Source organism: Dipodomys spectabilis, unplaced genomic scaffold (genome assembly GCF_019054845.1).
Source record: "Dipodomys spectabilis isolate Male_0828 unplaced genomic scaffold, ASM1905484v1 ptg000121l, whole genome shotgun sequence".
In the NCBI taxonomy this organism is placed as follows: Eukaryota; Metazoa; Chordata; class Mammalia; order Rodentia; family Heteromyidae; genus Dipodomys; species Dipodomys spectabilis.
The window spans coordinates 8,469,809-8,613,987 of record NW_024870798.1 but is presented as its reverse complement, the minus strand read 5'-3'; the positions used below and the strand labels follow the sequence as shown (position 1 = coordinate 8,613,987).

Below are 144,179 nucleotides of genomic sequence, written 5' to 3'. Positions count from 1 at the left end.
AAGGCCAGACCAGGCAAGAAAGCTTGGGATGCACTTATGTCCAATTAATGACCAGATGGCTGGAAGTAGAGCTATGGTGGTGGTAAAGCTTCAGCCTTGTACGAAACAGCTGAGGTACGCATTGGGCCCTGCGTTTAAGCACTGGGATGGCTTCTCTTTCAAAAAGAGAAGGACAAGATTATGTATCAGTGCACTAACTACTTATGTGTGTATAGTACCTCCCTGAGTGCAAACAGATCGTATGCAATGGTTCTCCTATTATTTACTGGTTCACTTTTCAGATATGCTCATGGCATATACTGCACCATACTCTTCATTTCAGGCCCATGGCTTTTCTCTTCCAGGGTTCCAGGCCTGTGTCCTTATATGATGCACACTTAAGCTCTCAGCAGTTTTATTTACATTTTATTATGAGGTCCATGCAGGAACAGACACAAATCAGACAGGGGAACAGAAGATAATTTTTTTTGAAATAACTAGTATTCACAACTCCAAATGGATCAAAGACCTCGAAGTCAAAGCAGACACTCTGAAAACATTACAGGATGGAATAGGAGAAACCCTAGGTCTCCTTGGCACAGGCCGAAATTTTCTGAATATAGACCCGGAAACACAACAAATCAAAGGAATGTTGGATAAATGGGATTGCATGAAGTTGCAGAGCTTCTGCATGGCAAAGGACATAGCTAGCAATATCAATAGAAAGCCCACGGATTGGGAGAAGATCTTCACTAGCCATACAACGGACAAGGGTCTCATATCTAAAATATACTTGGAACTCAAAAAGTTAAATCCCCCAACAACAAATCCTCAAAGAAACAACTGCCCAATAAATAAGTGGGCTAAAGACTTAAAGAGAAACTTTTCTGAAGAAGAAAGAAGGATGGCCAATAGAAATGCTCAACATCCCTAGCCATAAAGAAATGCAAATCAAAACAACATTGAAATTCCACCTCATTCCAGTTAGAATGGCAAAAATCAAGAACTCTAATAACAACAGATGCTGGAGGGGATGTGGACAGAAGGGAACCTTACTTAATTGTTGGTAGGAATGTAAACTTGTTCAACCACTTTGGAAAGCAGTATGGAGGTTCTTCAAAAGCCTTCACATAGAGCTCCCCTATGACCCAGCAATCCCACTTTTGGGCATTTACCCAAATGTTTACAAACAAGACCACACTAAAGCTACCAGTACAACTATGTTTATTGCAGCATTATTTACCATAGCTAAGATATGGAACCAACCCAGATGCCCCTCAGTAGATGAATGGATCAAGAAAATGTGGTATATATACACAATGGAATTCTATGTCTCCATCAGAAAGAATGACATTGCTCCATTTGTCAGGAAATGGAAAAACTTGGAAAAAATTATATTAAGAGAAGTAAGCCAAGCCCAAAGAAACATAGGTCCCATGGTTTCCCTTATTTGCAATATCTAGTGTATGTATGAGTCAACCAGAAAAGGTCAGATAATGTGATGTTAGGAAAATGAACCCTAAGATATGTATTTTAATGTTTTTTTCTTTCATGCATTTTTTTCTAAGGCATTTATAAGATTATCTCTTTGTTGCTTTGTATGTCCCTCCCCCACAGTATAACCCCTGTCTTCACCATATTTGATGTCAATATAACTTGTGGAGGAGATGGGGAAAAACAAGTCGTTTAAGGAAACAGGTGGACCTGCTGCAACAATGAGAAGTACAAGTTGTCATGTCGAAAATGAGCTTTACAACGTTGGTGTGGGGGGGGGTAGGGTTGGGTGGAGGGTTGTGAGGGGGAGGCTGGGAAGGAATGTGAAGGGTAAACAAACAAGGAGGCTGCAATGCTTGATAGGAAATGTGCGCATTATCCTGCCCATGTAATTGTAACCCGTCTGTACACTATGTTCACAAAAAAATATAAAAATCATGGTAATATATATATATATATATATATATATATATATACATATATATATATATATATATATATAAAGAAATAACTAATATTCAGAAAATTAAATTTGGGGATGTAAAATGATGGTATACTTATGTAAAAAATACCATGAAGTAAGAGATGGGGTTGCAGACTTGGATTACTGAAAGAATGTTGGCCAAGCATGCAAGAAAACCTGGGTATGATTACTCAGTATCACATACACAGAAAAAGCCAGAATTGATGCTGTGGCTAGACCTGGCAAACAGAAACCTACGTAGGTAGGTAGGTAGCTAACTAGGTAGGTAGGTAGATAGATAGATAGATAGATAGATAGATAGATAGATAGATAGATAGATAGATAGATAGATAGATAGATAGATAGATAGATAGATAGATAGATAGATAGATAGATAGATAGACAGACAGACAGACAGACAGATACATACATACGTACATACATACATACATACATACATACATACTACATAGATACATAAACAATAGATAGATAGAAAAAAGATAGATAAATAGAAAGAAAAATAGATAGATAGAAAGAAACATGATAGATTAACCTGGTCTTGGATGTCAGGGAATGAAGGGAACAATTCCCAGTCATGATGCCTTCTTCAGTGTTCCGGCCACCAACTTCACCTTCACACAACCACAGAGCAGGAAGACTGTCTCATTAACACTTCTCAGGCAGCCAAATGCCCCAGAGCCACGAGTGCAGAGCCAGTTTTTAACTCAGGTGCTTGGAGACAGAAGAGAAAGGACCCTGCTTCTCCTTGGACTGGGAATTTGCATTAATGATGTGCAGAATGAAGGAAGGAGAATGGACTGGCAGAGTTAGAAGAATGGTCTTTAAATCTGACATATGGAGAGTCAAAACCCCACTGCTTAAGACCAGAGAGCAGGGTTTTTCTTCTCTGTTCCTCTCCTCTCCCCCACTAAACTGGCTCTCTATTGTTAACCTAAAGATAGCCTGAGGCTCCCTTCACCAGAGAGAGGAAGGTTAATTAGTCATTGTTTGAAGAGGCTGAGAAAAGCCTGACCCAGTTTTAACTCTAACAAATGTTTCAGGGTTCCCCCTATTGCTGGCTTTTGCAGCTGACTTCCCTGTTGAGTGTGTACATTCTACCTCCTAATCCTGCATGCCTAGGTCTCTGCACTTAGCCTGGCTTTTGCAACCATTTTCTGTCCTTCAATTACAGTGTTACACTGGAGTTTTTCTGCAAACAGTGCTAGGGCTTGGATCCTGAGAACTTTATTTGAACCCAGGATGGTTCAATAATGTTTCTTTCCTGCTTCTATAGCTCGAGAACTCTAAGAACATTTAGAGTGCAAGTAACTTCTCATCACCAAGGGAAACACAGGAAGCTCTTGAACATCTGACCTTTCAGAAGTGGAAGTCAGAGTGTCATAGACCTTTCTAGCCCTGGTTGGCTTCACCCTGTGATCCTGAGACCTCAGCCTCATGAGCTAGGGTGTTGGGCATGAGCTACTGGTGCTCTGCTAGGTTCAGAAATGTAAGGACATTAACAATACAAGTCAACTGCTTATCACATAGGGCTTGGGAAGCATATTAAGCCTTTCAACAATGGACCTTTAAGAACCATGTAGGACACAAGGTTGCAATGCTAGAGTCTAAGAGGCTGGGAATATAAATCTGCTACATTTGAATCTGGAGCTCTGACTCCAATTCTGGTGTATATCAGTGTTCATTTTCAAGAGAATGTTCTCCTAATTAGCAAATAGGAAAGTACTTAGATTAACCCTCATTTTTTTCCAGTTGTGTGTCTTGAACTCAAGCCTGGGCACTGTCCCTGAGCCCTTCAACTAAAGGCAAACAATCTACCACTAGAGCGACAGCGCCAGGTGGGGTCTTTTGGTTGTTCACTGGAGATAACAGTCTAAAAGGCTTTCCTTGCCTAGGCTGTCTTTGAACTGTAGTCTTCAACTCTCAGCCTCCTGAGAAGTTAGCATTCCAGGTTTGAGCACTGGCATCTGGGCTATTGTTTTTGTCAGTCCTGGGGCTTGATCTTAGGGCCTTGGTACTATCTCTGTGCTTCTTTTCCTCAAGGTTAGCCACTTGAACCACTCCATAGCTTCTGGCTTTTCCTGAGTATCTGTCACTGAGGATTCAAACCCTGGCATTCATGCATGCTGAGGAGGGAGCTCTTTACTACTAAGACACATTTCTAGCCCCTCCCGTAAAAAAATTTTTTTTTCAATTTTTTTTAAAATTTTATTTTATTTTATTTGAGAACATACTGTACAGAGGGGTTACAATTACATGGGCAGGATAATGCATACATTTCTTACCAAGCATTGCAGCCTCCTCCTTTGTTTACCCTTCACCTCCCTTCCCAGCCTCCCCCCTCCCCCCCCACCCAATCATAACCCCCCTCCCCCCCACCGTCATTGTAAAGCTGGTTTTGACATGACATTTTGTACTTCTCATTGTTGCAACAGGTCCACCTGAATCCTTAAACGACTTGTTTGTCCCCGTCACCTCCACATGTTATACTGACATAAAATATAGTGAAAGCGGGGGTTACACTGTGGGGGAGGGACATACAAAGCAACAAAGAAATAATATTATAAATGCGTTAGAAACACATGCATGAATGAAACAAAAACATTAAAATACATATTTGAGGGTTCGTTTTCCTAACATCACATTCTCTGACTTTTTCCGCTTGACTCATACCTATACTAGATATTGCCAATAAGGGAAACCATGGGACCTATGTTTCTTTGGGCCTGGCTTACTTCACTTAATATAATTTTTTCCAAGCCTTTCCATTTCCTAACAAATGGGGCAATGTCATTCTTTCTGATGGAGACATAGAATTCCATTGTGTATATATACCACATCTTCTTGATCCATTCATCTATTGAGGGGCATCTGGGTTGGTTCCATATCTTAGCTATGGTAAATAATGCTGCAATAAACATAGTTGTGCTGGTAGCTTTAGTGTGGTCTTTTTTGTAAACATTAGGGTAAATGCCCAAAAGTGGGATTGCTGGGTCATAGGGGAGTTCTATGTGAAGTCTTTTGAGGAACCTCCATACTGCTTTCCAAAGTGGTTGAACAAGTTTACATTCCCACCAACAATGAAGTAAGGTTCCTTTCTGTCCACATCCCCTCCAGCATCTGTTGTTGTTAGAGTTCTTGATTTTTGCTGTTCTAACTGGAGTGAGGTGATATCTCAATGTTGTTTTGATTTGCATTTCTTTTATGGCTAGGGATGTTGAACATTTCTTCATGTGTCTATTGGCCATCCTTCTTTCTTCTTCAGAGAAGCTTCTCTTTAAGTCTTTCGCCCACTTACTTATTGGGCAGTTGTTTCTTTGAGGATTTGTTGTTGGGTGGTTTAATTCTTTGAGTTCCAAGTATATTTTAGATATGAGACCCTTGTCCGTTGTATGGCTAGTAAAGATCTTCTCCCAATCCCTGGGCTTTCTATTGATCTTGCTAGCTATGTCATTTGCCCTGCAGAAGATCTGCAACCTTATGCAATCCCATTTGTCCAACCTTTCTTTGATTTGTTGTGTTTCCGGGTCTCTATTCAGAAAATTTCGGCCTGAGCCAAGGAGACCCAGGGTTTCTCCTATTCCATCCTGTAATGTTTTCAGAGTGTCTGCTTTGAGTTCAAGGTCTTTGATCCATTTGGAGTTGATTCTGGTGCAGGGTGATATATAAGGATCTAGCTTTAGTTTTCTACATGTAGTTAACCAGTTTTGCCAGCACCATTTACTGAAGAGGCTGTCTGTCTTCCATTCTATTATTTTAGCTCCCTTATCGAAGATTAGATGGCTATAGGTCTGTAGGTTCATTTCTGGGTTTTCAATTCTATTCCATTGGTCCTGAGGTTTGTTCTTATGCCAATACCAAGCTGTTTTGATTACTATGGCTTTATAGTAGAGTTTAAAATTTGGTATTGATATTCCTCCAGCAGTGTTCTTTCCGTTGAGGAGCGTTTTTGCTATTCGCCCTCCCGTAAAATTTTATCCCTCAATTTGCCTATCCTCAGGAAAAGGCTTCTGAGTATAAATCATCTAAAAAATCTCTATAGGAAGATATCCAAAGAAAAGAAAAAACTCAGGGAAGATGGGAAGGGATAGGAAGGGGAAACAAAGGAGGAGGCTATAATGCTTGATAAGAAATGTACTCATTATCTTGCCCATGTAATTGTAACCCTTCTCTACAGTATTTTCACAATAAAAAGAAAAAGAAAAAAAGGAAAAAGAAAAGAAAAAGCTCATACTTGGGAGAGACTCTAAACATGTGAATACTGTGACAAATGGCTCCATTTAATGATGTATTATGTTTCAAAACTTAATAAAATATTAATGAAAAATGAGTCAATGTCCTAAATTATTGTGCATAATTTTATAATAGATGTGCAAAATGGAATAAATATTATGTGTATAATAATACTAAACACAATAATCAATAAATAAATGAATCAAATAAAACCAATAATAAAAATCATAATATGAAATTAACATACATTTGTAAGTATATATCATACATTCATTACACATGTATAGAAATATTTTTTTCCATTGCAGGGCCTTCATTCGGGCCCTGGGAACTCTATCCTGAATTTCTTTTCCTCAAGGCTGTGAGCTTCGCCTTCACCCATGTTGCAAAAGATTTACCTGGATGGTGAGCTCAAATGCTAGCAATGGCAGAAATACTGACCCCAGTTCCAAGGCAGTGACTTAATTTTTTTTAATGGAAGCAGTTATGTTTATTCAATTCCATACTGAACATTAAAAATAGGCAGCGTAGAATTTTGTACAGCTATTCAGATTTCCTTCCTTTACCTCCAAAGTGCTTCTCTGAAAACTAATATGTTTCTTTTTTGTATGTTTTTCATTGTAAAATGTTGTACAGAGGGGTCACAGTTACATGAACATGGTAATGAGTACATTTCCTATTGAGCACTGTTGCCATCCCTTCCCTCCCATCTTGACAACTAGCTCCCCCTACCGAGGTCAGTGACTTAATTTTTCATTTTTGGTGGGCATGGGGTTTGAACTCAAGTAGTAGCAACTCTTCCCTCACATTGCTACAGATTTACCAAGAACCTGAGTTCAAATCCCTTTCTAGGAAATAAAACTCGCAGAAATTCCAAACCAGGGAGCTTCATTTTTTAAATTTTGTTTATTTATTTATTTATTTATTCATTCATTTATTGGCCAACCATGGGGCGTGAAATCAGGTCGTGGAAACTGCCTCTGCTTGGATCTCCCTAGGCTGGGATGCAGTCTCTGGACCCATAGCCGATCCTGAGATCCTAGGCCCAGTGGGCTGTCAGGAAGAAAAGAAAACGCTGGAAAACACAAAAACTGGTGAGCTGCAGAGGGCTCGGTTTTTACGATTTTTTTTTCTTTACACAGTGACCATCCTGGGTCTGAATGACACGGCTGTAAAGTGGACCTGAACTGCCATTGCTATTGGCTGATGGGCTCTCAGGGAAGCCATGGGACAACCTGTCAACATAGACCCTAGCTTCAAATCTCAGTCCTGATACCAATGGCAGAAATCACAAGAGACTCGTTCCTATGCATAGGAATACTGGTTGAAAGAGTACTTCGTGCCTTGGTCTAGTCTAAAATTGGATGCAATAATCCTAGAATGCTGATTGATCTTAATAGTTTATTAAGCATTAAACGAATAATTTTCCTTCACTGGCAGTATAATAAATACCTAAGAGTTGGTAGGAACGTAGTAGGTGTCATTCAATCATAGATAGACAGCTCTGGCACTCTTTACTAATATGTATTTATTTGTATACCACAGTTTGCCTATCCATGTATCGCTGTTTTGTCTAAACCTGGGGGTCAATCTCATCATGTGGGAACCCCCTCACAGCTTCATTGGCAAGAGGCTGCCATGCTCAAACTAACCCATTCATGAATTGGGCCTGCTAGGCCTTGAGTTCAGATCCTAGCATTGCCAGGCATGATGGAGAACACATCCAAAATCTAGATGCTATACGATAGGATATACACAATTTAATAAATGGTATAGGTGTCATCAGAGTCAATAAAATAAATGGTAAATAAATGAATAAAACAAGAAATAAAATGAATAACCACACCAAACACAATATGGACTGAAAATCTGTATGGAAGTATAAATCCTACTTTTAAAATGTATATAAGGTTTATCTTTTGCAGGCCTGAATCTTGAATTAAGCCCCCGCTATGAGGAGGGAATGGCGGGAAATCATGTGCTACTCAGTTCTGGACCTACGAAGAGTTATGGTGTGCTATCGATCTCATCCTTGAATGAGTAGTTCGTGCATGATGAGAGTAGGAAATGATAGGCAAGACTTATGGGGTATAGATTAATGGGGTAAAGAAGAGTTGATGAAGCTGACAATAATCATCACAGTCATGAAATGGAGGCATCAGGAAAGATCAAGAATCAGTATTCCCATGGTAGATTGGATTCCATCACAGGACACCATCTCTCCTACCCTATACAAATATGTACTTATTTGCATACTACTTCAGCTTATGAATGGATGACTATTGTGCTTCTCACTCTTCCCCCCATGGTGGGGGGCTCAATCTCAGGTCCTGGGAATGGCCTAGCTCCTTCGTGGCTCACAGGCTGGTGTGCTCATGTGGACCAAATTTCCAATTGGGACTGCTAGGGCCCGAGTTCAGATCCCAGCCCTGCCAAAAGATTCATCTTTCTGTCAGAAGCTAATCATTGCACTTGTTTTCCTTTCCAGTGCAAGTTGTGGGTCTCAGCTAGGATGGAGAATGCATGGGCCACCCTGTGGCCATGGGAATAGGTTGTTATCAATGTCAACCCAGTTATATCTCTCATCATATACTCAAGAAAATACACCATACATCCATGAATAACATACAAAAGAAAGAATAACTACACTCAATGCACGATGCAGTCCACACACGCATGTGAATATATATTTCATGTTTCAATGATGCATTGAGGACTAGTTTGGCCTCCTTGGGGCTCAATCTTAGTTCCTGGGAATGACCCAGCTCCTTAGTGGCTCACAGTTTGGTGTGCTCACGTGGACCCATTGTGCAGTTGGGCCTCCTAGGCCCTGAGTTCAAATCCCAGCTTTACCAAAAATTCACCTTGATGAGAGAAGCCAGTTGTTGCACCTGTTTTCCTGTGTTGTGCAAGTTCTGGGTCTCAGCTAGGATGGAGAATGCATAGGCAAATCTATACTCATTGGAATAGGTTGTAATCCAGTTCACCACAGTTATATCTGTCTCCCTATACTCAAGAAAATGCAAAATACGTCAATGAATGAGACACAAAATAAAGAGAGTGACTATACCGAATGCAAGATGATGCCCAGCCATGTTTGGAAATATAGATCCTCTGTTTAATTATGAATTTATGACTATATTGCCCCCGACCAGGGCATGATCTCAGGTCCCTGGGATGACCTAGCTCCTTAGTGGCTCATAGGCTTCTGTGTTCATCATGACCCATTCATCAATTGAGTCTGCTAGGCATTGAGTTCAAATTCCAGCACTGCCAAAAGATTCATTCTAATGTGAGAAGCCAGTGGTTGCCCATGTTTTCCTGTCCTGTGAATGTCCTGGGTCTCATCGAGGATGGAGAATGCTATATAGGCAACTCTATAGCCATGACAATAGGTTGTCATCCATATCAGCAATTATATCTGTCACCATACTCAACAAAATATAAAATACATCCTTGAATAAGACACAAAATAAAAAGAATAACTACACTGAATGCAAGATGCATACCACACCTGTAGGTAAAAAGAGATATTATGTTTAAAAAAGGAGGGCTTGTTGTGCTGGGGCTTCAAATCAGGCCTTGGACCAGGCCTGAAATTCTATCCCTCAAGGATGGTGAGCTTCCCCTTCTCCCCTAGTACAACAGAGCTGCCAAGACCTGAGTTCAAGTCCCAGAACTGACAAAACATTCATGCTGATGTCAGAAGCCAGCTGTTGCACAGGCTTTCCTCTCACGTGAATGTCCAGTGTCTAACTAGAATGGAGAATGCATAGGCAACCTTATAACCATGGGAACAGGTTGTCATCCATGTTAGAACAGTTATACCTGTCACCATACTTAGTAAAATAAGCAATACCTCCTAGAATTTGAGACAAAATAAGAAGAAGTACACTGAACAGAAATCGTGTCCACACATGTATGTCAATATAGATCCTAGGTTTAAGTAATGCATTTATGACTATAGTGGAACACCCTGGGGGTCATTGTCAGATCCTGGGATAGTTGCTCACACCTTGACTTATTCTCCAATTGGTCCTGCTAGTCTCTGAGTTCAGATTCCAGCACTACCAACAAGTGGATCATGGAATAAGAACCCGAGTGTGAAATAGGTTTACCTTTTCTCTGAGAATCCTTGGTGTCAGGCATGATGGAGAACATTTCTACAGATCCAGATGCTCTGTGATAAGATGTCATCAATGTAATAAAGGGAATGGGTTTCATCATAGTACAATTGATGTTAAATAAATGAATAAAACAAAAAATACAAGGAACAATCACCTCAGACATGAATGTACTGAACATCTATAGGTAAGTATAAATCTTATCTTTACAATGATTATAAATAGTATGTTTTCCAGGATTGGGGCTTGAATTCAGTGAACAGGCCTGACTTCCTTATCTTCAAGTATGGTAATCTTCCCCTTCATCCACATTGCTGCAGATTTACCCAGATCCTGAGTTCAAATTCAAAGCCTGGAAGAATGAATTGCGGGAATTGCAAGCCAAGTAGTTAATTTTTTTACTTTTTAATTTTGTTTTTATTTTTATTTTTTTTCTCAGCACAGGGCTTGAACTCAGTTCGTGGTAACTCTGCCTCAGCTCTGATCACCCTAAGCTGCGGTGCACCCACTGGTCCCATAGCTGCTCCAGGCCTTGCCTGGAAAAAAATGCACAGAAAAAATGTGGCCTTTTTATGTTTTCTTCCTTTGCATGGTGACCCTCCTGGGTCTGAATGACACTGTTGCAAAGGGTACTTCACCTTGCATTGCTGAAGGCTGCCAGACTATCGGGGAAGCCATAGAGCTACGTGGCAACATAGGCCCTGATTTTGAATCCCCATTCTGACACCAACTAATGGCAGGAGATATTAAGATACTGGTTCTCATCCATAGGAATAACAATGGAATGGTGTCAATGTCATGGTTGAATGAATTGATCGTGAATGATGCTCCTATAAAATTAGACAGCATCATTTCAGGAGGCTGATTAATGTTATTTAATATTTATGAAGCATTGAAAGAATATAATTACTTACAGGAATGCAATAATTTCAGGACAGTAATTGATTTCATTAATATTTTAAGGATGAAAACAACAACATTAATTATGTGGATCCATATAAATACCTAGGAATTGGTAGGAATGTAATCTGTATAACTGAGAAATGTATAGACGACTCTGGCACTCTATAAAGATATATATTTATTAGCATAATGCCATCTGCATGTTAATGTGTTCTTATTTTGTTAACACCTGGGGCTCTATCTCAGATCCTGAAAACAACCTGTCAGCACAATTTGCCCCAGGATGTCATGATGACACTCACCCATTCATGAATTTGGCCTTGTAGGCCGTAAGTTCAGATGCCATCACTCCCAAACAATGAATCGTGGAGTAAGAAGCTGACGGCGACACATGTTTTCCTTTTCTGTGAATGTCCTCGTTGTCAGGTATGAAGTACAATACATATGTAGACCTATATCCTATTTAATCAATGTAATCAATGTTCTATGTGCCATAATAGTCAATGACATAAACGGTCAATACATGAATAAAACAAAAAATAAAATAACTATACTTAACACCTATGGAGTCAACATATGGATATAAATATAAATTATATATTTAAGTTGTACATGGATAGGATGTTTTCTAGTGGTGGGGATCTATTTCAGGCCTAAGGATCAGACTGGAATTTCTTGAATTCAAGGAAGCCAGCTTCCCTTTCCCACACAGTGCAACAGAGTTACCCAGATCATGAGTTCAAATCCCAGTCCTGGCAGAAAAATGGAACCTTTATAGTATGTACGACCCAATTCTTAGGTATTTCATTATGCCTCCATTATATGTATGTGATTGTTTAAATGCTTAATAAAGTATTAACTAAAATTGACCAGTGTCCTATAATTGTGAATAATTTTATGCTAGAATCATTCAAGATCTGCTCATGAAATCTAGACATATATCACCTTCCATTAGTAATCATATGGATAGGAACAAGTTTCTTAGTATCTTCTGCCATTTGGAGATGGCAGGGCCAGGATTTGAATTGTGGGCTCCAGCTCCCATGACTTCAACCCGTGGATAGGGAACTCACTTGTCTGTACAAGAACATCAGCAAGACCAATGATGAGGCAGGCACCAGTGGTTCTCAGCAGTCCTCCTAGATACTTACCAGGCTGTGACAGGAGAATCAGGGTCACCGTAGGCAGGAAAGTCCTTGAGACCCCTGTCCAACTTCATTGCCAACAAAGCCAGAAGCCTTGTGGCTCCAGTGTACAGGGCCAGCCTTGAGAAAAAGGAGCTCACAGACTGCCCAGATCCTGAGTTAAAGTCTGGGACTGGAAACAAAGAGACATACACAACAATCTGTGCAGCTATCTGGCTAAAGCAGGTCACCTTCTTGTACCCAACTGAATTGGACAGAGTTCTCTGGGAAAAGGGCTAGGGGAGACGCTGTCATCTTTACTCCAGCCATGCTGCTTGCATCTCAGAATTCCGGCTACACTCCCATTCTTTCATGTTTCTTTCTGAACAATGGGATACAAGAATGGTGGCCACGCCCACATTTTATGCTTCCAGGTAGCACAGGGATTCATTCTGTTAGTTGACACCACTACCAGCAGTTAAGGAAGGCAGAGGTGGCTGAGTGGTGCACAAGAGAATTTGAGTATAGTAGGATATTCATACTCCTGGTGGCGCCCTGGCCCCCTCCTCTGCTTCCCCACAGTGCTGGGTACCATACCTCAGGCAATGGCTTGCTGCCAGCTAGCCTAAGGCCCCCACCTGGTCCTCTGCCCCAGGTGCTCTGCTCTGGGCCCATGTACCCGCAATGCTGCTGCCATTGCTGCTCACCCCACCCAGAGCAGCCACCAACAGCTTCTCCCAGCAGCACAGGTGTATGGCCCCCCCAACACCATCCCTACCCTAGTACAGACATGCATCTAGAGGCACCATGATCCCCTGCTTGTTTCATCTCCCCAGCTCTGAGGAGCCACCTTTCTGTCTTGGGAATTTCTGAGATAGAGAATCAATATATGCTCAGGCTGGGCTGAATTATGGTCCTCCTATCTGTGAAAGGTATGCTCCACCAGGCTTGGTCCTCTATAGTTGGGATGGTAGGCATGTAGCGCCATGCTCAGTCATCAGTTTAGATGGATTAACTCAAACTCTTACTCCACAGCAGCCAATTTTTGACCACAGGTGAATCTCTGTGTAGGGCTTCAAACATAGGACCTTAGTCTCCTCACAGAACAGTTGTGAAGAAACAAGGGATTTATACAGAGGGATCTCGAATATGGCTAAGCTCAGAGGGAGTGGCCTTCATACAAGCTTCTTGACAATTCTGGGAGCATATGACAAGAAGATACCAGGAAAGGGCACAGGTGGGACCTGTTATTATTCATGCAACACCTCTGGGATTATGAAACAAAACATGGCTTTCTTTCATCCTTATCCTATCTTCATGAGGAAGGAGATCCTTCACTGTGTTAAGATTTGCAGCTGGGAAAATCAAGGCATAGAGAAGCCAGGTGACCTACTTATGACCTCAAGTTCAGAGGAAGCTCAGCCTGACTTCTCTGCCATGCTCTCTAGGACAATGTGTGCTATTCAGTCCACTTCTTGTGGTCAAAAGTCCACTTCTTGTCAGTCGTGGCGCTTGAACTCTAGGCCTAGGAGCTGTTCCCAAGCTCCCCAGCTCAAGGCTAGCACTCTACCACTTGAGCCCACAGCATCACTTCCGGTTTTCTCATGGTTCTTTGGAGATAAGAGTCTCACAGTCGTTCCTGCTCGGGATGGCTATGAACCATGATTCTCAAATCTCAGGCTCCTGTGTAGTTAGGATGAGAGTTCTGAGCCATCAGCACTGACTTAAGTGTAATTCTGACTTTCTTTCTCTCCCTCACACACAGGAACTGGTTGAATGGGTGCTGGAGGAGGTGGCCCAGCGTCCCCATGTGGCTGGAACCCAAGGTGGCCCTCTCATTCCGGGGGTGGGCTTTGGGTCAGGAGCTGTCTAGCTCAGCCTGTTGAAACAGTTCCATGAGGTAAGCCTCTCTGTGCCCTGACTAGACCATGATGGTTATTCATTGTCTATCCACCCTTACTGGATTAGTATTGTTTTCAACATCATTTTGTAGCACCTGGCCAAAATTATGATACATAGTTATGGAATGAAAATATAATGCCATATTAAAAAAAAGTTATTTAGGGCACTAGGAATGTGGTTTCATGGTACGGTGATTGCCTAGCATTCATCAAACCCTGGGTTCAATTTCTCAGTACCGCATAAACAGAAAAACACTGGAAGTGGTGCTATGCCACAAGTGGTAGAGTACTTACCTTGAGTAAAAAAAGAAGCTGGGGAATAATTCCCTATCCCCGAGTTTAATCCCCTGGACTGGCAAAAACAAAACAAAACAAAACAAAAAACATTTAGTTAGTTAATGCAAAATAAAGAACCCATACTTGGAATATATATAATTGCTCCTTCCATACTGACACCTGAAAATAGTCTCTAATTCATGTACTTTAATCATATTAGGATACTGTGTTGAAATAAAAAGTTTTGTTTATTAGGTCACAGGAATTAATGCCAGGAATGTGCTTAGATGTCAGGTGAAGATTAATTCTGGAAATTAAATGATTCCAGGCTTTTGTGTGGTCATTGCTAATCACAAAGAGAAGGGTAGTCAAAGTGTGATTTGGAAATCTTTTGGTCAGTCATGGCACCAAAAAGGCAGTGGCTAATTAACAGTTGTGACAGAAGAGAAGGAAAAACTCCAGGTGGAAAGAATAAAATGGTAGGTAAGGTATATCAGAAGCTGTTCTAGGGAACCATTTCTGATTATTGAAGCACTAGTTATCAACTAGGATTGTTCCTCATTGCCTATGCCATTCTAAATCTCTTAGGATAGTTTTTAAGCTCTGTGTGATAAAAAAAAAAATGTACTCCTATGCTGTTCTTTCATACCAGATCTCCTTTGCTTTCTAAAAATCTGTCTTTCTGTATTTCTCTATGAACATTTCCTGATGGCATGAGATACTAATGTAAGGGTCCCATAGCTCATTAGTCCTTAATGTAACAACTTGGAAAAGGAGGACATAATTATTGCTAACTCAAATTTTCTGAAAAGCTTCAATGTCATCATTTGGTTCAAGTTTCCATACTTTGTCTGCATATTTGCACATAAATGCAAATGTGAGATGAGTGCTGGTTGCTCACACCTGTAATCCTAGCTATTCAAGAGGTTGAGACCAGAGGATTGTGGTTCAAAGGCAGATCAGGAAAATCTATGAGACTCTTATATTCAATTAACCACCAAAAACCCGTAAGTGGTGCTGTAGCTGAAGTGCTAGAGCGTTCAACTTGAACTGAACTTCTTAGGGACAGTGCCTAGAATCAGAGTTTAAGCCCCAAGACCAATAAAAAAGTGAAATATGACTTTTAGTTTTCCCCAAAAGAAGGGCAAGGTCAATAATCTTCCCAAGCAGAAAAAATAATTCTAAAATGATTCAGTGCACCAACTTTTGCTGAGTTAAAATTTAAGTTATGGCTTCTTTGCTGGACATATTCTCTTCTTTTAAAAATTGCCAAATATTAGTTTGACAATCATTTACAAATAATAATTCTTTCTTTTCTTTTTTTTGGGGGGGGGATCTGGATGTGGGGCCTGTACTCTGGGCTTGGGCGCTGTCCCTCAGCTCTTCAGCTCAAGGCTAGCACTCTACCACTTAAGCCACAGCGCCACTTCCTACTTTTTTTTCTTTTTGATTATGTGGTGCTGAGGAATCAAACCCAGTGCCTCATGCATGCAAGGCAAGCACTCTGCCACTGAGCCACTTTCCCAGCCCTCAACTAATATTTCTTGTTTCAAAAGATAAGTCCATACAGTTGATGTCACTTATCTTTCTTACTATCTTAGTTCAGCGCCCACCCAGACAGGGGAGTCTGTCCAACTCTTATCTGTAATTAAAAAAAAATAAAAAAAATGCAGTAGGTGCAGTTTGGCTCAAGCAGTAGAGTACTAGCTTTGTAGGCAGGTGGGTAGGAAAGACAACTGTTCAGAGACAGGGTATAGCCTCTGGATTCAAGCCCTAGAACCAACACAAACTAAACAAACAAACAAGGAAACAAAAATAACCCCACATATTTATTTGGGACCATCCTTAAAGGAGTACTGGTCTGAGAAGAGGCTCCTTTTGCTGATCATACTCACTGGATCCTGCTTTTTTGGAATCCTTATTGTTCTGGAGAACTCAGAGCCAGACTAAAGGAATTGATAACTGTCTCCTGCAACAAGAGAATCATCTCAGGAGTGAAATATCCATCCATAAGACACTTTAAAACTTTCATGTCTTTGTTTCTTTGCTGTAGAATACTTTTCAAACAACGTTATTTCCTTTTGTTCTATGCTGGCCTTCAAATAGCACATTATTTCTTTTTGTAATACTCTCAACTAGAAGTTTACAGAAAAGTTTTATATGAGTATAGAACACACTCGAAAATGTCAGGGACAGAGTTTCCTTCAAGCCTTGGGATTCTTTTTTGTACAGTAAAAAGGAAAGCAGAAGTTAACATGAACTTTGTCATTCCTCTATGTTCATTTCCTCTCCTGGGAGTTTCCACATTCAGCAGCAGTTATTTCCAGTAACAATCTATGGTGCTGCCTGAGGTATGATGAAAGTTTTCTGGGTTCACTGAAATAACACAAGGACATCTTTGGGCCTGAGGTAACACGTGTTTCAGAGACAACATAGTAAAGAGAAAATATGAAATTTATGTTGCTTATAAATATATTATCAATGAGTACCTTGAGTTCAAACTTTGTAAGTTCTCTGTAAATTAAGGCGAATTTTTAATGGTAAGAAGGTTCTCAGGTCCTTCTTTTTGTGAGTATATGTGCTGCGCATTATTTCCCAAGTGTACGTGAGTTAACAGTAAGAGAACAATAGCAATAATAGGAGAAAGTGAAGTTCTGTTTTTAAGTCTAAGGGTTCAATATACTATAGAAGACTCTACAAATAAGACAACAATGAAACAATAAAGCCATTTCCAGTATGTAGATTTATGGGAGTGATATACAGAAAGCATTATTCCTAAGTGGAACACGAAGTATGAGGCCACTCCCTTTCTAAATCACACGTGCTAATCATGCAAATTTGTTAAAAGTAGAATGGAAGAATAATTCTTTTTCCAATGCAAGTCAGATATAAGAGCATGGACTTAACTGGGGAAAAAATGCATCTTGAGAGAACAAGGATTATACTTGCAATGAATGGTTGGCTAAGATTACATTCCTTTTTTTTACTTATATATATATTTTTTGTTGGTGGTTGTGGTCTTGAACTCTGGGCCTGGGCACTTTTCCTCTGCTATTCAGCTCAAGGCTAACACTCTACCACTTGAGCCACAGTGCCACTTCCCTTTTTCTTGTAGTTAACTGGAGAAAAGAGTCTCCGGGACTTTCCTACCTGGGCTGGCTTTGAAACCCAATCCTCAGATCCCACTGCCTCCTGGTTTAAGATCACATTTCTAACAGTGTACACTCAGTCCACGCAATGTGTATGTTCATCTATCTTTATATGAATTCCTGTGTGAAAAATCTGGTACACAGCTTAGACTTTACACTCACAAAAATGTTTGTAGTTTAAAAGTTGATACTCCTGGAGAAATAAAACCTTAGAATGTAAAGGAGTCTGGGAAGTTCAGTTTGTATCCAGTTTGGGCAGAACACTCTTTGTGACACTACCTATAATTAACCAGCCAAAAGCTGGATTGGAAGAATGGCTCAGGTGATGGAATACCAGTCATGAGCAAGACTGATGGATAAGAGCTTGGGGCTTTTGCATACATACATACAAAGATACACACACACAGAGGCACTTACATATGCACACACGAATACACAAATGAAACAACTCTCAGAATATGTAGAAAAATTAGAAAACAATAGAAAATATGTCCTGAGTAACACTAGAAACAAGTAATAATTTTTAAAATTAGAAAGTACTCAAGTGAATTACCTTCAAAAAAGTTTGAGACTATTACATAGGTAGGTACCAGAGATAATAAGAGAATCAAGTAATCATTATTAAAGGGATCGGATCCATGGAGAAATGAATCAGAGACCCCTGCAGGTGCATCTGAAAATTTTCATATCTTGTGTGAAATGTTAAAATATCTTTGAAAATAGTAGATAAACAGTCTGAACAGTCATTCTAGTGGATAATATCACTGGAGTAGTTCAGAATTGCAAGTCTGTATCTAGATTAAATAAACCAAGAAACTATGACAGGGCAATGTGATACAAGGCTAGAATTCTAGCACTCAGACTAAGACAGGAGATTAAAGAGTGCAATTACATAGAGATAGCTTCCCTAGATCAGGTAGTATAATTTTGTATTAATAAAACAAACCATTCAAGAAAGGAATACACAGTTGGAAGATTGGGCTAATTTTGTTATTATGTTTTGAAAAGTCAAGTTTCCTATTGCAATGCAACTCACGTATAATCCCCAGTTGAGTTTTAAATGCTCTCTTCATTACCGAACATTCCTAGATGCAAAATCCTCATGATTCCCATCAAAAATTTGAAAAAGTAAGTAATCATCATTCTGTTGGATTCCAAAGAAATGATGAAGTAATACAAAAAGTTAAGCCTGGAGAAATAGCAAATTTCATCTGTAAGACTTTGAAGATATTGCTAAATTAGAATTTAGATTTAAAATAAATATTTTGGTTTTGTTTGTAATTGCATATTCTATAGGATAGTACAAAATTCTTTTTATGGAGATGGTTTAATTGATAAATTCACAAATGTTTCTGGCATTCTATTTGCCAAGAATATTCTTTCAAGAGAGTTATAATTAGAAATTAGTTAATAGATAATTCCAATAGTTTGTGTATAAAATGATAATGTGAATAATGTAGACAGAGTTACCAACAAATGGATGGTATTAATTTAAAAATTTAGAAAAAGAGCAATTTTTTGAGGCTTTGGTATAGCATGGAATGAAGAGAATGATTCTGTGAGATCGTCTTTCTTCTACCTATATGTAACACAGGAAGCAATTTCCTTAATTACATGCCTCTGTACGCAATGAGAAAAATGCTAGGTTTGGGGTTTGTTTTTATTTTTGTTTTGTTTTATTGGTTTGTCTTAGGGCTTGAACTCTGAGCCTGGAAACTGTCTCTGAGCCTGTTTTTGCTCAAGGATCATGCCCTACCACCTCAACCTCAGTGCCACTTGTGTCTGTCTGGCTTTTTCTGAGAAATTTATTCGAGATAAGACTCTAAGGAACCTTCCTGCCTGGGTAGGTTTTGAACTGTAATCTTTCAATCTTAGCATCCTGCATATCTATGATAGTTAAAAAAGTATAAATATAAATAATATTTACAAGTGTTCTGATTTCAAGAATACCAGTGGGGGAACAATTCATGCAATCCAGTTTATTGTGGGGTTCGTTCCAGAACAAGGAGGGCATCACATTAGCAGAGGCTTAGTACTTTTTTCAGAATAGAGATAAGCTATATTTTATGCAACTTATTTTTTTAATTTAATTTTATTGTCAAAGTAATGTACAGTGGGCTCACAGTAATTGTAATTTAGTGAATAAATAACTATTCAAACTTGTTACCCCTCCCTCGTTTTTCTCAGTTTTTCTTCACTCTAATAACCTCACAAGTTGTAATGTACATTTCCAACATATTGTCTTGTGAGAATTGCTGTTTCATTGGTTTGCTCTTTGTCTTTTGTCTCGCCATTTTGTTGTTCCCCTTCCCTTCCCTAATTTAGGTAAATGTATACACAATAAACATGCTACCAAAATCAAATACAGCAGGGAATGAACCATAGGGGAAAAGCCCAAAGAAAATAGAAATCACATAGTACATTAAAAAACAACAATCACAAATAAAAATCTGTTTCCATATCTTGGAGTTCATTTTGTTCAGCCTCAGCTTATATGGTCATATATACGCATAACAAAGTCACTGGAAAATAATAGTTTCATGGACACAATATCATCAAAAAAACATGTTAACTGTTTTTGATGGTAAAGGTGGAATTAGGATTGGTGAATTCGAGATTCTGATAAAGGAATTTCAAAAGAGTTTAAAAATTACGACAGGTTGTAAACTTGTTCAACCACTTTGGAAAGTAGTATGGAATTTTCTCAAAAGACTCCACATAGAGCTCCCTTATGACCCAGCAATCCCACTTTTGGGCATTTACCCAAATGTTTACAAACAAGACCACACTAAAGCTACCAGCACGACTATGTTTATTGCAGCACTATTTACTATAGCTAAGATATGGAACCAACCCAGATGCTCCTCAGTAGATGAATGGATCAAGAAAATGTGGTATATATACACAATGGAATTCTATGCCTCCATCAGAAAGAATGACATTGCCCCATTTGTTAGGAAATGGAAAGACTTGAAAAATTATATTAAGTGAAGTAAGCCAGGCCCAAAGAAACATAGGTTCTATGTTTCCCTTATTTGCAATATCTAGTATATGTCTGAGTCAAGCATAAATGTCAAATAAGGAAATGTTAAGGAAATGAACCCTAAGATATATATTCAAATGTTTTTTTTTTCTTTCATGTGATGGTTTCTACCACATTTATAAGATTATTTCTTCATTGCTTTGTATGTCCCTCCCCCACAGTATAACCCCTGCTTTCACTGTTTTGATGTCAGTATAATTTGTGGAGGGGAAGGGGAAAAACAAATCATTTAAATAGGGATACAGGTGGACCCATTGCAACAATGAGATGTACAAGTCGTTATGTCCAAAACGAACTTTACAACTTTGGTGCGGGGGGGAGGGAGGGGGAGCGGGGAGGATTTTGTGGGGGGGCAAGGGGAGGATGGGAAGGGATGGGAAGGGGAAACAGAGGAGGAGGCTACAATGCTTGATAAGAAATGTACTCATTATCTTGCCCATGTAATTGTAACCCCTTTGTACAGTATTTTCAAAAGAAAAGAAAATGACAGGTAAAGTTTAATTGTTCAAAACTTTTAACAACTTAGCCTATTAATAAAATTTAAAATTGCCTGGGAAAATAGGCTTTCATGCAAAGAAATCCATGGAGAATTAGCTGAGAGGGAGCAATGTGGGTGAAGTTGGCTCCTTTTCACTCTAAACAAACAAATCTCAAAAACCTTTCTATAAATAGTATAGGTTCTCTTGAGAATTGTCCTTATCCAGGAAATATACTCTCACTGTGTGAAACAAGGTTCTAATGGAATTTAAATTCAAAGTTCTTAAAAAAAGTAAGACATCAAAATTTGTGAATTAACCTTTGATTACCAAACAGTAATTCTCTGAAAAAGATAATTTGGGTCAAAATATTTAGGGAGAAAGTGCCCTTCACAATGAAAGAATGTATTGGCTTTACACTTTTCTGTTTGCAATACTTTCCACAATGTCTTTGCACGTGAAGCAGTGAAACACAGAAAAACATCACATTGGACACTTCAAACCAATGATTTCAGATTTCTAAGTAGCTCACAAAATATAATATCCTTATTAACATGAGATAGTGAAGACTTCCCTTATTACATAAGCAAAAAGTTTTGGGATCAGAAAAGAATTGAGCAAGGCTGGGAAGATGGCTCAATGGAAGAGTGCTTGCCTTGCATGCATGAGGCCCTGGGTTCGATTCCTCAGCACCACATAAGTAAAAGAAAAAAAAAAAACATAAGTGGTGCTGTGGCTAGAACGCTAACTTTGAGCTGAAGAGCTGAGGGACAGTGCCCAGGCCCAGAGTACAAGCCCCATGAACAGAACACCCCCCCCACAAAAAAAAGAAAAGAATTGAGCAAATTGAAAAGGTAAGAAAAGGTGTTCTTAGAAGGCCTAGCTAAGCATATTGGCTTCAGCAGTGGAGGGAGGCCAAATTTTTTTATATAGTGTTAATATTTTTGGTACCTAAAGTGATTTTATAGAGCCTATTTGGCTCACTATAATTCAGAACAGACTGAATGAAGACATGAAAATAAATTCCACATCCAAATAAAAGAGTTTAAAAACAGAAACCATGAAGATGTAGTAGTGGGGTCGGCATTATAGTTCTTCAGCTTCACTAGACTTGAAGTCAACAAGCTGTGATTAATTGCAAATCAGGCAAGAGCTAAGAGGAGGACATCGAAGTAGGACAAAAGTATTGTCCATTGTAAGAGACACTGTCATACAAGGTATGGGTGATTTAAGTCTGGTCTTCTTCATGCAACTTGTTGAGCAAATGCAAGACCAAGAGAAAAATAATCTATTGAAATAATTTTACAAAGAATAACTTCACTGTTTCTGATATGTTATCTAAGGAGAGTATTAAGAGAGAAGATAAAAGTGGAGTATACTTCGGTTTCCTTTAAGCATCTTGCTAGCAAAATATATCTTTCAGCTTAGAAGTGTTTGAACCAAAAATTGGTGGAGTACATTTTTGTGGGCACTTTAGACACAGGAAGACTTTAAAGGTAAAAGAAAAAATAAAAATGAATAGGTAAATATTTGTGATGTCAGCTTCTTGGACTGGTTTTTTGGAGACAAAGTTTTACATTAAAGTTTGTCCTCATTAACACAGATGTTGGGTTTCCGTGGCAACCAAATACAAGGGTGAAGTTTAATGGACTTGCTTGGACAAGTAAATAGCATGATAGAAAAAAATGGCAAATAATATTTAGTTAATTATTTTGACCAATTACTTGCCAGAGCAAAGAAGGAAAGATATAATTCAAAATGACTTGACTTAAAAATATGAAAAAAGAGTAGTGAAGAGAGATGAGAGAAAACATAGAGGACTGTTTTGTCTCCAGTGGAGTAATGGGTTCTTGATCTTGTTTAGTCCATTCTATCTTCACAAGCTATCATGTGTGTCTCAGGACTGGAGTACCCAGTTCAGACAAAGAAAACTCACAGAAGAAAATATTTGCAGCAAATATAGGTGGTTTATAACCTTAGAAAATCTATTTTAATCTGTTCAAAATACTCCCATACCCCAAAGTGCCCTTTTGAACAGCTTTGTTTGCTTTTCCCAAGACTGCCCTTCATTAACTATTTAAAATTTTGAGAGGTCATATTCATACTCTCTAGGGAGTGCTGTTTGGTTGTGATTTTTGTGTGTTTTTGTTTGTTGTTGTGTTTTTTAACTGAATTTCAGAAGTTTGTGCAAGTGTGTTACAATTAAATATGTCCATCTAATTGTCCAATGCTCCTGGATCAGAATCACTCCTTCTATCATTCTCAACCAACTCCTTCTCCAAGATTTATTTCAGATTTACTACTTCCTTTATCACATGTGTACATTGAATATTCTAGCTTGACTTGCCCCTTGTTCCATTTTTCATTCATTCTATGTCTTTACAATTATTCCTCTCTGGTTTCAACTTCCTGATAGTCATTCTGTTAAACTGTCTGTTAATACTTTGAAAGGTTTATATACATTCCATGGAGTTTCAATCCTGCATATAATTGAACTGATGTCAGCTTATATTGCCATAATTCATTCATCTGCAGTAACAATTTGCAAGACTGGAGACGTGAAGCACCTAGACATGATTTTATTCTCATCCATTTGGAAGATTAATCTTTAGTTAACAAGAAAATTTAAAAATGGCTTAGAATGTATTCCTACCAGTTTTTATAAATGGCTTTGTTCAATGGTGTTCGATTATTTTATTTTACGTGGGATAATATTTTCTACTACTTACAAGATTTTCAAAAAGAAGAAAACTAGAATTTACTACTATAGAGGAATATGATGGAAATAGAAGACAGATTTTATGTTCGTCACATCTCTGATGAGTACCCATATTCAAGACAAAATCATTTTTCTTACTATGTTAGACAGATAGGGAAAAACATAAAACAACATATGATTAGACAACTATTCATGACTTTTTAAAATGTACCTTATGTGATGAAATTTACTTTATTAACTACTGTTTGGGTTTGAAATATGGGTGGCTGATCTATTTAACACATTTCTGGAAGGCACCTACTGAACAAGACATATGGTGAGGGGTATTATTTCTACACTTTAATGAATGGTTGAGCCTGTTTGGCATTAGTGCTGGGTAAATAAATCCACTCTATTGTAATTTGCTCCCTACACATGAAAAACTTGTAATGTCACTAAGTATCATCTACTTGTCAAATGTTATTTTGGTGAATGAGTTTAAAAATTTTATTTGAAAAGTAATATACTTTCAGGAGATTAAATGTAGGTTATCATTGGTTTGAGAATGACAACATTTTTATACTACAGAACCAAGTTTTACTGTACCAATGTTTTGAAGCACTAATGATCTTCTCAATTATTGTTTTACTGAATTATATTTGACTTCTAAGTCGTTTACCTAGCCTTGGCAGACCAATTATGGATCTATCATTCCAGAAAATATTTTTTGGCCTACTTATTCTGGACTGAAATTTTTCAGTAATCATTAGGGGAGGGGTATTAAAAATAATCTTGTGATATTTGTGATCTTATTCACTCATATGGGCTGATCATTTGTAAATTGAAATTTTGAATTACTGTACTTTTTCTCAGATTTTGTGATATCTTTCATTTTAAGTTGTCTTGCACTTCACAATTGCTTACCGCTACTTTCTGTGTCTTAAGGAATTGGGGCCCTGAAATATTATAGGAAAGGAGAAATTGAGATGGGTTTTCAAATAATTTTTGTTGGCATGTTGCATGGGCTTAGGTGAGAAGTCTTGCCCTTGTTATCTGATGATGCAGATAACTGGGACCTGGGATCCTAGGACCTGTGGGTCCTGCAGAAGAACAATACCTTTTAGACATCATATCAGCAAAATTTGGGTATAATCAGTAGGAAAGCTTCAGAAATATGGAGAAAAACAGTTTGGGACCAGCGAGTTACAACAATAAAGAGAGCAGCAGAGTAAAATCCCTTATAGCTTAGAGGAAAACAACAAATTTTTACCATGTGAATTCAAAAGACCAAGAACACTTAGAATATACCACACGTTTATACCAAAGACACTGCATTCATACTTTTTATATCCTAATATATATTCTAAACCTATTTATTTATATTCCAATCTATTTATTTGCCGGGAACCGAGTGCTGTTTGCTAGAAAATACAGCTACTATCTTCAACTAAGTGCTGTTTGCTAAGAAAACACAGCTACTACCTTCGATAAGGGCTGTTAAGCCTTGGAGCCTATTGATACCCTGTTTGACAACATTGCTTGGCGCCACCACTTTCCAAAAGAACCATTAAGCCTTACAATTTACTGATGTCCTCTTTGACAACATTGCTTGGCACCTTCTGAAGATTCCTCACCTATGACCTTTTGCAAGATATAATTTGCAGTTTTGGTGCTTAGAAACCCTATTGACCTGCTGATGCTAATTACCCTGCTCAGCGTGCTATATATACTGCTGTGTAAAAAATAAAGTTTGAGACCTTGATCAGAACCCTGTCTTGGTCTCCTTCCTCATGTCTGGTTTGTCTCTCATTCAGGTCAGTTCCTCTTCGAGCCCTTGTTGATCAACCCCGCGGGCCGGGGCATTTATTGGCTTAAATACCAATTTATTTGTCAAATTACCAATTAATTTTAGTAATATTCACTGTGTGAAATATAAAATCAGCACGTATAAATATAAAATATATAACTATATATAATATGAGAAAATGTTTTGCATTGTTCTGTTATGGTTAGGGTATCAAAAGCAACTCTGTTTTAAAGTATTTTTCATTATCTCTACCTCAGTGTTTGGTAGAGTTAGACCTAATGCTTTACCATTTATTGATGTACAACCTAGAGGCAAGAGGAAATACTGTGATTAAATATTACCAATTTAAGGCCTAATATCAAGGAGAAACATATGGACTTCTCCTGGAACTATGGAAATACTTGGTGATAGAAAGTCAGTAGTGTGAGTTCCTGCCTGGTTGGATGGTAGACAGGCCAGGACACTAGGTAATTATGCATTTGAACAATTATTTCATCTTCTTGACTTTAGCTACTTTTGAAATGGTAGGTATAATAAATAATTACATTTTGATAAAATACCTTCTAGTCTGAACAGTTCTGTCTGAACTGTTCATCTCTCTATGATCCCTTGTAACATTTTAGTTTTGTTCCATTAAGACAATCTATGTTGTCAAGGTAAAATATTCTGGTTGGTGTGTTCCTACATGGAAGAAGGGTCAAGGGTCAGGTAGACATTTGTGCCAGTAAGACCTCATTTGGGAAATTTTAAGCTGTAGAAATTTAGAAGTAGCTCTTAAGCGAGGCTTATATTGAATCCATTAGCTCCACAAAGGTAACTCAGTTGATATATAAGTACTTGAAAAGTCATCACCTTTTTTGGGGGGAGGGTGGTCCGGTCGTGGGGCTTGAACTCTGCGTCTGGGCTCTGTCCCTCAGCTCTTCAGCTCAAGGCTAGCACTCTACCACTTGAGCCACAGTGCCACATGCCCCCAGCCCTAAATTATCCTGATTAATTTTCAGATAGAATCTGGCTTCCTACATGTGTATGATAATGGGCGATGTCCATTTGATGTTATTCTTCCTGGAAATTAGAATAACAGGTGCCTGGCATAGTGTATAGATCTTTCTGTTCAATCTGGGCTTTATCCACTAGCCTCACAACAGTAGCCTCCAATATAGTCAGGATTTTCATAAACTTATCATACCTGATTTTTTAAAAATCGTTGCATTTCCTGCAGGTTCTTGAATACTGAATTAATTTGTGTTTTCTTGGGTTGTTTTGTTTCATTTGATTGTATGTGTTGACTTATTCCTCACTTTTCCTTTTCTTTCACGTTCTTACCTAAAGTGCTGAGAAACCAATTCTTCATTCTCAAGATTGTCAAGGTGAACATTATTTAGTCCAAAGCAATTTAAGTAATATTTAAACACCTTCATATCTATGAATGGTATATGCATGCTAAGCACTGAGAAGGGTCTTTTTATTTTCACAGCCGTCTTTGGCATACACAGACAGATCATGAATTATATGAAGATAATAAAACTACAGATGCTTGCCAGGAGGAGAAAAACCTATTGCTAATTGTTTGATAGAGGCTTCTCTTCTCGTGAAAGAAATATGCTGCTTGCTGCAGGATTTCACAAAATCATATTGCTAGGAAGAGCCAAAACAATCTCCTAACACTATAGAGTTGAGGGAGATGAACTGACCCCTCTATGGTTCATTGGTCTTTTATTCGTTCCTGAGGTAATCACAAGCCTAAGTCATAATATGTCTAATTGCTTTAAAACTACTATTACTGCTTGGCAGCAGGGGCTCCAATCTGTACTCTTAACTACTTAGGAAGCTTGAGAATAGAAAACAGGCCAAATTTTAGTGGATTTCCTTCTCAATCTATAGCTGGGTGCATTGGATCTTTTCCACCATCCTGCACTATCTAGAGACTAAGATTGGAAGGATTGCAGGATCAAGGCCAGCCAAGGTAGGAATCTAGAAAGTGGGTGTGGCAACTCTGATGCCATTGATGATGGGAAGGCTAAAAGGACAGATCAGGTGCATATTCTTGTGGAAAGGGAACCCCTATCCTAAAATTAACCACTGATAGGACGCCTGCCTAGCAAGAACAATAACTCAATTTGAAATCCCCATAATTGCCCACAACCAAAATAGGTATATACATTAACATCCATCAACGTATTATTGTCTGTTCTTTGCTCTAATATAATCTTTATCTGATTATCATATGATGTGAAGCAATAGTTTCTTCATTAACTTATGATATATTTTAAAATACCTAGAAAATTCTTTCTCACGTATTAAGTGAAAACAAATGGCAAATTTCCACATTCCTTACATATTTGACTACCACTAAAAATTCATCTAATGATTATTATAGTAATAGATTCTGATTTATTACTTTACTTTGTAACAGTTTTTAAACTTTTGGCTTCTCTGCTGAAGTTTAAGTATTCGAATAGTATCATCAAAGTATATTCCTCGGGTACTTGGGGCAGTTTTGTACAAGGTTTTTAACAGATGGCTTCTAAGAATTCTTAATTGGTATATTATTTGGTTTATTTTTAATTTCAATTTAATTTCATTGTAAAGGTAATGTACAGAGGGGTTACAGTTACATAAGTAAGGTAATGAGTACATTTTTTATGGAAAGAACATTGTTATTCACTCTATCGATTTTTTTTGTACACTCAAAAAACTACTGATGCTTTTGCTGTTGCTATTGATCAATGGGTACTTTTGCTTTCGTTGTTCATGCATTTTTTATTATAAAATTGGTATACGGTGGGTTTACAATTACTTAAGTCAACTAAAGAGTACATTTCATTTTATTTTCTAAATTTCAAATTTTGAACTTAATCATTTTCTTTTTTGTGGGGGGTAATTCTTTTTTCAGAGTTGTAGAATTAGTTAATTTAATTTTTCATAATTTTTACACATTTAAATTATTCATATACATATATTTTGCTTTAAAAATATTTAACATGTGAATTTTTAAGATTATTTTAATTTTTATATGGTTGGTGAATTTAAATAAATTTATTTTCTTAAAGTTCTAAACATTTTTCCAGTTAACAAATACTTACTGTATTTTCAAGAAGCACAAACTTCATTAAGAAAGGTTTCATTACCTGTTCACTTTTTTTGTAAATATTTGTACTTGAATTTTAAAAAAAAGTTTAATCTGGGCATGGTGATTTGTGGCTTCCATTTTCTAGCTATGGTAGGAACTGCAAGTAGGGTTTGTAAATAGGGAGAGCCTGAGAAACTATGAGACCTTAGTACAAAAATATCCAGAGTGGGGCTGGGAAGGTGGCTCAGTGGTAGAGTGCTTGCCTTGCATGCATGAAACCCTGGGATCGATTCCTCAGCACCACATAAGCAAAAAGAAAGAAGCTGGAAATGGCGCTGTGGCTCTAGTGGTAGAACACTAGCCTTGAACTGAAGAGCTGAGGAACAGCGCAAAAGCCGTAAGTTCAGGCCCCAGGACAGGAACCCAAAAAACAATATTCAGAGTGAAATAAATAGAGATATAGCCATCCCTAGCGCGATATAGAGCACCTGGTTATCATATTCTAAATCTTGAGTTAAAACTCCAATAACATCAATCTTTGGTAAAAATAAAAGGATACATGTTTCAAAATGTTTATTGTATAAAACTCTTTGCAAAGGTTCTCATGTCTTCTATTTCTTAATTTTCAATATACTTAATCTATAAGAATCCAAGCATATCGTGACTATTTTATTTCTACTTAATTTTAAATAGTAGAAGCAATATTATGATTCAACATATTAAACTAGTTTTACTATTTGTGATAATTTACTCTGTTAATATGATAATATCAATATTCCAAATGTATGTATGTGTTGTGTGTCTGTGTTTATGTCGTTTTTGTGTGTGTGTGTGTGCTTTGTGTGTACTTTGTAATGCTTGGGTGATCACTCTACTGTTTCACATATGCTGGGCCAAGTTTTTACCACTGAACTATACTGTCTAGTTATAATGTAACTATTGTTTTAAATTATGACTTTTAAATTTTCATTCCTAATATGTTTTTTTCAAAATTATATATGATAAAATGTGATCCATATTCTATCCATGATAGCAATTTTTATTATTATTTTATTGTTTTTTAGAATATTTCCACTGCTTTTCTACTTCTAAACTCTTGTGTTTGTGATTGATAAAGGTTTTATATTGCTTCTTTTCTCTCTTCATTCTTTTTGCCTTTAGAGTTTATCTATTCTTTCTTTTTTTTCTTCGGAAATTAGTCATCATATTCCTATTACAATTTCTTTACATTGTAACAGGTCTATACAATGCTTTATTTTCTATTTTATTTTTTCCCATCTTCTCTGACTCAGTCCACACTATTAGGTAGAATAAAAAGAAACTTGATTCAGAATACTTTGATTATTTTCCTCCTCTTCTCTGAAGTCTTTCTGTTCTTTGAAACACAATAGCAATTACATATATCTCCTATGTGGTCCATCATTTTATTCTATCCCCTCTCACTCTCCTCTGTAGTACAGCTCAAGTCGTTATTATTCAAATTTATTATGCTATTGTGTTAACTAAATCTTAACTCATTCCTAAATTAATTTTAGATGCTTCAAGCATTCTCTAAAGACATTTTTCTATATATAATATCTGGGGTCTTGTGTTTTCACAAGGTGCAAAATATGAGTGACTATCAAACATCTAGATATCTCTGTAGAATATTGGTCCACCTGTTCAATAAACTCGTATGTAAATTTAAGGAATACAGGTCAGTCAGAACAAATGTGTAAAATGGTGTAGCTTGAGCCCTCATATTAGATTTGAACCTTATTACCATGTTTAGTAGTGAAAGAACAGACACATAGAAGAATGTAACAGATTTATCAAAAATAAATTCTTAGTTCTATTGTCAATAGATATTGACCAGGATGCCATGACTTAATGAAATAAAAATAGAATCTTAAATGGATGTATTGGCACTATTGCCTCTCTAGATTTAAAATGATCGTAGGCTAGTACCTCAAACGTTATGCAAAAATTTAAAATAAAAATGATTATCAAACTAAATGTGAGATATAAAATCCTATATAACCTAAATGTTCAGATTCATGACATTGGATCAGTAATGGTTTCTAAAAATTTGACATATAAAGCAATAGAGACTAAAGATAATCAATAATTAACTGGTTAATATCAACTGATAACCTTTCATAATTCTATGAAAGTAATGAAAACATATCCAACAGATAGATATTTGTTAATGCTACAATGTTAATGCTACAACGATCCTGAGTCTTAAGTACATTCAAATCTTCTAATTCTATATAAAAATTTTCCCGAACAGGATATTTCTTAAAGAACGTATGTAAATTAGTAGTTAATAGGAGGAGCATATGAAATAAGCTCCTCTTTATTATCTAAGAAAAAAGAAAAAGAAAACTCACTAGTATGACCATAAATATAAAAAGATGACACAAAATACAGTAATGCATTTGTGGAGAAATTCATATACTCTACATAGCACAATGATTTGTATAATACTGCAATCATTTTAGCAAGCAAGTTTTCAAGTCTTAATAAGGTTAAAGAGAATTGTATATTATTCAGACATCACAATTCTATGTATATATTAAAGAGAAGTAAAAAAAAATGTTTGGACAGGGAATGTAGTTCATTGACAGTGCACTTGTATATTGTGTGTGAGACCCTGGAAATAATCCCCCAAATCAAATTTGAAAAGAGACACTATAGAGGATATATGCTGGACAAATTCCTGTAACTGAATTTTATATCTATTTTAATATCTGTTCTAAAATTTACAGCATTTCTATTTGAAGAAATGCAAGTTCGTGAAACTTAGGTTTGGAAAACCTATGAGTGTAAAATTCACTTCCAAAGCACTAAAATGTCTACAATAAAAGGAGGTAGTATATTGCATGTGAATTTCATGTCAGCAAAAAAATTGCTTAAAATACTTCACACAAATTGCAGAATATCTGAAAATATGTTTTCGGTGTTGGCTAAAAATTCTTTGTAAACTACACCTTTTAAAATGAAGATGTGATTTCTGTTTATTTTCAGTTTTTTGATCCGTTTTTTTGAGTTTATGCAGAGATAACCGAATCAAAAAGTGTATGTGATAATTAGAATATCTAGGAATTACGCATCACTTATAAGTAATTGATAACCTTTTCTGGAAGAAACTTTTAGCAAATGACAAAAGACCCAAATCTATGCATCTGCATTTTACGAAACCTATATGGTATTTGCTCAATCCAAATGCTTTTCTCTCCTTTGCTAGGAAAAAGTTTTCTCAAGATGAGAGCCAACAGCAGTGAAAAGAAACAAAATACACATTCATGTTGATTTATTTGTGAAAATAACAAATGAAATAAAATAATTGTACTTAAGAAACTCCAATGTTAGTATCTATGAAGATGTTCCTGAATGCCAACATGCATTGATTTTTTTTTAGTTTTAATTTCTACGAATATATGAAAAGTAGAACACGAAAACAAGTATAATCTTAGAGCAAACCAGCCTTGAAATAATTTTCTTAATTGTTTTGAAATTACAAAAGAATTGATACCATTGAGGAAATGATCCTTTCCTATGGAAATCATTTAAAAATGTTTATCACTTATTATAATTCAAATACAAAACAAGAGTAATTTTATATAATCATTACAAGTATCGTTTTATTACTATCATAAAGTAGAATAAAAGACCAATCCAAATATATTATCATATTCTTAATTTCTAATCATTACCTAGATAACTCAATCAAAATAGTCATGTCTTTAACATAGACGTAATTATTCTATAATTTTTACTTAACATTTTTCAGAGGCATGTATTAATGTTTCTAAGAAATGTTCACAGCAGTTAAAAAATGCTTTTGTGAAATTAATGTGAAATTAATTTGACATATTTTGTTGTGGTTGTTTGCAAGGCATGAGCATTGTCTCTAAACCTTTTTATGCACAAAGCCAGCACTATACAACTTGAGGCACAGAGCTAATTAATGTTTTTAGTGGTTAATTGGAGATAAGAATCTAACAAATACTTTTCTGTCTGGGCTAGTTTCAAACACAATTCTAAGATCTAATTACACAGAATAGCTCGAATTATAGGCTTGAGTCACTGGCACTTGGTTTGATGTATTTATTTAATTTTAATTATGTCTTAAGATTTTTGTTTCACTATAATGAACATCGTTCTACACAAATATTTAGATATATGTATATATTTCTGATGACAATCTCCAAAAATGTATGCCTTTCTACATATAATATATATATATATATATTTATATATATATAAAAGTATATATATATAAATATATATATAAATATATATATAAATATATATATATATTTCTGAAGACAAACTCCCTATAAAACTTTATGCTACTATTTTTGACCTTTTTTAATTTCAAAGATATGCAGTCTATTTTCCCTAATGTTTCCTAGAATAAAATAACTAATATTTAAATAGAATGTAGAGTTTATTATTTTCAAGGGAATTTTCGAAATACTCATGATATTGTAGTAACATTTACAGTATATTACTTGAAATAATTTTGTTCAAACTCTTAAATATTTGTGTGTAGTGGTGGGGAGAGCAGAAGTTAATCCATACTGGTGAGGAATTTGCAATACTTCAAAAATCTATTCTACAATTTGTTATAAGCATATAGTCAAGCTACCTGTTATGGTTAAGTTTTTTTATTTCTTTATTTGTTTTAAATTTTAAATTGGATGCATGCACGATGGTAACATTAAAACTATTAATCGACAGACAAATGATTGCAAAATCATAGATACATATCAGACTTTCAATATTTAGCATTTATGATGTTAGTAATAATTTTGGTGGAAATGATAGTGACCACAGTGTACCCTAATAATTACAATGTTGTGATTGAAAAGGAAAAAAAAACTTTACACATTTTTGAAGCTAGATTTCCCACATTGAATACATGGTAATTAACAGCATTGGATTACGTACAGTAAGAATAACAAGAGGAGAGTTTCAATAGCAAGAAATAGAACCACATTAAACAGGTAGAAACAGTAAAAACCCTAAAGTTATTCCTACAGACTCTCTAATGTATACTCACTTTTCTTGGTGGTTTTTTTTCTTATAATTAAAATCGTTAATTTCCACATTTTGATGGATTAAGATGTAGTTTTCAACTTAGTGTGATTAGTTCAAATAACATTCTCATATAGATACTATTCAATAACTCTGTTTTCCAATGATATATTAAGAGTATGTTCTTCAATACAGCTGTAAACACATGACACAATTTACATAATACCACTTACTTATCTGTAGTTACCTTAAAAAGACATAGACCTTAGAGCCAGGAGGTGAAATTTATTTTTCTCTCTGCAGGAAACAATTAGTGGCTTTATACCATATACTTTATAAGATAAGGTGGAAAATGTAAGGACTCTGGGGTTCAAGCCTAATGACAAAGAAAAGTAAAAAGGGAAAAAAAAGGCAGTAAAGCAATATTTTAAAGCTAATGTGCACAAAAATGGTCTAGAAATAAAATTATAACAGCCCCTGGACTGGCAAAAATAAGATTAAAATGAAATTGCCTTCAATCATTCATTTAGACAATCTATACTGAGGGCAGGCTATTGGAGATCATATCACTAACTAGAATTTGAGAAAATCACAGTTCAGAACCAGTGTGCAAGGAACATAGTAAGATTCTCATATCATCCTAAGCCTGGCATGCTGCAATGCATTTGTGATCGAGTTACTTGGCAGACAGAGGTGAGGAACTTAGCCTCTGTTCAGCCCTCAGCACAATTGATAACCTATGAGCAAATAACTAAATTGAAAAAAGATTGTTCTAATGGTAGAATACTTGTTCAAACAACAAAGTATCTAAATTCATATTCACTTCCTAAAAGAGAAAAAAAGGAAGAAAAAAGAGGAAAGAAAAGAGAGTAGAGAAGGAGGAGGAGAGAAGGGAAGGAAGGAAGCAAGCAAGCAAGGAAGGTAGGAAGGAAAGAAAGAAGGAAAGAAGGAAGGAAGGAAGGAAGGAAGGAAGGAAGGAAGGAAGGAAGGAAGGAAGGAAGGAAGGAAGGAAGGAAGGAAAGAAGGAAGAAAGGAAGGGAGGGAGAGAGGAAGGGAGGGAGGGAGGAAGGAAGAAGGAAAAGAAAAGAAAAGAAAGAAATGGTGGAAGAAAGAATGGGAGGGACAAAGAGAGATATAAATAAAAACATCAGCATGTGTTCGATGTTAATAATGACCCTAAGTCATTTTAGCTATTATTGCCATCATTTAATTCCCTGGGAAGAGACATTTTGAATCAAGCCCTATTGTGTGGACTTGGAATTCCCGAAAGTCCACCAGAGACCATGACCAATGCAAACAGCAAAAGAGTCGTATATTTGCAAGCTCAAGCTTGGTCCTTTGCACATCGGGTAACCGGTGAGGCTATGAGTCCCTAAGCACAAAATCAGCACAGCTTTAATAGTATTGAACAAACAAGTTTAGGGAACTTCCACACAAGCAGTTACATGATTGGTTTGAGTCCACCCTAACCACATTGCCCTTTTTCTGAACTATTGGTATGTTCTGTTCCTGGAACACTTGGGCAACTGTTCTGCTTTCTTAAGGTTGGGCAGGGTTGTTAGCAAACTGCGTTTTTTTTCTCTCTCTTTGAGTTACTCTGAGGGCAGCCTAGCACAAGATGGTGGGGGTAATCTCAAATTGGAGTTACTGTGGCTCTTCATTCTCTCCTCTTCTAGAGCATCAGGGACCAATCATGGTCCCCTAATTGGTACAGTCTTCTATATTTACAGTTTGGTATTGGGATCTCAGAACTAATAGATGGACTGTGCTGATCTACAAGGTCTACAAGGTCCAATTGTGAGTAACAAAAATTAACAGTACCAAAGGTCCTTATATTTTCTTCCAGCAATCCTGACTCCATATACCACAGCTAACTTACCATTATACCAGCTGTACTCGTAAGCTCCAATTTTAAGACATACTAATACCATTTACTGCATACTTAAACTTTCTGAGGTTTTTCTTCTTTACAAACATTTTAAGACAATCCTTACTTTTTAAATCCTTTCTTATCTAGTGGATACCAATTTTCCCCCAATTCCTTCCTAAGGCTTTCTTTACTACATTCCTATTCTTTACAATTTCTTGCGCTCCTTTGTGGCTAGAGTTTAAAACTGCACATTTTTCTTTTGATTTGTGGAACCAAGTTATCTCAGAAAGCCTCAAGGCACCCGTGGGATGAAAAACTTGCAAGATTTTAAGGCTAAGATTAGGGCTGGGTGTCATTCCTCCTCTTACCTCCATTAATTAAAATAATTCTCTCCTTTATCTTTAAAATACACCCAGGAGGAAGCAGATAATTACCATACCAGAGCCAAACTAGGTTGTGACCCTGAAGTGCCTAAGGCAAGGCAGTAATATCCTTGCCCCAAATATCCACTGTGGGAGTAGAGAGGTTACTTGATATCACCAAAAGAATGTCCCACAAGATCTTAGTTTTAGCAGCTTTCAACCAGGAAGCATTCTCAGGTAATGGAATCAGGCAGGAGTTCAGTCTACTTTTACCAGGGTGGAGATGGTCTGTGTGATGATATAGATTTCCTCCAGGTGACTGTCAAGTTGTCGTTGAACTTTACTCATTAGGGTGTGCAGCAGCAGCAGCAGCAGGGACTCTCTGTGGATTCAAGGGACTGTCACACCTCGTTCTGGGCTGCAAATTCCTACAAAGACTGGTTAGGGATTCATTGCATAGGCTTGGCAGGCTATGACTCACCTAGTTTTTTAGACTATTTAAATAGTAGCCCAGGACAATTAACCAAAATGACAATTTTTTAAACTAGATTGTACTTTTAATAAGATTAGGATTTTCTAAGCAGATATAGAGGGCTCAGGCCTGTACTATTATTTCCCATGCCTTTTCCTTCTATCTATTCTATTTTGTCACATTTTTAAAAAAGATACTCTGGTCCCTTGTTCTTAAATGGAGATAATGGGCGAAGATTCATCTTCTGTCACTTCTTCAAACTGACTCAGGGGTGTTGATCCTACCTAACCAGGAACATATAATCTTAGCCTATTTTACAGAGAGGTTACCAAGGTTAGATGTCATTAAGAACAACATTTTAACTTTTGAAAAATGCACAGACATTTTTTCTGGCTACAGCAGTGGTGCTTATTTAGCCATCTGCTTTGAAAAAAGATCTTCCAGGATGGCTTACGAATGTGATCTCTTGTAATCCTAACAATGTCTGAGTTTTCTCTGCAGGCCTTCAGACAGATATTAATAGAAAAAAAAAACTCAAGTTATAAAACTTTCCTGAGCAGATGAATTTCTTGTAGCTGGTGTCAGCTCAAAAGTTAATGCCAATAAGAGCTTTTGGCACATACAGGCGTTGGGATCTAAGCTATCCTCCACATTTTACAACCTTAGACTTTTAGTACTATCACAGATGACTGACAAGTTCCTGTCCCTTACAAGGTAGATAGTCATAGACATTAGACATGCTTACAAACTATCTTGCCATGACCTCCTGGCTCTGACCAATATTTGAAGGGCCACACACAAATGACTCTAGGATCTTACATTATTTCTGCCATCCAAGCATTGGCTTACGGTATCTGGATGCTCCTACATTGCTTTCCTACAAGGAATGTTCTCTCCACATGGGGAAAAATGCCTTATTGACATTTCCCTTAGTTGGTTGTTGGACTTGAACTCAGGGCCTGACTGCTGTCCCTTAACTCTACAGGTCAAGGCTAGCACTCTGTCACATTGAATCCTAAAGCAGGTCTGCTTGCTTTTTCAGCCTTCTGGTGACTGAGTAGAGGTGACAGTCTCACACGGACTTTTTCTGCCCGGGCTGGATTCAAACCAGTTACAGATCAATGAATCTCATAAAAGGCCACTTTACTCCAATTAAAAGCAACAAGGTGGTCAACATAGAAGTAGTTTTAAGCATATTCTTACATGAAACATATTAAGAGCAAAAGTTACATCTGACAAGAATCCTCACTCCTTTTTGTGGGCCTGATGAGAACTGTTACAAAAAAAACATGACAACAAACTGAAATAGGAATTAATCAATTATTTTGGTAATCCTAATTTTTCCTTTTTGTATTTTGAGGCAAATGTTTAGAACAATTATACTTTTAAACTTTATATACAGAAACCCATTCTAATTTTAAGCCTCCTATTAATCTCTGTTTTAATATTCTATACTTTAGTTTTTAGTTGCATTTTGAAAAATCCCTTGAACTTTCAAGGCTAAGTGTGTCACCAATTTCCTCTTGGTTGCTTGTTTTAAAACAGATACACATGAAAACTTTTAAACTCAAATAACATTTTTTCTTAATGCAAAAATTACAATTACCATCACTGTACCAAGAAACTAGACTTAACACCTTTATGCCTTAAAAAAAAACATACACAATGGCAGAATATCTTTGAGAGCAAATAACATTATACAAATAAAATTTTAACCCTCTTTTTAAGGCCTTCTTAATTTTAATTTTAACACATCCAAGGGGCAGTTTTAGCAATGCTAATCAGATCTTTATATCACTCATTTTTACCATCATGTTTCCAGTGTCTATGTGAAGGGAAAAGTGACAGAATAAAGATGGGCCACTTGGCCCTTCCTGTGGAATAGGTACGCACACATTCCGACACTTTAGGGTTAGATGAACTGCTATTGAGCCAGTTTGCCCACTTTCACCATGGGAGGACTCCTCCCATGGCCTGTTCCACCATGCATGACGAGCTGAACTGCACTTCTGCCTGTTCACTGTTCACTCCTAAAATAGGTTTTTTGTTAGCTTCTAAGTTTCTCCTTTTTGTTAAGCCCGATATCTTGATTACAGTATAAACAGCCTTATGCATTCTAAAATACCAGGTTTTCTAATCTTCAAGTTAAAGTATCCTTAAAAAGCTATTTAAAACCATTTGAAAATGCCTTAAAATGTTTTGGTAATGTCCAAACCTCATAACCTTTTGAATTTTAAACTCAATTTCACCCAATTGTTACATCACCCTGGAAATTTCTATCATGAATATGATCACAAACACATACAAAACACACTCACATCTTTAAGCACCCAAAAATCAAATCAGTTGTACATACATTTTCTAAAGTCTTCAAACAAAACGTTAAGACAATATTTCTTTTAAACTAGGTAATTTTCTACAGCTTCATTTTCTCAGGGATTGATTTTTTAGCAAGTCATTTCACCAATTGATCTTTTCACTCACTTCTGTTGGAGTAAGGCTCAGGGGGGGAGGTGGTCACCTGAAAATAAACTGTCATGAATTTTATCCAATTTTTATTTTTATTTTTTTCTTCTTAATGTTTTTTTAAATTGTGAAAGTACTCTACAGAGGGGTTAAAATTACATGGGCAAGATAATGAGTACATTACTTATGAAGAATTGTAACCTCCTCCTTTGATTCCAGTTCCCATCCCTTCCCATCCTCTCCCCGCCCCCCACCTAATCCTCCTCCCCTTCTAACCCTCACCACCCAAGGTGTAAAGGTCGTTTTTGACATAACCAATTGTATATCTCATTGTTGAAATAGGTCCGCCTGTATCCTTATTTAAACGATTTGTTTTTTCCCTTCCTCTCCACAAATTATACCGACATCGAATACAGTGAAAGCAGGGGTTATACTATGGGGGAGGGACATACAAAGCACCAAAGAAATAATCTTATATGTGTTAGAAACAATCACATGAAAGAAAAATACATTTGAATATGTATTCAAATTATCTGACGTTTCTGCTTGACACAGACAAATATTAGTTAGTGCAAATAAGGGAAACCATGGGACCTATGTTCCTTTGGGCCTGGCTTACTTCACTTAACAAAATTTTTTCCAAGTCTCTCCTTTTCCTAACAAATGGGGCAATGTCATTCTTTCTGATGGAGGCTTAGAAATCCATTGTGTGTATATACCACATTTTCTTGATCCATTCATCTACTGAGGGGCATCTAGGTTGGTTCCATATCTTAGCTGTGGTAAATAAACCTGTAGTAAACATAGTTATGTTGGTAGCTTTAGTGTGATCTTGTTTTTGAACATTTGAGTAAATGCCCAAAAGTGGGATTGCTGGGTCATAGGGGAACTCAAGTTGATTCAAAACTTTGGCAAGTAGCAAGGTATAAAATTAATCCCGAAAAATCAATGGCTTTTCTGTATTCCAACAATGAGAAAAATGTGGCTGAAATTAGGAAACCAACTCCGTTTGGAATACCTTCACAAAAAAATAAAATACCTCGGAATTAACTAAACCAAAGAAGTGAATGATCTCTATGATGAAAACTTTAAAAACCTGAAAAAGGAATTCAAAACAGAACTAAGAATGTGGTAAAAAAAAAAAAAAAAACAAAAACAAAAAAAACTCCCACGTTCCTGGATTGGACAGATCAACATAGTGAAAATGGCAATACTTCCCAAGGATATCTACAAATTCAATGCGATACCTATCAAAATTCCAACTTCAGTCTTCAAGGAAATAGAAGAGGCAATCAAAAAATTCATAGGGAACAATAAAGGACCCCGAATATCTAAAATAATTCTCAACAGAAAGAACAGTGCTGGAGGAATATCAATACCAAGTTCCTAACTCTACTACAAAGCCATAGTAATCAAAACAGATTGGTACTGACACAAGAATAGACCTCAGGATCAATGGAATTGAACCAAAAACCCAGAAATGAACCCACAGACCTATAGCCATCTAATTTACTATAAGGAAGCTAAAAAAATAAAATGGAAAAAAGACACCCTCTTCAGTAAATGGTGATGCCAAAATTGGTTAACTACTTGTAGAAAACTAAAGCTAGATCCTTATATATCACTCTGCACCAGAATCAACTCCAAATGGATCAAAGACCTCGGAGTCAAAGCAGACACTCTTAAAACATTACAGAATGGAATAGGATAAACCCTAGGTCTCTTTAGCACAGGTCGAAATTTTCTTAATAGAGACCCAGAAACACAACAAGTCAAAGAAAGGTTGGACAAATAGGATTGCATGAAATTGCAGAGCTTCTGTATGGCAAAGGACATAGCTAGCAAGATCAATAGAAAGCCCACGGATTGGGAGAAGATCTTCACTAGCCTTACAACAGACAAGGGTCTCATACCTAAAATATACCTCAAACTCAAAAAATTAAATTCCTCAACAACAAATCTTCAAAGAAACAACTGCCCAATAAACAATTGTGCTAAAGACTTAAAAAGAACTTCTCTGAAGAGGAAAGAAGGATTGCCAAAAGACACATGAAGAAATGCTCAACCTCCCTAGCCATAAAAGAAATGCAAATCAAAACAACATTGAGATACCGCCTCACCCCAGTAAGAATTGGTATAATCAAGAACTCTAATAACAACAGATGCTGGAGGGGATAAGGACAGAAGGGAACCTTACTGCATTGTTGGTTGGTGTGTAAACTTATTCATCCACTTTTATCCAATTTTAGACAAGAGCAATTTCCATTGTTTGGACTAGCTGAAAAGTCAAAACTGGTACATATCCTTCTATATGACTGAACTCAGCTGGAGCCTGGAACTTTTATTTCACCAGAGATTTTCAAATAAATAACAAAAACACTAAAACCAAAAACCCACATTTAAAACTAGTACAAATTCTAAAACAGAACTAGAGAAGACAATAACCAAAGGCTGAGTTTATCCCTACCAGAACTCTGTGCCGTTCTCACTCAGCAAGCTGAATCCAGAGTCTGCTGAGTGAGCCTACCACACTCAACCAGAACTTCCCTATCTCTGGAAACATACAACATAGGACAATCAGGTCTCAGTGAATGGGCTGACATCTCATCAATATTTGTAGACCCAAGGGCCTTCCAAGGGGGAAGAGAAGTCCAAGTCATTTTGGGGCTAGGGAAATCAGTCCGTAGAGGCTATCCCCTCAGACTGGCAGAATCTCCCCCATACTCCGACCTCCCTGGGCCATGGCCTAAGGCTAAAATAAACCCCAAATGACAAACAGAACAGTCAACACAAAGACACAACTTACAAAGGCACACTGCAGCTTTGTAAATTGCCAACCAAAAAGTGCCAGTCTACAGACTTAGAGTTTCCAAAAATGTCCGTCCTAAACAGCAATCTACCCAGAGGAGTCTGAGGACGTCTTACTCACAGACCCCATTGGCAGTCTTATAGCATGTCTACCAAGACACCTTGCCAACCAGAGAATAGACCCCTTGGGAATCCAGAATTACAGGTACAGAACCTGCTGGCAACCAAATATACAGAAAGGCAATGACTTGACTCAAGAGCTGGGTTTTTTGGGATTCTGTGTAGGAGCGTCTAGAGGGTCCTATGAGGCAGGTACCAGATGAGCCCCCAGAAATGTTGTTTGAACTTGGGACCCCCAAAGATCACCGGAGACCATGACCAATGCGAATAGCCAAAGAGTCGTATATTTGCAAGCTTAAGCTTGGTCCCCTACACACCGGGCAACCAGTGATTCTAAGAGTCCCCGAGCACAAAATCTGCACAGCTTTAAACAAACAAGTTTAGGGAATTTTCGCACAAATAGTTACATGATTATTTTGAGTCCACAATAACCGCTCTGCCCTTTTTCTGAACTACTACTATGTTCTGTTCCTGGAACACTTGGGCAACTGCTCTGCTTTCTTAAGGGTGGGCAGGGCTGGTGGCAGCCTGTGTTTTTTTATTGTCTATTGGCGTTATTCTGAGGGCAGTCTAGCAAAAGATAGTGGGGTTAATCTCAAATTGGAGTTATTTTAGCTCTTCAGCCTGAATAAACAATACTATACCACATACAAAGCTCTGTAAAACACAGGTCTAGTTTACACTTTTGGACCAATAGGAGGGTATGTCTAGTACTGTTGCAGGTGTGTCTTAAGGTGTGTGGAGTTTTTCATCTTGATAATCTTGAAATGATGAAATAGACTAACTACAGAATTAACTGGGCCAATACCTGCTGAGACCTATTTTAAGTCACAGCTTAACAAAGAGCAATATTTACAATTAATATATAGAAGAACAAGACACCGCAACCGAAATTATTCACATATTTTCACACAATATGTATATGCCGGGCAACAGAACCCCAATCTAGACTAAGGCATCTAAGAGCTATCTAATTATTGTTGCCTTTTTGCAATACTGCTTTCCTATCATATTGATTAGTATGAATTCTATGGCCAGTATAAAATCACATTTGTAATAAAAGTTACTAGATGGGACCTTCATGAATGAAGGTGGTGTGGGGTTTCTGGTGGAGGCCTGGCAGGTGAACTGGTTTTCAGTGAAGGAAGGACTGGTCACTGTGGAGGAGGCTGTTTGCGGCAGAGCTTTGAGAAGAAAGAACAAGGCTACAATGGAGGAGGTTAGCTAGAGAAGGGGTAGAGCACTGTGAGCCCTTGTGGGATATGTAGGGTGAGGTTTCCCATAAGGCAGGGCAGGAAATGGAGGCAAGAGGCTGACAGAAGGTGGGGATTCTGGTGCAGGAATGCGGAGATATGAGGTTGAGGCTTTTCAGGGTCTGGCTTTGAGAGGGCAGGGTAACACTAGGAAGACTTGGGCTAGTAAGGGGTGGGGTTTCTGGTGGAGAATGGCAGGCCTCCCACCCCTTGGTTTTTTCCATGATGATGTTTCCATTCTCATCTCTGAGTGTATTTATTTGGATGTCTTCTCTTCTTTCTCTGATAAGATTTGCTAAGGGTCTGTCAATTTTGTTAATTTTATCAAAGAACCAACTCTTTGATTTGTTGATTCTTTCTATAGTTTTTTTGGATTCTAATTCATTTATTTCTGATTTAATTTTAATTATTTCTTTCCGTCTACTGGATTATGGTTTATCTTGTTGCTCTTTTTCAAGGAGGTTCAGATGTGTCATTAAATTGTTGGTTTCAGATCTCTCCAATTTGTTGATGTAGGAGCTCAGAGCTATAAACTTGCCTCTGAATACTGCCTTTGCTGTCTCCCAGAAGAGCTGGTAATTTGTGTGCTCATTTTTGTTGAATAGTATGAACATTTGAATTTCCTTTCTAATCTCTTCCATGACCCACTCGAGATTCAGCAGTGTGTTGTTCAGCCTCCATGTGTTGCTGGACTTTCTTTGGTGGCTTTTGGTTTTGAATTCTAATTTTATTCCCTTGTGGTCAGAGAGAATGCAAGGTATAAATTCAATGTTTCTGAATTTGGAAAAGTTTGCTTTGTGGCCTAAAATGTGGTCTATTTTAGAAAATGTTCCATGTTCTGCTGAGAAAAACATGTATTCTGATGCTGTTGGGTGAAATATTCGGTAGATGTCTGTTAAATCTAGTTGATCTATGCAGCTGTTTAGATCTGCAGTTTCTCTGTTGAGTTTTTGCCGAGTTGATCTATCTAGTGGGGAGAGTGGTGTGTTAAAATACCCAACAATTAATGTGTTTGGATCTATGTGGGATTTGAGGGAAAGTAGTGTTTCTTGGATAAATTTGGGTGCTCCGGTGTTTTGCGGATAGATATTTAGAATTGTAATATCCTCCTGAAGGAGAGATCCCTTAATTAGTATGTTGCAATCTTCTTTAATCTCTTCTCATGAATTTTAATTTGAAGTCTATTTTATCTGATATTAGGATTGCAACTCCCGCCTGTTTATGGGGGCCGTTTGCTTGGTAGATTTTGCTCCAGCCTTTAACATTGAAAATGTGTTTGTTTTTACGGGCAAGATGTGACTCCTGAAGGTAGCAGATAGAAGGATCTTGTTTTTAATCCAACTAGACAGTCTATGTCGCTTAATTGGAGAGTGAAGTCTGTTAATGTTAAGAGATAGGACTGAGAGGTATTTGGGAGTTCCTTCCATGTTATCCACCTTCTTTGAGGTTGCAAAAATTGGGTTCTTCCTATAGTTCTTGGATTGTCCGTTTGGGTGCAGTTTCTTGCCTTTATTCTGGTCTTGTTGGTTTTCTATGTGTAGGACATCTTTAAGAATCATTTGTAGGGCTGGTTTGGTGGAGATGTATTGTTTCAATTTTTCTTTGTTATGGAAGGTTTTTATTTGGCCTTCAGTTATGAAGCAGAGTTTAGCTGGGTACAGTTTTCTTGGTTGATAGTTGTTTCTTTTTAGGGCTTTGCATACATCATTCCAGGCTCTTCTTGCTTTGATTGTCTCTGCTGAGAAATCTGAGGTGATTCTAATTGGTTTCCCTTTATAGGTGATTAATCTTTCTTCTTCACAGCTTTAAGGATCTTTTCCTTGTTCTGAGTTGACCCTGTGTGGATTATAATGTGATGGTGGGATGTCCTATTCTGATCTGTTCTATTTGGAGTTCTAAAAGCTTCTTGTATCCGAATAGGCCTATCTTTTTGCATGTTTGGAAAGTTCTCTGCAAGGATCCTGTTAAACAAATTTCCTGGACCATTAACTTCGGTTTCTAGGTGCTCCTCTACTTCCATTATCCTTAGATTAGGTCTTCTGGTGGTGTCTTCCAAGTGTTGGATAGATCTATCATATTTCTTGGACTTGTCTTGGATGGTTGTGTGTTCTTTCTCTATAATATCTAGGCTGACTTCAATCCCTTACAGTTCTCCTGTCCTGAAAAACTATTTACTGAACAAAATGGAATAATGATTGTACAGTCATATAAACCAGAGTGAGCAGTATCACACTAGTCAAAACACCAGAGAAAAATAAGTAGAGGAATCATTATCTGCATTTCACCAGTGTCAAACGACCTACTACTGCTCCATATGTTTAAGTGGGACAACTAATAGATATTTTGCTAGCTGCAAGTGGCTCACACCAGCAATCCTAGCTACTCAGGAGACTGAGATCTGAAGTTTGTGTTTCAAAGCGAGCCCAGGATAGAAAGTCCATGAGATTCTTACCTCCAATTACCTACCAAAAAGCTGGAAGTGTTACTGTGGCTCAAGTGGTAGCGAAGCAGCTCAGGGACAGCACACAGGCCCCAGAACTAGCACACACACAAATACAGATGCTTTTAGTTTTCCTGGCCATGTTCATTTTTATAATGCTTCTTTTGGTGAAGATTTTGTAAGTCAAATAATCTTGATGCCAATTAATAGCTATGCTGTCTTGGGCTTGTAGTCCTCATCTTCATCTTCCTTGCCTGTACAATGAAGAAAATTCTTTACAAAACTGGTGCAGTAGGCTAATACAGTCATAATGTAAATGTGTGAAAGTGTAATCAGGTAAATTGAGGGGTGGGTTGGGAGAGACAGAGAAGAATGATAAAATTGGTGACATCAATCAAGATGTACTCACAAAATGACATTAAATTAAAACTCCTCAAAATTAAAAATTAAAACACCTTTTTACACTACTTATGTATAATTTCTTAATTAGAAAAAAGTGTAACCAATACATCAGTGCAATCCACACCTCTTAGGTACATATTGCACATAGCTGTTTTTTTTAAAGCATACAGAACAGAGAAGAGTGGAACAAATCATTTCCTGAATAAAACTGATCAACTCTACCCCAAAGTTATCATCAATATTTATGTTGACATACACCCTTGATTTCATGCACTGAGAGCATATTTCCCCTCCATCCCTCAATCCTAGGTTTGTACTGAGGGCCAAGATTCTGTCCCAGAGCTTCCCCTCACCCACATTCTTTCAAAGCTAGTGCTCTAACATTTGAGCCACAGCTCCAATTCTGGCTCTATTTAGTTAATTGGAGATGAGTCTCATTGATTTTCCTGCCCAGGCTGACTTCGAATCATAATCCTCAGATCTCAGGCTCAGAATATAGGTATGAGCCACCAGTTCCCAGTTTGACAACATACTTTTGCACTGTAATACTCCTCCCTGAAACATCATAGCCACAATCTTAGGAGAAAAGATTCAGAGAGCCCCCAATTGAAGAACATTCTACAGAATGTCCTGTCCCATACTCCTGAAAAAGGAGAAATGCCATCCCTTTCCCTTTGGTGAAAACAAGAGATGTTAGATTATTATGACAATAATAATAGATATTACTATAATGCTGACAATATGTATTCCCATCCCGATTGATACCAGGCTTTGGTTGCATAGCTTACTTTGACAAATGACATGTGAGAAATGATGACATTTGTCTTTTCTGAGCTTTAGTCCTGTGGTTTCCACTCTTTTCTTTCCCCGGGAACCTCCAGCAGTCAATGAATCCCAGAATGGACACCATGCTGAGTGGAAGTGGACCTGGGAAAGGCTTGGTAGCATGAGAGAGGGTAATCAAAGTTGTAAACTCTTGTGTCATTGTGTTTGGTTTCCCACAGTAAAATTAAGCTCACACTCAGGTCCCAGTTCTAGGTAATTTAGGCCTCTTTTTCTCCACTTCCTCACACCCCTTCTCATTCTTCTGACTATTTTCTCTTCTACCAGCTTCTCCTCAGGTGACACCAGTTCCTGAGTCTCCTTATCCAAGAAACTGTTTTTAGGGTTAAACATTGCAGCTTCCTATATTACATTATCTCTTAGGTGTTACCTCACTTTTGTCTTTCTGGGGTTTTCAACCAGAAGCTCCCAAATGTGATGGATCCTGAGATAAAATCATTCTGCTGGGGTTGAGAAGGTGGCTCAGTGGTGAAGTGATTTTTTTGCACGCATGAGGCCCTAGATTCAATTCCTCAGCACCATATAAGCAGAAAAAGACAGAAGTGGCGCTGCAGCTCAAGTGGTAACGTGTTAGCCTTGAGTTGAAGAGCTGAGGGACAGTGGACAGGCCCAGAGTGCAGGCCCCACAACCGAACCCGAAAAAAATCCCTTTGACACATCTCCCTTGCTTGATTTCACTCCCCTCATGTTGGAATACTAAGAGGCCAGAATAAGATGAAGCTCCAGAAACTTTTTGGACAGAAAAAGATAGCAACGCATGGGAAGCGAAGGGCGTTTTAGAAGAGATTGGGAGCTGAACACAGGCAGGAGCGCTCATGGCTTCAGCCTCAGCTGTCTTCTGAATCATTGCCCAGTTACCAGCTGTGAGTATTTGCTCCAAAATCAATGTGGCGAATTCTGCGTTTCTTATGGACCCATCCACATACACAGACCTAATTAGGCATCCAGAATGACTTAAAATATAGATTTCCTAAATCAGAAAAATCTGTACCAGAGAAAATGCGCAGAAAGGACTTCATTTAATCAGGTTCAATTCATTTTTACATGCTTACAATTTAACTGAAAGAACATCAAATTCACCCAGCCTTCACAAAATCAAAATATCCAAGCAACTACATTTAACAGGAAGTAAATATTCAGAGCACAAATCAGAGTTTCTGAAGGAGTGGTACTGTCAGAAAATAAGGAATTTGGGTTCAGGACACATGGCAGACATTTCACTTCAGCATCAAGATTAAATTCATTAGCACAGGCGGCAAAAGTTGCTTACTTGGGCTGGGAAGGTGGCTCAGTGGTAGAGCGCTTGCCTTGCATGCCTGAGGCCCTGGGTTCGATTCCTCAGCACCACATAAGTAAAAAAGAAAAAAAGCCGGAAGTGGCACTGTGGCTCAAGTGGTAGAGCGCTAGCCTTGAGGTGAAGACCTAAGAGACAGCGCCCAGGCCCAGTGTTCAGGCCCCACGACCGTACCCCCCCCAAAAAAATGTTGCTTACTCTCAGCATGTAAGCACATATCATTTTTTTCTGATCCTTAATAAACAAAAGATGGAAGAGTTTGATTTCCCTTCTCAATTTCAATCTTCAAATTCACATTTTCTTCTTCGGAAGTGATTTATCTTACTCACCTGAAAATAACGAATATGTGTTCAAAGGAGTGTCTTCTGGGCATCAGGAAGCAAAATAGGTGTGAAACAGTCTACAGGAAGATTGATTGTTCAAGAATAAAAGATGTTTGTAATTCCATGGAAAGCCTTGATGGCACAGCTAAGCTAGTTTGAAAGGGCTTGTCCTTTCCACAACCTAGGTGGGAATGTGGTTAGGTGGGAGGGGAGCAATGTCTTAGTTTCAGAAAAAGGCAAAAGAATGGTGCATGGGTTTTCTTCTCAGAAGAGAACTTTTAAATAGGATACATTTTTCTCTTCACAAAACACTTAATTATACAGTAGTCCCCTTCACGGTAATTTCCCCATCTGTAGTTAGTTAACTGTGCTCAACTGTGCTCTGAAAAGATTAAAAGGAAAAAAAATGTCATTTTGAAAGAGTTCACATTCGCATAATACCTTTTTTGCTTTTTGTGGATGTAAGGTCTCACTGTAAATCTCTCACATTATTTTCCTGCCTCGACTTTGTATTCTGGGATTACAGGTGTGCACTTCCATACCTATTTCACATTACTTTTTTACAGTATATTGTTACAATTCTTCTATTTTATTAGTTACTGTTATTATTGTTTTACTGTACCTAATTTATAACTTAAGCTTTATTGTAGCTACATTTGTCTGGGTAAAAGCACAAAATGGTCACCTTGGTATTTATAGGGTGGCTTCCAGAACTGATTGAGTGTACTAAAATCAGCATAGGCTCCAGGCCCATATAGAAAATAGCATAATATGTTATACAAAGTAAGTTACACTTTACATCACGTCAAGGTTAAATCTATTACCAACATATATGTAACAGTATATAAATAGTTGTTATATTGAATGTGAGGGGAAGAATTTTTTTCCTTGAATATTTTAAGTCTCTGGTTGGGTGAACACCTAATGTGGAAATTCTGAATACAGAGGGTACTTCATTGATTTCAGGTATCCACTTGGAATGTATATACGGGAGGCTAAGCAGGAACTACTATAAAGATCAAAAAGAAACTTGAACCTCTTATTTTACATAATTATTCACTAAATAAAATGTCGATAAATGTTATTCTGTACCTCTTCCTCCTCTTCCCCCTCCTCCTCCTCCTCCTCTTTGCTCTTTTTCTTCCTCCTCCTCCTCTGCCTCCTCCTCTTTGATCTTTTTCTTCCTCCTCCTCCTCCTCCTCGGCCTCCTCCTCTTTGCTTTTTTTCTTCCTCCTCCTCCTCCTCCTCCTCCTCCTCCTCCTCCTCCTTCTTCCTCTTCTTCTTCTTCTTTTCTTCTTCTTCTTCTTCTTCTTCTTCTTCTTCTTCTTCTTCTTCTTCTTCTTCTTCTTCTTCTTCTTCTTCTTCTTCTTCTTCTTCTTCTTCTTCTTCTTCTTCTTCTTCTTCTTCCTCTTCTTCCTCTTCTTCCTCTTCTTCTTCTTATTCCTCTTCTTCCTCTTCTTCTTCTTCGTCATCATCGTCATCCTCGTCTTCTTCTTTTCTCAGTGCTGAAGATCCAATGCAGGGCCTTGCACACGCTAGGCTTGGTCTCTACCACAGTTCTACATCCAAGCCTGTAGAGCTTCTGAAAAACTAGTTTGAGAATTTTACAATGTTTAATAATCAACACCAATTTTCCTTTTCCTTTCTAGGCTCTAAAACAGGAAAAAGAGTGTGTGGGGGGGAATAAATGGGACAGTCATCTAGGGATAACTTTGCTGATTATAATATTTTAATTTTTTGTTTAGTTGGCATTTAAAATATATTTCTATATAATTGAAAGCCTATTTTTAAAATTTCTTCATAGAAACAAAGACCAACTAAATTTTTTTGTCATTTTTATGTATAAAGTTCAAAATGCTGTCTCTATAAGAATCTTTTCAAACATTCTTTTTTTTGTCAGTCATGGGGCTTGATCTCTGTGCTCGAGCGTTGTCCCTCAGGTCTTCAGCTATAGGTAAGCGCTCTACGACTTGAGCTACAGCGCCACTTCTTTCAACCATTCTTTTGACATGACGTTTACCATCTCCTTACAGGTAAAGCTGAAATCTACATATTAAATATTCTAATCATCATATGCAATAATTAGGAAGGATAAAACAATAGAAATCATGAAAAATATGTCAAACATAATAAAAAGGATAATTACCCATCAAACAGATGCTTACCATCTTGACAGTTGAGAACAACAGTCTGAGAATTTGCAGAATTCCTGAAAGGAAAATATTTGAATTCAAAAGAAGAAGGAAAATACTTAAAATATTGAAAGACAAACATGCACCAGTTGGTAATCCTTGATGCTCAGGAGGCTCATTAGTGGCTAAAGACAAGCAAGAATAAACTAGATAACATCAACTGGTAACCTTTCATATTTCAAAAAAGGAAAGTATAACAGAAGTGAAAATATATGCAACAGATAGAGGGCATATATTTGTTAGTGCTACAATATTAATGCTACAATGATCCTGAGTCTTAAGTATTTTTATATCTTCTAATTCTATATAATTATTTCTGAATAGGATATTTCTTTAAAGAACATATGTAAGTTAATAGTCAATAGGAGAAACATAAGAAATAAGATCCTCTTTAGCATCTAAGAAAAAAGAAAAAGAAAAGTGACTAGCGTGACCATTATATAAGAAGATGACACAAAATATATTAATGCATTTGTGGAGAAATTGCTCTACTCCACATAGCAGTTCGATTTGTATAATAGTGCAATCATTTTAGCAAGAAAGTTTTCAAGTCTTCAAAAGGTCAAAGAGAATTGTATAGGATCCATGCATTACACTTCTATGAATGTATAGAGAAGTAAAAAACTTGTTTGCACATGTAATGTGTTTCATTGACAGTACACTGGAACGGTCTATGTTAGACCCTAGAAATAATCTACAAAAACAAATTTTGAAAAGACACACTATAGAGGATTTATGCTGGACAAATACCTGTAACTGAATTTTATATCTATTTTAATGTCTGTTCTAAAGTTTACAGATTTTCTATTTGAAGAAATGCAAGTTTGTGAAAATTTGGCTTGAAAAACCCATGATTGTACAATTCGCTTCTGAACCACTTAAATGTATACAATAAAAAGAGATAATATATTGCACGTGATTTACATGACATCAAAAAAAACTATTGTTAAAAATACTTCACACAAAATGCAGAATACCTAGAAATATTTTCGGTGTTGGCTAAAGACTGCAAACTACAGTTTTTAAAACGAAGATGTGATTTCTGTTTATTTTGAGTTTATACAGAGATAACTTAATCAAAATGTGTATGTAATAACTGGAATACCTTGAAATTAGGTATCTCTTATGAGTAACTAATAACTTTTTCTGGTAGAAATTTTAGAAATGACAGAAGACACAAATATATGCATCTGCATTTTATGAAAGCCATATGTTATTTGCTCAATCAAATTGCTTTTCTCTACTTTGCTAGGAAAAAAAAGTATTCTCAAAATAAGAGCCAGTAACAGTGAAAAGAAACAAAATACACAATCATGGTGATTTATTTGGGAAAATAATAAATGAAATAAAACAATTCCACTTAAGGGCCTCCAATATTAGTGTCTATGAAGATGTTTCTGAATGTCAACATCCATTGGATTTTTGGAATTTTAATTTCGACAAACATATGAAAACTAGAACAAGAAAAGAAATATAGTCTTAGAGCAAACCAGCCTTGGAATATTTTTTTGAGGGGGTCTGGTGGTGGGCCTGAACTCTGGGCCTGGGCGCTGTCCTTCAGCTCTTCAGCTCAAGGATAGCGCACTACAACTTCAGCCACAGTGCCACTTCCGGCTTTTTTCTTTTTGCTTATGTGGTGCTGAGGAATTGAACCCAGGGCCTCATGAATGCAACGCAAGCACTCTACCACTGAGCCACCTTCCAGCCCTGGAATAATTTTCTTAATTCTTTTCTTTTTCTTTTTTTAAAATAAATTTTTATTAATAAATTTTTTTATTGTGAAAATACCTGCAGAGGAGTTACAATTTTTTTAAGGTCTTCAAGCATTCATTTATTATATTTTATTTTTGATTTTTTTTCTTACTGTGAAAATACCATACAGAGGAGTTACAATTACATGGGCAAGATAACGAATACATTTCTTATCAAGCATTTTAGCCTCTTCTTTGTTTCCCCTTTCCATCCCTTCCCATCCTCCCCCTACCCCATCTCAATCCTCCTTCCCCCCCCCACCAAAGACGTGAAATTCGTTTTGCACATAACATCTTGTACATCTCATTGTTGCAATGGTTCCACCTGTATCCCTATTTAAACTATTTGTTTTTTCGCTTCTCCTCCACAAATTATACCAACCTAAAATACAGAGAAAGCAGGAGTTATATCATGGGGGAGGGACATACAAAGCAACAAAAAATAATCTTATAAATGTGTTAGAAACAATCACTTGAAAGAAAAAAAGCATTTGAATACATAACTTAGGGTTCATTTCTCTAACATCAACTTATCTGACATTTTCTGCTTGACTCAGACATATACTACTTATTGCAAATAAAGGAAACCATGGGACCTATGTTTCTTTGGCCCTGGCTTACTTTACTTAATATAATTTTCTCAATCCTTTTCATTTCCTAACAAATAGGGCAATGTCATTCTTTCTGATGGAGGCATAGAATTCCATTGTGTATATTTACCACATTTTCTTAATCAATTCATCTACTGAGAGGCATCTGGTTTGGTTCCATATCTTAGCTATGGTAAATGCTGCTGCAATAAACATAGTCGTGCTGGGAGCTTTAGTGTGGCTTTGTTTGTTATCATTTGGGTAAATGCCCAAAAGTGGGATTGCTGGGTCATATGGAAGATCTACGTGGAGTCTTTTGAGGAACCTCCATACTGCTCTTCAAAGTGGTTGAACAAATTTACACTCCCACCAACAATGCAGTAAGGTTCCCTTCTGTCCACATCCCCTCCAGCATCTGTTGTTGTTAGAGTTCTTGATTTTTGCGATTCTTACGGGGGTGAGGTGGTATCTTAATGTTGTTTTGATTTACATTACTTTTATGGAGAGGGAGTTTGAGCATTTCTTCATGTGTCTATTGGCCATCCTTCTTTCTTCTTCGGAGAAGATTCTCTCTAAGTCTTTAGCCCTCTTATTTATTGGACAGTTGTTTCTTTGAAGACTGGTTGTTGGGGGATTTAATTTTTTGAATTGCAGGTATAATTTAGATATGAGACCCTTGTCTGTTCTAAGGCTAGTGAAGATGTTCTCCCAATCCGTGGGCTTTCAATTGATCTTGCTAGCTATGTCCTTTGCCATGCAGAAGCTCTGCAATTTCATGCAATCCCATTTGTACAACAAGTCTTTGATTTGTTGTGTTTCTGGGTCTATATTTAGAAAATTTTGGCCTATTCCAGAGTCCAATGGTTTCTCTTATTCCATCCTGTAATGTTTTCAGGGTGTCTGTTTGACTCCGATGTCTTTGATCAATTTGGAGTTGATTCTGGTGCAGGGTGATACATAAGGATCTAGCTGAATTTTCTGCAATTAGTTAACCAATTTTTCCAGCACCATTTACTGAAGAGACTGTCTTTCTTCCATTCTATTTTTTTAGCTCCCTTATCTTAAATTACATAGCTATAGGTCTGTAGGTTTATTTCTGGGTTTTCAATTGCATTCCGTTGGTCCTGAGGTCTGTTCTTGTGTCAGTACCAATCTGTTTTGATTACTATGGCTTTGTAGTAGAGTTTGAAATTTGGTATTGATATTCCTCCAGCACTGTTCTTTCTGTTGAAGATCATTTTAGCTATTCGATGTCTTTTATTGTTCCACATGAATTTTTGGATTGCCTCTTCTATTTACTTGAAGAATGAGGATGGAATATTGATAGGTATTGCATCGAATTTGTAGATAGCCTTGGCAAGTATTGCCATTTTCAGGATTTTGATCTTTCCAATCCAGGAGCATGGGAGTTTTTGCCACTTTCTAAGTTCTGTTTTGATTTCGTTTTTCAGGTTTTTAAAGTTTTCATCATAGAGGTCCTTCACTTCTTTGATTATTTTAATTCCTAGGTATTTTATTTTTTGTGGGGCTATTATGAATGGAGTTGCTTTCCTAATTTCAGCCACACTTTTCTCATTGTTGGCATGTAGAAAAGCCATTGATTTTTGAAGGTTAATTTTATACCCTGCTACTTTGCCAAAGTTTTGAACCAGCTTGAGTAATTTTGGATTGGAGGTTGTGGGATTCTTTAAATACAAGATCATGTCATCTGCAAAGAGGTGACTTTTACTTCTTCTTTCCCTATCTGGATCCCCTTTATGTTGCCATTTTGTCTTATTGCTTTAGCTAGGTATTCTAATACTAAATTGAAGAGTACTAGAGACAATGGACAACCTTGTCTCCTTCCTAAGTTAAGAGAAATTGCTTTAGTTTTTCACCATTAAGTATAATACTTGCTGCAGGTTTGTCTTATACAGCCTTTATTGTATTGAGGAATGTTCCATGGATTCCTAATTGTTCCGGAACCTTCATCATAAAGGGATGTTTGATCTTTTCCAATGCTTTTTCTGCATCTATTGAAATACCCATGTGGTTCTTATCCTTGCTCCTGTTGATCTGATGAATTATATTAATTGATTTGTGTATATTGATCCAGATTTGCATCCCTGAAATGAATCCTGTTTGATCGTGGTGTATGATTTTTTGGATGAATTGTTGAAGTCGATTGGCCAAAATTTTGTTGAGAAATTTTGCATCAATATTCAGTAAAGAAATGGGTCTACAAAAAAAAAATTGATCTACAGTTCTCTTTCTTTGATGAGTCCCTGCCTGGTTTTGGGATGAGGGTTATTGTAAAGCACATGGGCAGCAAAGATGGCGCTGAGAGTGATTTGATTGGGCAGACCCCAATTTGCTTTAAGTTCAGTGCGTAAGCAGCCCGAGGAAGCTTAGGTGCATGATTGGGTGTGACCTTGACATTGATTGTTTCCTTCTCCTCCATTGCCATGCCACTCGCTGCTTTTTTTTTTTATTTTTTTGCTTTAAAAAGGACTTGCTCTTTGTGAATAAATGAGTTTTCCTGCTTGACTTGACTCCCCGCTGGGTCTGATTGTATACCAGGCTAAGGGAGGCTGAGGAACATGCTAGCATCTGTGTTACCTTTCCTCTGACCCTGTCGACCTTTTGTGGGAATGGCAAAGACCGGACATCTGGCACCCAACTTGGGCTTGAAAGGAAAAGATACCAGCGGAGGCTAAATGGTCTTTCAGGGTAAGTGAAACCCTTAGTATGTATAATGCTATCTCACAGAAGAAGGAGGAGGAGGCAACATTAGGCATAGAAGGAGTAAAGGAGGACTTGGGAATTGAGAAGGAAAAAGAATGGGTCAAATTTGATGGAGAACACATGGAAACATGCACAGTGGAAGTCAAAATGAGGATGAAAGTTACTCACACTGACTCAGGTGTTCCTGACAGTCCTAGGCCCCCTCCCCCGATTGGGAGGAGGTATGGTACCCTCCTCGACCCTCAAGTAGCTGCAAGACCTGGATCCTTACCAACCTTCTGTGGAGGGGCCAAGGCCTTGGGAAGTAACCTACTCAGAGGCCTACCCTGGAAGGGAAGGGCCAGTTGAGAGCCTGGACCCTAGGCTACAGGATTCACTTCCCCAAGCGTATCTGGTCAATCTGGCACCAGGATCTACCAGGCCCTGGGAATGATATCCATGGGAAGCGAAAGATCTTAAAGAGCTCCACAAGGCGGTGGTGGAGTATGGCCCAAACTCTCCTTGGGCCCAGAACTTTTTCCAGGATATTGCTTATCACACATGTGTCCCTAAGGAGTGGCTGGATGTGACCAAAGCTTTCCTTACCAGTTCTCAGTTTATTAAGTGATGTGCTTTCTTTAAGGAGGAATACGGAGTGCAGCAAACAATATATGGCAGGCTCAACCCGAGATACCTATTACTTATGCCATGTTAACAGGGACGGGGGAAGGGTACTCCACTGGAGTCAAACAGGCCCCAATACCTGGCCCGTACGTTGACCAGGTGAGGCAGGCAGGACTTGCTGCATGGTACAAACTGGATGATGGGCCTACTGAGTCCCCCGTAGCAGAGTGAAACAAAAACCTGGTGACCCTCTAGCTGAGTTTGTAGACTAAGTCCAACAGAGCGTTCACTGCAAGCTGCCAGCAGGGAACTTCTGAGATCAGTTGGTAAAGCTGCTGGTCTGGGAAGGAATGAATGAAGACCATCGCATGGCCTGCACGAGATTGAGAAAGAGTTCCTTGAGCAGATGGGTGGTAGTCTCGCAGGATGTGGGAACACAATAGCAACTGTCTCAATCATTAGCTTTAGCTTTACAGGCTCAGACATCTGCAATGACTGAGGCTATTACCAGATGCTGGCACCCCAAGGCCAAGGAACCCCAAGACCATCTGGAAGAGGGACTTTTTTTTAAAAATGTGGTCAGGAGGGGCACTTTAAGAGGGACTGTTTACAACAATCAGTGCCAACCGGGCGGGGGGGGGGGGTGTAAACCGCCCCCTACACCCTGCCCCAAGGGCAGGGAGGGATACCTTTGGAAAAAGGATTGTCGATCCATGTTTGATTTATACTAGAAGCATTATTTGTGTGGAGCATCAGCCATTAACCATATCTAAACTTGTAGCCCTCAACCTTCTGGTGGAGGAACACATAAACCTTGAGCACATATGCCCTACTGTGAGTCCTTGGAACACACCCATATTTGTTATTCAAAAAGCCTCTGAGGCTTGGCATATGCTCCAAGATCTACATTAAGTAAATGAAAGGATGGAGCTAGTAGAAACGCTCCTAAGAGACATGCCCTGGATTCCCACTATACCTTCAGAATATATCTTGGTTTGGATTGATATTAATTTTTTTTATATCCCCCTGCATCTAGATGACTACGAGAAGTTTTCTTTCTCCATCCCTTCGCTTAATTTTCCCAGCCTGATCGGAAGTTTGAACGGATGGTGTTGCCACAGGGAATGGCCAATAGCCAGGCCTTTTGCTAATAATACTTGGGCACACTTTTAGGGCCTGTGCTGGGTTTAGATAACTCCATTGCTTATGCCTACATGGATAATATAATATAATTCTGGGGCAACAAGACCCCGGACACCTGGAGGGCCTTCTGGCCCAGGATCTCGCCATATTAAAAAAAGGGAGGTTTTACCATAGCCCTCAATAAAATTGAAAAGATACCTCCTTTTAAAATGCTCGGGTCCCACCTTACCTTGACTCAGGCCAGCTCCCTTAAGCCTTTGCTGGATATTCCAGCCTCTCTAAACTTAATCCAACTTCAGAGTCTTTTAGGGGAAATCAATTGGATGTTGCCATGGGTTTCTGTCCCTAAAGATAGTCTTGTGTCCTTATTTGCCCTACTAAAAGACAGGATGCCCCAAGAAGTTTTACAATTACAGAAAGCCATCAGGCAATATTTTTGCAGTTCCATAGCTTTGTTTACCATTAATATTTTAAATTTTTCAAAAAGAGCAACTGAATCCAGATTTCAGAAACACTGGGGACAACTAAGCCCCAAGTAAAAGTCAAGTGAAAGGATCCCCTGACACAACAATGGAGAGGACCTGACCCCCTAGTTACTATGGGCAGGGAATTTGGATGCGTTTTTTCCAATAAGGGAGACAATGCCCATTTGGATACCTGCCAGGAAACTTAAGTTTTTACCCATTTCCTCTATACAGAAGGATGTCCAAGAATAAACTAGCCAACAAGAAAAGAAAAATGGCTATGTTGGGCGAGGCTTGTGTTTAAAAGAGGACAGCCAGAAAGATAACCATTAACCATCCCCAAGGGAAACCTGCCCTTGAGAAGCTCTTGTGCTCTCTAATTGCAGATGGTGATACTCCAGCTGTTGGCTGTCTTGACCCTCCCAGTCCTGGCAATGGCCCTACGGAATCTACATCAACCTCAATGGGTGACCTGGGCAGTGATCAGTGCTGGCAATGCAGAAATCATCAGTAGCACCTCAATAGAAGCTGTCCCTTAGACATGGTGGCCTGACCTTCATTTTGATCACCACCCTATGTCATTATGTACGGACGACGTTTAATATTTCTGTAAGAGCTAATTATTTTAATGTTACCTGCTTTAATTGTCCTTTTACTAATTGCTTGTATAACGGCATTATTGAATCCATACTTATTGTTAAACAATCACCTTTTGTTATACTTCCAGTTTAGATCTTTTACAACCCCACAGGCAAATAGCTGGATTAGAACAAGCCCTACCTCTGGACTCTGAAGTGGCAAAGACTGCTATCCCATTCTTGACTAATGTTAAAGTAATGCTAATGACATTTCTTGGCCTGGTAATAATGCTTTTGCTGATGGTTTTCCTATGCCTTCCTTGCATTACACATGCACTGCAAAACTCTTATGAGCTTAGCCAGCCAGTTACATAAGATCAAGCTCCAAGGGAATGAATTTCCCTCGAGAGGAATCGCAGCCAGAGATAGGTAAGAGGGGGTGTCAGTCTGACCAACCAAAGACAGGGCCTTCAGCTTCGCTCTGAAGAAGTTCCTGATGATGGGTAAGGCAGACAAGGCAATCCACCCAACCTAAGACAGGTGGGTTTGCTTCTTTAAACAAAGAAGGGGGAGAAGTCAGGAGCCGTTGGGAGCTGAGAGTAAAGCTCAAAAGTCTTCTTGACCCCTGTGCTTGCTTAAAGGCACATACAATGAACTGGCTTACTTAAAAGACACCAGGGGCCCAGGATTACTTTGCTACGGCTGCAGTTTGTTTTATATTTTCCATGTTTTTCTGGACTATAGTAGAATGGCCTGAGTGTGGGGGCCCATGAGGATGCACCATGCCGCATGTGTAGAACTCCCAATACCCAGCCTGCTCCCATGTTCTGAAGAGAACGACCTTACAAGATACTGACTTTTATATATGCCCAGGAACTACTTGAACTGCTTTGGACATTTCTAACTGTGGTGGGACTGATGTTTATTACTGTGCTAGGTGGGGATGGGAGGTAACTGGGACAGGCTCTTGGATCATGCACGAGGGCCCTCCATATCCTTGTCTGGCGAATCAGGCCCCCCAGACTTGCCTCGAACTCCCAACGTGGCCAATGCTATTCTTACCAATGTAATCCTGTTAAAATAACGTTTAAAGAGGAGGGGAAAGGATAACTAATTGGGAGGTGGGTCTGCCATTTAAAAAAAAAGGAGAATCTGTAGAGCACATGGGCACCAAAGATGGCACTGAGAGGGAGTTGATTAGGCAGAGCTCAATTTGGTTTACTTTCAGTGTGTAAGAGTTGGAGGAGTATTTGTGTGAGCTCTGCTTTGAATGCCTTGTAGAATTCTGCTGTAAAACCATCTGGTCCTGGACTTGTTTTAGATGGGAGGACTCTAATTGCTGTTTCTACTTCAATACTTAATATGGGCCTGTTACAATGATTTAACTCATCTTGTCAATATTTGCTAGGAAAAGGTCCATTTCTACCAAGTTCTCAAATTTATTAGTATAAAGTTTTGAGAAGTTTTCCCTTATAATGTTCTGAATCTTGGTTGTTTCTCTGGTGATGTTTCTGTTCTAATCTCTGAGTTTATTTATTTGGGTTGTTCTCTTCTTTTTCAGATAAGGTTTGCTAACGGTCGGTCAATTTTGTTATTTTTTTAGAGAACCAACTCTTTCTTTTGTTAATTTTTTCTATGGTTTTTTGTGGATTCTAATTCATTTAATTCTGATTTTGTTTTAATTATTTCTTTCCATATATTGCATTGGGGTTTATATTGCTGCTGTTATTTAAGGAGGCTCAGATGCCTTATTAAACTGTTGGTTTCAGATCTTTCCAATTTGTTGATGTAGGCACTAAGAGCTACAAACTTGCCCCTGAGTACTGCCTTTGCTGTGTCCCAGAGGAGCTGGTAATTTGTGTTCATTTTTGTTGAATATTATGAACATTTGAATTTCCTTTCTAATCTCTTTCATGACCCACTCGTTTTTCAGCAGTGTGTTGTTGTTCAGCCCCCGGGTGTTACAGGACTTTTTTTGGTGGCTTTTGGTGGTGAGTTCTAATTTTATTCCCTTGTGGTCTGAGAGAATGCAAGGTATAAGATCAATGTTTTTGAATTTGTACAAGTTTGCTTTGTGGCCTATAATGTATACTATTTTGGAAAATGTTCCTTGTGTTGCTTAGAAAAACATTTATTCTTATGCTGCTAGGTGAAATATTCGGTAGATATCTGTTAAAACTAGTTGATCTATACAATTTCTTGATTTGATCTATCTAGTGGGGAAAGTGGTGTGTTAATATCCCCAACAATTAATGTCTTTGGATCTATGTGGGATATGAGGAAAAGTAATGTTTCTTGGATAAATTTGGGTGCTCCGTAGTTTGGTGAATAGGTATTTACAGTTGTAATATACTCATGGAGGAGAAATCCCTTAATTATTAGTATGTAGCAACCTTCTTCATCACTTCTTTTTTTTTTTTTTTTTTGGGTCCGGTCGTGGGGCCTGAACTCTGGGCCTGGGCGCTGTCCCTCAGCTCTTCAGCTCAAGGCTAGCACTCTACCACTTGAGCCACAGCACCACTTCCGGCTTTTTTCTTTTTGCTTATGTGGTGCTGAGGAATCAAACCCAGGGCCTGATGCATGCAAGGCAAGCGCTCTACCACTGAGCCACCTTCCCAGCCCCTTCTTCATCACTTCTTACTAATTTTAATTTGAAGTTTATTTTATCTGATATTAGGATTGCAACCCACCTGTATATGGGGGCCGTTTGCTTGGTAGACTTGGTTACAGCCTTTCATGTTGAAAATGTGCTTGTTTTTATGGGCAAGGTGTGACTCCTGAAAGGAACAGATAGAAGGATCTTGCTTTTTAATCCAACTGAGTGGTCTATGTTGCTTAATTGCTTAAGTCCGTTAATATTGACAGATAGGACTAAGAGATATTTGGGAGTTTCTGCCATTTTATGCAGCTTCTTCGGGGCTGCAGCAACTGGGTTCTTGCTATGGTTCTTGGATTCTCAGTTTGGGTGTGGTTTCTTGGCTTTTATTGTGGTCTTGTTGGTTTTCTCTGTGTAGGAAATCATTAAGAATCTTTTGTAGGGCTGGTTTGGTGGAGATATATTGTTTCAGTTGTTCTTTGGTATGGAAAGTTTTTAGTTTACCTTCGCTTATGAAGGAGAGTAAGGCTGGGTACAGTATTCTTGGTTGATAGTTGTTTGTAGTGCATGGCATACATCATTCCAGGCTCTTCTTGCTTTGATTGTCTTTGCTGAGAAATCTGAGGTGATTCTAATTGGTTTACCTTTATAGGTGATTCATCTTTTCTCCTTGACAGCTTTAAGGATCTTTTCCTTGGTCTGAATTGATCCAGTGTAGATTATAATGTGACAGTGGGATGTCCTATTCCAGTATGGTCAATTTGGAGTCCTAAAACTTATTGTATCTGGATAGGCCTATCTTTTTTCATGTTTGGGAAGTTCTCTGCTAGGATCCTGTTAAACAAATTTCCTAGACGATTAACTTCTGTTTTTAAGTGCTCCTCTACATCCATTATCCTCAGATTATGCCTTCTGATGGTGTCTTCCAAATGTTGAATAGATCTATCATATTTCTTGGATTTGTCTTGGATGGTTATATGTTTTTTCTCTATAATATTGATGTTGTCTTCAATCCCTGAGATTCAATCTTCTACATGTTCTAACCTACTATCAAGACTTTTACTTTGTTTTTCTTTTCTTTTCTTTCTAGTTGGTCGACTTTGATGGCTTCAAATTCTTTGTTGATTTGTTTTAGATCTTGTATGGACTTCTTTACTTCCTTAATTTGGTGTTCACTGTTTATTCTCAAATCACTTAGTTGATTGGTTATAGTATCCTTGGACTCCCATTCCTTTTGCTGGGCTCCATTCAGCATTCCCTTTGTGGATTCCCTGAGTTCTTTCAGTTCTCCATTTATGGATTCCGTGAATGCCTTTAATGATCATTGTGCATTCTCATCCTGCTCTCTCAATTCCTGTATTACTCTTTGATTATCTTCCTCTGGTTCATGCGATTCCTGTACCTCTCTTTGACTGATCTCAGCCTGCTCACACCATTCCTTTATTTCTGTAGAGTGCTCTCAAGCTGCTCACGCAATTCCTGTATCAATCTTTGAGTAGCTTCCTCATGCTCATGATATTCTTGTATTGGCCTTTCTTTTGCCTGCTTTCTCTCCCTATCACCCTCATACAGAGTCCGTTGCAGGTTTTCAATCTTTTCATTTACCATGTTTGCCTGTAGTATTTGTAGAGCTTTTTGGGAACTCTCCTCTGGATTATTAATTATCTGATCTGTCCACTGATTATCATGAGTGGCATTTGAGATACCCGGAATTGCCATTTTTCTTGTGTTTTTCCTGCTTGCCCTGCCCATTTGGGATGAAAGTAACACCAGTTTTGTGCTAGATCACTATCTTAAGGTAAGCATCAACCAACGTCTGTAGTTGCTCAGTCAAAGTCTGCAGATACACTCTAGTTCAACAGATATATCTATTCAACATCAAACAACTATGTATTAATGGGTTACGAACTGCAAAGAAGAATATGGCAAACTACTAATTATTAGGTTTAGGGAGAGATGTAGGTAAAAATAGGGATAGAGGGATATGGAAAGGCAGAGGGTGAGTTAACTTAACTAAGTCCTAATCTCAAAGCAGGAAATAGGTTGGATAGAATAAATAGAATGATAGTAGAAAGAGAGAAAAGAAAAGAAGAGAAAGATATAAAAAGAGACTAGAAAAAATAGAAAAACAACCATTAAAAATTAAAATGAGGAACACTTAAAAACTTAAAAATCATGCAAAATAAAAACATAATATTCAGAGTAGGATGTAGATAGGATAAGATAAGGGTAGGGATAAAAAGGAGATGTGGAAAACTTTAAAAATGCTTAAAATATTATATATATAAAGATGTAGTACTACTATTAAGGAATTTAAGTCTAAAAGGTTTTGACTTGAGTAAGACATTTCTGGATTAAGTGTGTACACAATGGGGGATAAGATTTAATAATCTACTACGGGTATACCTGAGGATGAGCAGAAGAGCAATTAAGTCATGCAAAGAAGAACAAAAGAGAAGAAAAGGTGAAAAGAATGAGAAGGAAAGAAAAAAAGGATCAAGAGGTCAGTAGCGCTAAACAAAGAAGAAAAGAAAAGAAAGAAAAAAAAGAAAGAAGAGAAAAAAGCACACAGTTATACCATTAAAATATAAATTATAAGAGGAAGAAAAAAAGTTAATAGAAAACAGTTTTTTTTTTTCAAAAAAATGTTCAATATTAAAAATTTTTAAAAAGTTTTAGAAAACTTTTTTTAAATAAAAGATACAGGGGCTGGGAAGGTGGCTCAGTGGTAGAGTGCTTGCCTTGCATGCTCAAGGCCCTGGGTTCAATTCCTCAGCACCACATAAGCAAAAAGAAAAAAGCCGGAAGTGGCGCTGTGGCTCAAGTGGTAGAGCACTAGCCTTGAGCTGAAGAGCTGAAGGACAGTGCCCAGGCCCAGAGTTCAGGCCCCACGACCAGAACAACAACAACAAAAAACGTACAAAAAAGTTCTTTGATTTTTTTTTGGGGGGGGATTGGAAGATCCTGTATCTCCCTTGTGTCCTTAACCTGTCTCTATTTGGAGTCTCTGGTCTGCTTGTGGTGTTTTACTTTGCTGTAGCTTGGTTGGTTTCTTAAGTCGGTTAATATGAGCAGGCAGAAAAATGCTCTGCTTACCCAGGATTTTTTTATCCTCTTCCCAGGCTAGTACAATGGGAGGGAGATCTGCTTTGAGTATCACAAAAGAGGGAGATGGCTGTTTGCTCTAGTTTAGAGATGCTGTGATAAGGCTAGGTTCTGGGTAGAGTTGAGCCCTTTCAGCAAACAGTAGCTTTACCCTGAGGGGCTAGCTTCTGAGTCACTCACAGAGCCCAGCCTGGAGGCTTTTAAAGGGTTTATGTTTACTGTATTTCAATTGATTTTCAAGGCTGCTGTAGGGAGGGGCAGCCTCTGTTTCTGTGTACCCAGTGAAGAAATCCACTCCTGGGGCTTGCGGCCTGTGCTGGGTGACTTTTCCCTGGGTGGAGCTGAGCCAAGCAGGTCAGGTTAGGTTCCTGTGACCTACTAAAGTACTCTTGTTTTCTTCCAATGCCTGAGTTGGAGGTAGCAGCTCATCCAGGCCTTTGTCAGTATCAAAGATGGAGATCTCCGGTAGTGGGGAGGGGAGGGGTGGCCTTCCCTCCTCTGATCCCTGAGAAGGAGTGAGGATATCAGGCTTCTACTCATGCCGGAATCTTGGTTCCTGTGTTGTCTCTGGTCTGGGAACTGCAGGATAAAGATATCTGCTCCTTGTCAGTTCTTGCTGTTGTTGAGTAGAATCTGCTCACCTGCCACCTCTGCCTCTGGTACCTTCATCCTGGACTCTCTGTGGTGCAGGTATGGCGGCTAGAGCCACCACAGCTGCTGCCCAGCTGCCGCAGCAGATCTGTCTCCTTGCCTGGATTTTCCCTCTCTGGCCTAACTCTCTGTCCTGTGATGGCACACTTGGTGTGATTCTCTGGCTTAGAACTGTTCACTGGAACAAAAAAACAAAAACAAAAACAAAAAAAATGCTTTCTATGTGACAGCTTGTTTAGCCTCCAGCTTCTCCTCCGCCATCATCCCGGAACTCCCTCTGAAACTTTTATTCAACTATTTTTCATTTCAAAGATAGGTAGTCTATTTTTCCAAAAGTTTCCTAGTGTAAAATAATTAATCTTTCAATAGAAAGTAGAGTTTATTTATTTCAAGGGAATTTTAGATATACACATGATATTGTAGTAAGGTTTATAGTATATTACTTGAAAAAATTCTGTTCAAACTCTTAAATATTTCTGTGTAATGACAGGGAGAGAGGAAGAAAATTCATACTGGTTAGGAATTTGCAATGGCTCAAAAATCTACTCAATAATTTTTTATAAGCACATAATCAAGTTACCTGATATGGCTTAGCTTTTTTGTTTATTTATTCAAAATTTTGACATGGATGCATGCACAGTGGTAACATTAAAATTATTAATCAAAATACAAATATTGCAAAATCATAGACAGGTATCATATGTTCAATAGTTAGCACTTATGATTCTAATAATAATTTCGATGAAGATGATGATGACCACAGTGTAACCTGATAATGTCAAGGTTGTGATTGGAAAGGAAAAATTTTTAGACATCTTTTAAGCCAGATTTCCAACATTGAATACATAGTACTAAACAGCATTGGGTTAATACAATAAGAATAACAAGAGGAGAGTTTCAATATCAAGAAATACAATCACATAAACAGGTGAGACATTAAAAACGCTAATGTTATTCTTTCAGTCTCTCTAAATATACTCACTTTTCTTGGTACTATTGTTTTCTTATAAATAAAATCATTTATTTTCACATGTTGATTATCTCACATAGATAAAATCTAATAAGCTGAGTGTTTTCTGTTACAAATGATCTTGTTTGTTCTAGCCTTGAGAATTTAGAAGAAAGCCTTTCACTACCCACATAGCCATTGGCTTAGTTATATATCCCTAGAAGTTAACAACACATGCCTCAAGCATGCTTCACTCATTAGGCAGAAATCCATGATCAGTTTTAGTTTCCATCCAGTTAACTAGAGAAAATCTATGTATAAATTTATTAAGAACACTTGGCAACAAATAAAACAATAAGAAATATTTTGATGGACTAAGATGTAGTTTTCAACTTAGTGTGATTATTTCAAATACAATTCTCATAAAGACACTATTCAATAACCAATGTTTTCCAATGACATATTCTTCAATATAGCTGTAAACACATGACACAATTTATAAAATACCACATACATATCTGGAGTTAACTTAAAAGAACCCGTCCTTAGAGCCAGGAGGAAAATTTAGTTTTATTTCTGCATGAAACAATTTGTGACTTTATACCAACAAACTGAATTTGACTCTTTCCTTATTTGTAAGCTAAGGGGAAAAACGTAAGGACTCTTCACTTTTCTTATTTTTGCTCTAGAAGTCAACAAATATATTCTTCAATATTTCTGGTAGATTAGCTCTATTTACAGATGAGAAATGTAAGGCCAGTAGTCAATGTAATGAGTAAATAATGATACTAGAATTTGTGTCTGAGCTCTTCACTCTGTGTGCTTACAAGCAGAAGTAATTTGGTGATGGAAAGGACCAATATGAAAATACTATGGGGAAAAACATACTTTGTAAAAGGTTGTTTAAATCTAGGTGACCGGTGATGATTACATGAACAGGCTGGTGTCAGAGGCATAAAAAGTAGTACATAGAAATCATATTAGTGACAGAAACTCAGAAAATCTTGATCATTCATTTTATCTAATGGGTGGTAGCAGAAGGGTAAGAAGATATCTAAAGTGTTCAATATCTCTGGCCAGGCAACTGTGTTAGTGATATTCTTGGTGATAGAGATTGCTGGTGGAAATGATGGATTTAGGGGAAAAAAATTCTGATAGTTCCAAAGTTTATATTAAGCAGATGCAAAGATAGGTTTGTTTAGACATTAATAAAATATCCGTGACCATGAATATGAAAAAGAATAATAAAATCCGGGCATTATTAAAGGGAAGAGGAAAAGGAAAGTTCTGACACAATTCTGAACAATGTGAGTACCAGTGTGGACAAGATTGGAAGAATGAGATAAATAAAGAAACAAGAAAGTAATAAATGCAGATTTACAGAAGTAAAGAAAAGAAAGAATGTGCAGGAAGAAAAGGTCAAAACTGTTGCAGAGATATTGAAGGAAATATGCTATTTGGATTTGAAAACTAAAAAGATATAGACAATTTCAATAAGAAAAGTGTTTTGGTGATATCTCCATGATGAAATAACCCTGTCAATCAACCTGCCACAATTTCTTATATGCAGGAAGAGCTCTTATAAACTTCAAGCTTTTATTGAATGGAAGAGTTCAGACTTTACCCTCACCACTAGGGTTAAATTCCTAAAAAGATAAGACATTTTGCTTTAATGCCCTTCTTTCATTTTCTCTTACATATTGGCAAGTAGGGAAGGATTCTGATGTAACAATAATACAATGTTGACTTGTAATAACACAACTTCTAGGATCTAGTGTTAATTTGGATATTTACTAATTAGCTCCAAATTTTATGGATATTTACATTTCTCCTGTGTAAACTAATGAGCTCCAAGAAAATGTCCCAAAGGAGCATTTCAATTCTAGTATCACTGTTTGTCTCAAAATACTTTAAATTATACACCCGCTATTGTGGGCATAGGGTTATACTGTGGAATGTTCCCCTTCAGATAGTGAGTACGACCCTATTGCTTAACATGGAGAAAGTACCCTCACACATAGACTGGGTGTGTGCAAACAAGAAGTGGTACTTGAATAAGGGAAAATATGGGACCTATGTTTCTTTGGGGCTGGGTTACTTCACTTAATATAATTTTTTCTAAGTCCTTCCATTTCCTAACAAATGAAGTATTGTTATTCTTTCTGATGGAGGCAAAGAATTCCTTTGTGTATATATACCACATTTTCTTGATCCATTCATCTACTCAAGGTCATCTGGGTTGGTTCCATATCTTAGTTATGGTAAATAATGCTGCAATAAACATAGTTGTCCTGGAAGATTTAGTATGGTCTTGTTTGTGATCATTTGGGTAAATGCCCAAAAGTGGGATTGCTGGGTCATAGTAGAGCTCTAGGAGTTTTTTGAGGAACCTCCATACAACTTTCCAAAGTGGTTGAACAAGTTTACAATCCCAATAACAATGAAGTAAGGTTCCCTTCTGGTCACATCCACTCCAGAATCTGTTGTTATTGTTCTTGTCTATGGCCATTCTAACTGGGGTGAGGTGGTATCTCCATTGTTGTTTTGATTTGCATTTCTCTTATGGCTGGGGAGGTCGGTCATTTTTTCATGTGTCTATTGGCAATCCTTCTTTCCTCTTCACAGAATTTTCTCTGTAAGTCTTTAGCCCACTTATTTTTTATTTATTTGTTTTTATTTTGAAAATATTTTACTGAGGTGTTACAATTACATGGGCAAGATAATGAGTACATTTCTTATCAAGCATTTTAGCCTCCTCCTTTGTTTCCCCTTCCCATCCTTTCCCATCCTCCCCCCGACTCCCCCAATCCTCCCTGCATACCCCCAGTCCTCCCCGTCTCTCCCCACGAAAGTTGTAATTTTCGTTTTCGACATGACAACTTGTACATCTCATTGTTGCAATGTAGCCCACTTATTTATTGGGCAGTTATTTCGTTGAGGATTTGTTGTTGGGGCATGTAATGTTTTGAGTTCCAGGTATAGTTTACATATGAGAACCTTGTCCATTGTATGGCTAGTGAATACCTTCTTTCAATAAGTAGGTTTTCTGTTGATCTTGCTAGCTATAACCTTTGCCATGCAGAAGCTCTGTAATTTCATGTAATCCTATTTTTCCAAATTTTCTTTGATTTGTTGTGTTTCTGTCTCTCTTTTAAGAAACTTTTAGCCTATGCCAAGGAGACCTAGTAATGATTTCAGACCTGTAATTATTTCATAGTGTCTGCTTTGACTCCGAGGTCCTTGATCCATTTGGATTTGAATCTGGTGCAGAATGACATGTATGGATCTATTTTTGATTTTCTACAAGTGATTAACAAATTTTGCCAACACCATTTACTGAAGAGGCTGTCTTTCTTCCATTCTATTTTTTTAGCTCCCTTATCTAATATTAGATGGCTATAAGTTTGTGGGTTTATTTCTGGGTTTTCAATTCTATTCCATTGGTTCTGAGGTCTGTTCTTGTTCCAGTACAAAGCTGTTTTGATTACAATGGTTTTGTAGTAGTGTTTGAAATTTGTTATTGATATTCCTCCAGCACTGTTCTTTCTGTGAAGGATAGTATTTTCTATTCGGGGTCTTTTATTGTTCCATATGAATTTTTGGATTGCCTTTTCTATTTCCTTGAAGAATGAGGTTGGAATATTGATAGGTATTACATTGAATTTGTAGATAGCTTTGGGAAGTGGTGCAAGTTTCACGATGTTGATCCTTCCAATACAGGAGCATGGAAGTTTTTGCCACTTTCTAAGTTCTGTTTTGATTTCCTTTTTCAAGTTTTTAAAGTTTTCATCATAGAGATCTTCCACTTCTTTGGGCATTTTAATTTCTAGGTATTTTATTTTTTGTGGGGCTATTAAAAATAGAGTTGTTTTCTGGATTTCAGCACGCTTTTCTCATTGTTGGCATATAGAAAAGCCATTGATTTTTGAAGGTTAATTTTCCACCCTACTATTTTACCAATATTTTGAATCAGCTTGAATAATTGGAGAGTTGAGTCCGTGGGATTCTTTAAATATAAGATTATGTCATCTGCAAAGAGGAACAGTTTTACTTCTTCTTTCCTTATTTGGATCCCTCTAATGTTTGCATCTTGTTTTATGGTTTAACTAGGCATTTTATTTCTAAATTGAAGAGAAGTAGAGAGAGTGGACATCCTTGTCTCGTTCCTGAGTTAAGAAGAAATGGCTTTAGTTTTTCACCATTAAGTATAATGCTGGCTGTAGGTTTGTCATATATAGCCTTTGTTGTACTGAGGAATGTTCCATGGATTCCTAATTTTTGCAGAATATGCAACGTAAAGGGGTGTTGGATCTTGTCAAATCATTTTTCTGAATCTATTGAGATAACCATGTGGTACTTGTCCTTGCTCTTGTTGTGTGATGAATTATATTAATTGATTTGCATATATTGAGACAATTTTTTATGAAATGAAACCTGAAATGAATCCTGTTTGATCGTGGTGTATGATTTTTTGGATGAATTGTTGAAGTCGATTGGCCAAAAGTGTGTTGAGAATTCTTGCATTAATGATCATCCAAGAAATGGGTTTATAGTTCTCTTTCTTTGATGACTCCCTGCCTGGTTTTGGAATGAGGGTTATGATGGCTTCATAGAATGAGTTAGGTAGTGAACTTTCTCTTTCAATTTCATTGAAGATTTAGAGGAGTGTTGGTATGAGCTCTTCTTTGAAGGCCTTGTAGAATTTCACTGTAAATCCATCGGGATCTGGGCTTTTGTTAGATGGGAGGACTCTGACTGTTGTTTCTATTTCAGTGTTGTATATGGGCCTGTTAAGATGGTTTAACTCGTCTTGGTTTAGTTTCAGCATGTCAATATTTGATAAGAAAAGGTTCATTTCTTCCAAGGTCTCAAACTTATTAGCATAAAGTTTTGAGAAATATTCCCTTATAATGTTCTGAATCTTGGTTGTTTTTCTGGTGATGTTTCCATTCTCCTCCGTGAGTTTATTTATTTGGGTGTGTTCGCTTCATTTTCTGATAAGATTTGCTAAAGTTCTGTCAATTTTGTTGATTTTATCGATGATTCGACTCTTTCTTTTGTTGATTCTTTCTACATTTTTTATTCTATTTCTTTAATTCTTATTCAATATTAATTATTTCTTTCCATCTACTGCATTGCGGATTCTCTTGCTGCTCTTATTCAAGGAGGCTCAGATGTCTCATTAAATTGTTGGTTTCAGATCTCTACAAGTTGTTTGTGTTGGAATTCAGGGCTATAAACTTGTCTCTGTGTACTGCCTTTGCTGTGTCCCAGAGTAGGTGGTAATTTGTGTGTTCATCTTTGCTGAATACATGAATATTTGATTTTCTTTTCTAATGTCTTTCATGACAAACTGGTCATTCCACAGTTTGTTTATCAGCCTCCATGTGGTACAGGACTTTCTTTGGTGGCTTTTGGTGGTGAGTTCTAATTTTATTCTCTTGTTGTGTGAGAGAATGCAAGGTATAGCTTCAATGTTTTTGAATTCGGAAAAGTTTGTTTTGTGACCTAAAATGTGGTTTATTTTGGAAAATGTTCCATGTGCTGCTGAGAAAAACGTGTATTCTGATGCTGCTGGATGAAATATTCAGTAGATGTTAAATTTAGGTGATCTATGCAGTTGTTTAGAACTCTCTGTTTCTCTGTTTCTCTGTTGAGTTTTTGCTGAGTTGATCTATCTAGTGGGGAAAGTGGTGTGTTAAAGTCCCAAACAATTAATGTCTTTGGATCTATGTCAGATTTGAGGGAAAGTGTGTTCCTTGAATAAATTTGGGTGCTTGGTTGTTTGGCGAATAGATATTTCGAATTGTAATATTCTCGTGAAGGAAAGATCTCTTAATTAGTATGTAGCAACCTTTCTTATCTCTTCTCACTAATTTTAATTGGAAGACTATTTTATCTGTTTTTAGGAGTGCAACTTCTACCTGTTTATGGGGGCTGTTTGCTTGGTAGATTTTGTTCCAGCCTTTCACATTGAAAATGTGTTTGTATGGGCAATATGTTACTCCTGAATGCAGCAGGTAGAACGATCTTGCTTCTTAATCCAACTTGACAGTCTATGTCGCTTAATTGGAGAGTCAATCCGTTAATTTTGAGAATTAGGATTGAGAGCTATTTGTGAGTTCCTACCATTTTATGCCCCTTCTTGGTGGCTGCATCACCTGGGTTCTTCCTATTGTTCTTGGATTCTCAGTTTGGGTGTGGTATCTTGGCCTTTATTGTAGTCTTGTTGGTTTTCTATGTGTATGATATCATTAAGTTTCATTTATAGGGCTCGTTTGGTATATATATATATATTGTTTCAGTTGTTCTTTGTATGGAAGGTTTTTTATTTGGCCTTCGGTTATGAAGGAGAGTATAGCTGGATACAGTATTCTTGGTTGACAGTTCTTTGTCTTTAGGGCATGGAATATATCATTCCAGGCTCTTCTTGCTGTAATTTTCTCTGCTGAGATATCTGAGGTTATTCTATTTGGTTTCCCTTTGTAAGTGGTTGATCTTTCCTCCTTGACAGCTTTAAGGATTTTTTCCTTGGAATTGATCCCTTGGGGATTAAAATGTCACAGTGGGATATCCTGTCCTAGTCTGGTCTATTTGGGGTTCTAAAAGCTTCTTGAATCTGAATAGGCCTATGTTTTTGCATGTTAGAGAAGTTCTCTGCTTGGAAAATGTTAACCAAATTTCCTAGATCATTAACTTCTGACTCTAGGTGCTCCTCTACACCCATTATCCTCAGATTAGGCCTTCTGAGGGTGTCTTCCAAATGTTGAATAGATCTATCATATTTCTTGAATTTGTCTTGGATAGTTGTATGTTCTTTCTCTATAATAACCTAGCTGTCTTCAATCCATCAGATTTCATCTTCTGCCTGGTCTACCCTGCTCTCAAGACTTTCCACTTTGTTTTAATTTCTTTTCCTTCTATTTGGTCAGCTTTGATGACTTCAAATTCTTTGTTGGAGCTTTGTTTTAGATCTTATATGAACTTCATTACTTCCTTAATTTGGTGATGTGTTTATTCTCAAATCACTTAGTTTATCGGTTATGGTTTCCTTGGACTCCAATTCTTTCTGTTGGGCTCTATTCAACATTCCCTTTCCGGTCTCCCTGACTTTTTTCAGTTGTCTCTTATTGGATTCCATGAATGCCTCTATTTGGTAGGAAAGTAACACCATTTTTGTGCTAGAACTCTATTTTAAGGCAAGCATCAACCAAAGTCCTGTAGTTGCACAGTCAAAAGTCTGGGCTTTTGTCAGTATCAAATATGGAGCTCTCTGGTGGTGGGAGAGGGTCCGCCTTCCCTCCTCTGCTTTCTGAGAAGGAGTGAGGATGTCAGGGTTCTACTCATGCCAGAGCCTTGGTTACACAGTGTCTGACATCTTTTTGACTGGACACTCTCTGTAGGCATGGTGGCTCCACCCTCTGATGCTCAGATCTGTTTCCTTGCCTAGATACTCCATCTCTGGCCAAACTCACTGTACTCTGATGGCACACTGGGTGTGATTCTCTAGCCTAGGACTGTTGACTGGAACACTAAAACTGTTGTCTATGCAAAACTTTTTTTAGCCTAGACCTTCTACCATCTTCCTCCAAACTCTAGATTATGACGTTTTATACTCTAACTTGAGACAATGATCTGATGTCAGTTATTTTCTTCTCTTCTCCTTCTTTTGCCCTTCCACTTACATAATTTTTATTTAAAGAAACATATTTGAGCTTGTATTTCTAAATTCTTCAAAATTATCTGAATTTCTTGATACTTCTGGCAGCCTCCTATATCTTTTTCAAGGGAATATTTTGTCACTACCATTTTTATCCCATATGATATCAGATATCTTCCTGCCTAATTCAGTGCAAGATATCAATTACACTCATCCAGATATTTCAACATTTGTACCACCATAAAATCTTTTTTTACGTAGAAATCATGATTTTAGTATTTCTGGGGAGGTGTCATCTGTCATTTTTGAATGACCCTAAGTGATACTTACATGCAAACCTGTTTTAAACCAATATGCCATTCAGTAAATGAATGGATTAACAAAATGTGGTTGAATTCTATGCTTCCAAATCAAAAGGGAATGGAAAGATTTTTAAAAATCCTGCTAAATAAAATAAGCAAGACTCAAAGAAACAGATTCCATAGTTTCCCTCATTTGTAAAAATAGGAAATGTATAGAATTACACTAGCAGATGAGCAGAATGGTTCAAAAGCTTTGTATATACGATCATACAAGATCATGTTTAACAAAATGAACACCTAGATATGGAAATAGAGGTTTTTCTTAGTGGTTTTTTTTTTTATTGTACTATGTGATTTCTATTTTCTTTTGTGTTTTCCCCTATAGTTCATCCCCTTCTGTATTTGATTTCAGTACTGTGTGTATTGCACATGCATTTATCTCAATTTGACAAGGCAAGATGAACAACAAATTGGGGAGACAAAGGACAAAGGGCAAACCAATGCAATAGCAATACTCACAAGACAACATGTTGGAAATTTACATTAAAACTTGTGAGGGGTTTGGGGGGAAAGGAAAAGTGTGAGAAAAATGAGGTAGTGGGTAAAATTTCGACATGTCATGTATTCACTACCTTACAATTAATGCAACCTCTGTATGTATCACCTTAAAAATAAAATTAAACTAAAAATAAGTTACATAAAGTATAATTTCACTGTTTTGCTATAGTAAATATTATTCTATGTGCATTACCTTTTTAAAAATGAACACTATTTGCATCTAATTTGAATTAATTACACCTTTCTTTATCAGAGGTTTATCAACTTGATTTGTTATCCAAATATACAATATTTTCACAATATACCTGCCATAATTTTCAAAAAAATATAATTTTAGTATTGTCTCATAGTAAAACAGAAAACAGTTTAATTCTCTGGAAACTCCTAAGTTTTAAAACTGAATAATTGTTAAAAGGACAGAATATATGTGTTCTTCAAAGTTCTTACATATACTAACCACTCATTTTCAAATTGTGAACATTCCATATCAGAGATATTCAAAACAGTACCTGTTTGCATGTTATTTAATTCTGCAATAGCTGCAGTTTCTAAAGGGGTGTTAGATGTTGAGAAATCAACAGAAAAAAATAGCCACATTCTGGTGGAGTTTATAACTACGAAGTATGTGTAATAATTAATTCCTCAAGAGTAAACATTTGTTCATCAGAGTAAGCTATTATTTCTGTGACCATCAAGCCCAAGCTTTTATGCCATAAAGTCTTCCTAGCCCAACAGTTTCCAATATGTAAGGTGCACCTTAAAATTCCCTTAATTCACATCATTAATAACTTATCACTGTTGTGAAAAAATACTACACTTGTGCTAATATGATGCCCTTCGTATTGTGGAAAGTACACTACACTAAACATTGCTGCAATATTTTTCTGATTTCTAGAAATCAGAACACTTGCAAATATTAGTTATATTTTTTATCTATCATAGATATTCAGGAGGCTAAGATGAGAAGATTATGGTTCAAAGCCCACCTAGTCAGGAAGATTCCTTAGATTCTTATCTCCAATAAACTTCTCAGGAAAAGCCAAACTCAAGTGGCACTGAGGTTGAAGTGGTAGGGCATGAGCCTTGAGCTCAAACCAGCTCAAAGAGAGTGGCCAGGCACAGAGTTCAAACCTGAGGACAAATCAAAAAATAAAAACCAACTCCAATCCTAGCATTTTTCTCATTGTATACAGAGGCATGTAATTAAGAAAGTTTCTTCCTGTATTACGAATAGATAGAATAACCCAGACCTCACACAATTACTCTCTTCATGCCATGTTACACCAAAGCCTCAAAATTTGTTTGTTCTAAGTTTATAAATTAATATCATCCATTTGTTGATAACTCTGTCTACATTATTCACACTATCATTTTATACATGAAGTGTTGGAATTATCAATTATCTAAGTTCTAATTATACCTCGCTTGAAAGAATATTTTAGGCAAATAAAATGCCAGATTCATTTGTGAATTTGTAAATTAAAACTTTTACTTAAAAAGAATTTTGTAGTATCCTATAGAATATGAATATAGAATATAGAATCCTATAGAATATAGAATATTACAAACAAAACCAAAATATTTATTTTAAATCTAAATTCTAATTTAGCAAGGTCTACAAAGTACTACATTAGATGAACTTTGTATTTTTCCAGGCTTAAACTTTTGTAATCCTTCATTATTTCTTTGAAATCCAACAGAATGATGCTTACTTTTTCAAATTTTTGATTGGGAATCATGAGCCATTTTGCATCTAGGAATGTTGTGTAATGAAGAGAGCATTTAAAACACAACTGAGGATTATATGAGTTGCATTTCAATAGGAAACTTGCCTTCTCAAAACATAATGACAAAATTAGCCCAAACTTCCAACTATGTATTCCTGTTTGGCATGTTTCATTGAGATAAAATTATCCTACCTGGTCCAGGGAAGGTATCACTATGTAATCCCACTCTCTAATCTCTGGTCTTAGTCTGAGTGCTAGAATTCCAGGCTTGTATCAAATTTCCCTGCCATAGTTTGGTGGTTTATTTAATCTAGATACCGACTAGCAATCTGAACTTCTATGATCTTATACATTAGATTGACTGCTCAAACTGTTTATGTACTATTTTCAAAGATGTTCTATCATTTGACTCAGGATATGAACATTTTCAGATACTCCTGAAGGGGTCTCCGATTCATTCTTCCATGGATCCAATCCCTTTAATAATGATTACTTGAAATCTTATTATCTCTGGTCCCTAGGTATGTAATATTCTCAAACTTCTTTGAAGAAATTTCACTTGAAGACTTTATCACTTGATCTAGTCCTACTCAGGATATATTTTCTATTGTTTTCTAACATTTCTCCATATTCTGAGTTGTTTTAATTGTGCAGGTGTGTTTGCACATATATGTGCCTCTGTGTGTATGTGTATGTTTGTAAGTGTGTATGCAAAAGCCTGAGCAACCTTATTCAGCAATCTTGCTCATGACTAGTATTCCATCACTTGAGCTCACGTCTATAATTCTAGCTACTCAGGAGGCTGAGATCTGAGGATTGCAGTTCAAATCCAGTAAGAGTATAAAAGAAAGGTTCTGAGGTACTTATCTCCAATTAACCACCAGAAAACTGGAAGTGGCGCTGTGGCTCAAGCGGTAGAGCACTAACCTTGAGCTGAAGAGTGGAGAGATATTTCCCAGGCCGAGTTCAAACCCTGCCACAATCATCAAAAAAAAAAAAAAAAAAAGAAAAAAGATAAAAGAAAGAAAAAGAAATGAGATTTTGGCCACCAGTTCATTGCTAGTATAATTACCGCTTTCTCACCATGGACTATTTTTCCAGTTAAGTCCATGCTCTTATATCTAACTTGCTTTGGAACCAGAATTATTCTTCCATTGTACATTTTACAAATTTGTGTGATTATCAACCATGATTTGGAGATAGAAGTTGAAAGAGAGTGGCCTCATCGTTCATGTTCCTCTTAGTATTAATTATTTCTCAGTGTCACTCTACATAATGGCCTTGGCTTTATTGGTTCAATGTTTTCTTATTTGCAAAGTCTTCTATAGTATATTGAACCATTATACTTAAACACAGAACTTTTCTTTCTCTTATTATTCCTATTGTTTCTTCTACTGTTAGCTTGTGTACACTTGGGAAATAATGCACAACACACACACACACAAAAATAAATTTTTCTGAGAATCTTCTCCCAGTTAAATTTAATTTAAGAGCACTTATGAATTTTGAACTTAATCTACTCCTGGATAATGGTTTCCTTTATGTTTTTATAGTAAAAATAGTGTACACAGGGCTTAGAGTTACATAAATAAGGTAATGAGTACATTTCCTATTGTTACATCCTCTTTTGTTTTTCCTGTGGTATCTGTTCCCTCCCCATCTACCCAATTCCCCCTCCCCTTCCCAAGTTGTAAAGTTCGTTTTCTACATAGTGTCTTATTCATATCATTGTTACAATAGGTCATCCTGAATTTTTGTTTCAGCATTTTGTTGTTTCCCTTCTCCTCCCTACACTAGAAAAATGTATATGCAAGTTGCAGGGCACCAACATCACATCCAATGAAAACAAGAGTTATATCATGGGGGAAGAACATGGAGGAGAAATGAAAAAAAATCACATAGTACGTTTTAGATACATTTAAAACAATTGCAATAAAGAAAATAAACAAGTTGTATCCCTATCTTGGGGCTTATTTTACTTAACATTATCTTATATGGCCATATGTACATGAATAATGTTTTTTTAAGCCATTTAAATTTTATATTTTGTATTTACTAAGTTGTGTCTGAAAGGCGTGTTACCTCATGTCCAAAGATGTCTTTGTGCTAGTACAATGAAGCCTAAAAACATTCATTTTTACCTCGAGCAGTGCCATGGATTATTACTGGACGTAGAAGGAACTTTTATTGCAGGTGGAAACTGATACCAAAAGAGAAATTGAACGTGGAGAAATAACAAAGTGCAAGTTAGTTTGTGTGTTCCTTTTTGCTGTACAAGAAAAGAACCCATTGTCCAAATTCAGAAACACTGAAGTCATACCTTGCATTCTCTCAGACCCCAAAGGAATAAAATTAGAATTCAACAACAAAAGCCACCAAAGAAATTCCTGTACCACATGGAGGTTGAAGAATACACTGCTGAATCATGAGTGGGTCATGGAAGAGATTAGAAACAAAAATCAATTATTCATGATATTCCTCAAAAATGAACACATTGCCCCATTTGTTAGGAAATGGAAAAACTTGGAAAAAATTATATTAAATGAAGTAAGCCAGGCACAAAGAAACATAGGTCCCATCGTTTCCCTTATATGCAATATCTACTATATGTATGAGTCAAGCGGAAAAGGTCAGATAATGTGATGTTAGGAAAATGAATTCTTAGATATGTATTTTAATGTTTTTTTCCTTTCACGCGTTTGTATCTAACGCATTTATAAGATTATCTCTTTGTAGCTTTGTATGTCCCTCCCCCACAATATAACCCCTGCTTTCACTATATTTGATGTCAGTATAACTTGTAGAGAAGATGGGGAAAAACAAGTCGTTTAATGATACAGGTGGACTTGTTGCAACAATGAAAAGTACAAGTTGTCATGTCGAAAATAAGCTTAACAATGTTGGTGGGGGGGAAAGCGGGGAGGATTGGGTGGGGGGTGGGAGGGAGGCTGGGAAGGGATGCGAAGGGTAAACAAAGGAGGAGGCTGCAATGCTTGATAAGAAATGTACACATTAACCAGCCCATGTAATTGTAACCCCTCTGTACAGCGTGTACACAAAAAATAAAAATTAAAAAAAAATGAACACACAAATTATCAGCTCCCCTGGGACACAGCAATGTCAGTACTCAGAGGCAAGTTTATAGCTCTGAGTCCCTACATCAACAAATTCGAGAGATCTGAAACCAACAATTTAATTAGACATCTGAGCCTCCTAGAAAAAGAGCAGCAAGATAAACCTCAATACAGTATATGGAAAGAAATAGTTAAAATTAAATCAGAATTAAATGAAATAGAATCCAAAAAACCATAGAAAGGATCAACAAAACAAAGAGTTGGTTCTTCAAAAAATCAACAAAATTGACAGACTGTTAGCAAATCTTAACAGAAAAAGAAGAGAACACACCCAAATAAATGAGCTCAGAGATGAGATTGGACACATCACCACAGAAACAACCAAGATTCAGAACATTCAAAAATTCATCCAAAAATCATACACCACGCTCAAACAGGATTCATTTCAAGGATGCAAAACTGGTTTAATATACGCAAATTAATTAATATGATTCATCACATCAACAGGAGCAAGGATAAGAACCACAAGGTTATCTCAATAGACATAGAAAAAGCATTTGACATGATCCAACACCCCTTTATGTGAAGGTTCTAGAAAAAAGTAGGAATCCATGGAACATTCCTCAATACAATAAAGGCTGTATAAGACAAACCTACAGCCAGCATTATACTTAATGGTGAAAAACTAAAGCCATTTCTCTTAAATCAGGAATGAGACAAGAATGTCCACTGTCTACACTTCTCTTCAATATAGTGTTGGAATGCCTAGATACAGCAATAAGACAAGATGCAAGCATTAGAGACATCCAAATGGGGAAAGAAGAAGTAAAACCCTCCCTCTTTGCAGATGACATGATCTTGTATTTAAAGAATCCCACAGAATCCACTCTAAAATTCCTCAAGCTGATTCAAAATTTTGGCAAAGTAGCAGGGTATAAATTTAACCCTCAAAAATAAATGGCTTTTCTGTATGCCAACAATGAGAAAAGGTTGGCTGAATTTAGGAAAGCAACTCCATTCAGAATAGTCCCACAAAAAATAAAATACCTAGGAATTAACTTAACCAAAGAAGTGAAGGACCTCTATGATGAAAACTTTAAAAAACTGAAAAAGGTAATCAAAACTGAACTTAGAAAGTGGCAAAAACTCCCATGCTCCTGTATTGGAAAGATCAACATCGTGAAATGGCAATACTTCCCAAGGCAATCTACAAACTCAATGCGATACCTATCAGTATTCCAACCTCATTCTTCAAGGAAATACAAAAGGCAATTCAAAAATTCATCTGGAGCAATAAAAGACCCTGAATAGCTAAAACGATCCTTAACGGAAAGAAACGTGCAGGAGGAATATGAATACCGAATTTGAATTCAACTACAAATCCACAGTAATCAAAACAGCTTGGTACTGGCACAAGAAAAGACTTCAGGACCAATGGAATAGAATTGAAAACCCAGAAATGAACCTTCAGACCTATAGCCATCTAATCTTCGATAAGGGTGTTAAAAAACAGAATAGAAGAAAGACACCCTCTTCAGTAAATGGTGCTGGCAAAATGGGTAATATACTTGTAGAAAACTAAAGCTAGATCCTTATATATCACCTTGTATTAGAATCAACTCCAAATGGATCAAAGCCCTCAGAGTCAAAGCAGACACCCTGAAAACATTACGTGATGGAATAGGAGAAACACTAGTTTTCCTTGGCACAGGCCGAAATTTTCTTAATAGAGACCCAGAAACACAACAAATCAAAGAAAGGTTGGACAAATGGGATTGCATGAAATTGCAGAGCGTCTGCATGGCAAAGGACATAACTAGCAAGATCAATTGAAAGCAGACAGATTGGGAGAAGATCTTCACTAGCCCTACAACAGACAAGGGTCTCATATATAAAATATACCTGGAACTCAAAAAATTAAATCCTCCAAAAACAAATCTTCAAAGAAACAACTGCCCAATAAATAAGTGGGCTAAAGACTTAAAAAGAAACTTCTCTGAAGAGGAAAGAAGGATTGCCAAAAGACATATGAAGAAATGCTCAACCTCCCTAGACATAAAAGAAGTGCAAATCAAAACAACATTGAGATATCACTTCACTCCAGTTAGAATGGCTATAATCAAGAATTCTAATAACAACAGATGCTGGAGGGGATGTGGACAGCGGAAAACTTACTGAAGTGTTGGTGGGAGTGTAAACTTGTTCAACCACTTTGGGATGCAGTATGGAGGTTCCTCAAGAGACTCCACATAGAGCTCCCCTAAGACCCAGCAATCCCACTTTTGGGCATATACCCAAATGTTCACCAAGAAGGCCACACTAGAGGTACCAGCATGACTGTATTTATTGCAGCATTATTTACCATAGCTAAGGTATGGAACCAACTCATATGCTCCTCAGTAGATGAATGGATCAAGAAAATGTGGTATATATACACAATGGAATGCTATGCCTCCATCAGAAAGAATGATATTGCCCCATTTGTTAGGAAATGGAAAGAGTTGGAAAAAATTATATTAAATGAAGTAAGCCACCCCCAAAGAAACATAGGTTTCATGGTTTTCTTCATTTGCAATAACTAGTATATGTCTGAGTCAAACAGAAAAAGTCAGATAAGTTGATGTTAGGGAAATGAACCCTAAGATATGTATTCCAATGTTTTTTTTTTCTTTCATGTGATTGTTTCTAACACATTTATAAGGTGATTTCCTTGTTCCTTTGTATTTCCCTTCCCCACGGCATAACAATAACCCTTGTTTTCACAGCATTTGATGTCGGTATAATTTGTGGAGGGGATCGGAAAAAAACAAATCATTTAAATAGGGATACAGGTGGACCCATTGCAACAATGAGATGTACAGGTCATTATGTCGAAAATGAACATTACAACTTTGTTGGTGGGGGGAGGAGGATTGGATGGGGGGCAGAGGGGAGGATGGGAAGGGGTGGGAAGGGGAAACCAAGAAGTAGGCTACAATGCTTGATAAAAAATGTACTCATTATCTTGCCCATGTTATTGTAACCCCTCTGTACAGTATTTTCACTGTAAAAATATATATTCATTGTTAGAAAAAAAAAGAATCCAAGGTTTGAAAGAAACTCTTTCCCTGACTTTTTTCGAGTGTGTTCTTTATTCATATAAAAATTGTCTGTAAACTTCTTCTTGAAAGTATTACAAAAGGAAACAATGTGCCATTTGAAGGCCAGCATAGAACAAACGGAAATAACGTTGTTTTAAAAGTGTTCTATTGCAAGGCAACAAAGACTTGGTGGTTTTAAATTGTCTTATGCATGGATATTTCACTACTGAGATGATTCTGTTGTTGCAGGAGTCACTTATTAATTCCTTTATTGTTGTCCTGAATTCTCCAGCGCAGTTAGCATTCCAAAAAAGCAGGACCCAGCGAGTATGATCAGCAAAAGGAGCCTGTTCCCAAACCAGTGCTTTAAGGATGGTCCCAAAGAAATATGTGCGCTTTTTCGCTTGTTTGTTTGTTTAGTTTGTCCTGGTTCTGGAGCTTGAACTCAGAGGCTGTACCATGTCCCTGAACAAATGTCTTCCCTGGCCAACTTCCCCCAAAACTGGTACTCTACTGCTTTAGCCAAAACTCCACTTCTGGCGTTTTTGGTGTTTAGTTCCAGATAAGAATGTGACAGACTTTCCTGCCTGGGTTGGCTTTGAACTGAGAAAGTAAGAAAGCCAAGTGACATCAACTGTACCAAGATTTCTGTTTTGAACCAAGAAATACTAGACGAAGTTTATGATAAAGCTAATATTTAACAATTTTTAAAAGAAAAGAATATGTCTAACAAAGAAGCCATAACTTAAATAACTCCCCAAATGTAGGTGGACTGAATCATTTTGGAGGCATTTTTTCATCTGCTTGGGAAGATAACTATTGACTTCATAGATCCTTTTGGGGAAACAGTCATATTTGCCTGTTGTCACTGGCTTTGTACGCATGTATGCTGTACATACTTCTAAGGGCCTTACATAAAGGAAGTCTTGAAATTCTCAACAATATTTAAATAAGATGCTCCCTATATTTATTTTCACATTTGGGTATCACTAAGTACCAAAGTTGTGTAGAAGGCTAGGGTTAGAATATGGACATGAAATCTGTCTCCTAATATTATGAAGATAGTTCATGTCATTTTGAGTTACAGTTTCTCAAGAAATAAAAAATAAAGTAAAACAGTAACAGAAACATAATTTTCTATCTTTCCTAACTTTCCAACAGAAATTAGAGAATCCAGTAAAGTTACACCAATCCCAGGATGGTATAGGATTTTATAGGATCACTAGATGGTGAAAAAGAATATAAAAAAATGCTTCCCCTGGAACAATGGGAAACAAAATCTATACCTACAGATTTTGACATACCTGGAAAATAGTTTCAACTATGCTATGTCTTTGATATTTTAGGTTTGTTTACACAGCAACTTTCCTCTCTCAGGAAATGACTCTATTCCTACTTAAGGTTTTGCAGCTTATAACCCAGCAACAAATAATTCTTCTAAATATAAACAAGCATGAAACTAACAGTAACAAAGGCTACTTCCGTTGCCATAGGTGATAAATAAGAATGCCCTTGGGGAATACTCAAAAAATTTTGAACTTTTTCATACCTTTCCTCTTCTCCAACATGAAAAGTTCTAGCAATTATATGTAAAACATTAATAAAGGATTTTTATATTTTTTATTGTTCACACTAAAGCAAATACACTTTTCCTCCTTGCAAGCCTGACTTTGAAAGAGTCAGACACTCACAATTATATTACAGACAAAAGTTTACTGCTTTGGCTTAGGTGTTTTCCTGCCTTTGGGTGTTGCTCTCTATTATTTTGGCAACTATATAGAAAAACAAGAAAAATCCATTATGTTTTGTTGAATTTTTCAAAGTCAAGCTGTCTTCAAACACAGTTTTCTGTTCCCTTCTTCACTGCTAATTAAAGTTTAATTATTGCTCTTTAAATAACAAAAACATACTTTAATATATATTCTCATTAAAACAGATGAAAACAGGAGTGTCTGCCATTGCTTTTTAAATTTTTTCCGAGTATTTTCCTTGGCTATTTTCATTATTGCCTTTGTTCCAGTCTTCTAATCATGAACACAGTGTTACACAAAAAGATCTTTCCAAAATATAGGATGTTAGGCAGAAAAAAATAGATGTATAATTAAAAATTTTCATCTCTTAAGAGATTGAAAAGCTCAGAAGACATTTTGCTATTTCTGGCATGGTGTTTAAACTAAGTGAAATGCATGTAAATGTGACAGTTATTACAAACAATAATTATGGCTTATACTTTTCTGCTCCAATGAGATGAGTAACTTTACTGTCAATGAAATCTCTGACAAGGTTGGAGGGCATATTGATTTTAAGGTAGGAAGGTTAATGTTAGAAAGCCAAGGGAGATTCCTAAAACAGCACTGCCTATCACTTATCAGTTAATTATACTTATAAGTATATATAAATTTGTAAGTATATAAATACATAAATATGAATTGATTGAGAAATGTGTGACTTACACAATTGATTCAATGGTTACCCAAACCAGAAAACACTTCTCATTTATATAAACTATTATATCTAGTGAGGATTTAAAAATTTTTAGAATTATATTTTAACATTTATGCCAAAATATTTGTTTATTTTTAAATTTTTTGGTTGTGGGGCTTGAAATCTGGGCCTGGACGTTGTCCCTCAGCTCTTGACCTCAAAGCTAGTGTTCTACCACTTGAGTCACTGCCAGTTTCCTGGTGGCTCATTGAAAATATTGTCAAGGAGCCGGCTCCAGTGGCTCATGGCTGTGATCCTAGCTAATCAAGAGGCTGAGATCTGAGGATTACGGTTCAAAGCCAGCTGGGGCAGGAAAGTCTGTGAGGCTCTTGTCTCCAATAAAACCACTAGAAAATAGGAAATGGTGCTGTGGCTCAAGTGGGAGAATGCTCAGCTTGAGCTGTAGAGCGTAGGGACAGTTCCCAGGCCCAGAGTTCAAGCCCAATGATTGACCAAATTAAACAAACAAAAAGTCTCGAGGACTTTCCTGCCTATGCTGGCTTTGAACCATGATTCTCAGCCATCAGACTCCTTAGTAAGTAGGATTACAAGCAAGAACCGCTGGCACCTAGCTACATAATTATTTTTTACACATTTATGAAGTATGGAGTGGTAATCCCATTCATTTATATGTTGTGTAATGATCAAGCTATATCATATCCATTAGTTTCTGTATGTAACATTTATTTTTTGAGAGACTGCTCGAAAAGTTATCTTTTGGCTGGGATGAAATATCTATTCTTAACTATAATCACTTTGCTCCTTATGGTATAAAATTAATATATTTACTTTTAGTATTGGATGTCTGTTAATTAAACTCATAGAAAACATGAATTGTATGGTGAGAGAAGTTTATGGTTCCATTACTTGTTTTAGGAAAACAATTATGCCTTTTGTTTTCAATTATATTTCTGTGGGAATGTGAACTATTCATTGATTTAACTGTTAAAGTTGATAACTGTTACATTATATCAAGTTGATTCCAAGTTGCATTTGAAAATTGCACATTTAACACAAATATGCTTCCACTTTCTTCTACCACATAAGTAAAGTAACTGTAAAGCAAATCTTGGGGTTAGTGGCTCATGTGTAGAATCCTAGAAACTCAGGAGGCTAAAACCTGAAAATTTTATTTCAATGTCAGTCTAAACAGAAAAAAAGTGAAAACTTATTTCCAATTGTCCAGCAAGAAGGAGAAGATGAGAATGTGGCTCAAAGGATAGAGTGTGATCAGCCATGAGCAAAAAGTACAAGGAAGAAAATTAAACATTGAGTTCAAGCTCTTAAAATGGCATAGACACATAAGACAACAATAAAAAGTACTATAAACATCAATAATGAAGACAAAATAGTAGAAAAGATCATGAGAAATGTTGCATAAATAGCTGGAAGACAGAAATCATTTGACAGAGTTTTGATTCAGGAGAGGGAAAAATCACAGTCTCATTGGTACAATCTCATTGTACTCATTTGTGTTGAAACCTGGCTACTGGGTAACACGTGAAAGAGTAGATTGGATTACCTGACAGAGCAGACATTGCCTATGACTGACTATGCACCATCCCATTCTGCAAAAATCTAAAATTGTGCTTCCTAATTTAAATAAAACCCCATATTAGATACTATCTGGTCCACACAGACTGGGGTCCTTATTTTGAGGCTTCAGACATATGTGAGGCTTTTGTTAATAACCAGTCCTGTTGTACCCCCTTTCCTTTGTGCACCTATACCTTACAAAGCTGGCACCAAGCCAAGGCGTTGAACTAGACACCATGGCCTTAATCTCTCCCTTTCTCCAGCTACAACTCTTTTCACATGCTATCTCTGTCTTAGTATTAGTTGTTTTCTTACTAATCCCCACCAAAAAACTCTTATATTCACGTAAACGCACTATAAACATCTTAGTTCAAAAAGGGATTAAAGGTTTACCATTGGCTGAGGCTCTCTTCTGTAGGTTTTCTCCCTAATAAATCTGTGCTACAATATCTCTCTTTTCTTCGTGTCTTTTGAGTCTGACAAATGATTGATTCGGTTTTATGTAATCCCATTTATCCAGCCTTACTTTGGAAGTTTTGACCTGTCCCAAGGAGCCCTCGTGTTTCCCTTAACTCTTCCTGCAAAATTCTAAGGTATTGGGACTTACATTGAGGTCTTCAATCCATTTGGAATCAATTCTGGTGCAGGAGGATATATAAGGATCTAACTTCAGTTTTCTGTGTACAGATAATTCCATCAGCACAAGTTTTTGAAGAATTTGTCTTTCTTCCATCCTGTGTTTCTGGCTCCCTTATCAAAGATTATGTGCCTATAGGAGTGGATTCATTTCTGCATCATCAATTCTGTTCTATTGATGGAAATATGTGCTTCTATTGAAAAGAATCGCATTACCACATTTCTGAGGAAATTGACTTCTCTGTAAACTGAAAAGCAAAATTGTAAGTTTAGAATACAAAATTGAGGTAAGTTTTGAACACATAAATTATAATATATAGAAAAAAATGTGGGAGAGAAAAGATAAGATGAAAAGTAGAGTAGCTATAAATTGAAGAACTCAAAAACAATTACCAAAACTATACAAGGGAGCTGGGGTAAAGCTCAGTTGTAGGACTAGACTAATATATACAAAGCTATGGGTTCAATCTCCAAGAAGACCTAATAATAAGTTAATAAATAGTAATAATAAAATAATTACTTGAAATAAATGCTTTCATATTAGAGAAGCCTGAATCCTAAAACAGCAAAAAAATACCCTCAATTCTTGTATCCATTGACATGAAAATACAAGAATGAAGAGGAAATAGTTTACCTTTTCTCTCCTTTCTTTTCCTTTCCTGTTTTCTTCTTTTCTTTTTTCCTTTGGCACTACTGGTGCTTGAAGTTGCTAAGGCTCTGACCACTTTAGATTATTTTTCAGATGAGGTATTCCTTTTTGGCCAAGCCTCCCTTGAGCAATAATCTCTTACCTATGGTTTCCACAAACGAGAGATAACAGGGAAATTACCCTATATCTTGCTTTCTTTTTTGGATTTTCTCACGACTTTTTTTGGTCAGAACTGGCCCTGGATATCAGTCTTCTAAATCTCTGCCTTCTAATTAGCATGGCGTAGTTCATCTAAAGCTTGGACCCATATTATTTTTCATTGTAAACATTCAATATTGACTTCTGTTTTCTAGATATCTTTAAATTCAATTGAGGTTAGATGGATCTTTATGATGTTATAAGAAGAACATAGAGAATCCCTTGAATAGTTTTTTCAGTTTCTTTAAATATTTATAGCATGAGAATAAAAGTAGGACATTAATATTTCACAAGTACCTTATGTAGACTTCAATTGTTTTAATGATTTTGTGCACACATTAAGTTCAATATAATTTTATCAACTCTATATGAATAGTTACAGACACGTTTCTTTAAGTTTGTGTCATGCTTCCCTTTTATAATTAAATCCACTACTTCCCTTGGTCCCATCCCAAACCTGTTTCATCCTGGAAACCAAAACACATTTTTTCTCCGATTTCTAGGTCATGCAATAAATAAGCTTTTAGGATTGCCCTCAAATCTATGGTAGATTATTCCCTGTTGTTGTATGCCGTAATATTGTATTGTATTCACTCGATTAGCCTTCTGGTTCTGTTATTAGAGAATGTAGCACAATTCGTTTCCCATTCACCTGAAGAAAGCCTGAATTGATTTCCATTTCTTTAACTAGAGGAAATAATGCTGCTATAATCCTCTGTGTTTTGGCCTTTGGGTGAATGTTACAGCTTATTTCTATGAGACAAACCTGAAGAGCTCAATTCCTGTGCTATACTCTAGGTGGTTGCATATTTCATATTCTAGAAACCTGTCAAAATGTTTTCAGAAGTGGCTTTCCCATTTGAAATTCCTGCCAGCATCCAGTTTCTCTGTTTCTTGATAGCATTCAGTATGGTCAATATTGTATTATGTGCAGTAATTCTCATACATGTTTTATGATGTCATTTTTGTTTTAATGTACCTTTATTTAGTGACTGATGATGCCTTTCTTGGGCTTATTTTTCACAAGATGTATTTTGCTAGTTTCTAATTGATGTTCTTTTTAACATTAGTTTTTGAGAGTTCTATGTAGAGTCTAATTTGAGACATTCTTCAGGTATAGGATTTGCAAATATTTTATCCTTGACTATCGGTACACTTCATCAACATTATCTTCATCATCATCATTATCATCATCTATTGGGTCTTTGTCCATCCCATGAAAGATGGACGGGGTCTGAGGAAAGGTAAGTGCGGCCGCTGGCCCTTTACCCAGCCTCCCTCAGCGGGGAAAAAAAATCAGACGCAGCAGGAGGTCAAGTCAAGCAGGAAGAACTCATTTATTAACAAAGAACAGCATTTTTAAAGCAAAAAAGAGCAGGTGGCATGACAAGGGAGGAAGAGAAACCAATCACTGTCAAGGTCACACCTTATCATGAACCTAAGCTTCCATGGGCTGGTTACACACTTAACATAAAGCAAATTGAGCTCTGCCCACTCAACTCCCTCTCAGCACCATCTTTGCTGCCCATGTGCCCTACAATAATCATCACCATAATCATCATCATCATCATCATCATCATCATCATCACTATTAGTAGTATTACTACCATTAGTTTTGTACATGTATGTATGGTCCTGGGACATGAACACAGGATCCTTGAGATTAGTCGCAACTTGTTAATAATATACCATTTCAGTCATGCCTCACTTCTGGCTTTTTTGCTGATTAATCAGAGATAAGATTTTCAGGGACATTATTTTGTGGGCTGCCATCCATCAGCAATACTCACATCACAGCCTAACAAGTAGTTAGGTTGAGATACATGAGTCCCCTGCATATGAGCTTTCACAGTTTAAATTATTTTATACATTTTTGAGTTCTACTATATCAAGTTTTCCTTTCCTATAATTTTAATGCCAAATTTAGGTATGCTTCATCTCGAAAATTGTCAAGGCATCTTCCTATGTTATACATTTACATCCCTCTATTTGTTTTATAGGCCACCTTCAAATCCTGCTTGAAGTTAATATTTGAATAAATTATTTTAAGTCAATGTTCACTTTTTAATTCTCCCCAAGATTGTCTAACCTATCACCACTTATTAAAGAGAATGTCACTCCACAAGTGTTTGGTTTTACACTCTTATTAAATATTCCTTGATAATAATTATGTGGCTCTAATCTGGTGCCCTACAGACACATTGAGCTGTATAATCTTTCCTCTACAAATATAACAATTTTACACTAGCAGCTTTAATATTGGATAGAGAAATATATTCAAGTTTATTTTCCTTTGTCCATGAGTCAAAGAGTGATTGTCAGTTTTTTTTAGAAATTTTCATAATCTTATAAATAAAACTGTGAAGCTTGGCACAGTTAGCTCACGATTATTATAATAGCTGGATAGGAGGCTGAGATCTGAGGATTGTGGTTCAAGGCAGCTGGAATATGAATGTCTATGAGAATCTTATCCCCAATTAACCACCAGAAAACCAGAAGTGGCACAGTTGCTCAAAGGGTACAGCACTCACTTAGAGCTGAAGAGCTGAGGAACAGTGCCCAAGCCCAGATTTCAAGCCCCATGTATGACCCCCAAAAAAGGGGGGTGGGGACAATTAATATCTTTGCTCAATTGTGTCCTCCAATACATAAAAAGTATAAGTCTCCATTTACTTATATTTTTGCTTTTATATTCAGCATTGCATAATTTTCATTGAGGGAAAGTCAACAACACTTTAATACATTTTGACAATATGTGGAGATGACACAAAGAAATTCACAGAAAACAGATGAAAAATAAGGGACAATGGGAATGGAGACAGACAGAAATGGATTAATCAAGCCCTTGATCAATATGTGAGTGTGTAAGATATTTCAATAAGATTTCTTTGTACAATTAATATACACCAATTAATAAATATCTTCCAAAGGCATTGGTATTCAAGTATGTCATAAAGGATAAATACAGATTTTGTGGTGAAATGAAAGATAAATGAGAAAATACATACTTATAGTAATTGTGTAAATAAACTAAGAATTTGGTCAACATTCTGAGGGCTCATGGCTCATTAGAATAGAAGGCCCTTGGTATCTAAGATAAGACTAAAATGTTAGACTTCAGCCTATCTTTAAGACTGCTTAATGGTATTGCCTTTTGAGTAAATATTCTCTTTATTGTTGTTGTTATTGCTGGGGGTGGTCGTCGGCCTTGAACTCTGGGACTGGGCGCTGTCCCTCATCTATTCAGCTCAAGGCTAGGTTTCTACCACTTGAGCCATAGCGCCACTTCTGGTTTTCTGGTGGTTTATTGGAGATAAGAGTCTCATGGACTTTTTCTGCCCAGGCTGGCTTTGAACCATGATCCTCATTTCAGCTTCCTGAGTAGCTACAATTATAAAATGAGCCACAGGCACTAGGCTTTAATCAGTATTCTTAGTACAAAGAAAAAATACAAGTGATTTGGAACCAAGCTGTAGAAGGCTGCCTTTTTGGCTTCAGAAGAGAGCTGCCTGGTATCATATGAGTAGATAGATTTAGGAAAAATTAAACATATAAGTCCACATGGAAGGCTACAATACATTTTAGTGAAGTTCCAAAAATTATAAGGACATGAATTGCAATAACTAGCTTGGTAATAAGGGACATGTTTAGGAGTTCTGTCTGTATTTTTACTGTTGTAAATGTACAATGTCATTTTATTCATTTTTGTTGTTGTTGTTTCCTTAGTATGTTCTTTCCTCTATGGAATATCCCCTGTTGTCACTTTTCTCGATTTTGATACCTTGCATCTTGTATATACATGTCTAATCTGGGGAGGGTAATGGGAATTACAAAACGCTGAAACAAGGAAACAGGATGACCTACTGCAACACAGATACCAATAAGACTATATTGGAAATGAACCTTACCACTTCATGCTTCGAAGAGTGGGGAGAAAGGAATGTGGGAGCTGGGGGAGGGAAGGGATAGTGGGATAACAACAAGGAAGGAAAGGGGTAATAATGATCAACAAGTAATATACTCATTGCCTTACTTATGTAATTGTAATCCCTCTGTGCAACATTTTAACAATAAAATAAAATAAAGTAAAATCAATAAACGACACGTTTGGCAAATAAAGTAAAATGCTAACTTACAGACAAATGAAGATAATAATAAACAGGTATGTCTATATACATGTATATATACATCTGTATATTGATATATATGTATACATGTATAGGTATTTGTGTATGTACACATATAAGTATGAATATATGCATATGCACATAGTGTGTATACATATACATTTATTTAAAGAGACTTGAATAAGAAATATATTAATGCCTATGAAAAACCTTAACCATCCTGCCTATGAAAAGCTGAAAGTATCCTGAATATGTTATCAAAAAATCCAAATACATATCTTTATAATGATATACCAAAATCCAAATAATATATGGAAAAATCATACCATACCTATACACTGCATACATATAGAGATTAATGGAAATAGAAAAAAAAATAGAATAGCAGTGCACAATCAATATGTAGAAATTGGAATCTTTATATATTGGTGCTTGGCACTTAAAGTGATATAGTCCGTTTGTTATAAATACTGGAAATCTAAGATATTACACATAGAATTGCCTCTATGATCCAGCATTTTGAATCATAATTTTTTTTATTTTTTATTTTTGGGTCCGGTCGTGGGGCCTGAACTCTGGGCCTGAGCTCTGTCCCTCAGCTCTTCAGCTCAAGACTAATGCTCTACCACTTGAGCCACAGCGCCACTTCCGGCTTTTTTCTTTTTGCTTATGTGGTGCTAAGGAATCAAACCCAGGGCCTCAGGCATGCCAGGCAAGCGCTCTACCACTGAGCCAACTTCTCAGCCCTTGAATTATAATTTTCTATACAAAATATATTTCAACATATGTCCAATGAAACACATGTACAATTATATACATAAGAAAACCTTTTATAATAACATATAATAAAATATTGAAATGCCCATTGAGGGGATTATAGAATTATACACACACATACAAATCAATATGGTATATCCCTGGGAAAAATTTATATGGACTTGTTTTGGAAGCTAATTTTACTTGGGAAGAATGGATAAAATAGACTTCAATTTCTAATTATATCAGCTTTTTAAAATGGACACAGAGGTAGTGGTAGACTATGAAGTAATGGTTGGTCAATTGGAGGGTAGGTTGAAATGATGACAGGAAGTGTTGAATAATAGATATTGAAGTACTTTTAGAGTGTAGCTATGATAAAATGTTCTAGAACTGAAGATGATATTCATAGTCCAACTCTTTAACATTCTATTAATCATTGTACTTTATCGAAGAATTGCAGATTGCATTTGCATTAACCTTAAGAAAAATTTTAGAATAATAATGGGTGAATCTGAGTAATAATTTAGAATTTAAAATCACAGAATTCTATAATGCACACGTTTAATATGTTGATGAATAAGACTGTCAATAAAATATGATCCGTGATATATCCTCTGAGTGACTGTATATGGCACTGCAAGTCAGTGAATACTCTACAAAATTATGTAAATTGAGGAATGAGATAAGACTGAAAAGAATGAGGGATAATGATCATCAAGATGCATTGTATTGAGCTGGGAATATGGCTTAGTAGTAGTCTTAGGGGAATGGTGTGAAGCCCTCGGTTTGATTCCTCAGTTCTACATTAAGCTGGAATTGGCACTGTGACAGAAGTCATAAAGTGCCAATGTGAGGAAAAGAAGTTCGTGGACATTGCCAAGGCCCTGAGTTCAAGCCCCAGGAGGGTCAAAAAGAAAAAGATGCATTGTATTAAGATAGGCACTAACGGCTCATGCCTGTAATCCTAGATACTCAGGAGACTGAGGATGGAGGTTTGAAACCAGCCCAGGTAGGAATGTCTGTGAGATTTTATCCCCAATTAAATGTCAGAAAAATCAAAGTCCTGCTGTGCCTCAAGTGATAGACTTCTACTGTTCATCGAAAGGAGGTCACGCACACCGCCCAGACCCAGAGTTCAAACCTCAGGAGAGAAGAAAGACAGGAAAATAACTCACTAAACACTATTCATAAATTGCATGGTCAAACAGCAACTCCCATGCAACTACTTAAAGTCAATTAAAATATGATTAAAATAGAATACAAGTCATTTTGTGGACCAAACATAAATAGAATACAAAGGTTGTTTACAGGGACAAAGTAAATTTTATCTCTTAGTTAGAGTTGAAATTTGTTCTTCAGTCTTCTTAAATTATTTATGAAATTGACAATACTGCCAATTATAGGTCAATTTCCTTGAGGAACAGATTGAATTCTGATGTCTTTTCTTAGCAAACCATAGAGGTGAATTTTTTGCCTCTTGTTGAAGTATATCTGATATTTTAAAGTAGATTTGTCCTAATGTAATATTTATTAAATCAATCATTTCACTAGGGTGATGTTAGTCAGATTTTTTTCCAGTAAATCCTATCCCTTATAATAAATGAGAGCATGCTGTGTCAGTCTCCTATTCATATGACAAAATATTTTATAAAATTAATTAATAAGGGGGATAGATTAATTTTGGCATCTGATTTTATACATTTCAGTTTATGTTTCTTATCCTCATTGTTTTGGGTTGGTGGTGGCACAGAACCTAATGTCAGGAACATCTGATGGAGTATGTGTTTTCATGGAAGACAAAAAGTAAAGAAGAGGAGGAATAGGTGTGGGAGAGAGAGAAAGAGGAGAAGAGGAAGAAGGAAAAGGAGAAGGAGACAGAGAAGGAAAAGAAGGAAGAGAAAGAAAGGACATTTATCTTAACATCTTCATTGATCACAAGTTCTCAGTGACCATACCTCTACAACTGTGCCCACTTGAAAAGGTTCGCCACCTCTTTATGGCAACATAGTGAAAGCTAATTATTAATCCCAATCTTTTATGATTTCAGATTTAATTTCTAGAATGGTGGGTAGATATTTCTATACAAGTGTGATAACTTCTCTTCCTAAATATTTACTTGAATTAATCAGATAAGCTATTTGGCATGGAGTTGGTTTGGTTATACCACTGTTGGAGAGATGAATGAAATATTTTGAACGCAAATACATTTTATTTAACAGATAAAGAAGCTTCAAGAGATTACAATTTGTTACCTTCAAAAATGACTATTTCATTCAACTTATAGTGACTTGAATTTTTCATAATTTTCTGGCATTTCCATTGAAGTATTTTGTCGTCTATAGCAAGTTTCATTCTTTCTAGTGAAGGAAAAATGAATGCTATCACGATCATTTATTTCTTAATTATTCTATAGAAAGTAGGTATAATATGAATTTCCTGCCATTCAAATATAAGTTATATTCAAGTCTATAAGAATAATTGGAAAAGTCATGGAATATCTTGCTTTAGTTATCTTATATTAAGATTGATTCAATTTCTAAAAATGACTGTTGACATAAAATGCATGAAATTCAATTTTTCTCTGAAATGACTTGGTACTCAAACCTGAGAAATACATGACCAGTAACTATGATTTCTTCACACTCAAAAAATGTATGAATCTGCATTTTTATGTCAAAAATTTAGGGTAAAAAAAGAGAAAATCATGTAACATGAGTAGATAATAATCAAAGTTAATGACAAATTGCTTCATTCACCCTGACATAGCCTATTGATTTTATCTTACATGAGAAATTTGATTAATGATCTCTTTGTCGCTTTCGAATAATAGAGTATTTCAATTTGTCCAAAGATTCTGTAATTTAAACCTTCAAGTGTATATTTTTTCATAAAAATGAACAGTACTTTTCCACAGTGTAGGTTCAGATTTAACAACTAAATAAATATCTAAATGTTAATTAATTAAATTGAGCCTCTAGAATTCAAATAATAAATTTATTTTATTCTTAGATATATCTATGCTGAATATGAGTGTCTAAAGCTTGTAATCCTTGCTACTCAGGAAGCTGGGGACCAAAGCCAGCTTTGGCAAGAAAGTTTTTGAGACAAATCTCAATTAATCACACACACACACACACACACACACACACACACACAAACACACACACACACACACACACACACACACACACACACACACACAAAGCCAGAAGTGGAGTTGTGGGTCAAACTAACCTTGAGTGAAAAAAACTAAGGCATAGACCTTGAGTTCAAATCACAAGAATAACACACACCCACATGCACACATGCATATTATGTCTAGATACTTATTTTAGTTTAAAGAAATACACAATATCATGAATAGTAATATTTGTTTCATATCCTGCAACTTTTATGAAGTGGTTTTTAGTACAATTTGCTTTAAGATATAACATAGGTCATTAAAATTAATATTAATCTAGTTAATATTTTTAATTACCCATAACACATTGGTATTTTATGTATACACTTAAGAAATATTATTTGTAAAAGAAAGAAAGGAAGAATAGAAGAAAAGCAAGAAAGAAAGAGAGAAAGAAAGGAGGAAAGAAAGGAGGAAAGAAGGAAAGAAAAAAGAAGAGAACAAAAGAGAGAGGTAGGGATGGAGGGAAGGAAGGAGTAAGGAAAGACAGCAGGAAGGAAGGAAGGAAGGAAGAAGGAAAGAAGGAAGGAAGGAAGGAACGAAGGAACGAAGGAAGGAACGAAGGAAGGAAGGGACAAAACCAATTTAATTTATAAAATCTGTTATTTAGCCCAACATAAACTTCATGTAAGTTAACCCTTTTGTAAACGCAAGGTTACAATTGTCACTTTGCTGCATGTTCTCCATGCATGAATGAAACCAACAAAGGAAGGATCAGAAATAACCAGAAAAATCTGTTTGCATCTCAAGTAAATATGTACACAAATCTTTTTCTCATTTTCTATACATCATCAAATAACTATTTGCAAACTATTTACATTGTTATAAATATTTTAAAAATTGATGTTACCAAAGGATGTCAATATATTATATAATGTGAGCACTAGTATTTATAATGCTATTAATATTACAGTCTTCATATTATATTAATTATAACAATTTATATTATATGTTTTATCAGAGAAATTATCATACTCTGATTTTGGTGTCTGTGGGAGTCTTAATAGCAGACAGCAATTAAAATCTAAGGAGATCTGTATTTCTGAAATCAGTTAACTCATTGGAGATTGCTCAAATACATCAGAAGGGCCTTAGAAAGGCTGAACATGTTTACATGATTACCTATGATGTGATTCAAGAGCCACAAAACAATCATACTTCACTTTGTCATCACTACAATTATTCCCATTATAAGAAGAATCATTCACATAATTTACACGATATAGGTTTGCCCTTAAGTTATTATTTTCTATGAAATAATATCCAAATGATACACTACACTGAGTTAAAGAAAAAGTTGCAAAAAGTATTGGACACTGTAACTCCTTCCAATTACACGTATTGAAATTCTATTCCCCTGTCTGATGACATTAGAATCAGCCTTTCAGAGATTACCCTGCAATAATGATCCTGATAAATGAAGCCCAATATAACTAGTCTGCCATGTGAATGTCCAGCAAACAGATTATAATGAACCAGAGAGTAGACCCCCATAAGACAAAGATTTGCTTTGAATAATCATTTTTATAATCAATGCTCAAGCTTCTAGAGTATGGGTAATATACTCCTGATGTTTTTAATCAACTTACTTTGAAGTATTTTCTTATAACAGCCCAATAGTGGACAAAAAGCAAAGTAGTATTGATTTAAATGTCAAATTTTTGAAAAAACTATTCATAATGTTTTATTATTTGAACTTTATTCTCAAAACCTACAAGTTACAAATATTATTAAATGGGAATTGAATTGAGGTTCAACGCTCTATTCAACTATCATAATTAACCTTTTGAATACTTTTATTATCTTTAAGTATTTGTACAAAGGAGTTGCCATTCACTGAAACAGTTTATGAATACAATTCATCTTGATTAATGTCACTCCATTCAACATTCTCATCCACCCCTCCCAATCAACAAAGTCCATACTTATCTCAACATTATGTTATGTATGGAATTACTTGCCATTTAACAAATCATTTTGTGTATACAGTACACCTGGAATTGTGTTACCACTTCAACATCTTCACCCCCATTTCATACTATCCATTATTTTGTTTATTTCAATTCTGGGAAGTATGCAATAGATTCTTGCCTGTACTCTATCCTTTTCAATTTCCTACCCCTCTCACCTTGCCCCACACTGTCCTCTCTTGTAGTCGGCATTTACTGGTATTTATTTTGTTGGGTTTTGACTTAATCTTTGAAGAGAACTATACTATTTACACTTTCCATGGACTCTGACACTTCAGATAATTCATTTACCTCCTTGGATATCATCCAGTATGTTTAACTTTACATTTATGTGTACCTTCTCTCTACCAAACATAAGGAAAGTCATACAACCTAACTTTCTCTGAGTCCAGTTAATTTCACTTAATATGATTATTTCTAAGTCTTTCATTTTCCTTAAGATGGGGCAGTAGGGTCTGGGAAGGTGGCTCAGTGGTAGAGCGCTTGCCTTGCATGCATGAGGCCCTGGGTTCGATTTCTCAGCACCACATAAGCAAAAAGAAAAAAAGCCGGAAGTGGCACTCTGGCTCAAGTGGTAGAGCGCTAGCCTTGAGCTGAAGAGCTGAGGGACAGTGCCCAAGTCCTAGAGCTCAGGTCCCACGACTGGACCCCCCCGCCCCCCAAAAAAGAATGGTGCAATATGATTCTTTCTGATTGATTAATAAAATTTGATTATGTATGTATATATACATACATATTTGTAAATAGGGATCAATGAAATTATATATATATATATATATATATACATATATATATATAATTCATATACAGACACGCACACAATTCTTGATCCCTTTTTGCAGTGAGAGGCATCTAGGCTGATTCCATATGTTGGTTACAGAAAATAATGCAACAATGAACATGATTGTGCTGGCAGCTTCAGTATGGCCTTGTTTCTGCTCTATTGGATAAATGCCCATAAGTGGAATTGCTGGAGCATAGGTAGCTTTCTATTCAGTTTTGTGAGCAACCTCCATAATGTTTTCCAAAGTCGTTGAACAAGATTACATTTCTACCAACAATGTAATAGAGTTTCCTTTGGACCACATCCCTATTAGTAAATGTGATTGTTCTTTTTTTTCATAATGACATTGTAACAGGGGTGAGAAGAATCTCGGTGTTGTTTGGATTTGCATTTCTTTCATGGAGAGAGATATGTTATTTGTCATTTTTACTTTTCTTCTAAGAAATTCTCTTTAAGTCATTATCCCATATATTAATAGGGCTCTTGTTGATTTGAGCATTTATTTGATCTCTAAATATGGGTTAGTTATGTAAACCCTGGTCTAATGCTTAGTTAGTAAATATCTCCTTCCATTCTATTCTCTTTCTATATATCCTGCTAATTTTTTCCTTTGCCATGAAGAAACTCTTAAGTATGATGCAACTCTATTCACCCAGAAAAAGTGATATTACACCATTCATAAGGAAATGGAAAGACTTGGAACAAACCTATATTAAGTGAAGAATGTCAGACTCAAAGCAATATAGGTTGCCCGATTTCCCTCATTTGTTGTATTAGAATGTGCCTCTAATTCTACAACTTAACACACTTGGATGGTAAAAGAGAAAGCATTACATTTGGACATGATAAATTACATGGGATTCTAAATATTTATACAGTGAGATCAAAGGAGGATGCCCTTTGGAGAGGATCACAAAGGATCAATAGCTATATGAATATTATCATATAAAATAATGTTCATCAAATTGACCTCCAAGAAATGATAATGAGAGTTTTTTTTATTATTTTGCTTTTTCCATCTGAATTCGGATGCTGTTATTTCGTTTTAATTTCTACACCTTTGGTTTATATATAAGTTTGGAAAGGGCAAGGGAAACACAGAAATGGTGGGACAAAGTGTAAACAAATGTAGCACTGCCACTCAATAGACACTACCTTGTAAATGAACTATACAACTTAGGAGGGAGGGGGGTTGAAAGGGAAAAACTGGGACAACATGTGGGAAGAGGTGACATTGTTGAAAAAGAAATGTGCTCATTATCTGACTTATGTAATTGGATCCCTTCTGTATATCATCTTTACAAACTAAAAATGGACCTCATTAACAGGTCAGATTAGTTATATTAATATTAGATAAGATTGGCTTTAAATTAAAATTGGTATAAAGGTAAAAAGAGACTAAAAAGGACATTAAATGTTGATGAAGGAAACTCTCCATCAGGGGGATATAACAATGCTAGATATCAATGCCCTGAATCATAGATCTCTCAAATTCATCAGACAAATACTACTTGCCCTAAAAATATGCATACATCCAAACACATTGTTGGTTGCTTGAACACATCATTCTTACCTTTGGACGGGCCATGCAGGTCAAAATCTAGCAAAAAATCAAAACCAAATACTTGTTTTGACAAGCTATACCTAACAGCTCATGGAACGTTCTCCAAAATAGATCATATCTTAGATCAGAAAGATAATCTGTGAAAATTCAAAAATAAAAATGGAATTACTCCCTATATCCTGTTAGACGACAATGGGACCAAATTAGATCTCATCATCAAAAGGCATCACAAAAAATTCTGAAACTCACAGAGACTGAGTAACACATTTCCAAATCATCAGTGAGTCACTGAAGACATATGGAGGGAAGTTCCAACGTTTATGGAATTCAGTGGAAGTGAACAGACAAAATACTACCTCCTCTGGGACACAAGAACACAGGCAATACTCAGGAAAATTTATAGATTTGAGTATGTACATCAACAAATTAGAACAATCTTAAATCAGCACTAATAATGCACCACTAGGTCCTTGAAAAACAGGAACAAGCCAATTCAAAAACTGGTAGATAGAAATTATACAAATTAGATAAAGAAATAAATGAATCAGTCTCAAAAAACATACAATCATAATTGACTTTTATATACCAGTAGCTCAAAAATTCGCCCAATGAATGTAAATGTAGCTATTTTCAGAGATAGACTCAACCAGCTCAAACCAGTGAAAAAAACATACTTGTAAGATTCTAAGAAACGATATTTTGTTTGCCTTTTTAAAATAAATTTACCCTGTTATTAAGTTGATTTATAGAGGTATTACAATTACATGAGTCAAGTAATGTGTACATTTCCTTTTATGAAATGTCTTCAGTTCCCTCATATTTTCCCATTCCCTCACTTCTTTCCCCACCCATGTGTTAAATAGTTCACTTTCATCAATGTTCAAGGAACTTCACTGCTTCATTTTTTCCCCCTTTCCCTAAAGCTTTGTGCCCACCCCCACCTTCCTGATGACATAGAATGAATATACCATGCATAAGGTAAAGAAGACAGAATCATCACAAACTATAAATAACAACAACATACAGTAAACAAAAAACGGACTCTTCTGTTTCCATACCTCATAATTTGTTTCAGGATGTTTATCATGTTATATAAATGTAATTGTTTTTATAATAAAGTCAATTCAGGGATTAAAGTGTGATAAAATTATAATTTTCTTTATATTTAGTAATGCTTTTATTTTACATTAATGTTGTAAGTAACACAATTCAAATCCTAGTGAAATTTGAAGGTTCAGGTATAAAGTTAAATACTCAGAAGATCTAATAGTTCCATTTTGGCAAACAAACTGAAAAACAGGCATGTTTTATCCTCAGGAATGTCATTATTTCATATGCAAAAAGTAATTTTACCTACATTTTCTCTTATATGATAACATATTTTCTGCTAATCAGAGAGATACAAAAAGATTTTTAATTATGATATGAAAAATGCATCGACATGAGTGAATGAAATCAGGGAGTAGATGGCTCACAGCGGGGTGGTTCTGTTAAATATTCTCATTATTTTGAATGATCTGGAGTTTCTATATGTGTGGAATTATTAATGTATTTTATGTCTGGACAAGAAAGTTTGATTAATAGATCATTGTCTGATACCCAATGTCTGGAATCTAACCTGAGTCAGAGTGGTAAGTATGTGTGTGTGTGTGTGAGAGAGAGAGAGAGAGAGAGAGAGAGAGAGTGGGGGTGTGTATGTGTGTGGGTGTGGGTGTCTGTCTGTCTGCCTGCAAGTCTGGATTTAGAAGGAAATATCTTATTTCCCTGAGGGTATATACTTAATTCTATTAGGTATACTCCATTAGTGACAGCAAATAAAGTTAATTAACTTTTTGTGCCATATATTTATGATTGCATGAACAAACTAAAAATTATGTTTGGGGTATGAGTTTTGTAAAAGGTCAGCTGAAAGTATAAACATTTGGAATCTTGAGAAAGATATCAATGGCAATCATTTCAGTGTAGATAAATTTTGACAACACTTGCAGTGATAGATAATTTGATATCAAAATTCAATATTTATTGATTTCCATAGCTACACTATTCTATAAATTTGTAGGAAAACAAGTAAAATTATGGAATCATAAAAGTAATGTGATTATTTATTGCAAACTGTTTTACAGTTAGGCCCTGATTGTAAGCGCTAGGATCAACAGAAAAAAAAACACAATATACAACATGGAGTTAGATATTTTATAATGAAGCACATTTTAATATACTCCACATTGTTAGAAAGACTAGAACTTTGGGTTAGTTTGATAACATACCATAATAAGTGATATTGTCCACTTATTAAGCAGAGAGGCTTACTCAGATGTACAAGATTGAATGTTTCGGTGTATGTTCAGCTGGTTTTATTGCTTTGGGGGCCAGTGACAAGACAATGTCAAGGAGGGAAGTATGCCAAAGAGAAATGTTTTTTAACTAGAATGATTAAAAGATAGAAGAAGAAAGAAGATGAGAGTCTATTTTCTCATGAGTTTCACTCTGAATAACTTAATCTACAGAAGAACTATTCAGGTATGCTCCACAGTCTGGGAGGAATTGGAATGTCATTTTTCTTTAACACATAGGTCTTTCTGGGGTATTCTAAATTCAAATGGCAACATCTTCATCAATGATAATAACTTGTCTAGGAGTGGAAGCCAATAGATATTTCTGTAAATTCTAATCAGATCTCAGCAGACTAAATATTTTAGGGAATTCCTATTAAAAATTTTTCTTTCAGACTGACTGGGTCTTCATAATGTGTATCTGTGTGTTTATATGTGTGTGTTTGAATATACTAATAAAACAATGTGGCAGACAAAAGTATTAGTATGGCCTTTTGTTTTTCTTCTCATACTATGAAAGCCTTTCACAATTCCCAATTAAATCCCATCCAAGATTCAAACATCAATGCTATCCCAAAATTTCTTTATGCTAACCTAAGTACATCCATCTCATTTCAGATGGCCATGGTATAGGAAAATTTTAAGTCTTCCAATTACGTTGTCACCAAGGAAACAACGTACAATATTTCTTTTAAAAATACTTAGTGTGTAGAACATGTTAGCCAGAAAATTGAAGGAGTATACATTATAGAACTAAATTTAAATATTAATCACATAAATGGATATTCTTTATCCCCAACTCAGAGCCTTTTTAAACTACATAATTGCTCAACTCATCTTTTACCATCTTCCATGAAGTCAGTCCTTGCTGTAAACAAACCAGATGTGGTGAACAAATTAACATGTACACCATTGTTACATGCTGCTGTTCTAAAACATGGAAGTGAAAGACCATTTAATGCCTGTGAAGAGCTGATTCTAGGGATTATGGAAAGTGATTTCTTTGCACCATAAATAGAAAAATCCACAGATGTTTCAAGTTGTGTTTTGTTGTTAGCATTTGTGAGATATATTTTGGAAAGCACAATGAATGAAAGCAGGCTATTTTGTAAAACTTTGCTGGCTGACACATTTACTGAAATGTTTCAAATGAGAAAACAGACAATAGGGTGGGTAAGATGTGGTATGCAGCTTTAAATACAGACAAGCAAAACAAATAATGGGAATTTTTTTTTCCTTAACAAATGCTTTCTGGTTATATTGTGCTATACACTATAATGATGAAATAATCATTTCTTTGGAAAAGTAAGGAGAAAACACTGTCACCTGTTGACTTTCTTTTTAAAGCGAATGTTAAATGTCAAGGTCAAAGAAATTTAAATGCCTTAATAAAATATTATCAAGTATTACTTTCATTTTTGATAAAAAGTTAAAACAAACTGACAGACTGTTCGTCCATTAAGATTTATAAGTTTCCTGCTATATATTTCCTATTGTTCCTCTTTTTTGGTGGGTGATATATATATATATATATATATATTTTTTTTTTTGGAATGGCAACCTGTTCTTAACCATTACCCACAAAATTTTTGCTGTCATAGAATCAGAGAGTTTTGTTGTTGTTGTTGTTGTTATTTGTTTATTTGGTCATTCATGGGGCTTGAACTCTGGGCCTCGGCACTGGTCCTACACTCTTCAGCTCAAGGTGAGTGCTCTACCACTTGAGCCAAAGTGCCAATTCTGGTTTTCCAGTGGCTTATTGGAGATAAGAGTCTCACCGACAGTCCAAAATCACATAAATGAAATGCACATCATCTTTTGTCAGTTGATATAATTGTGTTCTACACATTTATTGATAGGTTACAAATTATTCTTAAATTTTAATACATAAAAAAACTTCCTTTTTTTCTTATTTTAGTGGCCAGGACATCAGCACGACCTCAGTCAGCATTTCTCACTTTAGACTTTTCATATGGGTTAGTTAAATTTTGACCTGTGCTCCCGTCTTCTGGGGAGTCACTCATCTGCTTAGGAATTGATGCTGACTGTTGGAAAAGAGCCCAAGGAAGGATGCCATTTAAAGCCTTATAACTTTATTCTTAATAATCCTACTACTTTGGCTGTTGAGAGTGTCTACAAGAGCAAGCATTCCATGGGGAGCAGGGAGACACCATATGACCTATACTTATTTAGATTTCTGAGTGACTTGCTATCACTTGTACTGCATTTTTTCAAGTCGAATCTCTCTAAACCTACCAGTTGCAAGAGATAAGAGGAGTGGTAAAAGAACTCTTAGTGACAAATATATCTTCAACACATTTGTTACCAAGCATTCTGTCAAAGGCATATTCAACAACTAGTGAAACTTTTGTTGGCTATATCTATGTGTCTTTCTCCATTTGTGCATGTGTACATGTGTGTACATATGTATGTATTTGTGTGTATAGTAACATTCATGTGTACATATATGGGCCTATATACGCATATATGCATATGTAAATAAATATACATATATAAATATATGTGCATATAAATATATATCAGGTGTTCAGTGATTTAATCTACAGTTCCCAGCACATTGTGCTTATCACAAAGTGTACATCATAAACTGCTCTTAAGGATCTGTGCTATATGAGGGATATCCTTTGTACTTACTTCCCCCATTACCTTGTTTTTCATCCCTGTGAACAACTTCAGCCTACTTTCCCATAGGATAGCTTTGTTTTTGTTACTTACTGATAATAAAAGTAAAAGGTTGCTTGTAAAGAAAAAGAACTTTTAGGTCCCAAGCTAAAAGTATCTTATCAGTCTCAATGATTCATATGAGATAAAATTTATAATAGTACTTAAAGTGAAAAGGAATTCCTAGATCTGTTGTTTTGCCATTTAGAATGGCAAAGAATAATTTCACGTCACTGTTATAACTCTTACAGAATGCAAGGGTAAGTGATGGTCCCTATCATGTCCCCACAAAACCAGTGGATCCTGACGGATAATAGTAGACCAGCAGAAAATCTAAGTAGCAGACATAGAGCATGAAAGAGAAAGAGCAGAAATGAGAGAGTGCAAGAGAGGGAAAAATATCGTAATACTTAAAGTGCGTAACAGATAAACGAGTTGTATGAGAATATTCATACTGCTATATTGAGACTCTACATATACATTTGAAGTAGTTGATGTATGATAACTCATCTACATAAAATATAAAGTGATTTTGATAAAAAATAAAAATGACTCAGAAGAAATTATAAATGCAAAAACAGTCTTCACGGAAGCAAACTCTCAGAAATATTTCTTGACTTTGAAAAGGATAAATTGGCTGCAGTTAGTATAAATTTAGAAGTATGACAATTCACAAAAATATAAAAATATGTTTACATTTTTCATTATATAACCCAAAGAAGAAAGCAAATATTGTTCACATAATTTTTTAAATCACAGTTTCTCAGGTGCTGGGAAGGTGGCTCAGTGGTAGAGTGCTTGACTTGCATGAATGAGGTCCTGAATTTCATTCCTTAGCACGACATAAGCAGAAAAAATGAAAGTGGTGCTATGGCTCAAGTGGTAACACTAGCCGTGACTGAAGAACTGAGGGACAGTACCCAAGACCCAGAGTTCAAGCCCCACAACCAACAAAACCAAAGCAAAAAGAAACAAAAACAAAACAAAACACAGTTTCTCAATTTTGTGGCCTCAATTCTGTAATAACACTACTTCAGCCTAGGGTTAAGATTTTAGGTGTGGACATTTATCAACACTACTGATTCAGACTCTACTTGATAAAAATTTTAATCAGTATTTTGTTTTTAGTTTTGCTCTTTGTAAATTCACATGCACCTATGAAAAATGGTGTGGCCATCCCAATAATATTCTCAAAGTACCTCTTAATGACGACTCACAAAATGTTTTATTATATTACAAGGAAAAAATGCTATGAAGAAAAAAATAATTAAATATTAATGATTACTAAAATAAAAAACAAAACAATTACCAGGGTTTTCAGTATTTGAAGTGTACATAGTAGATTTTACTATTTTCTCTTATTCCTGTACATATAAAACTGGATAAAGCTATGAGTAGGCTTTAAATTTACCCACTAAGATTACTATTTATAGTTCATCTCATCATTTATATGTGGCTTATATAATTATTTGTTCATCATTAACATATAACGTAAGGGAGCACTAAAGATTTAACAGAAACTGTGTACTTTAAATCTGAACTCTTCACTCTGCTTCTTTAAACAGTCTTTGCAACTTCTCATTAGTAAAGTTTCTATAAACTCTGAAATGTACATACTTACTAGTATATGCTACTAGAAATATTATATACTTTATCAAAAAATTTTATGACCTGCCAAACAGTCTTAATTTTATCATATATAAATAAATTCCAAAAATAAACATATTTAAATCATTAAAACTTTTAACAAACCTTAACATTTGCTGCAATGATCACTATGACAGGTGCCTTGTGTAGAATAATTGAATTCCTCTTCCTACACATCTCATGAACAACAAATACCTGGAATTATTTTGTTTTTGCCATGTCAATCTTGACTTTAGTCTTAAATGTGTGCTTATGTAAGAAATAAATGGTTCTAAAATTTCACAATTCTTTTGAACTTACTTTTTGTTGAATTGTCTAGTTTAAGAAAATCAATTACACTTTATATATACAATAATGTTCTGTGCTCAATTTGGCTGCACATACACTAAAATTGGAACATACAGAGAAGATTAACATGGTCCCTGCAAAAGGATGACACGCAAATTAGTGAATCGTTCCATACTTTTACAACAACAGATGCTGGAAGGGATGTGGCCAGAAGGGAAGCCTACTGCATTCTTCGTGGGAGTGTAAACTTGTTCATCCACTTTGGAAAGCAGTTTGCAGGTTCCTCAAAAGACTCCACATAGAGCTCCCCTATTACACAGCAATCCCACTTTTGGGCATTCCCCTAAATGATCAGAAACAAGTCCATACTAAAACTACCACCACAACAATGTTTATTGTAGCATTATTTGCCATAGCTAAGATATGAAACCAACTCCGATGTCCCTCAGTAGAAGAATGATCAAGAAAACATTCTGTGTGTGTGTGTGTGTGTGTGTGTGTGTGTGTGTGTGTGTGTGTGTGTATGAGAATGTAAACTTACACAACCACTTTGGAAATCAGTCTGGTGAGTCCTCAGAAAGCTAAATATTGACCTTCTTTATGGCCCATTCATACCACTTCTAGGCATCTATTCTGAACAACAGGTACTAATATTCAAGGACACATGCACCTCCATGTTTATTGCAGCACTGTTCACAATAGCCAGGATATGAAAAAAAACCATATGTACCACCAGAGATGAGTAGATCCAAAAACTGTGGTAAATATACACAATGGAATATTTTCCATCCATTAGAAAGGACAAAAATAATGGCATTATTAAGGAAATCAATCAAGCTACAGGAAATCATGTTGAGCGAGGTAAGCCAAAAGCAAAGAGACGAACGGCACATGGTCTCCATGATAAGTGGATGTTAAATCCAAAATGTAAGGTGATATGAAAAAATTAACAACACTTAAGAAACCAAGAACTTCCACTCATCTGGTCGAATCACTACTAAATAACCCCATTTTGCTCATCATATGTGCACACTGAAGGGAAACCAGAGGACGACACAAGACTAGAGAGAATCAGGGAAAAACATACAATAGTGGGATCCATCAGCTGCACTGGACATTGACCAAAATAAACTAAGCAACTCCATGTCACTGAAGGGAGGGAGGGAACAAGTGGGAAAGAGGGAATAACTGACGCTATACAAAACAAAAAATATACATATTTCAAAACAAAAGAAGTATATATATATATATATGTATATATATATATATATATATGAAATAACTCTATTGCAAAGCTCATAGAACTCATAAATGTTGTAGACTATGATAGACAATTTGCTCCATCAAAGTTAGAATGTGTTTGTGACTTTAACTAAGCATCACTATCCCACAATATTGTGAAATTTGGGAACTTATGTAACCATGTAATCACAATTAAAACATTTGAAAAAATGATGTAGGTGGAAAACTAAGTTGCTCTAAAAAACAAAAAAGGAAAATGTTCTGTGTGTATATGTGTGTACAAACACACACTCACACATATACTATATATATATATACATATATATGTCTATATATTAATTCTATGCCTCCACCAGAAAGAATGACATCGCCCAATTTGTTAGGAAATGGAAAGTCTTGGAAAAAATTATATTAACTGATGTAAGCCAAGTCCAAAGAAACATAGGTCCCATGGTATCCCTTATTTGCAATAACTAGTATATGTCTGGGATAAGCAGAAATGTTGAAAAGCTTTGTGTATATGACTAAATAAGTTGATGTTAAGCTAAGTGACCCCCAAGATAGAGACACAATTTTTTTTTCTTTCTTGCTGTTGTTTCTCACATATTTATAATGTACAACGTGATTTTTTTTGTTTTTTATACGTTCCTCCCCAACAGTATAACCCTCGTTTTCACTTTATTTGATGTTGGTGCACCTGCATCTTGTATATACACTTCTCTAATTTGGGGAGGGAAAGGGAAAAAAACAACATGCTTAAGTAGGAATACAGTTTGACCCATTTTATAACAATAGATGCACAAGACATTATTTTGAAAAACGAACTTTACAATTTAGGCTGGGGACATTGGGTGGGGCTTGGGGTTGTGAGGAGTGTACTTGTGGAGGTGGAAGGGAAGGAATGGTGGGGGAAAAACAAAGGAGGAGGTAACAAAGCTTGACAGGAAATGTACTTATTACTTTGCTCATGTTACTGTAAACCTTTTTGTACATTATTTTTACAAAAAAATGTATAAAAATGTTTTGAGATGGAAGAGTTTATTTTGCCTATTTTACCCATATATTATCATTAACAAAGAAATTAATGCAAAACACTGATATGAAGATATTTGGAAAAAAGTGAGTGTGTGTGAATTCCTGCGTGTTGGCATGCTCAGAGTTTGAAATCAGGGCCTCAAGATCTCACTACGTCTTGCTCTCTAGATTGGTGAGCAACTATATAAGCTACATCTCCATTCCTGGCACTTTGCTAGTTCATTAAAATTTTTGAAAATAATCTCATGAATTTATTTTACCCTGATTGGCTTCCAAATGTTATCCACAGATGTTAGCCTCTTGAGTAGGTATCTCGAGTAGTTAGGATTACAGGTGTGACAAACCAGCACAAGGCTTTCAGAATAATTTTAAAAGTAGAAGAAAATTTACTTCATAGAGGCCTGTTTTATCATCTCCTAGTTTTAAAGCATTTTGGAGTGATTATATGTGAATTTTTTCATTCTTGAATTCTTAAAATACAGTAAGTGATGATATTTAAAAGATTTAGTACTTTGTAAAACCTATAATGGAACTATGGGACAGAAGAAATTTGCCTCTCTTTGGACCATAATTTATAAGCTTAGCTCTGTGCATAATAACCCAATGTCACAAACACAGTCTGTGTTGAAGACAAAATGTAACAGAAAACAATCACCATGGAAAATAATTGCTATGCTATTATTTCTTGGACAATATGAATATTGAATTGAGAGTACCAGAGAATGGAGAGAATTTGTTTACCTTTTGTGTATTGCTGAAAGACTTTTGGAAATTTGACTCATTTCCTTCCTCACTGTGTGTCTTGGGCCATGCTCTTAGTGCCTTTAATTACAATTTTTCCAAACACTAAAATGGTAATAACATTAGCATCATAGCAAATATTATCTTAAGGATTAAGGGTCCTTAGGATGATGAACTCTTTTCTCATTCTTGTAGAGGCATTATCAGGTGAGAGGAACTGTATTTTTGTTTGCTTACTTTCATTTATTCTTCAGTTTGAAATCTGAACTACTTAAAACCGAAAGAAACCAAAATTAGACAGGCACGCTTTGGAAAGAGCAATCAATGTAAAATAAAAGAAATACATATAGCTATGTAAAAGGCCTAACTAAATTGTTATATAGTTTCAAGCATAAACAGAAAATGATTTAAGCAATATCAAGTTATTGAAAATGTTAGGAGTTGCTTAATTTTTTCCTTTTTACTACCTTGAATTAATTATTTTTTATAGAGACATTAAAAATGAGATTAACAAGATACTTGATTAAAAATGGACAAAAGTTTGAATAGACATGTTTTCCATAAACCCCTCTATATCAAAAGTGGGTTTACACAGTTGTGTTTAATATAACTTCTGTGCTGGCTTAATGCATTGTGAGCAGAAGTCATTAGAGAAATGTAATTCAAAATTACTATGATACTACTTTATAATTATTATAACTCTTATCAAAAAAAAATCAAAGGAACCAGGTGTGGTGGTAAAGGTTTGTAATTCCAAGCATTTAGGAGGTTGGATTTCAGTCTTAAGCCAGTCTGGGGTACTGAAGATAGTAAAAATTTGCCCTTTATTACCTTTTAAATAAAAGGTAATAATGATGGTGAGAGTGTGAGGAAAAGGAAATTTTCTACACTCTTGGTCAAAATACAGGTTAGTATTCTCCTTGTAGAAAGTAGTATGAAGTTTTTTAAAGAAATCATAGTTGAAATACCATCTGACCCACCAATCATGTGATTATTTCTCTCCGGGTAACTCGTAATATATCTGTAGTTCATTGTTATTCACATTATTCACAACAACAGCCAAGATATAAATCGAAGTTCAGTGTTCAACTACACTAATAAAGCAACTCTGGTACATTCACAAATATCTTTTTCTGTTTCACCCTTAAAAAAACAAGAGACTTCTCCCATTAGCCACAACTTACAATGACCTGAAAGATGGATTCGAAATGAAGAAAAATGTTATGTTCTGATCTTTGTAAACACATACACACTCACACACACACACACACACACACAATCCTCAAACATTAAGACAGAATTTTTTTTTTAAAGTAAAGCAAAGTGGAACTTCTGGGGCATTTAGTTCAAAATGCATAAGATACTAGATATACATTATGACCAGGTATAGAGTTGTAGTGTACAACATGAGGATACAGGGGACAACATTGGCCTTACATAGGAATGAAGCTAAGTAAGTAGGAGTTGTTCTTCCTAGTAGTGGTTACTCTTTTAGTTGTTCTTCCTTCAATAATGGATGAGATGAATGAAATTCTTCAAGTATACCTGCCTATTTTCAGAAATAATAACAAACAATATAGCAATAATGTTGCACACTCAACATAGAACAAAATGTCAAGTTAAAATACATGAGATTATCCTTGATGTAAACTAATTAATACAAATAAGGGAAACCATGGGACCTATGTTTCTTTAAGTCTGGCTTACTTCACTTAATATGATTTTTTCAAAGATCTTCCATATCCTTACAAATGAGGTGGTCACATTATTTGTGAGGCAAGCATATTTTTCCACGTGTGTTTATCTGTAAGTGTGTACGTGTGTATGTGTGTGTGTGTCATTTTTGGTAAGTATTACTGTGATACATAGTAGTATCTTTACTGTGGCCTTGTTTGTGATCACCTGGTTATATGCCCAGAAGTGGGATTACTGGGTAATAGGGGAGCATTATTGTGTACATCAAGGATAATCTTATTAGATGAGCAGAATAGCTCAATAGCTATGTACATATGATCGTAGAAGGTGATTCCAAGTTAAATGAACTCCAAGACATGTTCTTTGTTATTGTTGTTCTTAATGTACTATGTGATTTCTTTTTATCCTTTTGGGTTTTCCCCACCTATGATTAATCCCCTGTAGTCACTGTATTGGATTTTGATACCCTGGGTATTTTCAATATGTTGATCTGAACTAGGGAAGGGAAAGGAAAAAAAAAACTAAATGGTGAGACAAAGGACAAAGGGGGAACCTATGCAACAGTAGTACTCAAAAGAAAATATTTTGTAAGTAAACTTGGGGGAGGGCATTGGGAGTGAAGAGGGAGAAAAATAGGGGTAATTTAGAAAAGAAATAAATTAATTACCTTACTTATGTAACTATATCCTATCTGTATATTACCTTGAAAATAAAATTTAAATAAAAATAAAATAAAATATATGAGAGCAGCAATACAGGAGATGGGAGTGGGGGAAATACTGTAGTATCATAGAGCAGAACAGCTGTGGAAAGCAGTAATTTTACATTAACATAGCAAGTAATAAACTAGCACACAGATTTTCAGCTTCATGTCAATCATTAAAAAGGGAAAACAAAATGCACAATCAGCATACCAATAGAGATAAAATAGAAAACTAAACAATTAAGATGAAGCGATGACTTGGACCAAGAATAACAAATGACACAATTAGGAAACAAATAACAAGCTGCTGCGCTGGGAGGGTGGCTCAGTGGTAGAGTGCTTGCCTTGCATGCCTGAGACCCTGGGTTCGATTCCTCAGCACCACATAAGCAAAAAGAAAAAAGCCAGAAGTAGTACTGTGTCTCAAGTGGTAGAGCACTAGCCTTGAGCTGAAATGATGAGGCACAGCACCCAGGCCCAGAGTTCAGGCCCCACGATCGGACCCAAAAATAAAAATATAAAAAAAACAAGCTGCTAAGTTTAAAAATGATCACCCTTAATTCTATTGACTTGCTTACATCACAATTTGTTAGAAGTGTAATTCAAATCACAGTTTAATAGTATGTCATTTTAATAATAGTTTACTTATTATTGATTTCTTAATATTGAATGTTTAATATATAATTTTCATTTCAGCAGCTATAGAAAAGAAGAAAGTGAAAATAATTTTAATAATATATTTAATGAATTGTAAAATTGAGAAGCATTAGAATTTAAACAAATAACATATCATTATTGCTTCATTTCTGTGAGTTAATGTAATAATTCAAAGTGTATTCTACACTTAGCACTCATCTTAACATCAAATAATAAATTATTGCACATGACTCTTGGTATTAGTTGGAAGGGTTCATCACTGTGGTAAAATTCACACCACATAGTACACGAGGGTATGACCCCTCTCATATAGCTTAAATTGAGGAAATTTGATTTCTACATGCATGGTAAATTCTTGTCTAGGTGACATCTATAAAATTATTTACAATTATATAGATGAGGACTATTTCAGATAATACTTAAAAGTCAAATTCATTAATTAAATTTTTATTGTTTCATACCAAATAAATATTTACAGAGAGACTGAATTTTTGAGTAGATGATGGTGTATGTGTGCCAGAATATACCTGTTAAGGCTTATTTTATATTCATGACATTGTTTCTAGAGTTGGATTTATTTGTCCATTACGGGTTAAGTGTATTATATTGGATCTATGAACGTAAACTGAATGTTTATTCCATTAATCCTTTGTCTAATCCCTATATAAATTATCCATCTGTTTGAAGTAATGAAAATAACAACAGATAAAAGCAAGATAAATCAGTCTGTAGTAGACAAGTATTTACACTGTTATTTTGAAAGTTGTTCTTGTTTTACACTACAGAATATTCTTGGGAATATGTGCTCCAGGCTTGCCACAACTGAAGAATATTATGGTTTGATCTATCATAAGAGAAGGAAGGAAGGGGAAGCTTCCTTCCAAAAGTCTGATCCCAGGAATGTGATCTGCTTTATGGTGCCTACTTGGAAATGAACATTTTTCACAGTCAACCTTGAAAAGCCATTTTGATAGACGACTTCTGTAAGTGGTTACAAAGCATTGTTGATGGCTTTGCAAGGATGCCTGATTGCCTCATTTTGAGACAATTAACAGGAATTTAGTCAGTTGTTCTTTGTATCTTTAGGAGAAAAACCCATTGACTCTAGGCCAGGGGATCACAGGGGCCCAGAGAAACTACTATCTTGAATAGTAGTCCTTGACATCTAAAACCACACACACACACACACACACACACACACACACACACACACACACACACACACACACACACACACACACACACACACACTCCATTAAGCACAGCCAGGCAGGGTTGCTATCACAGCCTAGATGAAATCAGGCAAAAAACAGAAGCTGAGAGTCATTTAGCTGATAACTAATATATTTTTTATGAGATAGACTCAAATGAGACTCCAAAGAGAGGATCAGAAAGACTGATCAGAGAGACTAAAATTGGTCACACAAAGATTGGAAAGTAGAATTCCTTGTAGAACAAATAAATCATAGAAAGCTTGTGTATGTAAGAACAAGACAGAAGACCAAATTCCAGAAATGCACATTTTCTTAGAAGTCAGCTTAATCAATTATCAGTGCAAATCTTTGAATTCTTAAATATTTGACCACATGTGGGAGAGGTTGAAAAGAAAGAAAATTTCATCACTCTATTAGGAAGTCCAATATCACATTAGGAAGTAATCAAGCACAGATTTGTAATAAAAAGAGAAAACAATTATTCCAAATGAGGGTTTCATTTCTTTTGAAGTAAAAGTTCTGAAATTAGGTGCTAGCAATTATCATACAATTGATCCAGTCCCCCAGATGAGTTGATAATTGACTGCAGTATTCCCACATGAAGGAAAAGAGAAAATTTACAAATGTCTGATGAAATGAGGTGAAGATGAAGTGTTCTAATAGTAATATCTGAGGTTTAGACACTGGTGAAGAGGTGGATTTTCTTTTCTAAAAAGCCCCCATCTTTACCTGGTGCAGTTGCCCACAGCTGAAATCCTAGCTACTTAGGAAACTGAGATCTGAGGACTACGGTTCAAAGCCAGCGTGGGCAAGAAAGACCCTGAGACTCTTATTTCCATTTAACCACCAGAAAACCAGAAGTGGCACTGTCGCTCAAGTGGTAGAGCACTCAGCTTGAGTTGAAGAGTTCAGGGACAGTGCCCAAGCCCAGACTTCAAGCCCCTCAAACAACAACAACCAAAAATCTCCCCTTTATGGACTACCTTCATCTCTTCCTGAGATTCAACAAAGGAGCCATTTATCACCCATTACATTTAAGTCCTAATCTAGCTACTGCAAATAGATTGATTTGGTATCTTATATAAAACGGTTCATATTTGCGGAAACAAATACCAGGAGTGGTAACTTTTTCCAGTCCTTGAACTCTGGGCCTGAGCCCTGTACATGGTTATGCTGGTAGCTTTCATGTGAGCTTGTTTGTTATTTATTGGATTACTGCCCATGAGGGGAATTACTCGGTCTTAAGGGAGATCTATACTTACTCTTTTCAGGAAACTCCGTACTGCATTCCACAGTGGTTGAACATGTTTAATTTCCCACCAACAGTGTAATGGAGTTCCCAATTGGCTACATCCATGCCAGCATTTGCTATTGTTAGTTTTCTTAGTAATGGCCATTCTAACAGACAAGGTAGAATCTGTCTTGTTTACTTATAGATTTTTATGCATCTTCTAGCTACAACAAACGAATGAATCCATGAAACCTATATTGCTCTGATTCTGCATTCCTTTCTCTTTTCTCTTAATATAATTTTCCCAAACCTTTCATTTTTCTTACCACTGGTGAAAAGTAATCTTTCTGATGGGTGAATATAATTCCATTGTGTGAATGTGTGTGTGTGTGTGTGTGTGTGTGTGTGTGTGTGTGTGTGTGTGTGTTTGTGTGTGTAAGATGACTATAGGCCAATGAATTCATTTCTAAGCATGCTGTTTCATCTGGAATTTTGTAATTCCATATTATAGTTGCATTGCTTTCTCTTCTACAGTGAAGAATATTGTTGGGATTTTGATGAGTATTGCATTGCCAATTGTTTATGGGAAGTATTGCAGTTTTCAAAATGTTAATTCTTCCAACCAGAAATACTGAACGACTTTCTATTTCCTTGAATCTCCTTCAATTTCCCTTTTTATATTTTTTAAGTTTTCACATACAGGTCCTTCACAATTTTAGTTCAAGAATAATTCCTAGTTTTGTTGTTGTTGTTTTGTTTTGTTTAGATTTGATTTGATTTTGAGGCTAGTATATATGAGGTTGTTTTTGGATTTCAGCGTGGATCTTCCCATTGTTGGTAACAGAAAAACTACTGATTCTTGTAGTTTTTATATCCTGCTACAGTGCTGAAGGTTAGCATCACCTTTACTAACTTTAAGGAGGAATCTACAGGGTCCTTTAAATATAGGGTCATTTCATCTGCAAAAAGGGATAGTTTTACTTCTACCCTATTTTGATCTGCTTTATGTTTTTCTCTTGTCTATTGCTCTTGCAAGAAAGTCCACTACAATATTGAAGAGTAGTAGAGAGTGGACATCCTTTTCTCATTCCTCATGTTAATGTCTTCATGCTTCCACCCTTAGGTAAATGCTAATTATCTCTGTCATATACATACTCAGTTTAATATTGAGGAATGTTCCATGCATTCCTAGGTTCTTAGAACTTTTAATCATAATGGGGTATTAGAGTTTGTTAAAAGCTATTTCTACATCTCTATTGACTATCATGTGTTTCTTGTCCAGGTTCTGCTGATGGTTTGTATTATGTTTATTGACAAGAATATTGAATCAAATAGTATCCAAAATGAATCCTATTTGATCATACCATATGATTTTTTGTTAGTTGCTGAAACTGATTAGTGAGAATTTTATTAAGAAGTTCTGCATTAATGCTTACCAAAGAGTTTGGTTCATAGTTCTCTTTCTGTAGTGAGTCCCTATGTGATTTGAGGAGGAGTCTAATTCTAGCTTCTTAAAATGTGTTTGATAATGTGTCTCTCATAGATACTAGATGGACGCATCTTGGTTTTTGATACTACTATCTAATCTATGTCTTCTATTTGGAAATTTAAGTCCATTGATATTGAGAGTTCAGACAGAAATATCTGATAAGTTCTGTTATGTTATACACCTGTTGTTAGGAGCTGTGTCTCATCTACTCTTAACATATTTACCTTTTTCTCTGGTAGGGAGCATTTTATATAACCAGTTCCTCTTCTTCTTGAACTCCTCTATGTAGGATATATTTGATTATATTTTATCCTGATAATTTGATGGAAATACGTTGTTTCAAGTTTTCTTTGTCATGAAATATGTTTATATATCCTTTAAATGTAAAGTAGAGTTTGGCTTGGGACTGTATTCGTGATGCTAGTTGTTTACCTTTAATGTTTGTCATATATAATGCCAGGCTTTCCTTTTTACAATATCAGCTAAGAAATCTGTATTTATTCTGACTGTATATCCTTTATAAATAATCAATCTTTTCTCTATGGCATCTTTAAGAATCCTTTCCTCGATTTTTAATAATCCTCTAATGGATTATGATGTCATGGTGGATTGTTCAGTTCTAGAATTCTGTTTGGTTTCTACAGGCTTCTCTTCTCTGAATGAGCCTATCTCATGTTTGGCATATTCTCTGCTAGAATTCTGCAATATGCTTCCCATCCATTTAGTTTCTTGCTCTTCTCCTTCTTGATACATATCTCCCCGAAATATGATCTTCTAACTGAGTCTTGAAGTTCTGGCAAGATCATTTCTTATTTCTTGGATTTGTTCTAAATGATTATTTCCTCTTTCCTATTATATCTATTCTGTCTTTGACCCTGAGATTATCTTCTATGTCATCAATTTGCTGTGGAGACTTTCTACTTTGTTTTTGATTTCCCTGTCTTCTAATTGGTTATTTTTAGGGGTTATTAATTTTCAGAAGTGGCAGTTTGGTTATTCTCTTTCACTAATATACTCCCTCTATTTCCTTTTTGTTATTCCTTCCTCCTAAAATCTTGTTTTTTACATAAAATTATATCTTTATATATGCACATATAAACTCATTTGGAGGATTTAAGGTAAACTGCAACTTAATTAAAGATATACAGAGGATTATCAGGATGAACAAAAACGAGTATTTTTTGCTAACTTCTGAATTGAACTATCATTATTATTATGGTTAGGGTTAGGATACCAGACAGAATTAGAATTATGGTTAGAGAAATAGCAAATTTAGGTTCAACACAGGATGACCTATTGCAACAATAATTCTCACAGCACATTGTACTGAAAATGAACTTTACAGCTTGGGGAGAGAAGAGTGATGGAGATGGGAGAGGGAAGGGATAGTTGGACAACAACAAAGAAGGGAGTAACAATGGTCAACAAGAAATGTAATCATTACCTTACACATTTAACTGTAATCCTTCTGTCAGCCTCATTACCTACTCAGGAAGCTGATTTCTGAGGACCGCAGTTCAAAGCCAGCCCAGGCAGGAAAGTCTGTGAGAATTTTATCTCCAATTAACTACCAGGAAACCAGAAAGTGGTGCTGTGGCTCAAGTGGTACAAGCGCACACCTTGAGCTAACGAACTCAGGGATTGTGCCCAGGCCCAGAGTTCAAGCCCCACGACCGACAAAAAAAAAAAAAAAAAAAAAAGAAGTGTGTTAAATATTAAGTAAAGCTGAACTTTTTTAGGTTCTAGGAATTCAGGAAAATCTGGGATATTGGAAGTACAGTGTATTTCGTAATATCAGGATTTGAGATCAATGGGTATAATGATTCCTCTTATGGAACAAGATAGGTTCAGAGTGAGAAAATCTGTAGGGTTTAGGAAAACCTGCAATTTATTTCGAGGATTACAGTGAAATTTCAATTAGGATTGCACAAAACGAGCATTTTTCATAAATTTTAGAATTGGGATACGATTAGTGGCAAGGATATGGTTAGGATTCCAGCCATAGTTAGGGTTAGAGTGAAGGAGAAAAAAAAATGGGGGTCAAATTGAAGGTAAATTTTAATATAAGCCTGGTAAGAATTAGAATGAATGTGAACTAGAGTATTGCTATTAATATTAGAATCTACTTGCAATATTCAATATACAAGTTAAGATTAAGTTTAGAGTTAGAAAATGACTAAGATATTGGAAAAAAATTGAAACCTATGTTTGGAAGGCTTATTTGAATCAAGTTAGGATGAATGAAAACTAGTGTAACACTAACTAGTTAGTGTTAGTATTAACATATAATTTGGATTAAAATCAGGGTCAGTATTTTGTTCTGATTATGATCAGTGTTATGAATAGGAAAGTTTTACTATAAAATTGAGTTTTCACTAACAAGTAGAAGCAAAAATGTGAGCGTGAATAATAACTAGAGCATTAACATTATATTTATTTCTCAGTGACCATTCTTGTAATGATTAATGAGGGTTTTCCAGCCAGGTATAGGTTGAGAGTTAGCGTTAAGTAAAGGACTAGATGATATGTAAATCTGAAATTGTTTTAGGATACAGTGGTTCAGGAAAAGGTAGGACTAATGGAAGCTACAATATTTTTCCTGGTAAGAGAATGTGAGGACAAGTAATATAATGGCTCATGTTAGGGAACAAGATCACTTCAGAAGTAGAGTCAGGATATTTGTTGGAATTAGGGAAAATTGAAACTCATTTCCAGAGTGCAAACTGGAATATTCATTACAATTAATAAAAAACTAGAGTATTTTTAATGTTAATTTTAGACTAGCAGTAGGTTGAAAATTAGGTTTCAGTTCCAGCTGGGCTTACTGTTAGCATTAGGGAAATGGAAAATTTAGGGTCAAACTGAAAGTAAATCTGTGACTAACAAGTCAAGATCGAATTAGGATGAATATGAAATAGGAAACTGCTAATAATATTAGAATTAGGGTATGATTAGTGTGAGGGTTATCATGAATGTTGTGTTAGAAAAATGGCACGATGTTGAGTAAAACTAGAAACTATTTTAGGAAAGATGAGTTGAATCAAGGACAGGATGTATAAATTTAATGTACTTTTGTTTCTTTTAGAATCCAAAGGCAATTGGTTCTAGGGTTAGGGTTACTTTTCTAATTAATGAACTAATGAATTAAAGGCACAATTCTTTTTTTTTCAATGCATATAAGGTTTATTATCCTTATTTATTTAGTATTATACATATAACACTTCATTTATTACATTATATCACCTAGATTACAGTTGCATATGGATTATTTTTTTTAATTTTATTTTATTTGTGAACATACTGTACAGAGGGGTTACAATTACATGGACAGGATAATGCATACATTTCTTACCAAGCATTGCAGCCTCCTCCTTTGTTTACCCTTCACCTCCCTTCCCAGCCTCCCCCCTCCCCACCAACCCAATCCTTCCCCCCCTCCCCCCCACCGACATTGTAAAGCTCGTTTTTGACATGACAATTTGTACTTCTCATTGTTGCAACAGGTCCACCTGAATCCTTAAACGACTTGTTTTTCCCCATCTCCTCCACAAGTTATACTGACATCAAATATATTGAAAGTGGGGGTTATACTGTGGGGGAGGGACATACAAAGCAACAAAGAAATAATCTTATAAATGCGTTAGAAACACATGCATAAAAAAAAAACATTAAAATACCTATCTAAGGGTTCATTTTCCTAACATCACATTATCTGTCTTTTTCCGCTTGACTCTTACATATACTGGATATTCTTACAAACCAAGACAGTCACAATTTGCGGAAAAAAACAATTTTCTACATGAAAATGTGTCTTAAAATATTTTCCAACCAGGATTAAATAATAGTGAACACGGTGTCATTCATTAAAATTAGGTAAGTTGATGATAAAACTTTCAAAAATATCCAAACACATAAATTGGAACTCAGATATGTTATTGGGAAAACAAATACTTGCTCTTGCTGGGAAATTTTGTGTGTGTGTGTGTGTGTGTGTGTGTGTGTGTGTGTGTGTGTGTGTGCACCCACCACAGGTCTTCAAATGAGGCCTGGGACCTGTCATTAGCTTATTCTGTGGAAGTATGGCACTAAACCACATAGCCACAGGCTTTCTTCTGGCTTTTTAGTAGTTATTTTGAGATACATATCTCATGGATTCTCCTGTCTGGACTTAATCTTCTTATCTCCAGAAATCCTTGGGTTAGTGTTACTGTGGGTGTTACCACAAAGTGACAGTTCATTAAACTGGGAGCAATATGGAAGTACTCATGCAATATATGTAGTAACCAGTTCATTAATGTGGGAGTAACAGGATCACATTAGATTGCCTTCAAACACATTATTTCTGATGAGTTTAACTGAAGGCAAAGCATAATCCAAACCTATTAGCCACACTGTATGAAGTAGCACATATTCATGGTGCAGAATATGTACAATGAATTAAATCCTGAATCAAAAGACTTTGATGGGTTTGCACCAAAGAAATAGAGTGTCATTGAAATGAAGTCAAGACTGGAGGCCTGTAGTGAGCAGGAGAGCATCTGCTTAGTGTGTGTCCAACCCCCAGGACCATAAAAACGTAGAAGAGAAAGTGCAAGAGAAAGAGGAAAGGAAAGGAGGAGGAAGTGGTAAGAGAGAAGGAAGGGCATAACAGGAGGGAGAAGAGGATCAGACAGGGAGAAAGTAGAGGTAGGAGAGAAGGAAGAGGGAAACAGGACCCTGGAGAAGAGGAGCAGGAAAGGAGGCAGGAAGAGGAAAATAAATGCAATATAACACCAAGAGTTGTTGGAAAAGATTTTGCATAAGCGATCTGCATATGCATGGCAGGATTATTTTCTAATCAGAGAGACAGCTAGCACAGTGACAATATGGGTGATACCTGTTGCTCAGTCATTTTATTCTCTTTCTTCAGTGAGGAGTTCAGAAGAAATGCTGAGTTCGGTGTTTTACAGATATACTTCAGGAATTCTTTTTCATGATTCAAACAAGGGAAAGAACTAAATGCAACTTGCCTTAATTAAAAAAGAATAGAAGCTGTATTTATTTTTATTACTATGCATGAAGAAATCCTGAAGATTTCTGGTTAATTCAGAGGGCCCCATGAAAAATATAGGACAAGAGGAAAGCAAAACTGTTTTTAAAGTATAATAGGTTATCGTTGATGAAAAGTTTTACTGGACATTTTTCGTTTTTCTTTTTGTTTTGTTTTTGTTTCTGTTTTTACCAGTTGTTCATTGCTCCAAGGCTGTGCCCTGGAGCCCTTTCCAAATCACCACGTGAAACTCCATTTCTGTAGTCCCTGTGGGTGTGGGTGCCTCCTCAGGTCACCCGTTGAGATGTGTGGCCAACTCCTTTACGGTGGATGTGCAGTGAGTGGATGTGTGTGCATGCTCCCCAATATTGCCAGATGAGACCCGCCCACCCTTCCCACCTAACTTCCCAGTCTCAGTTGCTCCATTTCACCCAGGAGCTGGCAGCCATGGGTCTGTAGTTGAGGCCACTGCTGCCCTCTCCTCCTCCAGCTGTGCTGGTACTGGTCTTCTGTGCTCCTGAGTGCGTGGCCCATCATACGGAGACTCTGTTCTGGGGTCACTGCCTGCCCCCATGAGTGCGGGGTGGGGGATACCATGTTTGTACAATGCACAGTCCATGGGTAAAGGAAGGCTGGGCATGAAGTCTGCCCCCATGGAGCCAGGCAGCCCAACCTTGGTTCACCTCATCAGTTTTTAAGGGGGTCTGGGTACTGGAGCCATGTGTTGGCCCCTCTGCCAGCTGGCTTGTGACAGCTGCAGCAGCTCAACAACCTGGAGCCCCTTCAGCATCTCTGTGGACCTCCATTTTCTGGTCCTTGTGGAATCGGTACAGGGCCAACCCTACATATGCCAATCAGTGCCAGAGAAACCTGGACTTGCAGCACACCAGCTGCAGCACCGGGGGAATGAATCCCCTCTTGCTTTGCTGTGTAGCCTCCTGTGTCACCCTTCTGGCCCACATGGGCCCAGCTCTGGGTGCCATTCTAGGGATACTCCATTTGGAGGCAATGGGCTCACACCCTACCCTTGTTGTTCTCCAAAGCAGGAGAAAGGACTTGGCCTTGGAAATGTAGGCTGCACTGATGGTAGCCAGGATGATAGCCAGGATTTGGCATCTGCCCTGCCTTCCCTCCTGGCTTTGGCACTTGAGTCTGGGTTGCTTGGTTTGGTCACTAATGGAACCTTGTTGGCTACAGCCCACCGCAAAGGTCCTGCACCTGCTGCAGCAGCAATGAGGTGTCCTGGACCCCCTTAGGGTCACCACATGGACCTCTGATGTGTCTACTTGGGCGGGGTGTGCGTTTCATCTCAGGACTCCCATTAGGAAGTGCCACTCCCCTTCGTGGTACTGCAAGCAAGAGGTGCCACATATAATTTCTACTTTCTAACATTTTCCTTCATTGAGATAAACAGAACTTAGAGATTTAAATAAGTTTTATAAAAACAAAATATATAACCTATATCACTTCAACGTTTTAAACCATTGTAATATTTTTTATCCAGTAGGAATTCTGTCTGTAATTACTTATTTTACATTTGAACGTAACTAATGTAATGTATTTTGTGTGTATTTTACTATTGTAGTTTAATTTCATTTGCACTACTTACAAACAATTTTTTTTCAAATTCTGAGTTTTAATCAAGTGTTTATGGATAAGAGTTTTGTTGTACTTTTATTTCAGTTTTCCATTATGGCCTTATGAATACAAACAATAAAATCTATTCTTGCTATTATAAAGTTCAATGATTATGGACTATAGACTCAAGGATATAGCATTACATATCATACAGTAATGTGTATCACTTTGTTTAATACTGATCAATAAAATAATTAATAATTCAGGTGGCAGCCACTTCATCTGGCATGCTGGTCTGTCTGGTGAAGTAGGATCCTAGTGGCAGCCTGCCCATATCGGGCCATTGCAGGCACCTCCCCTGGGACTGTGGGAGAAGATCAGGGTACAACTGCTGTTCAGCTAGGGCAGCAACACGGCAGCTGCTGTGTGAATGACAGTGTTACTGACTCACATCTAACACATGCCTGCCCCGTGGACTTGGGCCCTGAGGATCAGCCCCTGGGAGCCACACACACCGCGGGGCAGGAGGCACCTACCTAGGAAGGTGTGCAGACCAAACAGAAGCCACTCTGCAGATTGGCTGGTACAATATTTATTCTTCTTAGAGCAGGGGACAATTCTGCTCTGCTGTGGGGAGAAAACAAGGAAGACAGTCACAGATGGGTGAAGCCATCTTTTTGTACTCAAGCTGGCAAGGAAACTTTCCTCCATACCCTCTCCAGCAGGCTCAGGAAGCCCTTTCATGCTCCTTGTTCATGAAGTAGCAGCCAGGGACACTCATGTCTGGTACTCCTGGCTGCCCTTTTGGGTTTGTTTGTTAATTTATAGAGACAGCCCCTCCCTCAGACAGCAGAGTTATTCTGGGTTTGGTAAAACGTTCTGCATCTGATCATTCCCAATGTTTGGTTTTCATTGTTTCTTGTAAATGCTTTGTGAAATTTGCGTTTTAGGTGTTGAGGTCCGAGAGAAGGAGCCAGATTATGAACATAGTTTCCTACCAGTCTTTCATTTAAAAAAGAAAACAGATTCTCTATAAAAATGTCTATCAGGAACTAAATTTGAGAGGGGGGAAAAAGGCTGCTTTCTCATAAGATCAAAATATGCTAGTTTTATAAGCATATTTTATGTACACAAAATACAATTAAGTAACACATTATTTAGGAACAATTGTCCAGAGCTAAGAGTTAAGTGTCTGGGAGCTAGAGGCAGGGTGTTTGTGAGCTTTATCCAAAGGGAGGGAAGAAAGTTAAAATTCATAAATGACTTTGTAGAATCAAGGTGGCAATACAAAATGAGGGTCACAATAAACTTCTTTGCTATTCGGGGTCTTTTATTGTTCCATATGAATTTTTGGATTGCTTCTTCTATATCATTGAAGAGTGAAATTGGGATATTGGTAGGTATCACATTGAATTTGGATATAGCCTTTGGCAGTATTGCCATTATCATGATGTTAATCCTCCCAATCCAGGAGAATGGGAAGTTTTTCACTTCCATAGCTCTGCTTTAATTTTCTTTTTCAGGTTTTTAAACTTCCCATCATAGAGGTCCTTCACCTCTTAAATTAACTCCTAAGTATTTTATTTTTTGTGTGGCTAGTAAAAATGGGTTGCTTTCTTAATTTCAGCTGCACTCTTATCGTTATTAAATTAAAAGCCTTTATTTTCTGAGGGTTAATTTTATACTCTGCTAGTTTGCCAAAGTTTCTGATCAGCTCGAGTAACTTGGGAATGGAGTCCATGGGTTTCATTATATACAAGACCATGTCATCTACAAAGAGGGAGAGTTTTATTTCATCTTTTGCTATTTGGATCCCTTTAAGATTGCATCTTATATTATTGCCCCAGCTAGCATTCTATTACTAAGTTGAAAAGGAGTGGAGAAAGCAGACATCCTTATCTCATTCCTGAATTTATAAGAAATGGGTTTAACTTCTCACAATTAAGTATAATGCTGTTTGTAGGTTTGTCAATTCTTAGCAGAAAGAACAGCACTAGAGCAATATCAGTTCCAAATTTCAAATGCTACTAAAAAGAGATAGTAATAAGAACAGCTTGGTTCTGGCACAAGAACAGACCTGAGGACCAATGGAGTAGGACTGAAGACTCAGAAATGAACCCCCTGACCGATAGCCACCTAATCTTTGTCAAGGGATCTAAAAAAAGAGAATGGAAGAAAGACAGCCTTTTTAGTAAATGGTGTGGGCAAAATTGGTTAAACACCTGTTAAACTAAAGCTGGATCCATATATAACATCCTACACAAGAATCAACTTCAAATGGATGAAAGACCTTAAAATAAAAGAGGACAACATGAAAACATTACATGAAGGAATAGGATAAATTAGGGCTTTTTAGCACATACTGAAATTTTCTTAGTAGAGAGCCAGAAACATAGAGTAAAGAAAAATCAGTGAAGAAATTCATTCCTTAATTCATCTCTTTATGAAACAAGTAATTTACTATTACAAGATGCGATGGAATTATAAATTCCAAGTGCTAATGCAGTCTGTATTTAATAAACATATTACAATAGTTAATAAAAAGAAATCAAAGAAAGGTTGGACAAATGGGATTGCATGAAACATGAGAGCTTCTGCAAGGCAAAGGTCATAGATAGCAATATCAATAGAAAGCACACATTCTGGGAGAAGATCTTCACGAGGTATAAAACGGACAAGGTCTTATATCTAAAATATACTTAGGACTCAAAAAACTAAATCCCCAAACAGCAAATCTTCAATGAAACAACTGCTAGATGATTAAGTGGGCTAAAAACATAAAGAGAGACTTCTCTGAAGAGGAAATAAAAATGACCATTAGACACATGAAGAAATGCTCAACTATTCTAGCCACAAAAGAAATGCAAATCAAGACAACATTGTGAATGCACCTTACTCTAGTTAGAATGGCTATAATCAAGAAATTTAATAACATTTTGGAGGGGATGTGGCTAAAACGGAACCCTATTTCATTGATGATGGGAGTGTAATCTTGTTTAACCACTTTGGAAAGCAGTGTGGAAGTTCGTCAAAAGACTCCATGTAAAGTTCCCCTATGTCCCAGCAATCCCATTTTCGGGCGTTTAGGCATTTACCCAAATGATCACAAACAAGGTCATACCAAAGTTGCCTGTGCAACCATGTTTATTGCAGTATTATTCACCATAGCTAAGAGCTAAGATATGGAACCAACCTCGATGCTCCTCAGTTCATGAATGGATCAAGAAAATGTGATACACACACACACACACACACACACACACACACACACAGAGGAATGCTATTCCTCCATTAGAAAGAAAGAAATTGTCACATTTGTTAGGAAATGGAAAGACTTGGTAAATATTACATTAAGTGAAGTAAGCCAGGCCCAAAGAAACATACGTCCCATGGTTTCCCTGGTTTGCAAGGACTAGGACATGTCTAGGACAAGCAGAGAAGGTCAAATGCTATGAACGTATAACCATATAAGATGACATTAAGTGAAAGGTACCCCAAGTCAGACACACAAGTGATTTTTTCTTTCTTGTTTTTGTTTTTAGTATACTTATAATGCACTATATGATTCTTTTGTAGGTTCATCCCCCCATGGTATAATCCCTGTTTTCAGTTTATTTGATTCCAGTGTTCTGCATTTTTATATACATTTTTGTAATTTGGGGAGTGGAAAGGTTACAGCAGAATGCTGAAATAGGGATGCAGGTTGACCCATTGGGATGATGAGATGTACAGGACAGTGTGTCGAAAATGAATTTACAATGTCGGGTAGGGGTAAAGGAGGGAGGAGTTGGAGAGTTGGAGAGGTAAAGGATAGTAGGGGAAAAACAAAGAAGGAGGTAACAATGCTCAATAAGAAATGTACTTATTACCCTACTCATGAAACTGTAAACCCTCTGTATAGTATTTTTACAATAAACAATATAAAACTCTCTTTATGGTATAGATTTCCAGTGTTGTCTTCAGCATTGCATTTTTTGCCTTTTCTGGTTGTGGTTAGGTCCATCTGCCTAGTGGATCAGTAGTCTTCAAGGCTTCTTGGTCCTGAAGTGGGACATGGATTATCCAGTGATGGATGGAGCTAGGCCAAGGACAGGACAAAACCAATTCCAGGGCATGGCTTCTTCATTGCCCTCCCACCCCATGGAACTAGGATTTCAAGCAGAATTTCTCTGAATTTGACTCCAGAAAACAATCACTGAACCAAAAGGCAAGGTCACCAAACACCTCCCCTCTTCCCCCCATTTCCTCCTTTCTTCCTCCTTGGGAAAGTACATAACAATTTTGCAGGTTTTGGCAAACACACAAATTGCCCACCACCTCCCCTTTTAAACTAGGTTTAAAGTCACTAAGTCATGTAAACGGATAATGTTGCACTCATTATTCTGGACAACTTCAGGTTTTTGATGCTTTAATTTGTTGTTGTTGTTGGTGGTGGTAGGAGGGCCTAAACTCTGGGTCTGGTTGCTGTACCTGATGAGCTTTTCAGCTCAAGGCTAGTGTTCTACCACTTGAGCCACAGAGCCATTTCCACATTTTTCTGCTTATGTGGTAATGAGGAATTAAACCCAAGACCTCATGCATTCAGAAAAAGCACTCTATTGCTGAGTCTCCTTCCCAGCCTTAATGCTTCAATTCTTTAAATTTTATTTTTGTCAGTCCTGGGGTTTAATCTCAGAGTGTTAACATATCCTTCAGTTCTTCAGCTCAAGTGGAACCCTTTACCAACTGAGCCACAGTGCCAATTCCTGTTTTCAGATAAGCATCTTTCAGACATTCCTGCCAGGGTTTGCTTTGATCAGTGAATTTTTAAATTATATTTCTTCTATGTATTTATTGGAATATTCTAGTTTATCTGAAATTAAAGGTTTCTGTAAAACTTTGTCTTCAAGTATACAATAGTATTAAATATTACATTTACAATCTATTCTGTAGCAATGCATTGTGAAATTATTGGGTTAAGATGAAAATCTTGTTTGTAGAAAAATCCCATTAAAGTCCAAATGGGAAATATGCTCATTTCAGCAGCTTTGAGTCTCCTTCGAATTTATTTATTTATTTATGAAAATACCATACAGAGGGGTAACAATTATAAGGACAAGATAATGAGTACATTATTCATCAAGCATTGTTGCCTCCTCCTTTGTTTCCCCTTCCCATCTGTTCTCATTTCCCCCCCCCCCCGCCCCCGTGCTCTTCAGTCACCCCTTTGCCCATCCCCCTTCCTCGCCTGCCAAGTTGTAAAGTTCATTTTTCTTTTATTTTTTATTTGTTTATTTTTTTATAGTGAGACTACCAAACAGACGAGTTACAATTACATGGGCAAGAAAATGAGTACATTTCTTATCAAGCATTGTTGCCGTCTCTTTGTTTCCCCTTCCTATACCTTTCCATACTACCCCCCTCTCCCCACCCGATTCTCCCCCCACCCCCCATCAAAGTTGTAAAGTTCGTTTTTCGACCTAACAACTTGTATATCTCATTGTTGCAATAGGTCCACCTGTATCCCTAGATAAAAGATTAGTTTTTTTCCCTTCCCCTCCACAAATTATACCAACATCAAATACCGTGAAAGCAGGGGCTATACTGTGGGGGAGGGACATACAAAGCAATATAGAAATCATCTTATAAATATGTTAGAAACAATAGCAAGAAAAAAAAAACAACATTGAATCCTTATCTTGTGGTTCATTTCACCTAACACCAACTTGTGTGACCTTTTCTGCTTGTTTCAGACATATACTAGATATTGCAAATAAGGGAAACCATGGGACCTATGTTTCTTTGGGACTTGTTTACTTCACTTAATATAAATTTTTCCAAGTCTTTCCATTTCCTAATAAGTGGGACAATGTTACTTTTTTCTGATGGAGGCATAGAATTCTCGTGTGTGTGTGTGTGTGTGTGTGTATATATACATACATATATATATATATATATATATATATATATACATATACATATATATACCAAATTTTATTGATCCATGCAACTACCGAGGGGCATCTGGGTTGGTTCCATATCTTAGCTATGGTAAATAATGGTTAATAAACATAATTGTGCTGGTAGCTTTAATATGGTCTTGTTTGTGACCATTTGGGTAAAGGCCCAAAAGCCGGATTGCTGGGTCATAGGGGAGCTCTATGTGGAATCTTTTGAGGAAGCTCCATACTACTTTCCAAAATGGTTGAACAAGTTCACATGCCCACCAACAATGCTATAAATTTCCCTTATGCCCACATCCTCTCTAGCATCTGTTGTTATTAGAGTTCTTGATTTTAGCCATTCTAACTGGGATGAGGTGGTATCTCAATGTTGTTTTGATTTGCATTTGTGTTATGGCAAAAGAGGTTGAGCATTTCTTCATGTCTTTATTGACCATGCTTCTTTCATTTTCAGAGAAGTTTCTCTTTAAGTCTTTAGCCCACTTATTTACTGGGCAGTTGTTTTATTGAGGATTTGTTGTTGGGGGATTTAATTTTTTTTGAGTTCAAGGTATATTTTAGATATGAGACCCTTGTCTGTTGTATGGTAGTGAAGAGCTTCTCCCAATCAATGGGCTTTCAATTGCTCTTGCTAGCTATGTCATTTGCCATGCAGAAGCTCTGCAATCCAATTTGTCCAACTTTTCTTTGATTTGTTGTAATTCTGGGTCTCTATTAAGAAAATTTCAGCCTGTGCAAAAGAGACCTACTGTTTCTCCTATTCCATTCTTTAATGTTTTCAGAGTGTCTGTTTGACTCCAAGGTCTTTGATCCATTTGTAGTTCATTCTGGTGCAAGATGATATATAAAGATCTAGCTTTAGTTTCCTACAAGTTGTTAACCAATTTTGCCAGCACCATTTACTGAAGAGATTGTGTTTCTTCCATTCTAATTTTTTAGCTCCCTTATCGAACATTAGATGTCTATAGGTACATAGGTTCATTTCTGGGTTTTCATTTCTATTCCATTGGTCCTATGGTCTGTTCTTGTGACAGTACCAAGCTGTTTTAATTACTATGGCTTTGTAGAAGAGTTTGAAATTTGGTATTGATATTCCTCCAGCTCTGTTGTTTCCGTTAAATATCGTTTTTGCTATTCGGGGTCTTTTATTGTTCCATATGAATTTTTGGATTGCCTCTTTTTTTTACTGAAAGAATGAGGCTGGAATATTGATAGGTATCATATTGAATTTGTAGAAAGCGTTGGGAAGTATTGCCATTTTCATGATGTTGATCTTTCCAATCCAGGAGCATGGGAGTTTTTGCCACTTTCTAAGTTCTATTTTGATTTCCTTTTTCAGGTTTTTAAAGTTTCATCATAGAGGTCCTTCTTTTCTTTGTTAAGTCCAAGGTATTTTATTTTTTGTGTGGCTATTACGAATGGAGTTGCTTTCCTGATTTCAGCCATACTTTTCTAATTTTTGGCATACAGAAAAGCCATTGTTTTTTGAGGGTTAATTTTATACCCTGCTACTTTATCAAAGTTTTGAATCAGCTTGAATAATTTGGGAGTGGAGTCCGTGGGATTCTTTAAATCCAAGTTCATGTCATCTGCCAAGAGGGAGAGCTTCTTCTTTCCCTATTTGGATTCCCTTTTATATTTGAATCTTATCTTATTGCTGTACCTAGCCATTCTAATACTAGTTTGAAGAGAAGTGGAGTGAGTAGACATCCTTATCTCATTCCTTAGTTAAAAGGAAATACCTTTATTTTTTTACCATTAAGTAAAATGGATGTAGATTTGTCATATACATCCTTTATTGTATTGAGGAATGTTCCCTGAATTCTTAATTTTTCCAGAACCTTCATAATAAAGGGGTGTTGGATCTTGTCAAATCCTTTTTCTGCATCTATTGAGGTAACTATGTGGTTCTTATCCTTGCTCTTGTTCATGTGAGTTGTTGTTTTAATTGATTTGCATATATTGAAGCAGCTTTATATCCCTGAAATGAATCCTGTTTGATCATGAAGTATGATTTTTTGGATGAATTGTGAAAGTCGATTGACCAATATTTTGTTAAGAAGTTTTGCATCAATGTTCATCAAAGAAATGGATCTATAGTTCTCTTTCTTTGATGAGTCTCTGCTTTGTTTGGGGATGAGGTTTATGATGGCTTCATAGAATGAGTTCGGTAGTGAACTTTCTCTTTCAATTTCATTGAAGATTTGGAGAAGTATTGACGTAAGCCCTGCTTTGCAGGCCTTGTAGATTTCTCCTGTAAAACTATCTAGTCCCGGGCTTTTCTTAGATCGGAGTTCTCTTATTGCTATTTCTATTTCATTGCTTAATATGGGCCAGTTAAGATGGTTTAACTCATCTTGTTTTAGTTTCGGCATGTCTATATTTACTAGGAAACAGTACATTTCTGACACGTTCTCAAACTTATTAGCATAAAGGCTTGAGAAGTATTCCTTATAATGTACTGAATCTTGGTTGAGTCTGTGGTGATGTTTCCATTCTCATCTCTGAGTTTATTTATTTGAGTGTGTTCTCTTGTTCTTCTAATAAGATTTGTTAAGGGTCTGTCAATTTGTTAATTTTTCAAAGAACCAACCCTGTTTTGCTGATTCTTTCTATGATTTTTTGGATTCTAATCCATTTAGTTTTGATTTATTTTTAATTATTTCTTTCCATCTACTGGATTGTGGTTTTTCCTGCTGCTCTTTTTCAAGGAGGCTCAGATGTCTCATTAAATTGTTGGTTTCAGGTCACTCCAATTTGTTGATGTAGGAACTCAGAGCTATGAACTTGCCTCTGAGTACTGCATTTGCTCTGTCCCAGAGGAGTTGGCAATTTGAGTGTTCATTATTATTGAATATTATAAACATTTGAATTTCGTTTCTGATCTCTTCCATGACCCATTGGTGTTTCAACAGTGTGTTGCTCAGCCTCCATGTATTACAGGACTTTCATTAGTGGCTTTTGGTGTTTAGTCCTAATTTTATTCCCTTGTAGTCTGAGAGAATGCAAGGTATAACTGCAATGTTTTTGGATTTTATAAGTTTAATTTGTGACCTAAATGTGGTCTCTCTTGGCAAAAGTTCCCTGTTTGCTGAGTGAAATCTTCGGTAGATTTCTGTTAAATCTATGTGATCTATGCAGTTTTTTATATCCATGGTTTTTCTGTTGATTTTTTTTGCCGAGTTCATATATCTAGTGGGGAGAGTGTGTTAAAGTCCCCAACAATTAATATCTTTGCATCTATGGGAGATGTGAGAAAAAATATAGTTTCTTGGATAAATTTGGGTGCTCTTATGGGGAATAGATATTTAGAATTGTAATATCCTCCTGAAGAAGAGATCCCTTAAGTAGTATATAGCGACCTTCTTTATCTCTTCTCACTAATTTTAATTTGAAATCTCTTTTATCTGATATTAGGATTGCAACTCCTTCCTGTTTATGAGGCCGTTTGCTTGTTAGATTTTGTTCCAGCCTTTCACTTTCAACGTGAAACGTGTTTGTTTATATGAGCAAGTTATGGCTTCTGAATGCAGCAGACAGAAGGATCTTTTTTTCACCCAACTAGACAATCTATGTTGCTTAATTGTATTGTTAAGTTTGTTAATGTTGGGAGACAGTACTGAGAGATATTTGGGAGTTGCTGCCATTTTATGCACCTTCTTGAGGGCTGCGCCAACTGGTTTCTTCCTATGGTTCTTGGATTCTCAATTTGGGTGCAGTTACTTACCCTTTATTGTGGTCCTGTTGGTTTTCTCTGTGTATGACATCTTTAAGTAACTTTTGTAAAGCTGGTTTGGTAAAGATATTTTGTTTCACTTTTTCTTTGGTATGGAAAGTTTTTATTTGTCCTTCAGTCATGAAGGAGATTAAAACCGGGTACTATTTTCTTGGTTGATAGTTGTTTGTCTTTAGGGCATGGCCTACATCATTCCAGGTTCTTCTTGCTTTAATTGTCTCTGCTGAGAAATCTGAGGTGATTCTAATTGGTTTCCCTTATAGGTGATTGATCTATTCTTCTTGACAACTTTGAGGCTGTTTTCCTTGGTCTGAATTGATCCTGTGGGGATTAGAAGGTGTTCATATGATGTCCTGTTCTGTTCTGGTCTATTTGGGGTTCTAAAAGCTTCTTTTATTTGAATAGGCCTATCTTTTTGCATGTTTGGGAAGTTTTCTGCTAGGATCCTGTGAAACAAAGTTCCTAGACCTTCTGTTTCTAGGTGCTCCTCTACACCTATTATCTTCAGATTAGGCTTTCTGATGGTGTCTTCCAAATGTTGAATAGATCTATTATATTTCTTGGATTTGTCTTAGATAGTTGCATGTTCTCCCTCTATAATATATAGGGTGTCTTCAATCCCCAAGTTTCAGTCTTCTGCATGGTCTAACCTATTCTCAAGAATTACTACTTTGAGAGCTGGGAAGGTGGCTCAGTGGTAGAGCACTTGCCTTGCATGCATGAGGCTCTGTGTTCAATTCCTCAGCACCACACAAGCAAAATAAAAAGCCGGAAGTGGCGCTGTGGCTCAAGTGGTAGAGTGCTAGCCTTGAGCTGAAGAGCTGAGGGACAGCGCCCAGACCCAGAGTTCAGGTCCCACGACCACACCCCAAATATAAATAAATAAATAAATAAATAAAAGAATTTCTACTTTTTAAACATTTTTTTTCCTTCTAATTGGTTGGCATTGATGGCTTCAAATTCTTTGATGGAGCTTTGTTTTAGATCTTGTATGAATTTGTTTACTTCCTTAATTTCGTCTTCAGTGTTTATTCTCAAATCACTTAGTTGATTGGTTATGGTTTCCTTGGACTCTCATTCTTTCTGTTGGGCTCCATTCAACATTCCCTTTCGGGTCTCCCTGACTTCATTCAGCTGTCTTTTAATGGATTCCATGAATGCCTCTATTTGGTATGAAAGTAACACCAGTTTTGTGCTAGAACACTATTTTTAGGCAAGCATCAACCAAAGTCCTGTAGTTGCACAATCAAAAGTTGACAGATACAATCTATTTCAACAGGTACTATCTATTCAATGTAAAACAACAATGTATTAATGGGCTAAGAACAGCAAAGTAGAATTTGGCAAACCAGAAATTATTAGTTTTAGGGAGAAAAGTGGGAAAAATAGGATTAGAGAGATGTAGAAAGGTAAAAGGAGAGTGAAATTAACCAAGTCCTAATCTCAAAGAGGAAAATAGATTGGACAAAATGATAGGAGAAAGAGAAGAGAAAATAAAAGAGGCAAGAAAAAATGGAAAAACAAAAATTTAAATTTAAAAAGTGAAACACAAAAATGATGCAAGTTTAAAGAGGAAATATTGAGAGAAGAACAGGAATAGGATGAGAGGAGCGGACAAGTAGAAAGGAGATGTGAAGAACTAAAAACACTTAAAATAAAAATAAAAAATAATTATAATATTATATAGGTATTATGAGATAATACTGTTATTAAGGAATTTAAGCCTAAGAGTTTTTGAAATAATTAATAAATTTTTGGATTAAGTGTGTAAACAATGTGGAATAAGGTCTAATAATCAATAAAGGGTATATCTGAGGATGAGGAGAACAGCAATTAAGTCACCTAAAAAAGAATGAAGAGAAGAAAAAGTGAAAAGAATGAGAAAGAAAGGAAAAAGATCAAAATTCAGTAGAGATAAAATAAAAATACAAAAGTGCACACACATATACACTTAAATAAAAATTATAAGAGGAAAAAACAGATTAATAGAAAACAATTTTCTTAAAAAAATTACAAGATAATGAAAAGGTAAAAAGAAAGGGTTCTTTGGGGGGGGGGGTGAATGGGAAGATCCTATATCTCCCTTGTGTCCATAACTAGTCTCTTGGTGGAGTCTCTGGTCTGCTTGTGGTGTTTGATTTTCCTGTGGCTTGATTGGTTTCTTAAGTTAGTTTGTTTGGCAGGCAGAAAAATGGTTTGCTTTACCCAGAATTTTGTGATCCTCCTCCCAGGTTAGTTCAGTGGGAGAGAGATCTGCTTTGTTTCTCACAAAAGAGAGAGTTGGCAGTTTCCTCTTGTTTGGAGATGCTGTGATGAGGCTAGGTTCTGGGTAGAGTTGAGGCCTTTCAGCAAACACTAGCTTTTCCCTAAGGGGCTAGCTTCTGAGACACTCACAGAGCCCAGCATGGAGCCATTCTCAGGGTTTATGATTACTGAATTTCAATTGATTGTCTAGGCTGCTATAAGGAGGGGAAGCCTCTGGCTCTGTTTACACAGTGAAGAAAGACATTCCTCTGGGGGCTGAGTTTTCACTGCCTGGGCTGGGTGACTTTCTCTTGAATGGAGCTGAGCCTGGCAAGTCAGGATAGGTTCTTGTGACCTGCTAAATGACTTTTGTTTTCCTCCAAGTCCTGGATTGGAGCTATATTCTCAGCCATGCCTTTGCCATTATCAAAGATGGAGATCTCAGGTAGTGGAACAGTGGGGAGGGGAGGGGGAGGGGTGACCTTGCCTCCTCTGCTCCCTGAGAAGGAGTTATTATGTCTAGGTTCCTGGGTTGTTTCTGGTCTGTGATCTGCAGGATGAAGATACCTTACCTGCACCTTGTCAGTTCTTGCTGGTGTTGGGTAGAATCCGATCACTCGCTGTGTCTGGCACATTTGTCCAGGACTCTCTGTGTTGTAGGTATGGCCACTGCTACTGCAAGTGCTCAGATCTGTTTCCTTACCTGGATTTTCCCTTTCTGGCAAAAGTCTCTGTACTGGGATGGCACACTTGGTGTAATTCTCCCGCCTAGGACAGTTCACTATTACACTAAAACTGCTTTATGGTGGGAGCTTGTTTAGCCTCCAGGTTCTCCTCTGCCATCTTCCTGGAACTACTCCTCTTTTTTTTCTCTCCAGTATATTTTCTTGTTTTGGAACAAGTGTGATGGACTGTCCAACCATTCAAAATGAAGCTTATTCCATTAATTTAATAGAAAAGGAATGCAGCCTGCTTACATCTCAAACCAACTTTGAGTATAATGTTAATCTGATAATTCACATCATTGAATTTTCAAAGTTGTATTAATAATTTTTTGTTAAACTATTCATTAAAGAGGTTCTAAATAGCAAGAATAAAAAACAATGTTTTGCTTTCTAAGAATGTAAAAAGCTAGTAATTCAATAAAACATATTCTATTCTTCCAAGATTCCATGGTGAAGAATTTCTCTTTTATCATAACCCTTACCACTGACCCCCTCCCATCAAAATTGTAAGCTTTATTCAGTTTTCTTGTTCCTGCATTCATTTTGGTACTAGGACGAATAATCTCCTTGTTGTATTTGACAATGAAATTCCAATTGTTGTTAGAGAGGTCAATACATATTGCCAAAGGCAGATTCATGGACACATCATAGAGCATGAACTATTGAATATCATTAACATGATCCTATTCAACTATTCCATCAATTAATAAAAATACCACATATATGTGCATCTTCATATAATTTTTAAAATGCAATGTAGTTACATATCATATGTCATAAAATAATTCAGACAACTGGTAGAAGAGACTAAGCTCAACCTTTTGCATCGTTCCTAATACTATTTGTAAAATTTTCTTTCTCAGTAACTTTTACTGCAGGGCCTTCTTTTCCTAGCAATAAGTTATAAGTCATGTCCTTGGATTTTAGTCAACTTTGAGTAAGCTGTTTCTTTCCACCACCAGTTAGTCCCTCGAGTTAAATACCTGAGGAATAACTTGTTCCATTATGCCTGCAAGAGGAGTATCCAAGTCAACTGTCTGTGCCCACTCTTCGCTTGCTTTTTTGGGGAGAATGGGGTAACAGAGACAGGGGAGAGAGAGGTGTCAAGGTTCAGATGGCTGGAACCATGGTGTTATGAATTATGGGTAGCAGAAAAGAGTAGTAGAGAGTAGGATACCAGGTAACGGTTAACTGTGACTGTAATTGCTGAGTTCCAGTGTAAGGAAATTGGTTAGCAGCAACAGCTTTGCAGGGGTTGGGGTAGCTAACACAGGTATCCAGAACTGTTTTGCAGGGACAAGGAAGCATAGACAAAGTGAAAGAGTAAAATAGTTGTGAGGGATTGTGGGGCACAATCAGGGTAACAATGTCATGGGTGTGCAAAGTGGGTAGCCAGTACTGTGGGAGAAGCAATTGACATGGTGGCCTGATGTGGTGCAGAGCTCTGGGTTTGCCTGTCCAGTTTTGGCTGTTAGATCTTTAGAGAAAGTACCTCTAGCAGCTCATTATCAGCTTGTTGTGTTCAGGCACGTGCCATCTATAAATGTCTACTCCAAGTAGATTGCATTCTTTGACACCAACTATAAGATCTTTGCTCTAAGCATCCTGAGAGACCACACTCCACAATGCTACAGAAATGGCTCCACATAGTAAGCTGCAACAACCTCATACAACTCTTGCTGCTCCTCCCCAGTGTCAATTATCATGGTAGCAAGGGATCTGAGATGTGCTCAGCAGCAGTGCTCTGAGAAGCTACCAATTCTTACCATCCCAATTGGGGAGCTCCCTAGAAATGGGCAAGAGCACTTGCTGATGTTCTTCCAACTTCTCTCTGTGGCTATGCACAACCAGATTGTTGTACCTCAGGTGGATTACTTTAATGTCCAGGTAGCATCAAACTTGCTCTGTCTTCTCTCTCTAGGTGCTCTTCTTCTGTTTCAGCTGCCTCTCCATTTCCCAGGTAGCTCGCTTCATCTCCACATCTTTTGAATTGTGCTTCATATCAATCCGTGGCTTTCACACCAAGCCCTTCTATTTTCTCATCTACCTCTCTAGCTGTGAATCTGGTACAACAAGCTAATTTCTGTATCTGTTTATCAAGATTTGAGCCGGAATGCAAGATGGTACTAGCTAACTGAGAACATGGGGAGCTTCTTAAATACTTCCCTGCCATTCACTGCTCATTGAGAAAGACGCAAATGTGTCAGTCTCTCCTTCTCCATATCTGGTTCAGCAGAATAAAGTGAATTCACAATGGAGCTACCAGACAGCTGCTATGTCAGCAAATGATGAAACCAAAGATAATTTAGTGAGGGGATACTTACCAAGTGTACTAGGATAAATGCACATATTTGTGGGATATTACTAAGAACTTTCATCAAACTGGTTATTTTATGCCCAAAATGGTAGACCAGTGTTAATCTCTCCCTGAGATCTTCCTGTTCTGAAGGCCCTGAGGACTCCTACATACAACTCAGACCTAATGACATGGGTGAATAAAACCATAGGTGAGTATGGATTAGTATTTTGAACGTGTGGTAAAGTGTTGTCTTGTCATGACCACCATGAAATCAATGTCCTTTCTCTGACCTACATCATATCTCTTTATTTGGCATAATTGGCAGATTTCTTAGTGTGTTATTTTCTTCTGTTAGTTCAGTGCACAAGTTAAAACATTAAGCATGCCAAACCATGGGTTTCCATTGTCCTAGTAGATGTTTTGCCTTCTAGGACCTTCCTTCCAGGTAACTCTCTGTTTAGTATATTGCACAATGCCCCAATCAATGAAATCATTTTGAGCCTAGGAGAAAATCTCCATTTGTAAAGCAGTACACATAAGAAGGAGATGATACCCCACACACAAATGCTCCAGGAGAACAGAGTGTAAGGGTGTCTACATATTTGGGAAATAGGATTCTGAGGGGTGGAAAGGGATGAGTTTAGATAGCAAACCTAGAAGTAATTATAAGTTTCTGAATTTCTAACCTTTTTTCCTTCTGCCCCTCAGATTCAATTCAAGAAGTGGTGGAATGTTTATGATCACAAAAAGGAGTTTTTAATCCCAGGCCCAAACTCTAGGTGTTCTTGTTACATCTTCCCACCTACCCCTGATGTAAATTGTCAGAAGGGCAAAGGCGAAGGGAGCCCCTTGCTCAGGAATATAAATGGAGCATACAAGTAACTGCAGTCTCTGACTTTCTATTTTGAAGGTAAGATAAAAGGAAGTTTGAGATTTTAAGAAATCAGTTTCTAGGCTCTATGGTTCCTTCTGACTTCTTTCCCTCCTTCTATGTTTTGAGAGCCACAGTTAGTACAGTGCTTCTGTCTCTTAGAGGGCAATCCTTCTCTTCATACCATGCTTAAAGTAGACAATAGGTGGAAGCTGCCAATAAAAAAAAGCATGAAATAGCACACAATGAGTGCTTTTCCTGAATTCCTAGACCTAACAAGTTCCCAATTCTGAAGAGAATGTGATTATGGGTGAGTACTAACAACATCCACTGAATGGTAAGCTTGGAACTCTTTTCCCAAGGCAGGTTCTGTCCAGGTTATTAGGATGGCTGAGATCTACTGAATCAATGAACTTACAGACCATGCAAAACAGAAAATTCTAAGAGATTGAGATCCCAAAAAGAAACTGGACCAAGAAGAGAAAACTTATCGTTGCTGAAAAAGGAGGAAGACTTAACTAGGAGAATGTTCTTCTGAATACAGATATGGGTATAATTATAAGGAAGTTTTAAGTTGTGGCTCATCAGTAGAAACTATCAAGTCAAACCTCACTAAACTAAAAATAAAACATAAAATAAAAAAAATCTATTTGGATTTCAGTACTAACATCTGTTTTAAGGAGTGTGATTGTGGTGTGTGTGTGTGTGGGTGTGTGTGTGTGTTTGTGTCTGTATGTGTGTGTGTGTGGTGTCTGAGATTATTTACGGGACAACATTAGTTCTTAAAAATCATCATATTGTCAATATTCTTTAGGTTTCCCACTCATGTCTGGTGGCGTTCTAGCTCTACCACGTGAAACACACAATTCTCGCTTCCTTCTGGTTAAATGGAGATAAAGATATTATGGATATGACAACCTGGGTTGGTTTCAAACTATGATCTTCAGATCTTATTCTCTGGAGTAGGTAAGGTATAAGAGTGAGCCACTATGCCCAACCCAGTATTTCCAGTGAGTTACATAATCTTTCTGAATCTCAGTTACTTCCTGTGTGCAAAGTGAAAAGAATTACTGTGTGTACCTTAGAATCAGGTGGGAGTTATGACTGGGTGTAGGAAGTATACGTGTTTGGGATGTGTGTACAGAGCCTGACACTCTCATAAAACTACTGATGTTTATATTGAAATGTATTCCAGGAATTGAAACAAGAGGAATTTTTTTTTGTTCTAGTTTATCCATTTATGGCATTGAGGGAGCCAGAGATAGTCAAGTAGAACAGGGAAACAAATGCAGCACTTGTACACTGTAGCTATTGTGTTCACAACGAGCTATACGACTGTGGACAGGGACAGGAGAGATGGGATTGTCAAACAGGAAATGAACTCATTACCTGACTTACAAAATGGTTATCCATATAACAATTTTAAAAGTACAATAACAATTTTAAAAGTCCAGATTGATGATGATCTTCTCCAGTTTGTGTAGGTGCCCTTAAGACTCAGGCCCACCGATGGAGTTTTTGAACGTCAATTTATATGACAATTAATATAAAGCCATAATCTCTTAAGAAATGTTGTAACAAGTAGTTCATTCTTAGTAGTGGTTTCTCTTTGAGTAGCAATTCTATATGTTGTTGGCCGAGCTAATGTTTTACTTTCTGTTTTTCATATTTGTTAGGTGTTGAAATCCCTCTTAAAGTTTTGCAACAGAGTTCTGCTGTATCTTGGCACCCTGCCCCTAACTAAAATGGTAATCAACCTTTGAAATTCAGGTACTTGAGTATGAGTTTTATTTATTTAATTTGTTGATGATGGTGAACTGTCACTGTCCTTCAGCTCTTCAGCTCAAGACTAGTGCTCTACCACTTGAGCCAAAGTACCTCTTCTAGCTGTTTCTGCTTAGGTGGTGCTGTGGAATCAAACCTAGGGTCTCATGCATTCAAGGTAAGCTGTCTACCACTGATCCACCTTCTCAGCCCCCACAAGTGGTATATTTGTGCAAGGGTCTATCAAACAAATCTATTGAGCAAATGTATTCATTAGCCACTAGACATAATCAAAATTATGAATTATCTGATATTTTAATGAATAAAACTGTTATCATTGTTACTAGGAATTATTTGTCTCCCCATGCTGTAAATATGGAGGAGGTATTTTAAACTAAAACTACCAAAGTAAATTTAATGTCTTGGTACTAACAAATCTGTCCAGGTGTTACTACACTAAACAGAGAATTCAAAATGATTTTTCTTCATAAATACAGAGATTAAAGGACTTATAATACTTATTTCAAAATGCAAATTAAAGGGAAAATCAGCCAGGAGGTAAAATTTATATTGAATGTTAATTTTTGAAGATGAAAAGAAGATCTTAGATGGAAGACTAAAAGCAACACACTATCAGAGCTCTTTATGCTGAATTATAAAAAAAGAAGCTTTAATTGAAAAATTGACCTGGAATGTGCACATCAGGCAAAGGCAAGCAATCAGAGCATACCACGAAGAAAGAAACGCCATAATGTATATCTTAGAAAAAAGAAACAAGTACAGACTCGGGCTCAACATCCTTATCCTTGATTTTAATGATACACATATACCCCCCTACACGCAGATGCACTCACACACACACACACACACACACACGAACACATGAGAATGTATGCAACAGCTCAACCTACTCACTTCCATTCAACATGAATCAAAGATCTTCCTGTAATATTTGAAACTTTAAAAGTTTCAAGTCTTGTAAGTAATTGATAACAGATGCATAAGCAATTATTTTCTGAATAGACTCTGCTATAGAAATGAGAGTTCATGATGGTTATAACTACTTAAACATCTTTGAATCTCGAAAGAATTAAACAAGAGACAATCCGAATTTTGAAACTATATTTCTACCAGCTATTCTTCAAAGGCTTAATAAGAGGTTACAAAATCCAACATTAAATATCAAATTAATACAACTAATACTTGTGTAAGCGAAGTGAAAGACACTGATCAGTGACCTATGCTCCTCCATTTCTAAACCGGTTGCACATTGTGGAGCCTATGATTCTGTTGGGCCAGGCCCACAATTGTCTTCCCCAGAGCAGTGGCCCTGCTGGGGTTGCCACTGGGAGCTGTGTGGAGAAGAGGGGAGGCTTAGGGGGAGGCCAAGCTGGGGTTGGGGATGGGAGTAGTAGGGAGAGTACGGGAGGCCCTGACAGAGGCTGGTGAAGGGAGGAAGGAGGCAGTAGGCCAATGGCTCAGGAAGCAGCAGCCCCAAAGGCAGTTGGGTTCTGGGGAGTGTCTGTGAGGTGCGGAGTTAGGCCCCTGGGGCCTCGCGGCTGGGTGAGGAGAGAAAGGAGTCTCAAATCCCACCCTAACAGGCAGTGAGAAATGAGACAACCAGTGGCTGAAGAATTTCAAGTAAAAAGGCAGGGACTTGTAGGGAAACTCTGGGGGTGGGAAGGGCAGCAGTGCTGAACCAGTGGTTGTCATGCCTCTCTGGGGCCCTTGAAGTGAGTGAGGGCCACCTCTGCTGTGCACTAGGCCTCACTCTCGCCTTGAAGCAGGCACCAGGAATCTCAGGCACAGGCTCAGCCTGCCCCACAGAGCTGGCTTGCCATGAGTGTTGGGGACCGGGCAGCTGCTGGGAGTTTATGTGCAGCAGGGCAGAGGAAGAATGGCTGGTGGGCACTGCTCCACCCTAGCCAGGCACAGGGCCACTGGGGAAGTTCTGGCTCTGGATCAGGACCAGGGACTGCCCCCCAGACAAGTGGCCTCTGGGGACTTGGGTTTTGGTTGCTATGCGTGGGCTTGGAAATTCCTTAACACGGCCAAGGAGTCTCCACGGATAGGCATATTTGCTCCTGTGCCTCTCCTATCTTCTGGATTCCCACTGTCCTCCTGTTTCGTGCCATGTCCAACTATAGGACTAAACTTCCCCAGCCTCTAAGAGGCCATCCCGGAGATGCTCACAGGGCTTCCCACCTCTGGTTCACCATGCATGCAGGGCTCACAGGGTGCCATCCTCCATGCAAAATGTACCCCCATTTCAGCTTGGAAGAGGGGAAAGCTTCATTGTCCCAGATACAGCTGCCCTTGGAGTTCTCTGTGTACACTATTCTTGTGCTGAGAAAACTATCCCCAAAGACTACCAAGCCATTTCCGATGCGAGCACACGAGGGTCATTTATTGCAAGCTCGAGCCTGGACTCACAACTGTCAGCATCGCAGTGGGTCAGAGTTGAGAGCTCTGAACCTTGAGTTAACAGGGTTTTTATAGGGCATAGGGCTGAAGTAAGTGGGTGCATAGCTTGTCAGTTACATGATTGGTTTACATTTAATGAGTTAATATTGTAACAATCTTATTGGCTAACATGTGCAGGCTTAGCAGTAAGAAGCAAATTATGGTAACTATGGAATCTTAAGAAACTTCTGTAGCTTTAGGTACCTTCCTGTCTTCCGCTTATGGCTATTGCTAGGAGAGTTACGGGAAGAATGTTACTGGGACATTTCATGGTTTTTCCAGGAACCTGAGTCCTAACTTTCAGTAAAAGTCTTTACAATGGATACTTTCAGTAAATGCCTTCACAATGGATACTTTCAGTATAGGCCTTCAAAACGGACTAAGTCCAGAATGGCTATACTTTGGCTAAGGTCTCTCACTAGGTGTGTGTGTGTGTGTGTGTGTGTGTGTGTGTGTGTGTGTGTGTGTTTGGTGTGAGAGAGTCAGACACAGCTGAG

The 144,179-nt window shown here is 36.8% G+C and overlaps 1 non-coding gene across 1 annotated transcript; it reads left to right on the top strand.

Moving 5' to 3' along the window:
* The first annotated feature begins 107,097 nt into the window (after positions 1-107,097).
* Positions 107,098-107,203, top strand: LOC122115576. The gene has a single exon (XR_006148795.1). It is a non-coding gene; the product is annotated as a U6 spliceosomal RNA (small nuclear RNA).
* The last annotated feature ends 36,976 nt before the right edge of the window (positions 107,204-144,179 follow it).